Source organism: Schistocerca americana, chromosome 3, assembly GCF_021461395.2.
Source record: "Schistocerca americana isolate TAMUIC-IGC-003095 chromosome 3, iqSchAmer2.1, whole genome shotgun sequence".
Lineage (NCBI taxonomy): Eukaryota > Metazoa > Arthropoda > Insecta > Orthoptera > Acrididae > Schistocerca > Schistocerca americana.
In genome coordinates, this window is record NC_060121.1 from 186,975,066 (window position 1) to 187,119,244 (window position 144,179).

General features: G+C 39.9%; 1 protein-coding gene and 1 non-coding gene across 3 annotated transcripts; both read right to left on the reverse strand.

The window, feature by feature from the left end:
* Window positions 1-3,978: 3,978 nt before the first annotated feature.
* On the reverse strand, window positions 3,979-94,046 carry LOC124606977 (transmembrane protein 19). 2 transcript variants are annotated; one of them, XM_047139118.1, is made up of 9 exons: window positions 94,029-94,046; window positions 90,989-91,070; window positions 79,675-79,785; window positions 79,448-79,585; window positions 64,819-64,968; window positions 64,636-64,740; window positions 56,306-56,521; window positions 36,965-37,152; window positions 3,979-5,354 (listed from the first exon to the last, which is right to left on the reverse strand). In XM_047139118.1, exons 2-8 carry the CDS (start codon window positions 90,993-90,995, stop codon window positions 36,995-36,997), a joined length of 885 nt encoding a protein of 294 aa, XP_046995074.1. In that variant the 5' UTR covers window positions 90,996-91,070; window positions 94,029-94,046; the 3' UTR covers window positions 3,979-5,354; window positions 36,965-36,994. The 2 variants fall into 2 exon arrangements, with proteins under 2 accessions (XP_046995074.1, XP_046995073.1); XM_047139117.1 differs by lacking the exon at window positions 94,029-94,046 and having other exon boundaries at window positions 90,845-91,070.
* On the reverse strand, window positions 40,138-40,212 carry Trnaw-cca. Its single transcript has one exon. It is a non-coding gene; the product is annotated as a tRNA-Trp (tRNA).
* Window positions 94,047-144,179: the final 50,133 nt, after the last annotated feature.

Genomic DNA, 144,179 nt, shown 5'->3' on the forward strand with positions numbered 1-144,179 from the left:
GGAATTACTGAGAAGGGTAGAACACGAAAAAACAGTTAAATGGTTTGACAAGGAGTGTTCACAGGTAATCTAAGAGATAAATGGAGTAAAGCAAAGAATGCTGCAAAAGAAAACAAGACTAGTGGTAAAAGAGAATAAAGAGAAGAGGGGAAAGAGTGAATAGTTATACGGGGTGAAAAAAAGGCAGTATGAAAGGAGAAAGATAGAGCACTTGGATGAAATGAGGGACAATAATGAGATACGAAAGTCCCTGTAATTAGGAGGAACAAATCCACAATGGTTCAAATATTTTTACTGTAACAAGTGCTTGAGAAATTTTATGAATATGACAGCAACTTCATCAGCTGTACTTTGATTTTATACATGCCTCTGACAGTCTAGACAGGAATGATTCTCCAAAGTATGAAAGATTTTAGAATTCCACTAAAATTAGTGAGGCTGACAAAAATGACAATGAAAGCAACATTTTGAAAGCTCAAAATAGAGCAGGAGTTATCAGGAGAGTTCAATTTAGGGAGGTGACTGCAGCAAGGAGACGAGATCTCTGCGATGCTCTGTAATGTAGCCCTAAAGAAGGAAATTTTGCAAATGTCAAGAAATCCAGGAGGAACAATATGTAACTGGCAGATGCATGTAGTGGCAAACACTGATAATGTAGCATTAATTGCTAGGAATGTCAGAGTTTCGAAGGGTAATTATGCTGCATTACAAGGAGCAGCATGGGAGTTAGGACTGGAGCTGAATACAGGCAAAACAAACTACGAAGGTGGTTTGAAAAGTTCTCATAATCACCAAGAGAGATCAGCACTAGCACAATGAGTTGTTCACATGATATTCATTGGACTGTTGCCTGTAAACACATGCCACGTCAGTGCTCTTGGAAGAGAGCTGTGGCAGTGACATGGCTCTGTTGTTGTTCCTGCATAGTGATTTGCGAAGATGGAAAAAAATCAAGATTCGAACAGTGGTTAAGTACTTCATAAAGAAAGGTATGAAAACAAAAAACATTCATGCCAATTTCCAGAACAAACTGGGGGACTCTGCTCCTTCATATTCAACTGTTACCAAGTGGACAAATGAATTTAAATTTGGTTGGGCGAGCTTAGACGATGATCTGCGCAGTGGTCGGCCAAGATGTGCCACTACTCCAGAAATCATTGCAAAAGTGCACAAATAGTCACGGAGGATCACCAGTTGAAAGTGCTTGAAATTGCTCAAGCTTGCCACATGCCATCTGAAAGGGTATATCACATTTTAACTGAAGAAGTAGAAATGAAAACGTATCTGCAAGATGGGTGCTGCGACTCTTGGTGTTGGATCAAAAACGCATGGGAATGCCATGGTAAAATTACACGAACTAAGGTATGAATCATTGCCACATCCACCTTATTCATCTGATATTGCTCCTTCAGACTTCCACCTCTTCCCAAAACTGAAAATGTTTCTTGGTGGACGAAGATTCACTTCAAATGAAAAACTGATGGCCAGAGTTGACAACTATTTTGCAGGCCTGGAGGAAACTCATTTTCATGATGGGGTCAAGGCACTGGAATATAGATGGACCAAGTGCATTAATCTACAAGGAGATTACACTGAAAAATAAAAAAAAGTTTCAGTGATGTAAGTACTTTTTTTCTGTTCTGTTCTGAGAACTTCTCAAACCACCAAACCACCCTCATATATGATGATGGGAGATCCCGGGAGGGATAGAGAAAAGACTTCAATAGAAATAAATGGGAAAGAATATCAAGAGTGGAAATTTTTAAATGTGTAGGTTCAATAACAACAGTTGGTAACAGGGCAGCAAGAGAAATTCAAGAAAGGATAACAAGTGGAAACTGATACTATTAGGAACACAAAAAATCAAAATACATTTGAGCCTATTAAGACACATAGTAATGTATGGATTGTGACTACAAAGGAAAAAGGCTGGGGATTGAGATAGGAAAGGAAAATTTTGAGAAAAAGATGTGGGGCACAGAGAGAGGAAGAAAGCTGGAAAATGAGGACAAATGCATAACTGCAGACATTTTATGGACAGATGAATACTGTAGTGAAAATCAAGCGTGGATCAATAACATGGGCTGGTCACATACACAGAATGCTGGAAACTCTGAGTGTTTGAAAGTGTTTATAGGAAAGCCCAAGGAGACAAGGAGAAGATGATGATGCAGGAAAAGATGGCTCCAAAATATGGAAGAGATCTAAAAGCAATGGGAATCAGGAATTGGAGAAGGAAAGCACTGGACAGAGATGAATGGTGGCAGGTGACAAAGAAGGCTAGGTTCTACAAGGACTGTAAGCACTGACCAGCAACCAGTAACGGTAAGTAGCTAAAGACCTTGCTGTTGTGTACCCATCATCATCATCATCATCATCATCAGTTGTAGGTTAAGTACATGGCAGGTTTCAGATCATCAGCAGATACTGGAAAAATGCAAGAAGACTGTGAAGGACATTGCTTACAAATGTAACCCACCCTAGAATATTGTTCAAGTATGTGAGATAAGAGGATACTAAATGTATACAAAGAATGACAGCACAAATGGTAACAGGTTTTTTTGACCCATAGGAGGGCATCATGGAAGCAATGAAATATATGAGCTGGAAAACACATGGAGATAGATGCCAACTAAAAGACTATTTACAAAGTACCAAGAACCAGTCCTTGCGTGTGTTGCTCCTGTACAAACAGTGAAGATGAGATTAGACTGATTACAATATGCAAAGAGGCACTTAAGCAGTGAAATCAAAATAGACTGTATTTCAATTATTCAAGAACTATCACAATATTTTGTACAATGAAGAAAATAAAAAGATCTGCAGGCATTGAATCTAGAGCTTTTATATTATTGTGTAAAAACCTGATAAAATATGTTTCAGCACCTTTCTGCAAATTAACATTAGGAAATGCTATCATATCATATTATTTAGCTCAGTGATAGTAATTTTTTTATGCAAAAAGAAGATTTAGCCACTATCAGATCTTGCATAAGATTAAACGTTACTCAGATCTGAGAGACATCAATTAACGATAGGTCTTAAAAATTTGCATGCAATAGTCTTAAGGTAATTTTTATCATTTCACTTAGTTTTAAATTAATTTTTCAATATCATGCACAAGCTATGTCTAAATATTTTGCTGAATATAAACTTGAAGCTATATAAGCCACAAAACTGCTGTAACTGATTACAGTTTGGAAGCCTGCTAATATATTTAAACAACTGTTCATGCAAGTTTATTGTAAAGTTATGTACAAGTAACAAACTGAATATTTTGTGACTTATGAGAGAGGATTTTGAAGGTGAAAAGTAAATTGAAACCATTGATTCCAAATGAATTAGTTAGTACATTGGTTTGGCTTTGTAACATCACTTTTATCTGCAAGTGTGTTGCCTTAAGAAGAAAGTTCAAATAAAATTACTAGAGGACATTTATTGGAGATTAGATATGTTGAAAACAGAAAAAATACTCTACGAATGGCAACATAAACAGTTACTTGTATGATTATCAACGTTAGTACTGAGTTGACTGCATAGGCTTTCCCGTTATAATAATTTTGGGCAGTCTTAGGATTTAATGTCTTGTCAATCTTCAGGTCATTAGAGACAGAGCCCAAGTTCAGATTGGTTCAAAGATGGGGAAGGAAATTGGCCATGCCCTGGCAAAGGAAACATCTCAGCATTTGCCTGGAGTGATTTAGGAAAATAATGGAAAACCTAAATCAAGATAAATGGACAAAACAGATTTGAAATGCCATCCCCCCAAATGCAAGCCCAATATATATGTATGTATGTGTGTGTGTGTGTGTGTGTGTGTGTGAGTGTGTGTGTGTGTGTGTGTGTCAGAAAGAACACTGTGACATCAAAAACTGCTCTTTATGCGTGACTGCAACAGTTGCAATCTGCTGGATATTTAATGGGTGGCACACGTAACCAACAACTAATGCATGCTCAGACAGTAAAGATAGAGTTTCATATAGATGAACAATATTAACACTTTATTTAAAACAAAATTCTCTGCACTAAAAGCAGAATTACAATGTAAATAGCTGCACAGTTTTAAAAACAACAGATATGACTAGCAAACTAATAGAATGCCAAAAGACATTGTACATATTTTGAATACAATCACATTCCACCATCACATTTATTCCTCTGAATTTCTTTTGCATGGAGCTAGTCACTGAAGTAAGTAAACTGATTAGTACACATGATCACCTATAAAACTAGATAATTCATTCTTGTGCTATCGCACATGTCTTTTGTAAACCAGTATAAACTGTAGAAAGTGGATTTTGTCTTTCTTGTGATGAAGCATAGGTAACCACAAGGCACTTCCATTCTTCTGCTGTTACAGAAATTAACACACTATTGACAGCATTTTGCTATGAATGAAATAACCAAATTTAAAGTAGATGCTCCCTTCTTAATCAATTGTGTAAATTTCTGATGAAGGTTTTTTTTACATTTTCCATTTCTCTACTTGAGATGAGCACATCACCACCTAGTGTTTTTCAGAATAATTGAGAAAAATAATGGATGATATAGAAGTTCTGGTCCCTAAAAAACTGTAGCCTCCAAACAAGTCACACCACATCATCGAAGCAGCAAATACAAATATACAAAACTGCACTGTACAAACACTAGGAGAGTAAACATGCTTACATAATAAGTGGATAATTTTTAGAATGGGATTTTAATTTGGTGTTCCAACTTTGAGGTAATCACAGAACTTCATTAAGTTTTTTGCAATGGACAATGGCTTTTTCTAATACAAGATAGTCAAACATATGCTTAATAACTTGATGTCATAGTTATGTAACATTATACACACTTCAAATATGAATCATTCATGGGGATACCCATTAGTAACTGGTGACAGTATGAAGTAATATAGCAATGGCTTTTCTGTTTCCTGAGATGAAGGTCTGCCTTTGTTAGTGTTTGCTCATGAAGTTTGAATACTTGATTAGCTACAAGGAACATGCAAAACTGAAAAGGTAACCAAAAGTAATTATGTTGGAAAGGAGAGAAACTGGACCTAAAAAGCAATTAGAAGAATTTATGAAAGAGTTAGGTGAGACTAAGAGAGGTCCAAAGTTCAAATGTTCTTACTAAACACTTGGATGGGGTCACTATCACTCAAAATGCTAAACAGCAGTTCCTCTGAAGCTGACATGGCATAGGAATGGATACCTTTGTGACTTCTCCTCATTGTTCTGATAGATTTTAGAGACACTTCAAATCTGTAATGTAATTTCTTTTCTTCCTTTTTCTTGATAACCATGCCTTTCTCACATAAAGTCAGTTTCACCCTTTGACAAATTCAATGACACCTTTCACTCAGTCTCCTAAAAAGTAAAAATAAGATGTATATTACTAAATAAGCATTTGCTTGTCTCATGCAAATTTAAATCTTTATTTTCATCTGTTCATGTACCAACCTATAAATCAATAACATGTTGCTATATTATGAAAATGATAGTTGCTACTCACCATGTAGCAGAGATGCTGAGTCGCAGATAGGTACAACAAAAAGACTGTCAGAAAATGAGCTTTCAGCCAACAAGGCCTTCGTCTGAGATAGAAAACACACACACACACACACACACACACACACACAGTGTGTGTTTTTTTCTATCTCTGACAAAGGCCTTGTTTGCCGAAAGCTCATTTTTTCCCAGTCATTTTGTTGTGCCTATATGCAACTCAGTGTCTCCACTATATGGTAAGTAGCAACTACCCTTTTCATAATATTGTTACATTCTATCCTAGACTTTTCACTGCTGAATATCATGCTACCACATTACATGTTATAATGGTGAGAGTTAAGAAAGAAAAACTTACTAGTAGGGATCTGTGAAGTGTGATAATTATAATTGTACTGTTAGGCAGTATGAGTTCACATGCACATGCATACTGTAATACATCTGAAACATGTAGCCACACATAATGAGGGGAATGCCTTAAAATAATTTTATCCCCTCCATTGGGATCAGTGTTGAACACTGTAATTGTAGTGTGAATAGAAGACAATTTATAAAAGATACAACACCCATCTGCAATTTATTTTCTTGAAATACTTTGTACTTTTACCCATAAACTAGCTATCAAAACACAGTAAGCTCATCCTCAGATTATGGAAATCAGAGCAGATTACAACATAAATGTGCCATGCTACCAGTTGTCTTACAAACCAAGCTGATATTCTGAAGGCAGAAGTCTCACAAGACATTCTCTTTAGTTCATAGTCAAGTTTTATAGTTTTCCAAAGTTACTGTCTTGTTTGAGCAGCTTGTATGGGCATTAAAATATCTACATTACTCAGTGTTATATCAATGTAACTTACAAATACGACATTGCTTTGTGTGAAGTTGGAATATATCAGTGTCAGAAAAATAAGCTGTGGATCAGTAAATAAACATAAAATGTAATTTGTGAGGAGCTGACATATAGAACTGAACTAAATAACTGCAGTAAAAATTTTCTCTTGGACGTCTATCAGAAAATACTGCACAATTTCGTTAGTATGCTGGTGCCAATTCTGAATTGCTCTGCTCACTGTGAAATAATTCTAAATATGGTGATGATTTTACCCATATGTCATCCTCCTGACATTTGTTATGGGGGGCCCAGAGTAACAATGGGAAATTCCTTAATGAATATCCAGTTTCATCCCTATGCCACTCCTGTTCCTCACCCTCTGCCACAGGGATCATATCCTGTGGAAGAAACAGGTGCAAGGCCTGCCAAATTCACCCACCCAGCACTTCCTACTCCTCTCCTGTCAGAGGCTTATCCTTACCGGGTCACCTATGAAAGCAGCCATGTCATATACCATCTCTGCTGCAAACACTGCACAGCTTTTTACGTCGTTAACACTACCTGCCAACCAGCTGCCCACCAGGATGAATGACTACTGTGAAACTGTTGCCAAGAACAAACACACTGGAACAGCATGCAGCTTAGCATAAAATACTCAATTTCAAAGGCTCCTTCACAACCTCGTCCATCTGGATTCTTCCTTCCACCAATAGCTTCTCTGAACTATGCAGATGGGAGTTATCCTCGCAACCCATCTTTTGCTCCTGTAATGGTCCTGGTGTCAATCTCTGGTAACCCAATGTACCCACACCCTCCACCCAACACTTTCCCCTTCCTCCATTCTATTGTCCCCTCCCAATTCACATCTCCACATCATGTTCAGTGTGTGATGCCCCCATCAGTTTCAACACCCATGCATCACTTGCCTAGCCCATGCTCCTGCCACCCATCCTTCTCATATTCCTAGCTGGCAAAGCAGCTGCCTACCTCTGAGCCACTTGCCATCCACCTGTAACGCGTCTTTCTGTCTCCTGACTCTCTCCCCCTTCACCCACTCCACTCAACACAACCCCCACCTCAACCTAGTCCACCAACCAAACTGCAGCACTGCCGTTGTGTGCCCAGCCACCAGTATGTGTGTGTGTGTGTGTGTGTGTGTGTGTGTGTGGGCTGGCTCGTGCGCGTGCGCGCATGTTTATACTCTAGCTGGAAAAATGATTACTCTGGAAGCTAGTAAGTTTTCTTTCCTTCGCTTGCGTGTATGAAGATGACTTAGCGAGTGGTCTCCTTTGTTCTAAAGTATTTATATTCTACCAGAACTCCCCCTATAACAACAACAAAACATTAAAACAAGTCTTATGTGAATCTAATGTCCACCACACAGCCACCTGAGTGTTGCTGAAATAACTACTTATCATCTCTAGTTGATTTTGTAATGTTCAAACACTGGTATGTGATTGTTTTGGTTTTTAATTTCTCATAGCGAAACATTTAGTATAGAAGAAGAAAGATTACACTTTAGCTTTCCTTCAGTGATCGGGCAATCAGAGATGATGTACAAGCTTAGATGGGGAAGGAAATTAACTGTGTCCTTTTCAAAGGAACCATCTTGGCATTCATCTTGAAAGATTTAAGAGGACCATTGAAAAACTAGATATGGATTAGCACAAGAGAATTTGATCTACAGTCATCCTGAAAACAAGTCCAACATGCACTCAGGACAAAATCTAAAAACTAGCCTACATGGATGAAATGAAACAATGGAGGTAGCTGAAAAAAGTGCAGCAGAAAGCAAAGCAGACATTGAATACTTGGATATAAGTTGCAGATTGGAAGCACAACTGCTGTATTCATCTGCTTTGACCTAGTCTGATACAATCTGAATTTTTTATTGAAACCTGCCATCTATAACAAATTGAAAAACAATGAAAATTCCTGGATGGAACAATACCTAAAATAAAGAAAAGGCAACTATCACCTTTAGCTGACTGATGTATGGCACATGTAAAAACACAACAGAAAACAATATTTACACTTTCAAGCTCCTGCTCTTTCTCTAGTAGAAGTACACACATTCACAGTATAAGCATGCGTACTTCTACTAGAGAAAAAGCAAGAGCTCAAAAACTAGTGTACATAAGTTTTCATTGTGTGTTTCCATGCATCACACAACAGTCAGCTATAGCTGAGTGGTTGCCTTTCCTTTATTTTATGTATAAACATGAAAACAATACAGATTCAGACCAGCCTTATAGTTTAATAACCGGTTTAAAAACATATGTTATACATTTTTGGATTTTTCTGTTGTGTTGGTCTCTTCAGTCTATCACTGTCTATGTGTACAAGTTGGCTGAAGTGAAATTGTATGGATAAAGGGGTCCAACTTATTTTTCTTTTGGCTTATTCTGTCTCTTTAGGTAGGTTCTTTACTATTTGACAGGCAAATTATTCTTGAAGGCCCCACAACATGCATAACTCAGCCTCAGCTGTGAGTCAGTCGCAATCAAAGGCCATTCAAGGTTGGTGAAACAGCGCACCAGCTGATCCAGTGCACTTAAAAGTTTTGGAACACTAGGGATGACAACTTCCAGCATTGTGAGTGGAAAGTCACTGTCTGAAAACTGCAATAGGCTGAGATCTTCAAAGAAGATGTACTGGGGAGCTCAAGCTCATGAGAAGTTTTGTTTATTTGCCCTGCAACTCACAGCATATAATGCTTTAATCAAGGCTTCATTTGTATTAGAAATTTAATTTTGTAACATACAATGGCTACAAGAATTGTGTAAGACATTTTCAGTAGGAAAATGAGTAAATCAAATGAAGAGTATCACTGTCATTGTTTTGCCAGTGTTGCATTACTCAATGATGTCCCATGGGCAACACACAGAGGGTAGACTTATAAAAGGACTGGAAAAATAGAATAATGGTGTAAATGATGTAGGAATCTAGAGCTATGTTTCCATAAAATTCAACACGGAAGGAGAAATAGAGAGAGAATAATTTTTTCCTTCTCTCTTGTGGAGTGCACAAAGGGCATAGAAACAAGGCCCCACGAGAAGACCTGGGCATACTGTTATGTACAGTGTGTGTGTGTGTGTGTGTGTGTGTGTGTGTAAAACCAAGAATGACAGGCAACCATCCCTATGTATGGGGGGTGGGACAGTAAACCCAATGACCAATAGGTGACTCTGAAATTTCTGACCACAAGAATGTGGCATGGAATCTTGTGAAATATGGAACAAGTATATAGTGAAGATCTAGATCTACATCTATATTCTGTGAATGAATGTGAAGTGTATGGCAGTGAGTCCTCTTGTTTCGTTCACATATGGAATGCAGGAACAATTATTGATTAAACACCTCTGTGTGCACTGTAATTAGTCTTATCTTGTCTTCACAACAACTACCAGAGCAATACATACTTGTAACAGTATAGGATCTGTAATTACGAGTGATACTTTTTAAAACTGCAATTTACAGTTTCTAATATATTTTTTTGTTTGCTTCCAGCTGTGGAAAGGTCCAGTACAATTTCCAGTTTCATCATGCTGTGACTCACACTTCCTGAATGTCCAGACATCATTAAAAATTTTTACCAAAGTGGCAGCTCAGTTGTGGGTGCTCATCATTTATTCACTGGAGAGCTGGGTTGCCACCACCATATCTCTACTCAGGCTATATGCTGTACTGTGACCAAATTTGAGTGGGATTTCTCTCTACACATTCAGAAGTCATCAAGAAGACAACATAAAGCGCGAAGTGAGGACAATACTGCATCAGTAATGGCCAGTACTGAGGAAGAGCCAAATGAGCCAGTTTCAAGATAATCTTAGCAGTTGCAGCTATCTGAGACATCAGTTTAGCAAGGATTTGGGCCTGCGACATACAAAGTTGTATTGATTCAAAAGCTGAAGCCAAACAATAACAGATTGCATCATGGTATCACTGATGGGTCATACAGCAGTTGGGCACAGATCCTGATTTCTGTGGAAAAATCATCTTCTCAGATGAGGCACATGTTTGTCTTAGTGGCTTCTTCAATACACAAAATTGTCATTACTGGAGTGAGAAGAACTAACAAGTGGTCCATGAGGTGTCATTGCATTAATAAAAACTCACTGTGTACTCCAGTTTATAGTGTGGTGGCCTTATTTCTTTCAAGATTATGAGAGAAGAACTATTACCATCAATGCGAACACCAATAGATTCGTGTTAAATAAATTTCTGTGGGCAGAATTTGAGACGATGGATATTGAAAACATGTGGTTCCAGTAGGATTGTTTTTGTGCCACACAGGCGATGCTACGCTTGATTGCTGAAGGAGAAGACTGGCAACCAGATCATCTCAAGAAGTGGATCTTGAATTGGTCACCATGGTTATGTGATGTAACACACTTGGATTATTTTCTTAGGGACTGCATCAAAACCCATTTCTATGCCGACAAGCCACAAACTTTAAAACATTCAGAAGCAAACATTTGTCAGGCTATCACAGACATTACAATACTTATATTTGACAGAGTAAGTACCAACTGGACCAATCATGTGCATCAGTGTGTTCACAGCCATGGTGGACATTTGAATGATACTTTGTTTCGAACATAACTGCAGTGTCTTCAAAATAAAGCACAGTTTACTTTGATAACTTGAGTGGTTTCTTTTTATTTTATATTCCTCACTTAAAGGTGGTTCTTGAGACATTGTAAGTAAGCTTTTGTGGGATAGTTTGTGTCTCTCTTCAAGTATCCAACAGTTAAATTTTTTGAGCATCTCCGTGATGCTCTCCCATGGGTCAAACAATCCTGTGACTGTCAGTGCTGTCCTCCTTTGTATATCTTCAGTATCCCCTGTAAGCCACATTTGGTATGGATCTCCCATACGTGAGCAATGTTCTAGAATGAGTGGAATTTTCCTTTTCAAACTTCTTGAATTTTCCTAGTAACCTACCAATGAAATGAAGTCTGCCACCCAGTTTAAGTAACATTGAGCGTAAGTATGTAAGTCTGCAGGCTTTCGTGGACATTGTCACTGAAGTAAAAATCTTCTGGGTTATTAGTCCTTGTCATGTCATGTCTAAAATGTTCGATGTTTTGACCCCTCTGTTGGGATCTTCCTCAGGATCTTTTGGTGTCCACTACTGGTAGAACACTGTCAGAGACAAGTGTCGCGTCCACTTATAAAGGGGAAATTTTCTGGCGTTCGTGCTGGAGAAGTGATAGTATTGGTTAAAATTCATATGGCTACCATTGGTGGACCATAGTCATAGGCTAATACAGAAGAAGGGGCGTTGGTAGCTCATCTCCTGTGGATACCATTGGCGGTCATTGTCATTGGATAGAAAGCTACCATTCCACACTTATGCTGGAGAAGAGTTATTGGTTGAAGTGCCTGCTACCGTTATTGGTTGGTCGTCATCAGTGGCTAGATTCAAAACGGACAGAGCAAGAGAGGGGGATTGTTTACCCAAAATATTATTGTCCACTCAGGTGACTTGCAGCGTGTTGTTTATGCTGCTCACACACCGCGGCCGCGTATTTACTTCCTTGATGGCGGGGAGCCACAATGCCGGAAGCCTATAGCCATCCTCTCTATTGAAATTAGATGCATTCTTGGAAATTTCAACCGCTTCTCGGACTTTTCTTCTATAAATGTTTGCATCTTTAGCCAGTACAAGTACATTATTAAAATTGATGTCAGGAAGTCATTTCTGAAAGTATCTGTATGGAGTGTAGCCATGTATGGAAGTGAAACATGGACAATAAATAGTTTAGACAAGAAGAGAATAGAAGCTTTTGAAATGTGGTGCTACAGAAGAATGCTGAAGATTAGATGGGTAGATCACATAATTAATGAGGAGGTATTGAATAGAATTGGGGAGAAGAGGAGCTTGTGGCACAACTTGACTAGAAGAAGGGATCGGTTGATAGGACATGCTCTGAGACATCAAGGGATCACCAATTTAGTATTGGAGGGCAGCGTGGAGGGTAAAAATCGTAGAGGGAGACTAAGAGATGAATACACTAAGCAGATTCAGAAGGATGTAGGCTGCAGTAGGTACTGGGAGATGAAGAAGCTTGCACAGGCTAGAGTAGCATAGAGAGCTGTATCAAACCAGTCTCAGGACTGAAGACCACAACAACAACAACAACACTTTGCTGCAGCCACATGACACTTGATAGACTCCTGCATTGTGGAGGTAATCAGGTGCATCCTTTTTCCATCGGAAAAAGTCTTTTATTTTGTTTTGACTAAAGAAAGATGTTGGAATACAATTTTTCTTTAAAATTCTGCTTATGCGGTCAGTAACCCCAGAAATGAATGGTAACCAATACTATTACTTCTCCAGCATGAACACCAGAAAATTTCCCCTTTATAAGTGGACGCGACACTCGTCCCTGACAGTGTTCTACCAGTAAAGGATACCAAAAGATCCTGAGGAAGATCCCAGCAGAGAGGTCAAAACATCGAACATTTTGGAAGAAACATGACATGGCCTAATAACCCAGAAGATTTTAACTTCAGTGACAACGGCCATGAAAGCCTGCAGACTTGCATAAAATGCTTGAATGGGCAAGAGGTTTATACCACCATCAGAAGACTGGAGAACCTTCACAGAAGAAGAGGTAAATTACTATGCGATTTGGCCTTTCTATCCCAGTGCCATGATAAGGATGTTATTCCCACATTCGCCAGAATTAGCCACCATGTGCAGACAGTGAAAGTCAGGAGAATCTATCAAAGGGCCAGCGAAGCACTTCTCTGTGAAAGAATCCAGCAAATATGCAGAGACTTGAATTATGTTAGCTCCGTTTTAATTGATGTGAATTTTTCACTGGCGGCAACTCTCTCACCCCAGGACTGGGAAAAAGTGGACAGAATAACGTTTGATCTTTCAGCAGGGTTTTCGGATTACAGTGCTATGAAACAAAAACAGAAGTTCGAGAAGCTAGCGGTTACAGTTAAGAAGGAGGACGCTACTGTGGCTCCAAAGCGAGTAGTGGTGAATCTCTTGTCAGAAGTACTCGATGAAGCAGCTGTTTCAGTTCTGTGCAAAGGTCTGAATTTCGCAACTACACCGAAGAGAATACCTGTTGAAGAAATCTTAAGTGCTGTCGAAGCATCCTTGATTTGTCTTCCAAAGGTGCGGGCTGAAGAAGTAAGACAAGATGCGTCGAGAGTTCTTCGGAAATCGAAACTCCGAAAAGCAACATATCGGCGCAGGAAAGGAAATCTCTTATTGAACTCATGAGAAATGAAAGCATCGTTGCAACAAAATCGGATGAGCGGAATCCTACTGTTGTTTTGGACGCTGTGGATTATCACAGGAAGACGGAACAACTACTAGCTGATCCTGTGTATTGCAAGTTAAAAAGCGATCCGACGAACAGCATCATTTGGAAAGTGGAAAACCTGATATCAGACTCCAGACTAGACAGCTCTATTACAAAGAATCTAACACCTCAAATACCTGTCTCACCCAGAATGTACGGGCTACAGAAAATACATAAAGAATCAGTTCCTTTGAGGCCTATAGTAAGTGGGATTAACTAGCCAGCCAATTTTTTAGAACGTCATTTACCTGGCAAACTGAGACATCTCGTTGGTAAAACAAATACTTTTATAAAAGATTCAAAACATTTTTTAGAAATTATACGCACACTGAGGATATCTGCAGGCGACATTCTTGTTAGCTTCGATGTGACATCGTTATTTACTAACGTCCCAGTATCAGATGCAATGGAAATCATAAGAGAGAATGTTGTTCCAGATGTTTGTGACTTAACTGAATTATGTCTTCATTCGAGCTATTTTAAATACAATGGTGAATTCTATGAACGGGCTGACGGCCTTGCCATGGGCTCACCCATTTCGCCGGTTGCAGCTGACGTTTTTATGGAACATTTTGAGCAACAAGCGTTAAGTAGTGCTCCTTTGAAGCCTTCTTGCTGGCTCTGCTATGTGGACGATACATTTCTTATATGGCCACACGGCGAAGAAGAACTTCATGCGTTACACAATTTTTTAAATGGAATCCCCCCAAAATCAAATTCACGTTGGAGGCTGAGAGTAAGGTCGGCCTCCCGTTCCTAGACGTGTTGGTATACAGAAGATCTGACAACACTGTTGGTCACAGAGTGTACAGAAAGCCGACTAACACCAAACAGGTATTTAGATGCCACTTTGCACCACCACCCAGCCCAGAAGCAAGCAGTACTCAATACACTGTCTTCACGTGCCTTCCGTATCAGCGATGACAACAACTTAGAATCGGAATTGAATTTTTTAAAGCGGACATTGAAGGCATATGGGTATGATAGTTATTTAATCAACAGGGCTTTTAGGCAGAATATTTGTACCGCTAATAAGAATGACGAGGAACCGCCTTCTCAAACCGTCAGGTTACCATTCGTTTCTGGGGTCACTGACCGTATAAGCAGAATTGTAAAGAAAAATGGTATTCAGACATCTTTCTTCAGTCAAAACAAAATAAAAGACTTTTTCCGACGGGAAACGGATGCACCTGATTACCTCCACAATGCAGGAGTCTATCAAGTGTCATGTGGCTGCAGCAAAGCGTATATAGGGGAAACGGGAAGAACTGTTAAAGAACGCATTCAGGAACACGAACGGAACATGCAGCTAAAACAAAGTGCAAAATCGGCAGTAGTGGAACAACACAAGAACTGTGGCTCTGAAATCGATTTTAATAAAGTAAGTGTACCGGCTAAAGAAACAAACATTTATAGAAGAAAGGTCCGAGAAGGAGTTGAAATTTCTAAGAATGCATCTAATTTCAATAGAGAGGACAACTATAGGCTTCCGGCATCATGGCTCCCCGCCATCAAGGAAGTAAATATGCAGCCGCAGTTTGTGAGCAGCATAAACAACATGCTGCAAGTCACTTTGGTGGACAATAATATTTTGGGTAAACATTCCCCTTCTCTTGCTCTGTTCATTTTGAATCTAGCCACTGATGACGACCAACCAATAGCAATGGCAGGCATTTCAACCAATAACCCTTCTCCAGCATAATTGTGGAATAGTACCGTTCTATCCAATTACAATGACCACGAATGGTATCCACAGGAGATGAGTTACCAACGCCACTTCTTCTGTATTAGCCTATGACTATGGCCCACCAATGGTAGCCATATGAATTTTAACCAATACTATCACTTCTCCAGCACGAACGCCAGAAAATTTCCCCTTTATAAGTGGACGCGACACTTGTCTCTGACAGTGTTCTACCAGTAGTGGACACCAAAAGATCCTGAGGAAGATACCAGCAGAGGTGTCGAAATGCCGAACATTTTAGAAGAAACATGACAAGGCCTAATAACCCAGAAGATTTTAACTTCATTCAGTCTATGTGGTCACTGAACTTCATCTCCCTACCCCCAACGATTCATATGAGTTGACCGTTTATAATTACAACTCATTCATATTGTCGCAGAAACTGTGGTGTAGTGGTTATGATAGTATACCGTTGCATGCAGGGTCATGAGTTCAAAACTCACCTGAACTGTAAAAATCCATTCTAGAAGTATCCACAAATGTCAAGAATCATTGTACTGGAATGTTCTGTACCTATATATACCATACGTGTTCTGGTTGGATGCAGTTTGCTCCACGCTCTTGTATGTGCAAGTGCTGAATAAACCTTTGTTAAGTGAAGTTAGTGTTCATCATGCATCTAATTTCACCTTCTTCTTCGTGACATTATTCTCGTGGAGATGCTGGGTATTGGAACTTGTGATAGCGCACATTATCAATGACATAGTGGCTCCCATCAGGCCACGACAGAGCCGCCATTTACGTGTTGAGGAACCAGAGTTTGAGCCATATTTAATGGATTGCAATCTATCAGAGACAGAAGAAGAGGACGTTACGATGACAGCAACTACGTGCCACCACATGAGACATCCTTTCGGGTTCTCTCATGTCAATGGCCACGATCCAAACAAGTGTATGAGCATATAGCCAAATTTAACAAATGGGATGACACCGTGTGGTTTGGCTAACGTATTATTCTATTTGAAGGGCACTGCCAAGTAATGGTATGAGAACAGCAAGGAGAAGCTCACAAGCTGGGACGTATTCTAGGTGCAACTGTGCAAGTATTTCGGTGACACACAAAGACAGAAGTGCAAAGCTGTAGATAAATTGAAGTGCACAGCACAGCGTCCTGGAGAAACTACAGCATCCTACGTTCAAGATGTCTTGGAGCTACGTAAAATAGTGGATCCTAGTATGAAGGAGGAAGATAAGGTTGCACATCTCATGAAGGGTGTTGCTGAGGACATGTATCAAGCCCTACTTCTGAAGGAGGTTTCGACAGCAGATGACTTCATAAAATGGTGCCAATATATCAAGACAATCCAACAAAAAAGAATGAAGTGATCAATCCTGCAGTCAGTGCTAGAAAGGTAACTGTCATGTGTCATGCCATGCATCAACCCACGGATCTTGAAGTGGCATGTAAGAGAAGCATACCACTGAAGAACAACTTGGTCACTCCAGCCTCTGTTGTCTCATTTACGAACGGATTCAGTGAACTGTGGACAGTTAACTGTTGCCGAGAACCGCAGATCCTTCCAAGACACATGTGCGTAGCAAACGCTGAGCCGTTAATTGCAGAAAGAGTCATAGAAACATCCCGTGCCGAGTCTGTGGGCAAAATTAGCACTACCACTATGAGACAAGATCTTCTAGCTCGACTGTCACCAAATCTCACTAAGGAACAACAGAAGAAGCTACTTGCCATGCTTCAAGAGTTATCTGAATGCTTCAATCCACAGGTGAAAAGCAAAGTAGACAAATCGACGGTGAAGCACCGGATTAGCAGTGGAGACCGATCAACCAATAAGCCAGAGAGCATACCGTGTGTCAGCAATGGAACGTCCAATAATTCACGACAAGGTAGAGAAAATGATGAAGAATGACATCATTCAGCCTTCACAGAGCCCATGGTCGTCACCAGTGGTTCCCATCAAGAAGAAGGATGGCAGTTGGCACTTTTGTGTTGATTACAGGAAGCTTAATAAGATAACTAAAAGGGGCATTTATGCCCTTCCAAGAATTGACGATACACTAGATTGTCCGAAGGAGGCTAAGTTTTTCTCAACCAAGGACATGTACTCAGGTTACTGGCAAATCGAAGTAGATGAGGCTGATGATGAGAAAACTGCATTCATCACCCCTGATAGTTTGTATGAGTTTAAGGTAATACCGTTTGGTTTGTGTAATGCACCAGCAACTTTTGAATGGGTCATGGATAATCTTCTAAGTCACCTGAAGTGAACGATGTGTCTTTGTTATTTAGATGACATTATAGTGTTCTCAGAGACATCTGATGAACACGTAAAAAGACTGAGGGCCTTTCTTAAGTGTCTCCAACAAGGCGGGCTGAAACTTAATCCAAGAAAGCGTCTCTTTGGAGCAAAAGAAATCAAAATACTTGGACACCTTGTGTCAAATGAAGGTGTGCGGCCAGACCCTGAAAAGGTGAGACCTATAATGGAATTTCCTATTCCTAAAAGTATTAGAGATGCGAGAAGCTTCCTCAGATTATGTTCTTATTACTGTCATTTTATCAAAGATTTTCGTATCAAAGCCAGGCCACTCCAAGAGTTGTTAAAAGCCGATGCTAAATTTATCGGGGGTGGTGCTCAACAAGATTCTTTCAGTGTGCTGTGAAAAACTCTGACGACTGACCCTGTGCCTGGTTTGTATGATGAGAGAGCACCTACAGAACTACACACAGATGCCACTGAGTATGGGATTGGTGCTGTTCTGGTGCAAATTTTGGATGGAAAAGAGAAGGTTATAGCCTATGCTTCTAGGACACTTACAAAAGCCAAGAGAAACTACTCAACTACAGAAAGAGAATGTCTTGCTGTGATCTTGGCCATGTGTAAATTTCGACAGTATCTCTATGGAAGGCCATTCACAGTTGCTGCAGACCATCATTCACTTTGCTGGTCAACAGGTCTTAAGGATCAAACAGGACGACTCACCAGGTTGGCACTACGTCTTCAAGAGTATGACATTATCATAGTGTACAAAAGTGGAAGAAAACAGCAAGATGCTGATTGTCTCTCAAGAAACCCTGTCAAGACCATCAAGACTTTGATGAAGATAGTGACTGTCTCGCTGCACTCCAGGATCTCTCTGCTGAGAAGAAGAAGGATGCCAAGATATCTCAAATTATGCTTACCTTAAATCGGTCAGAGGGTAAGAAAGGACAATTTAAGGCAGTTAATGGATTACTTAACAAGAAAAACTTTGGTCCGTTTGGAAGGAAGTGGCTACCAGTGATTCCTAAACACATGTTCTTAGATGTTCTACAGAAATTCCGTGACACACCTAAGGCTGGACATTTAGGATTTATTAAGACATACAATAGGATCTGCAAGAGATTTTTCTGGCCAGGTTTATTTAGGAGTGTCCGTCACTATGTGTCACACTGTTGGGAGTGCCAGAGGAGAAAGGCAGTTCCTCAGAAACCACCTGGACGACTCATATCAATTCCACCAGCCAAAATGCCTTTCCAGTGTGTTGGGATTGATCTCCTCAGATGATTTCCAACGTCTGCTAGTGGCAATAGATGGATTATTGTTTGCACTGATTATCTGACACGCTATGCCATTACAAAAGCCGTGAAAACAACCGAAGCATTCGAGGTATCCAAATTTCGTCTTGAGAGACATTGTATTAAAACACGGTGCCCCAAGGTCGTTAATTATGGATTGAGGAAAAGTTTTTCAATCAAATCTTGTAACAGAGATAAACTGTCAGTGCAACATTACTCATCACATGACTACTGCCTACCATCTGCAAACTAACGGGCTTACTGAATGCCTCTATAAGACTTTGGTCGACATGCTATCAATGTTCGTCAATGTTGAGCAGAGCAACTGGGATGACGTGCTATCTTTCATGACATTTGCCTACAAAATCGCCAAACAAGACACCACAGGATTTACGCCATTTTTCCTGGTGCATGGGCGTGAGGCGACTACGCCGATGGACGCTGTGTTTCCATTACATCCTGATGACGTGGACGACGACTATATTAGCCAGGTGTTAACCAGAGCTGAGAAAGCTTGGCAGTTAGCTCAACTCCGCACGCTGCAGGCTCAAGAAAACAATCGCCGAAGGTGTGATGCGAGCCATCGCCCTGTTGTCTACCAGCCTGGTGACCTCGTCTGGGTCTTCGCTCCTGCTCGGAAGGTTGATCTCTCTGAGAAGCTCCTCAGGTGCTACTTTGGACCTTATAAGGTTGTAAGACAGTTGCCTGATGGACAGTTGTCTGATGTTACTTACGAAGTTGAAGATTTCGACCCTGATACAAGATGACGGAAGATCAGAGACATGGTCCATGTCCTTTGAATGAAGCCCTATATGGATCCTGCAACTCAGGGTAAATTTGAAGCTCCAGTGATAGGCAACAAGCAGAAAGGTGATGAAGAGTGTAGTGGCAAAGGAAGCTCTAAGAAGATCACTGCCAGGGCAAACATCAGTCATCGAGAGTTGGAGTATGCAGGACCGATGACTCGTTCCCAGACTAGGAGGACGTAACACCAAGACGCTGTTCTCTTAAGTAGAGTGCAATGTCGCAGAAACTGTGGTGTAGTGGTTATGATAGTAGACTGTTGCATGGAGGGTCATGAGTTCAAACTCACCTGAACTGTAAAATTTTAATTTCTGTATTTGGTTCGAGTGCATTCTAGACGTATCCACAAATGTCAAAATCATTGTACTGGAATGTTCTGTAATTGTATATATACCGTATATGTTCTGGCCAGAGGCAGTTCACTCCACACTCTTGTATGTGCAAGTGCTGAATAAACGTTCGTTAAATGAAGCTAGTGTTCGTCATTCATATAATTACACCTTCTTCTATGTGACAATATTGTACTTATATGAAAATACAGTTTTTATTTTCATTTTGTGATGTGCAGAATTTTGCATTCCTGCACATTGAAAGCCAGTCTTTGCCCAGTTTGAAATCTTATCAAGATCTAGTTGAATATTTGTGCATCTTTTTTTGAGCAGTATTTCATTGTAGATAACTGCATCATCTGCAAAAAGATTACTATTAAAATTGTCTGCAAGATCATTAACGTATAACACAAACAACAAGGTTCAAACATGCTTCCCCACACACCTACAATTAACTCCACATATATCACTGACTCTTCATCCAAGATATCTTTCTGTGTCCTTTCTACCAAAATATCATCAGTCCAGTCACAAAGTTCAATTGATATCCCATACAATCATACTTTAGATTATAAGCCAAGGTGTGGTACTGATTTAAATGCTTTTCTAAACTCTAGAAATTCTGCATGTACCTAACTGCCTTAATCCATGACATTCAGGATCTCACGTGAGAAAAGCACAAGTTGGGTCCCATATAGTTATTGTTTTCAGAATGCACGCTCAACAGCACGAAGCAGCTCATTCTGTTCAAGATGCCTCATTATGTTTGAGCTCACAATATGTTCTAGGTTTCTACGACAGATGGATGTCAGTGAAACTGGACAACAATTTTGTGAATCACTTCTGTCACCTTTCTTGTAGACAGGTGTGACCTATGCTTCACTGCTACTGACAAAATCTATTTCCAATGGTAAACAAGCTACTACAATTTTCCAGTCACCAAATTCAGTAACGAAAAAAGTCACGGTAATTTGGTTGTCAAAACGAGTAATGGTGATTATTTTCTACAAGCAGGTTACAATAATCTACAAGAAGGGTAACAAAAGTAATCCACTAAACTACCATACATTATCCTTAATTTCCATTTGCTGTAGAATCTCATGACATATGAGGGGCATTTGAAAAGTCCATGCAAAGTCAGAGAGATGGGACTACCGGCACATGTCTACATCTACATCTACATCTATACTCCGCGAGCCACCTTACGGTGTGTGGCGGAGGGTACTTATTGTACCACTATCTGATCCCCCCTTCCCTGTTCCATTCACGAATTGTGCGTGGGAAGAACGACTGCTTGTAAGTCTCCGTATTTGCTCTAATTTCTCGGATCTTTTCGTTGTGATCATTACGCGAGATATATGTGGGCGGTAGTAATATGTTGCCCATCTCTTCCCGGAATGTGCTCTCTCGTAATTTCGATAATAAACCTCTCCGTATTGCGTAACGCCTTTCTTGAAGTGTCCGCCACTGGAGCTTGTTCAGCATCTCCGTAACGCTCTCGCGCTGACTAAATGTCCCCATGACGAATCGCGCTGCTTTTCGCTGGATCATGTCTATCTCTTCTATTAATCCAACCTGGTAAGGGTCCCATACTGATGAGCAATACTCAAGAATCGGACGAACAAGCGTTTTGTAAGCTACTTCTTTCGTCGATGAGTCACATTTTCTTAGAATTCTTCCTATGAATCTCAACCTGGCGCCTGCTTTTCCCACTATCTGTTTTATGTGATCATTCCACTTCAGATCGCTCCGGATAGTAACTCCTAAGTATTTTACGGTCGTTACCGCTTCCAATGATTTACCACCTATGGCATAATCGTACTGGAATGGATTTCTGCCCCTATGTATGCGCATTATATTACATTTATCTACGTTTAGGGAAAGCTGCCAGCTGTCGCACCATGCATTAATCCTCTGCAGGTCCTCCTGGAGTACGTACGAGTCTTCTGATGTTGCTACTTTCTTGTAGACAACCGTGTCATCTGCAAATAGCCTCACGGAGCTACCGATGTTGTCAACTAAGTCATTTATGTATATTGTAAACAATAAAGGTCCTATCACGCTTCCCTGCGGTACTCCCGAAATTACCTCTACATCTGCAGATTTTGAACCGTTAAGAATGACATGTTGTGTTCTTTCTTCTAGGAAATCCTGAATCCAATCACAAACCTGGTCCGATATTCCGTAAGCTCGTATTTTTTTCACTAAACGTAAGTGCGGAACCGTATCAAATGCCTTCCTGAAGTCCAGGAATACGGCATCAATCTGCTCGCCAGTGTCTACGGCACTGTGAATTTCTTGGGCAAATAGGGCGAGCTGAGTTTCACATGATCTCTGTTTGCGGAATCCATGTTGGTTATGATGAAGGAGATTTGTATTATCTAAGAACGTCATAATACGAGAACACAAAACATGTTCCATTATTCTACAACAGATTGACGTAAGCGAAATAGGCCTATAATTATTCGCATCTGATTTGTGACCCTTCTTGAAAATGGGAACGACCTGCGCTTTCTTCCAGTCGCTAGGTACTTTACGTTCTTCCAGCGATCTACGATAAATTGCTGATAGAAAGGGGGCAAGTTCTTTAGCATAATCACTGTAGAATCTTAAGGGTATCTCGTCTGGTCCGGATGCTTTTCCGCTACTAAGTGATAGCAGTTGTTTTTCAGTTCCGATATCATTTATTTCAATATTTTCCATTTTGGCGTCCGTGCGACGGCTGAAGTCAGGGACCGTGTTACGATTTTCCGCAGTGAAACAGTTTCGGAACACTGAATTCAGTATTTCTGCCTTTCTTCGGTCGTCCTCTGTTTCGGTGCCATCGTGGTCAACGAGTGACTGAATAGGGGATTTAGATCCGCTTACCGATTTTACATATGACCAAAACTTTTTAGGGTTCTTGTTTAGATTGTTTGCCAATGTTTTATGTTCGAATGCGTTGAATGCTTCTCTCATTGCTTTCTTTACGCTCTTTTTCGCTTCGTTCAGCTTTTCCTTATCAGCTATGATTCGACTACTCTTAAACCTATGATGAAGCTTTCTTTGTTTCCGTAGTACCTTTCGTACATGATTGTTATACCACGGTGGATCTTTCCCCTCGCTTTGGACCTTAGTCGGTACAAACTTATATAAGGCATACTGGACGATGTTTCTGAATTTTTTCCATTTTTGTTCCACATCCTCTTCCTCAGAAATGAACGTTTGATGGTGGTCACTCAGATATTCTGCGATTTGTGCCCTATCACTCTTGTTAAGCAAATATATTTTCCTTCCTTTCTTGGCATTTCTTATTACACTTGTAGTCATTGATGCAACCACTGACTTATGATCACTGATACCCTCTTCTACATTCACGGAGTCGAAAAGTTCCGGTCTATTTGTTGCTATGAGGTCTAAAACGTTAGCTTCACGAGTTGGTTCTCTAACTATCTGCTCGAAGTGATTCTCGGACAAGGCAGTCAGGATAATGTCACAAGAGTCTCTGTCCCTGGCTCCAGTTCTGATTGTGTGACTATCCCATTCTATACCTGGTAGATTGAAGTCTCCCCCTATTACAATAGTATGATCACGAAACTTCTTCACGACGTTCTGCAGGTTCTCTCTGAGGCGCTCAACTACTACGGTTGCTGATGCAGGTGGTCTATAGAAGCATCCGACTATCACATCTGACCCACCTTTGATACTTAACTTAACCCAGATTATTTCACATTCGCATTCGCTAATAACTTCACTGGATATTATTGAATTCTTTACTGCTATAAATACTCCTCCACCATTGGCGTTTATCCTATCCTTGCGGTATATATTCCATTCTGTGTCTAGGATTTCGTTACTGTTCACTTCCGGTTTTAACCAACTTTCCGTTCCTAATACTATATGCGCACTATTTCCTTCAATAAGAGATACTAATTCAGGAACCTTGCCCTGGATACTCCTGCAGTTTACCAATATTACGTTAACTTTTCCTGTTTTTGGTCTCTGAGGACGGACGTTCTTTATCAACGATGATAATGTCCTCTCTGGTAAGCCGTCAGGTATTTTATCGTTTCGCCCAAGGGGGGGTCCCTCTAACCTAAAAAACCCCCGTGTGCACGCCACACGTACTCTGCTACCCTAGTAGCTGCTTCCGGTGTGTAGTGCACGCCTGACCTGTCTAGGGGGGCCCTACAGTTCTCCACCCAATAACGGAGGTCGATGAATTTGCAACCATTATAGTCGCAGAGTCGTCTGAGCCTCTGGTTTAGACCCTCCACACGGCTCCAAACCAGAGGACCGCGATCGACTCTGGGCACTATGCTGCAGATATTAAGCTCAGCTTGCACTCCGCGTGCGATGCTGGTTGTCTTCATCAAATCAGCCAGCCGCCGGAAGGAACCAAGGATGGCCTCAGAACCCAAGCGGCATGTCGAGGACATGTTTAGGTAGTAGCATCTTTGGAAAGAGCGCACACCAAGCTTCAGCCATATTGGTCTATTTATTTGTGTTTGGCATTCGTGTGAACCAAGGAAGTAGAGTGATTGTCAAAAAATGGACGAAAAATAATTTTGTGTGGTGATTAAACATTACTTTATGAAAGGCAAAACGCCTCAGGAGACTAAAGAGAAGCTTGATAAACATTATGGTGACTTTGCACCTTCGATTAGAACAGTTTATAAGTTGTTTCAAAATTTTCAGAGTGGCCATGTGGGCACAAGTGATGCTGAACGTTTTGGACGCCCTGTGGAGGTTACGACTCCAGAAATCATTGATAAAATCCATGATGGTGATGGATGACAGAAGAGTTAAGGTGCGTGAGATTGCTAGTGCTGTGGGGCTCTCAAATGAAGGGGTACATAATATTTTGCATAAACATTTGGACATGAGAAAGCTATCCGCAAGATGGGTTCTGCGACTGGTCATGCTTGACCAAAAATGGAATCGGGTGAAGTGTTGCAAGTATGGTTTGCAGCTGTTCAGGAAGAATCCGAAGGACTTTAAGTGTTGTTTCATCACTGTTGATGAAACATGGATACATTACTATACTCCTGGGACCAAACAACAATCTAAACAATGGTTTACCAAGGGAGAATCTGCACCAAAACAGGCGAAGACCATTCCTTCGGCAGGAAAGGTTATGGTGATTGTCTTTTGGGATTTGCAAGGGATAATCCACATTAACAATCTGGAAAAGGGTAAAACTATTACAGGTGAATATTATTCATCATTATTGGACCATTTGAAAACTGAGCTGCAAGAAAAACGCCGATGATTGGATCGCAAATAAGTCCTTTTCCATCATGGCTATGCACCAGCACACCCCTCAGCAGTTGTGGTTGCAAAATTAATGGAAATAAGATTCCAACTTGTTTCACATCCCCCATATTCTCCTGACTTGGCTCCCTCAGACTACTATTTGTTCCCCAATTTGAAGAAATGGCTGGCAGGGCAAACATTTTATTCAAATGAGGAAGTGTTTGCAGCAACTAATAGCTATTTTGCAGACTTGGACAATTCCTATTATTCTGATGTGGTGAACAAATTAGAACAGTGTTGGAGGAAGTGTATAAGTCTAAAAGGAGACTACGTCGAAAAATGAAAAAGGTTTACCCCATACGCATAAGTGGTTTTTATTTTTGCATGGACTTTTCAAACGCCCCTCATATTCTGAGCTGAAATGTAACAAGGTATCTCAAGTAGAATGACCTCCTCCATTCCAGTCAGCATCAATTCTGAAAATACTGATCACGTGAAACTCAACTTGCATTTTTCTCACATGACACCTTGAAATCCATGGATTAAGGCTGCCAGGTACATGTAGTATCTCTTGATTTCTTAAAAGCATTAGACTTAGTACCACACTTAAACTTATAAACTGAAGTACGATTGTATGGGGTATCAAGCAAAATTTGTGACTGGACTGAAGGTTTCTTGGGAGGGAGGACACAGCATGTTATCTCAGATGGTGAATCATCGAGTGACGTAGAACTAACTTCATGTGCGCCCCAGGGAAGTGTGTTGGGATCCTTACTGTTCATGTTGTACATTAATGATCTTCCCAATAATATTATTAGTAACCTCATACTTTTCACAGATGATGATGCAGTTATGTATAATGAAGCACTGTCCAATTATAGCTACACAAATATTCAGTTGGATATTGATAAGATTTCAAATTGGTGCAAAGATTGTAAACTTGTTTTAAGTGTTCAGAAATGTAAAATTGTGAATTTCACAAAATAAAAAAAAACATATTATCCTATGATTACAGTATCAAAGAGTCACAACTTGAATCAATCAACTCATAACTGGGTGTAACAATTTGCATGGACATAAAATGGAGTGATCACATATGCTCAGTGATAGGTAAAGCAAGTGGCAGACTTTGGTTCACTGGTAGAATACTAGAGAAATGCAATCAATATACAAAGGAGATTGCTTACAAAACACTAGTGAAACCCCCATTACAATATTGCTCAACCATGTAAGACCCATACTAAATATGACTAACAGTTGATATTGTCTGTATACAGAGAAGGGCAGCACAAATGGTCACACGTTTGCAGACATTTGAAGATAGATGCAAACAATCCAAAGAAGCCCACTGATAAATTTTAAGAATAATGGATTTAGAAATACACTACAGCCCTCTACATATCACTCCCATAGGGACCGTGATAACATGAATAGACAAATTACAGTGTGCAAAAAGGTGTTTAGTCATTCTTCCCTTGCTCCCTAAATGAATGGAATGGGAAGATGCCATAATAATCAGCACAATGGCAAGTACTCTTTGCTGTGCACTTGACAGCGGTTTGCAGAGTATGGATGTAGATGTACTAATGTATAAGTTTTTACGACTCACATTCAACCAAATCATCAAAAATATTCAGAACTCTATTTCACTGCTGTATAGGACTTGATAACATCTATCAACATTACTACAGAGTACAAATGAGAAATAATCTGGGTGAATGTACGCATCGAAAGTGAGTCAGACATGACAATTGGAAGAAGTGCATCCATTTAGCAGCTGCAAATCCCTTATAATGGATGTTTTTATAAACACAAAAGTGTGATCGGCACATATTTTATTATTTAATTAGTCTTACCAGGTGATTATACATCGTTATCATAATTAATGGTGTAAAGATACACACTTGAAAGTACACAAGAGAAAGACGACTGTCATTTAGGAGCCACAGCGACACTGAGGTGGGTCCTCACAACGGAGTAGGTAACCATGCCACGTATGGCCAATGCGGAGCCAGCAGAGAACAACTGATTCCCTACGAGAGGCCTGCATGGAAGACTTCCACAAATTCATAGTCTCCTTAATGACACACAATTTGTTGTGCGTGCTGTTATGCCATTCTGTCCCCCAAAACCGGAAAACCCTGCAGTGTAAGAAAGAACGCAGGTCAGCTTCAGAGATGTCTATCTTCAGAAGTGGTTTCCGTGTCGCCTGTTTGGCCAGCCTGTCGGCAAGTTCATTGCCAGGGATTCTGACGTGTCCTGGGGTCCATACAAACACCACGGAACGGCAGGTCTGTTCCAGGGCATAGATGGACTCCTGAATGGACGCTACCAGAGGGTGGCGAGGGTAGCACTGATCGATAGCTTGTAGGCTGCTCAATGAGTCAGTACACAGGAGAAATGACTTGCCAGGGCATGAGTGGATGTACTCAAGAGCACGAGATATGCCCACCAGCTATGCAGTGAAAACACTGCAGCCAACTGGCAAGGAGTGCTGCTCAACATGTTCTCCATGAACATATGTGAAGACTACATGACCATCAGCCATTGAGCCATTGGTGTAAACCACTTCAGAGCCCTGGAACATGTCAAGAATCGAGAGGAAGTGACAGCAGAGAGTGGTGGGGTTAATGGAGACCTTAGGGCCATGCATAAGGTCCAGGCAAAGCTGCGGCCGAGGCATACAACATGGAGGTGTACGTGAATGGACCGCAAGTTGAGATGGTAAAGGGAAGACTCCAGTTCAGAGAGAAGGGACCACACGCAAACCTCAATCATTAGCCCTGATCTGTGCTGCCAAGGCGGGAGATGGACTGCCGCGGGCGGGAAAAGGAGACAGTAATTCGGATGATCAGGGGAACTATGAATGTGTGCTGCGTAACTGGCGAGCAGTTGTGCACGTCTGATCTGCAGTGGAGGCACACCAGCCTCCACCAGTACACTGGTCACTGGACTTGTCCTTAAAGCTCCTGTCACCAATCGAACCCCACAGTGGTGCACAGGGTTGAGTAAATGCAATGCTAAAGGCGCTGCCGAACCATAAACCACACTCCCATAGTCAATTCGGGATTGGACAAGGGCTCTGTAGAGCTGCAGCAGCGTACAGCAATCTGCACCCCAATTGGTGTTGCTCAAGCAATGGAGGGCATTGAGGTGCTGCCAGTACTTCTGCTTAAGCTGACGAAGATGATGGAGCAAAGTCAATCAAGTGTCGAAAACCAGTCCTAGGAATTGGCATGTCTTCACTACAGTGAGTGGATCGTCATTAAGATAAAGTGTGGGTTCCGGATGAACGGTATGACGCCGACAGAAGTGCATGACACATGACTTTGCGGCTGAAAACTGGAAGCCGTGGGCTAGAGCCCATGACTGCGACTTGTGGATGGCTCCCTGGAGGAGCCGCTCAGCAACAACAGTACTGGAGCAGCAGTACAAAATGCAGAAGTCGTCTGCATACAGAGGAGGTGAGACGGAGGGCCTGACAACTGCTGCTAGACAGTTAATGGCCACTAAAAATAGAGAGACACTCAATACAGAGCCCTGCAGGACTCCATTCTCCTGGATACGTATGGAACTATGGGAGTCACCAACTTGGACATGGATAGTACGGAGCGACAGGAAGTTTTGGATAAAAATCAGGAGTGGTCCCCCGAGACCCCACTCATACAATGTGGCAAGGATATGAGATGGCCGAGTCGTGTCGTATGCTTTACATAAGTCAAAAAAGACAGCAGTCAGGTGTTGCCATCTGGAAAAGGCTGTTCAGATGGCAGACTTGATGGACACAAGATTATCAGTTGTAGAGTGACCCTGGTGGAAGCTGCCCGGACATGGAGCCAGCAAGCCACGTGACTCCAGGACCCAACCTAACCACCGACATACCATACGTTCCAGCAGCTTACAAAGAATGTTGGCGAGGCTGATGGGCCGATAGCTATCCACATCAAGCAGGTTTTTACTGGTTTTGAGCACTGGAATGATGGTGCTCTCCCACCATTGTGATGGAAAGACGCCATTGCACCAGATCCGGTTGAAGATGACGAGAAGATGTCGCTTGTAGTCGGATGAGAGATGTTTAATCATCTGGCTGTGGATGTGACCAGGCCCAGGAGCGGTGTTGTGGCAGTGTGCAAGGGCACTGAGGAGCTCCCACTCTGTAAATGGGGAGTTATAGGAGTCACTGCAGCTTGTAGTGAATGAGAGGACGTTCCCTTGCAGCTACCGTTTGAGTGTGCGAAAGGCTGGGGGGTAATTCTCCGACGCAGAGGCTCGAGCAAAGTGCTTGGCAATAGCATTTGCGTCTGTACGTAACTTGTCATTTATGGTAACACCGGGGACAGCTGTTGGGGCCTGGTACCCAAAAAGATGTTCGATCTTTGCCCAGACTTGGGAAGGTGACGTGTGGCACCCAATGGTGGAGACGTATCTCTCCCAACACTCCTTCTTCCGTTGTTTGATAAGGGAGTTAACACGGGTGTGGAGCAGTTTATAATCTATGTGGTGCTCCAGGGAAGGGTGCCATTTATGCCTCTGTAGAGCTTGCCGACGCTCCTTAAGTGCTTCAGCAACTTCCGGTGACCACCAAGTAACTGCCATATGCCTCGGGCACCCTAAAGCGCGAGGGATTGCGTTTTCTGCCACAGAAACTATAGTGTGCTCAACCATCACATTGATGTTATCGTGTGGAGGAGATTCAGTGGTGACAGCAGAGGTGAAAGTTCCCCAGTCCGCTTTGTTAAAAGGACATCTGGGCAGGCGTCCATGTGCCTGACGCTGGGGCAGTGACAGGAAGGTGGAGAAGTGGTCACTACCACACAGGTCATCATGTGCTCTCCAGTGGATAGATGGGAGAAGTCCTGGGCTGAAAATTGATAAATCAATGGCCGGGTAATACCATGAGCCACACTGAAACGTGTGGCGGCCCTAATATTTAATAGGCAGAGGTCAAATTGCGTAAGTAAAGTTTCGACATCTCTGCCTCGGCCAGTAAGCTGGTACCACCCCACAAGGGGTTATGGATATTAAAATCTCCCAGAAGTAGGAAAGGTTTAGGGAGTTGATCAATCAGTGCAGCTAATACATTCAGGGGTACCGCACCATCTGGAGGAACATATACATTGCAGACAGTTATTTCCTGCTTCCTCCTTATTCTGACAGCCACAGCTTCAAGAGGGGTTTGAAGGAGCACATGTTCACTACAGACCGAGTTTAGGACATAAATGCAAACTCCACCTGAGACTCGATTATAGGCGCTACAGTTCCTGTAATATCCCTCATAGCCGTGGAGGGCAGCGTCCGCGTTGCTGGGAACCACGTTTCCTGGAGGGCAATGCAGATAGCAGGTGTAAAGCTTAACAGTTGCCGTAGCTCAGCCAGTCGGTGGAAAAAACTGCCGCAATTCCACTGGAGGATGACATTGTGAGACTGGGAAGGCATGGAACATTCAATGAGGCAATTTATACCTCAGAGTCACCTGCTGCCACAGATTTATTGCCTGAGCAGTCTTTACCCATTGTGTCTGAGTGTCTGGTGAGATCTAGGTCCTCAGTGGACACCAAAACCTCCACCCCATCCTCAGCTGCAGGGCTTGTAGGTAGAGGTGGTGTGGGTGCCACCGCAGTTTCCTTGGTCTTAGGGGTTTTCTTTTTGGGTTTCTCTCGCTGCTCCTTGGGTTTCCCTGGCTGGGAGGATTTCACTGGCTCAGTCTCCAGAACTGAGGATGAACGTGAAGCCGTATGACCAGCTGCTTTTGGGCTCTTCAGCCACTGGTGGGTGTCGCCTTTCCCACTAGAAGAAACCCGGGAAGGGAGTGACCCAAGGGGCCCCATCCTAGCGAGAGAAGCTGAAGACGACTTATGCTTCTCCGGCTTAGAAGTGGGGATGGATGTCCCCGATGGTTGGGGGGCTGTTGCTCCCGAAGTAGGTGGTGCAGGAGCAACAGGGAGAGAAATGCCCTCCACCATCAAGGGGGCAGGTGTAGTCTTCCGGCTCTGAGAGGTGACCTGGGTTGGCGGAGCTGATGGTGCCAGAACTGTTGTTGTGGGGGTGTAAGATGATGTCATATGCACAGGATGCAGGTGTTCAAATTTTCTCTTAGCCTCAGTGTAGGTCAGTCTGTCCAGGGTCTTGTACTCCATGATTTTCCTTTCTTTCTGGAGAATCCTGCAGTCAGGTGAGCAAGGCGAATGGTGCTCTCCACAGTTGACATAGATGGGAGGCGGGCACATGGAGTATTGAGATGTGATGGGCATCCGCAATCTCGGCATTTGACGCTGGAAGTACAGCAGGAAGACATATGGTTGAACTTTCAGCACTTAAAGCACCACATCAGGGGAGGGATATAGAATACTGGTAGACCATCACCTTGACCTTCTTGGGAAATGTATCACCCTCAAAGGCCAAGATGAAGGCACCAGTGGCAACCTGATTATCCTTAGGATCCCGGTGGACATGCCAGATGAAATGTACACCTCGCTGCTCTAAATTGGCATGCAGCTCATCAGCGCACTGCAAAAGAAGGTCTCTGTGAAATATGATACCCTGGACCATACTTAAGCTCTTATGGGGTGTGATGGTTCCAGAAATATCCCCCAGCTTGTCACAAGCGAGTAACTCCCGTGACTGGGCAGAGGATGCTGTTCTGATCAAGACTGACCCAGATCTCATTTTGGACAAGCCCTCCACCTCCCAAAACTTGTCCTTTAATGCTCAAGAAAAAACTGAGGCTTCACCGTCATGAAAGATTCCCCATCATCTCTCGAACATACAAGGTACCGGAGTGAATAAGATCTGCTGCCATCCTTAGCCTGACGTTCCTCCCATGGTGTGACTAGGGAGGGGAATGATTTGGGGTCATACATCTGTGCGTTGAATTGAGCTCGTGATCGCTTAGAGACTGCTGGTGTTTCACCACCAGCAAGAGATGATGGATTACACTTCATCACGTGTCATCCGCCTTGATGCCACCCACTCCGACCAGGGGCCGTCCCCATGGGCGCCACACAGCCACAGTATAGGCCACTTGGCAGGATGGCCATTGTCGGGAGTCCTGATGCCCCAGGGGGATGGGCAGCTACCCCTTGGCATACGTGGGGAGTTAACGGCGCAGGCATCAGCAGAGCAATCCCTGTGTGGTCAGGGGGCTACAACCAACAGGGTACATGGCGGCCCCACCACAACGGACTGGCTACCATGCTGGATATCAGGTGCAAAGAAGTCCACGGTCATCGTGATGCAGAAATCGGCACCGCATAGTGCATGGCGGAAAACACACCCAGGAAGGTGTCCTCACCCAAGAGTTGGAGAATGGGCAGGGCTCCAATGCGACGACAAGAAAGTGGGGTAAAGATCTCAATGCACGATTGGCATGATGCACCTTGTAAGGCGCCTTTTCCCAACTGGCTCCCTCTTCGGGAAAATTTTGAAGACTGGAGGTCAAACCCTACAGGGGACCATCACATGAAGGCCGAAACATGTGAAACTCCTTTTAGTCACCTCGTACGACATGCAGGAATACCTCGGGCCTATTCTAACCCCCGGACCCGCAGGGGGCATGTTTAGAGTCATCTAGTCTTCAACGCACATGCTCTGTGTGTGTGTATATACATATATATATATGATATGAATTAATAGAGGGAAACATTCCACATGGGAAAAATATACCTAAAAACAAAGATGATGTGACTTACCAAACGAAAGCGCTGGCACGTCAATAGACACACAAACATACACACAAAATTCAAGCTTTCGCAACAAACTGTTGCCTCATCAGGAAAGAGGGAAGGAGAGGGAAAGACATTGTCTGCTTGTGTCTGTGTATGTGCGGATGGATATGAGTGTGTGTGCGAGTGTATACCTGTCCTTTTTTCCCCCTAAGGTAAGTCTTTCCGCTCCCGGGATTGGAATGACTCCTTACCCTCTCCCTTAAAACCCACATCCTTTCGTCTTTCCCTCTCCTTCCCTCTTTCCTGATGAGGCAACAGTTTGTTGCGAAAGCTTGAATTTTGTGTGTATGTTTGTGTTTGTTTGTGTGTCTATCGACCTGCCAGCACTTTCGTTTGGTAAGTCACATCATCTGTGTTTTTTATATATATATATATATATATATATATATATATATATATATATATATATATATATAAAAAAAAATCATGGAAGATAGTGTCAAAAAGACTGAGAAAACTAAAACAGAAACTTAGAATTATGTGGGTGGCTGATCACTTAAAATGTATGGTTAGTAATACTAGACATCTTGCAGGATTGCTAGAGGCTCATTGTGGTGGCAGGTACATGCCTGCATCTGGGTACAAGGATGACACTTTGAACTACTCCTTTACTTCAGTCATGTAACTGTTGTCATGTTCATTCAGAACATCTGCACTGCTACCAAAGGATCTCTAGTATCTTTTCTTAATGTATAGCATTGCCACATTTCCTAACTGGGATGATGTTTAAAGAAAATCAAGTCAGTAGTAGCTGGTAACACAAAGTCACAATTATCTTGCACACAGTTTATTTGCCAATCTATGTTTACTGAGGCGTTTTTGCTTCTAGTATCATATACTTTCAACCCCATGTGTTTGTGCCATTAATAATGACATAACCTGTTCAAAGAATTTTTCCATTCCAATTTTCATTTACATTTCTGTTTAGTTTTATACTGATGGCAACGATGGTGATCACTATTATTTTTGACTTGTGTATGGACCAACTAGAACTTTAATTCCTTTTTTGAAGCCATTTTGACTATCTTTTGACCATGACTGTCTCAAGATATATGTAAAGTTTTTTTTTTCTTTTTCTTTTTTTTTTACCGCTACTAGTCACAAACTTTGTCAACTATTGTATTACTTACTCATTTAACGACATGTTTTGAGGGTTATACCTCATCTTCAAGCTAAATGGCATTACAAAAACAAGTTGTTTTTGTAGTGCCATTTAGTCTGAAGATGAAGTATAACCCTTTAAACATGTCACTAAATTAATAAGTAATACAATAGCTGACAAAGTTTGTGACTCGTAGCGGCAAATTAAAAAAAAAAAAAAAAAACCTTTACATATTTAATTCCTTTTCTTTATTTGTTGTTTCCTATGTCTCCAGTACTACTCCAGCTTCTTTGCATGTTGTCTTTTCCATTCTTCTTTCCATGTTGTTCTTTCTTCCTAGTTCTTTTCTTGTTTCTGTAAGCCATGTTATTCTCAATTACATTTTCTCTACTTATTTTTATTATCTTCATTTTAATTCCTAATTTTTAGTTGCTCTATCCCTGTTCTTCTCTGTGAGTGTTATTATTTTAAGCCTATCATCATATATCACATCAATACCATTACTTTGTGAGTCCCAGCTTGCCCCTTCTCACGTTTGGACCTGCCCTCTGCCCATCTCTGTCCACCGACGTACCTTACCTATCAATCAAGCATTCTTGCTCCTTTCATTTGAACTAAACTAAACTAAACTCCATCCAGATAGGCCTTGGAAGGCCCAACGGTACCAACCGGCCACCGCACTCCCAGCCGTATGTCGGTTTAAGAGATCGGAGCAGCAACTACTCAATCATGTAGCTCCTCAGTTTGTGCCTCACAAGGGCTGAGTGCACCCCGCTTGCCGACAGCACTCGGCAGACCAGATAGCCACCAATATAGGTGTTAGCCCAGCCCAAAACCGCTTAACTTTGGTGATCTGATGGGAACCAGTGTTACAACTGTGGCAATGCCGTTGGCTCCTTTCATTTGAGCAAATACATAAAAAATCCAGTCTCTCAAAATTTTCCTGTTTTATTGCCTAGAACACAATGGATACCTATCTCATAATTAGCCTTTTTGAGAGAAAAATCTCATTTTTGTCTGCAACACTTCTGTCCACAAAGTTTCTCATTTGTTCATGTTCAGTTAGTGAGTAATGCTAACCTAACCAGTCCTAGAAAACTATATTAGCCAGTCACAGACATGCATGAACTTCCTCTTTACCCCGTAAATTATTTCTTTTCAGTCCTAAATTCCAACATCCCAACTCCCACACTGAATCGCTCACTTTCCCGTAGTGAGACTAACAAGCACAGTGTCATCTCAAGTTCTCCCAGAGTATTTCTCACTTGCAGAATTTCTAATGCTTAGAATTCTTGCCTGAAGATGGCAATGAGTCTGTCAAAATGTCATGGAGAACTTACAACATGACCTGTGCAGACACCAGGAAATACTACAAGTTAACAAGCACAATTGCACAACAAAGAAACTACCTAACACAAAAACTTCACAATCTCATCTTGGAGTTCTACTACCCACAATCACAACAGCCTACCTGTCTCTCATGGATACCAATCCCTTATAGCTGGACTGCTACATATACTACGCTCCAAAAGAGTTCCTCTGTCAATCAAAAATTAGAACCCAAACAGATACTAAGTAACTCATGAAAACTGTTTTCAAAAAATTTCAACTCCACAGATGTTTTAATTCTCTATGAAGCACTCACCCTTAACCTCATAATGAATTTCCATCTATTTATTCTAATCAAAGACTCAATCTCTTCCACACAGTTCCCACATTTTAGTCAATTCTCTTTCACACAGTTCCCTCATTTTAGTCAATTCTCTTTCACACAGTTCTCACATTTTAGTCAATTCTTCGCAATCATTCAAACAAATCTGAACTTTAATCTCTGCCTCACTAAGTTTGCATGTCCATCCAACTAACAGCCTCCCCTTCTCCCATGCAACTATACTTTGGCAGCCTACCAAGTACTTCTAACTTGCTGCTCTTCCCTGGATCCCTAACCAATAGACCAACCTCACATCTGCAAAAATAGCTGTTACTCACCATTCAAAACAGTGCCGAAGTAGAACATTCTTACTGAACACAGAGGTTCTGTGCTGGCTATCATACACATTTATCTATAGCCCAGCTACAGTAACCACATCCAAAGAGTCACTTTTGAATTCACCCAGCACTAGAACTTCTCTTTTAGAACTCATTTCTTCCTCACTTTTACCATTCCCCACATTTTCACTCTCTATATGCTTCCTAGGATCAAGAAAACTAAAACACTCAGGAGTCCTAAGGTGACTGGAGAAAGGATCTCTGTCATTGTGGATCAAAACCTTCAACCCACTGGCAGCAAGCTACCACTTTGCATCAAAGACAGGAGCAATTCCTTCAGTGGCTCTGCATAGCTGAGAAGATCTTATCTCAGAATCTTCATTTTCAAGGATAAGTTATTTTACCAGAAACAGTAATATTCTAAATATTTCTGTGTACAAATATGTTAACAACTGAATCATTTCAATCAATGAGAAACATAAAGGCAGTATCCTTCTTGGTAAAAGTAACTTAGCCTGTTAACAACTTTATCTTTCCCTTTGCCATCAAATCTGATGGACATTAAATTGATTTATATGTAAACTATTATTGAAGTATAATTAAAAACTTTAGTCAACATGAATGGAGCTATGATAACTCTGAATTCAGAAAGTGAGAGAGAGAGAGAGAGAGAGAGAGAGAGAGAGAGAGAGAGAGAGAGAGAATAGTTAAGAAACCTAAAAATGACCCTGCACCAACACTTTCCATCACTTCTGAAATTATGCTACTGATACATTTAAGGTCAACATGTTAAGAAGTGAAGATCAAACTGCAAAATGGCATTTCCTTCTTTTCCACAGTGCAATCCCAACACTATACTTACAAAATGAGCCCAGGGAAAGTTGTCTTCCTGTCATGGCCACAACCAGTTTCCTACAGGAGGAGTAACAAGTCCCAGTACAATGCTTGAAATAAGATTAACACTGTGGTTATCAAACAACTGATACCCACTTATGTGCTTCACACCAGGGCCAGGATGTTCCACCACAATTCCAGTCCGTTCATCGAGACCTGGAGCAAAACATGTTAACAAACTGTGTAACAACTGGACTTGATAAACAACTAATGTAGATACTATGGAATCAGATGTGCTACTCATATATGAAACACTTTAAACTAATTTTTACTGACACATAAAACAATAAAATATATAAGAGAAATTTTAAAAATCTTTATTCAAACTGATTACTAAATTTCTCCTGAATTTTAACATCCAGTAATATAGAGTCCTTCACAAGGGAAGCAGAATATAATACTTGAGAATCATCTATACAGATTGAAATTAGTAGAGACAGGATTATATGCATTTGCATGTTGCATATGCATTTGCATGTTTCATATGCATTTGCATATTTGGCTCCTGTTCACCGGTTATTGCATATTTTAACTAAAAACTAGTGACGATGCATATTTTTGCTCTATATTTACAAAATTTTAAAAATTTAGATGTGTGGTCTATAGCTCGATCTAGTTTCGAAGTCTCTCAGATTGACCGTGACATAGAACTTCGTGCAATCACCAATTGAGAGGCCACTGCCTAGTGAAATCACTACAGAAGATGAACAGGAACAGGCAGACAGAGTCAACACTCCTGCACCCTCGTACCTAGTTAATCCCCTCCACTGTCATACCACACGCGTCTGCAACAATTAAACTACGCAAGCTTTTAGTTACATGTCCATTATTTCAGTTTAGCACACAGTTGAACGTGTTTACAACATGTAGTGTGTAACGTGTTGTGCGCCATGCCACCTGAAAAAAGAAACATCATTTTGTGGATAGCTGACCATCCTGGAATATTTACATATGACAGAATTGTTTTATATTGTCAAGTCTACGAGAAAAACATTTTCTGCAAAAAAAGGTTTCAGATAGACCTCCAAGTCAAGACAAGTCTTCATATCATAGGAATGCAGAAGAAAGGACCACAACAACAACTTCTGACAGCAACAAGTTGCAGTAGCACCAATTTGTCCAAAAGTAACTGAAAAGGCGGTTTAACAAGGATCTAAGTGACGAATTCATTGCAAGCAATATTCCTCTTCACAAACCTACAAACCCTATCCTCAAAAGCTTCCTGTGCAAATATTGCTTAAACCAAGTGTACCAGATGAATCAACATTGTGTAAAAATTACATACTGGCAATTTACATAAATGTCCTGCATGAAATATGCAATGAATTCAAGGACAGCATTATCTGGATTTCAGTTGACAAAACTACAGACAATTATGGCCATTACATTGCAAATTTAACTGTTGGTGCTTTAAAAGAAGAGCCTCCTTCTTCCTATTTTGTGGCCTGCAAAGAACTTGAAAAAGTAAATCATTCTACGATCGTCAGATCTGTGAACGAGAGTATTAGAAAAATATTTCCAGAATCTTCTGCAGATGAAAGGGTGTTTGTGCTTATTTGAGATGCTGCTCCCTACATGATCAAAGCAGAAAAAGCCCTCTGAGTATTTTATCCCAATTTGATTCATGTGATGTGGTTTTGCTAATGGAGTATATTACCATGCTGAAGACATACGTTTCACATTTGTGAATGTAAATAAACCGTTTTCATCCACAAAGAATGAGCTCACATCAAGACCTACAAAGAAAAACTACCAAATGCGCTTTGACCTCCCAAACCAGTGAACACTTGTTGGGGTACGTGGTTCTAAGTATGTTGTTTTACAATGAACATTTTGAGGCCATTAGAGGGGCAGTAAATGACTTCGATAGTGCAGAGGCTTCGGCAGCTTGCCAGTGCCAGGAAGTTTTTAATGAATCTGGTATTAAAAAAAGACATTGCTGTGATTAGCACTCATTTTTCCCATATACCTGCAAGTATTAAAAAACTTAAAACTCAAGGTTTGGCAATGAATGAATATATTCAGGTAATCAACAAAATTATTCTTGTGAACTCCTCATTGCTGGAGGTGTTCCCAAGAAAACTTAGAGAAAAGTTTGAAAACATTTTAAACAATAACCCAGGCTTTGAACCCTTGTGCCAAATTGATAGTTTTATTAATCGGACGGGTGAAATTTTACCAGAAACGATTATGTGCCGACCCAAATTCGAATACTACCAAGTTACCTCAGTTGATGCAGAATGGTCCTTTTCTGCTTATAAAAATGTTTTGAGTGATCGAAGGCACTATCTTACCTATTAACTTTTAGAACAGTACTTGGTAGTTTATGTTTACAATAGTAGAAAAATGTAAAAAAAATTTAAATGAGGCTTTGGTCCAACAGTATTAATTAAAAGTTGACGCTGTTCAAAAAAGATCATTACTGTATGTTATTTTTTAAATAAAATATTACAGAGTTTCCAAGTTTGCTCCTCTATGTGCAATGTATCTTGAAGTTGGTTCTGTACATATTGACTGTTTTTCTGTGACTTACTTGCATCGCATCTGCTTGTCACTGACAACAATAGCAAAGAAGAAACAACTCTTGAAACACAATTTGCATTCCCATTTTCAAATTTTTAGAAAATAATCCCAGAAAGGTCCCCTTCCTAACCTCTACCAGAAAGTATTCAGAAAATGATATCATCATTCTAAATGTACTGATCTTTCGCGTGACCAGCACTCTTCCTTGTAACTGATATGCACAGGTTTGACTTCGAGATATAATGCATACAGTAACTATAATTTTTTTTATTATTTGATCTTGAATACTTCGACACTTTTCATACATTTTTTAGCATTTTTCATGCATATTTTAAGGTTTTTATGACGCATATAAACCAGTATAGAAATTAGGATTCCCATTGCACATGTGAGACTAATTTCTCATGGGAGAAAGGCTGTTTGATCCCTTAATACTGTGCTGGCAATAAGCTGGAGACAAACACTTTCAAATGCTTTATTTGCTACATCATTAATTTCATTTTATGCTAATTAATAACTAATATGACTACACAAACAATGACAATGTTTCTAGAATGAAATTTTCACTCTACAGCGGAGTGTGCGCTGATATGAAACTTCCTGGCAGATTAAAACTGTGTGCCGGACCGAGGCTCGAACTCGGGACCTTTGCCTTTGGCGGGCAAGTGCTCTACCAACTGAGCTACCCAAGCATGACTCCCACCCCATCCTCACAGCTTTAATTCTGCCACTACCTCGTCTCCTACCTTCTGGCACACAGTTTTAATTTGTCAGCGTACACTCTGCTGTAGAGTGAAAATTTCATTCTAGAAACATCCCCAGGCTGTGGCTAAGCCATGTCTCCGCAATATCCTTTCTTCCAGGAGTGCTAGTTCTGCAAGGTTCGCAGGAGAGCTTCTGTGAAGTTTGGAAGATAGGAGACGAGGTACTGGCAGAATTAAAGCTGTGACGACGGGGCGTGAGTCGTGCTTGGCTAGCTCAGTTGGCAGAGCACTTGCCCACGAAAGGCAAAGGTCCCGAGTTCAAGTCTCGGTCCGGTACACAGTTTTAATCTGCCAGGAAGTTTCAATGACAATGTTCTACAGCCTCAATTTTAGATTAATAACCCTTGATTATGTGCAAAAGCAATCTATGAAACACTAACAAGATCACATTGTGTAAAAATAAAGTAATATACAGGGTGTTTCAAAATGAATATATGGGTTTTAAGGCTTGGTAACATTTATTACATTCAACTTATAATTATAAATAACACATCAAATGAAAGAGCAACGCGATCAGATTTGTTTGTATATCCATGTGCAACAGGAACAGTATGGAATGACCAAGAATGAATGAAAAACATCTTGAATGAGTGAGAGTCTGTCATGCGTAGTCCCAAGAAATCAGTTCACCCTTGTCATTCATTCACAGTTGTTACAAGCTGTAAAGCCTACATACCACTGTTTGCGTGCCAGCTTCACAAACGAAATTTTGCTGCATGAGATGAAGATTTTCTGGGTAGTGTCGTCTTCAGTGTTGAATCAACATTTCACCTAAATGGAAATGTGAACACATGTAATGTGTGTATCTGGGGGTAAGCAAATCCCCATGAGATGGTACAGTTGCAACAACACTCCTCTTGACTTTTTCGGTAAAGCAACTGTAACTGGTGTTTCTCAGCAACAAAATCGTGCACCGTCTCACTGGCATAACTTAGCACGTGACTGGTTAAATGACGTTGTACCCGACCACTGGATTGGCTGCAAGGCACTGGATGATAGATCTAGTTTTATATGATCTTCATGTTCACACACAATCTGACCCCATACAATTTTTGCCTTTTGGGGTTCGTAAAGGATGATGTATATATGTCTCCACTACCAGGTGATCTATCTGACTTCAGAAACTGCGCTGTTACAACAATTACTATAGACATAGTGATCAAGGTTTTGGAAAAACTTGTCTACCGACTCAATGTGTGACAATGGTGCTCACACTGAACACTTTTAAGAAAAACTGTTATACTTGCTCTTTCATTTGATGTATTATTTCTAATTGTAAGTTAAATGTAATAAATGCTACAATTCCTTAAAAACCCTATATTTATTTTGAAACAGCCTGTATAATAAAGTATGTCTACCATCAAACTATTTTATTTCCATTCACAAAAAAATACATCTCTATTATTAAATGAATTGCAGAACTCTATCTTTCTGTAAGTAATACTCAAAGAAGATTTTTTATTTACCAATCAATGAGACTGAAACACTGGAAAGACATCAAACAATTCCCCCTTCCTCCATCCTGTCACCCCCGCTCAATACATGTCCCCATGTCGTCTTCAGCGTATGCTGCTTCCCACTGGCTGCTACTATCATGCCAGCCCATACGGACAAGTCGTTTTGCACCCAGCAAATGGGAAGAGGATAGTTGAAGTTGAACAAAGATGACACTTTGTATGTACCAGACAATTCAAGCACTTTGCAGATGTTGGGATAGGCAGTCACTAAGTTAAGAATTCATTAATTTTACACGGAAAATTAAACTAAGGGTAGTGGAGGGACTATCCACAGAACTGATTCTGGGGTCTCGTGTAATTAAGAGCATAGGGCCAATTCTAATTCGGCACACAGTCATTTCATCTTCCAATTTTCTAGGAACAGGACATTCTCATTTTGACCACATTTTGATGTACCTGTAGCTGTGGTACACCAGTGTGAAGGGGGAGTTGGTGTGGTGCAACTAGACATTTATTACCAAGTCAGATAGCAGAATTACGGCAATTGTTCAGTGAATTTGATGATGTGCTGACTGTTAAATTAGAGCTTAATAACTTAATTAAATACTACTCTGAAGTGACAGAGAGTGCCAGTGAAGCAAATGCAATATCATTGTCGCCACTGCACATGAAAAAATTAAAAAGGTTAATCAATAGTTGTTGGGGCACATTGTCATATTCAGCATCCATTTTTCTTGAGCCAAAACCATCTGCCACATCAAGACTTGTAGTAGATTATAGGGAACTTAATAAGAAGGTTGTCCTTTGAGTCAGACCACTATCAGACAAGCATACATTTTGGCTGGCTCGCAGATACAGGTGTTTTCACTACTTTCAATCTGAATCAGGCATATTATAAAATTCCTGTAGTTGAGAAATTGAAGTGCAATAGTGTTTGCCATTGATTAGAGCTTATTTGAGTCTAATTGGGTGCCATTCAGGATCACAACTTCCATCGCTATATTATCCCGGCTCTTACACACGTTGTTTTCAGATATCAAGTTCAAATTTGTGTACCATTAGCGTGATAATTTGGTTATTTTTAGTAAGAATTGGTAGGAACATAAGGAACACTTCAGAAGAGTTTTCACATGCCTTACAAAGGTGGGGTTAATAGATAAACCCAAAAAGGTAAAGGTTGAATTTTCTGATTTGTCATTTCTTGGGGGTATTGTGTTGTCGGGAGAAGTGGCGGTTGATCTGGAATGTACTAAGGTTATTAGAGAATGTGTTGCACCAAGAAATGCCAAGGACATAGCAATATTTCTCAGGATGGTTAATTTTTTCTAGAAAATTTGTGCTGCATTTTGTGCAGTTGGGTTGGCCACCGACTGAATTAAAGAAAAAAGGTTGCAAATTTGAATGGGGTGAGTACCAACAAGCCGCATTTGAAGTGTTAAAGGAGGCCTTAATAGAGGCTCCTCTTTTAGCCATACCGTACTTCACTGTACCAACTGATGCCTCGATGGTAGGAGTACTGCTTCAAGAATATCCAGAGAGGAGAAAACCAGTACCATATGACTCTAAGAGGGGTATCCCCATTTGAGAACAAGTATTCTATTTATGAACTTGAAGCCTTAACAGAAATTTAGATTCTAACTAGACCACAAACCCTTTCAGTTACAGATGGACAATCAGACACTTAACTGTGTGTTGGCACACCTAGATGCACAAGCTGAATTTCCACATAGGATCACATGAATTTCAGCTTTTCAATCTGAAATCAGACAGGCAAGAGGAGCCGACAATGTCACTGAGGATGGACTCTCATGTTGCAGGGGTATTCAGAAGAAAACAAAGTAATTGACCAGAACTGGTTGGTAAACAATATGGGATGAATACTATATTGAATCCTACATATGTTCAATGATATAGGCAAGTGTAAAAAACAGGATGTGTCCTTAACAGCGATCAGACAGAGAGTAGAACATGGGGCAGTGGACTGGCTGTATTTGATAAATGGTACACTGTATTGTAATACAAGGGGTAGCAATCGGCCCAGGATCGTGGTGCTCACGGAAGTAGCACCTATGTTATTTGTCTATTATCACAAGTCATCAGTGGGTGGACTCTTGGGCATCTATAAAACATGTGCCAAAATCCACAGGGAATTCATATGGAAAGGAATGGATGGTGCAGGCATGCAAGATATGTTAAATTAGTAAACCTCCTCAGGATATGACTCAAAGCACGTTGGTCTCAAAGCTGGTAGAAAGACCTCTGTTTCCTGCATTGATGCCTTTTCAAGATTCTCTTGCTGTTTCCTACCAGAGTGGCAATCACACAATCTGTGATATACCGCTTGAAGAGTTTTTAGTACCTTTGGTTCTTATCATGTTTAGTTTCTGATAATGCCAGGGCATTTACCTCCAGAGTCTTTAAGGACTTTTGTTCTGGAATAGGAACTAGGCATTCAACTACGATTCCATATTACCCAAACCCATTGTCTGATGAAAGAGTGAACCACAATCTGAAAGCAGCATTCATTGCACATCATCATTCAGGTTACATACTGGGATGAGACTCTAGAATGGTTTATGTTCGCCTTTAACACAGCAAACCACGAGACACGTAGAGAGACACTGGCAGGATTAATGTTTGCTTCTATGACTAACTCCATACTTCCTAATTTGTGGTCAATCAAAGACTGATTGTCCAGTTTGGTATCATCTATGGAAATCAGGGAGAGGTGGCCCAGAAGAATATTTTGGCTGCCCAAGAACAAGGTTCTCACAAATACAACAAGGGAAAAACTCCTTTCCATTTAGAAAGTGGGTCCTGATGTACACCAGGAACTTTGATAAGATGGGTAGAGCAGAGGCTAAGCTGATAGGAAAGCTGCTGCAATGGTTTAAGGAGCTTTTTGTAATTATTCAGTTTCTGACACCAGTCACAGTAATGATTAGGGATGTAACAGTGCCAAGGGAATAAAGGACACATGTCTCACAACTTAAAACCAGCCTATGACCTATATTAAATGTTGCAACACATGTGGTTTGGTTAAGTTTGCCACAAGTTGTTTATACATCTTTATTGTGTTAGAGTATTTTGGATTCTCTAGCAGGAGAGGAGAGAAGACTTTCTTATTTCACACTTTATTGTGTTTTATGGGCAAAAAGGCCAAACATTATGAGTTGTAAACTGTTTTGTTACTGGCCCCAATTTTGCTGTCACTGGGTTGGTATCTAATATCAGATCGGCTTACTATTGTACTGAAAGTAATTTTAATTACTCTACATTTGTTTGGCGCTCACTTTCTCAAGAACTGTAGATGGGCAAGCTACTTGAGTTCACTGTTATTCATTTTTTTATTTTTCTAAATTGTTGAAGAATTTTGCTGTGTTTAATAAATGTTTATAGCTATAACAAGCTCACATCTGCACAACCTCCAGGCCAGACCCCACTCCATTCAAGCCCTACACTACAGTGGTATTGGTGAATCAACTCTTGGCTGCAGCTTGTCCTCTGAACTAGGGGGAACTCTGTCTTCATGCACAAGAAACTTTAACCTCATGAGTTAGCAATCCATTTACCTTCTCCTCCTCATTTTAACACACATATCTTTTAGGGTAAAACATGACTCAAAGTGTTGTAGGGACATCTTTAAGAAATAGTTAACTTTTCGATCCACACTGTCTACCTTATAAATCTCTTATCAGCATCCTTCCCGCAATTTCTCTCTTAATTCTGTGACTGACTCACTTTTTATGATCCTGTGATACAATATGATTATTCTACGATACGAACCTAACATGTCAGTTTACTTTGTTGTTAACCTTTAATCGTTATCGTTAAAGAACAGAATGGCAATTGATTATACAGCTAAATCACTGCAATTTTTTAAAACAAAGTGCCAATGGCTGTTGTGCTATCTCCTTCAATCACCACAAGGAATTTTACTGTTGAATATAACTCAAAGCTGGACACCAACAACTCCAGTTACCCTTCATCAACACTATCTGATAGAAAATCAACATTTATGTCTTCACAAACAACAATTCTCCAGTTAGGTCTGCGTCACCTTATTAAAATGATCTGTAACTGCTTTATGAAGTTTATGATATTTCCCAATGAAGGCCTGTAAACTGTCAGTACTATATAAGCTTGTGTGTTTTCCGATTCACTGTTGTGAACAACTATAAGAGTTGCTGAACACAGTTTTATAAATCTAAAAGATCTGTGAATTACTCCACTTTTTTCATATTTATCTACCTGGTCCCTTTCCTGTTATTGGTTCTATAGCAATACAAAATTAGATTGCATTTATCAAGATGAATTTTTTCATGTTTTAGTGCATTCCATGTGAGGTTTTTGTTTCATTGGCCCATTATTTCTTTTTTGTATGGGGATATTAGAAGTTTATGCTTTTATTAATGAGGTTTCTGATACTTAGATGATGTTTTCTTTAAAACCCATGACCTTGTCCAAGGTGCAATATTTTGGTTTGTTTGGTATCCTGGCCCGTGACAACGAAGACCCGCCAGACAGTATGGACATCAACGATGGTTGCTAGGTGGTACTGCTGCAATTGCAGGGGCTGCAGTTGCTGATATGTGCTTCCATAGGCCATACCTGTCAAGCCGGCCTGTCAGGGCTTGCAGCTACCCTTTAAAGCCAGCAGTGCAGCCACTCCATCCATCAGTTGTGATTTCTCTGTATTACCATATAGATCTTATTAACATTGTTATCTTGGTTCTGAACTCACTACATCTAAATATTTGACCTTAATTTGCTCTCTGAATTTGTTATTCTGTCATGCTGCCTCCATTGTCTGTTGTTCTCTCAGGCCGTCCACCTGTTTTTCTTGGTCAACTCGCTGTTGACTCTCTCGGCCAGTTGGCCAGGCACCGCTGGTTCCTGGACTTGTCTGATTCTGGTCGCTATAATTGGTGATGAGGATGGGATGGTCAGTGGCATTTCATGGACGCCAAGATCATGCAACTCGTGGACCATCAACAGCAACACCAGCAGCTGCTTTCACAACAGCAGTTGTACAGCAATTTCAGCAACAGCAATAGCAATTCCAACAACTTTTGTCAGATTGCTTACTGGTTTAGGATCCCCAACCTATCCAAGCTGTGGTCACTTCCCAGTTGGAGTGATGCCCACCCACGTTTCCCCATGTAAAAGAGGATTGGGGTAATGTATTTGCAGTGGATGAAACAGCACTTCACCACTATTCAGGTTTCACATGACACTTGCAAACAATTGCTCTTCCTTTCTTGGACTTCTTGGGGGCGTTTTTCTTGGTAAAGAAGTTGGCTCCACTCTCGAATCTAGTTGTGCTTACATTCAAGGAGATGCATTTGTTGCTGTCCAATTATCATTCGCAATGATTCCAGGTGATTGCATCATCCTCAAGTTCCATCAATACCGCAAGCTGCTTGGTTAGTTGCACCACTCACAGGTAATGGGTTTGCAAGGGTTGAATAGAAACTGCAATTTCACTTGTACAAACCTAGCTTGCAAAACTTCGTATGCTGGTTCAATGATCCAAGAGCACTATAAGCTCCTGATCTGTAAGTTCACAATGCAGCTCTCAAACTGGACAGCCCTATGTTAGAGGATATTTCAAAAATCAAACAATCTTTTGAGATTGCACAGGTTGAGTATATGTTGCAATTTCACTTGTACAATCCAAACTTGCAAAACTTCATATGCTGATTCAATGATCCGCAATTTTGTAGTCAAATTGGCTCCTGCTGCAAGTTCACACTGCAGCCCTCAAACTGGAAAACCCTTCCTTAGAGGATATTTTGAAAATCACACCATCTTTTGCAATTGCACAGGCTGCAAAAAAAAGTCTCATGCTTTGATCTCAGGTAGCGGTGGTCCAGCCACTGCTTCAGGGGCAGTATTCTCATAAGTCTATTTCCCACCAGCAGTAGACTGATTATTGGTTTTAGTCATCTCTATGGCCTCTGAACAGCCTGTCACCCACTATTGCAGTAGTGGGATCTCCTGTCATGCCCCGATTGCTTCATGGCACACCCCCATGGGGACTGTTCAGACTGCTTGGCGCACTGCACCTGTTGTTGGGAGAGATGGGCACCTGCACACTGTTTGTAATCAACCATCAGCATAGTTTGATGGATGACCCCCCCCCCCCCCCTCCCCATGCTTCATAGGACAGTGTATGAACTTCAGGCAGTTGTTTCTTGTGGTGATCCTTCCACCCCTAAGTTGTTTATCAACCTCATGATCGCAACCCAGGATTTTCGCTTCCAGACAAATGCAGGAACTGTCTGACTGACCTCCACGTGTTTGTGCATCTTGGTTCCCCCTGACTTTGTCCCACTCTCCCATATGTTGGTCACCTATGGTGAAAGATCGGTTTTTCTCTGGAGTCAGTTCACAGTCAATGCTAGGTACAGAAAACTCTTACCGTTGTTGCTGTGTTTCTTGTTGATAATCACCCAGCTGGAAACATTTTTGGTCTCAATGCCTTCTCGCTATTTTGGTTCTCAATCAGTGATGAGGCTTGGGTCGTCTCTGACACAGTTCCCTTCCAGGAGCTCGACGAGCTCTCTATAGCCTTCGTGCCTCTGTTTGAACCTGGCTTAGGGTGCCCCACAGAGTTCCACGCCCATATCTCTCTTACATCTGGGTGCTGTGTCTGCTTCTGCCAGATGCAACCTCTTCCTATCTCTCTATTGACAGCCATCAAGCAAGAACTTGATCATCTCTGCATGGATGGGGTAATTAAACCTGTCAAAACCAGTGCTTGGGCCACACCCCTGGTGGTGGTCAAGAAACCTAAAAAGGATGATCAATGCTCAGGCACAAGTGAAAACCTAACCATGCTGCATCTGGAGGGCTTCCTCGTGAAAGGTGCATATTTTTCCAAGACAGACTTTGATTATGTATATTTGCAGATCCCTCCGAATGAGGAATTGCAGCACATTATGGTCATCAACACTCCCCTTGGCTTTTACAAGTACAGGTGCTTGCTCTTTGGGATGTCTTTTGCTCCAGCAATTTTTCAGAGATACCTGAAACAGTTAACTGGTCCACCCCTGTCCATGACAATAGGCCAGTGGAGCTCCTCCAGTCCACTTTTGTTCTCTCACAACTCGCTGTCAACACTCTCAGCCAGTCGTCCAGCAAGTACTGGTTCCGCAGTCATTGCCAGACTTGTACAATTCTGGTCACTATAGTTTGCTTGTAGTGTTTCAAGTAAAACTACCTTTATACTGAAGCTCTTTCTTTAGGGTGAATTTACAATAAAAAATTCTTGTGAAAACATTGGAAATCATTTTGATGGGATGCAAATTGCTTTGATCAGCCTGAATACATTTGGTAATAAGCCATGCCTCTTACTAGTACCATTAAAATGCAACCAGGAGAAGGATGACGCATCAGTCACATCAATGTGAGAGTGTCCCCTTTTTCTGAGCAATATTCAAAGCTCTGAATCAACAAATTCAACAGCCTGATTCATCAAGAGCTTATCACAACATTCAAAGAGTGACAAGATCTTCACACGAGCGTAAGGAGCGTTATCAGTTCCTAATCTCATCCTCAGATGAAGAATTCAAATTATGGTCCAAACTGTTGCCTGCATCCCTACTATCATAACAATCTTCTGCTCCAATTTACTTTCTCAAAGAGCCAAAATCAGGAGTGACATTGCTGAGCCCTACACTGAGCTTAAAAATACTAGCTACTTGGTAGTTATCTCCCCAAGAACTCTGTACCCATTTCCGACAACCCTCCTGGGACTACTACACAGCAAAAAGACATTTTTTGTCTTCTTGTTATTTTTCTTTGTAGCCTCAGCTTGCATCTTATGTCCCATACTGTCTGGCTGTTTCTGAACTTGTTGAATTTTCTGCATCCTTTTGTCGAAGCAATAAAGCTATTGGAAATAGTTACTATGATCTTGGATGTGCAAAATCTCTTAGAACATTTCATTGATTCGAATGGTCTGACACTAATCAAATCTTCTAATCTACCCTTAAACTCACTGCTGCAATATGCAGCTTGCAATTATGTTAACTCTTCTTATACTACTGCCAAATCAGCTCACAGTTTAAAGATAAGGTGCTGTTTCTCCAATACTATCTAGTGTCATTGGCAATTAAAGCACCTCCAGAAATGGCTAGTATCTTCATCATTTATGTTGTATTACAATATCTGACATGAAAATAATGTTGACATTTCTCACACTGCTTGTTCTTGGTTATTCTGTGACAATTTGCACACTTGTCCAGTTTTCAGTGAAAGACAATGATTTAAGGATTTGTAAATCTGATTCTTTGATAAAACATTTTGTATATGAGAACGGTTCACAGAAAATTGTGTTATGTAATTTCAATGTAACTTTTAAGCTCAAGTACTTTGAGCAATGAAATTTAATTATGAGTAAAAATGAAAGTTATTCACAAAGATAGCTTTCTTTACAAAATAAAATTAAAATGATTTATCAAAGAAAAAGTTTATGCAATTTCTAAGAGCAAAACTGCTGATCTAAAGAATCAAAAAATAGTTCAAATGTCTCTGAGCACTATGGGACTTAATATCTGAGGTCATCAGTCCCCTAGACTTAGAACTACTTAAATCTAACTAACCGAAGGACATCACACACATCCATGCCAGAGGCAGGATTCGAACCTGCGACCATAGCAGTCGCGCGGTTCCAGACTGAAGTGCCTAGAACAGCTCGGCTATCACGGCCGGCAATCTAAAGAACTGATAAATGAATATTATAGATAGATGAAAATGCTCACAGTGACAGAAACAGTGGTTACTTTAATTCACAGTCACTTCACAATCAAGATAAATCACAAATAATATTTCTGTTAAATTATGTACATCTCATAGTTTTGAGAACATTAAAGTGCCACAAAACCAGTAAATCCATAAAAAAAATTAACATTTTCATCAATTAAAAACTAAATCTTAGCCTCCGTTGATGATGTAATGTATTTCATCAGTGCAACATGCATTTCACTATAACTGAAGATGCACTGAGATTAAACTTTTGTGATCTCTATTGTGTTCATCAGTGTGTATGTAACAAGTGACTCAAATGGACAGTGTTACTGCACCTTGTGCCAGTTGCAAAGTAGACTGTATCATTTGCTTCCTGCAAGCAAAAGTAGTAAATGCCATTGAGATTGATTGTTAATTGTGTCATGTGTATGGGATGAGGTTATGAGTGGTGTTGCAGGGGAGTCATACAGAATATTCCAGACAGGTCACAGATGTATGTGATGGAAGTGGTTGAGGAAGATAATCAGACTGATGAATCTGTGCAACATGTTGACGAAATTTTGCATGCTTAACATTAGTTCAAAGTTGCCAAACTTTCTGAAAATAAATGTCAAGTTTCAAGGACAACCCCTTTTAGCACTGTCACAGAGATGTTATTTAACAAAATTGAAAGAATGGATTCAACCTTGAGTTTCCTTCTACCCTATCATGTAGAGGGAGGGGAAATTATGAGCAGAATTATGACTGGGGACAAGACAGGGTTACTATGCGTGACTTCCATAACTGAGGAACATTTCAAAGTGGATACACGCTCGTTCTCCTAAAAAACTTAAACATTTACTGAGATCATAAAAGGAGTTTGACAGCAGATTCCAAGTGAGTAGTGTGTGAGAATATTGAGAGATGACAGCTTCATTATGAGACTCTTAAGAAACATAAAAAGTCAATCCAAAACAAATGGCATGGGACAACTGCCAAAGGAATCATTCTTATTCACAACACACCCCATACTGCAAATTGAATGAAAGAAAAACTCAGACTTTTTGACTTCAAAATTTCTTAACATCCTCCCAACTGTTTGGACTTTCAACTTTTTCCCAAAATGAAAGATTGGCTGCCTACTCAACACTTCACAACTGACAATGAGCTCATAGATGCTGTCAACAACTAGCTGGAGCACCAGACAGTACCATTCTTTGATGAAGAGATAAAGAAGCAGGTGTCACAGTATGACAAATGTTTGACTTTGGGGGTAACTACGTGGAGAAGTAGTGTGAGCATGTATACAAAAATTATCTACTTTTTCTTTTTTTAATATTGATCAGAGGATAATTTATGAATAGCCCTCGTATTAAATTGTCTACTCCGAATAGTATTTCAATAACAAGAAAATTATCCTAGTGCAACAACTGTCAGATAAAATTACATCACCCATTTGCATGTTACATTTTCACTACAAAAATTTTAAAGAGGTTCTTCCTACCTTGTGGCAGATTACATAGTTACACAGTCTTTCATAGTATATCTGAATCATAATATGGATTCAAAAGAAGCTAAACTATCTAGGACACTATAGATCATACACTCCTGGAAATGGAAAAAAGAACACATTGACACCGGTGTGTCAGACCCACCATACTTGCTCCGGACACTGCGAGAGGGCTGTACAAGCAATGATCACACGCACGGCACAGCGGACACACCAGGAACCGCGGTGTTGGCCGTCGAATGGCGCTAGCTGCGCAGCATTTGTACACTGCCGCCGTCAGTGTCAGCCAGTTTGCCGTGGCATACGGAGCTCCATCGCAGTCTTTAACACTGGTAGCATGCCGCGACAGCGTGGACGTGAACCGTATGTGCAGTTGACGGACTTTGAGCGAGGGCGTATAGTGGGCATGCGGGAGGCCGGGTGGACGTACCGCCGAATTGCTCAACATGTGGGGCGTGAGGTCTCCACAGTACATCGATGTTGTCGCCAGTGGTCGGCGGAAGGTGCACGTGCCCGTCGACCTGGGACCGGACCGCAGCGACGCACGGATGCACGCCAAGACCGTAGGATCCTACACAGTGCCGTAGGGGACCGCACCGCCACTTCCCAGCAAATTAGGGACACTGTTGCTCCTGGGGTATCGGCGAGGACCATTCGCAACCGTTTCCATGAAGCTGGGCTACGGTCCCGCACACCGTTAGGCCGTCTTCCGCTCACGCCCCAACATCGTGCAGCCCGCCTCCAGTGGTGTCGCGACAGGCGTGAATGGAGGGACGAATGGAGACGTGTCGTCTTCAGCGATGAGAGTCGCTTCTGCCTTGGTGCCGATGATGGTCGTATGCGTGTTTGGCGCCGTGCAGGTGAGCGCCACAATCAGGACTGCATACGACCGAGGCACACAGGACCAACATCCGGCATCATGGTGTGGGGAGCGATCTTCTACACTGGCCGTACACCACTGGTGATCGTCGAGGGGACACTGAATAGTGCACAGTACATCCAAACCGTCATCGAACCCATCGTTCTACCATTCCTAGACCGGCAAGGGAACTTGCTGTTCCAACAGGACAATGCACGTCCGCATGTATCCCGTGCCACCCAACGTACTCTAGAAGGTGTAAGTCAACTACCCTGGCCAGCAAGATCTCCGGATCTGTCCCCCATTGAGCATGTTTGGGACTGGATGAAGCGTCGTCTCACGCGGTCTGCACGTCCAGCACGAACGCTGGTCCAACTGAGGCGCCAGGTGGAAATGGCATGGCAAGCCGTTCCACAGGACTACATCCAGCATCTCTACGATCGTCTCCATGGGAGAATAGCAGCCTGCATTGCTGCGAAAGGTGGATATACACTGTACTAGTGCCGACATTGTGCATGCTCTGTTGCCTGTGTCTATGTGCCTGTGGTTCTGTCAGTGTGATCATGTGATGTATCTGACCCCAGGAATGTGTCAATAAAGTTTCCCCTTCCTGGGACAATGAATTCACGGTGTTCTTATTTCAATTTCCAGGAGTGTATAAGTAATTAGAAGTGCCAGTAAATATAGCCTTGTTTTTCCTGCATATATGAGGGAGGATTGGAAAGTAATGCGCAATAATTATTTTCTCATCTAGTACTGCAGCTGGAATGTTGAAACTTCATGATGATGTAGTTTGAAGTTTGTGTTACAAAGGGTATTTTGTTTTCATGTTCAGCTCTAGCGAGAGAAGCCTGAACTATAAAACAGACTTGACACGCAAGTTACTGTCATCAGCTTGTGAAGATCAGTGAAGTATAGTTCAATATTTGTGGGCCAAAGGATGTAAACTGAGTGAAATTCATAGTGACATGTGTAGCATATATGGGGATGACCATACGGACTGTAGCAATGTCTCCAGGTGGTGTGCATTCTTCCAAGAGGGCCGCATGAACCTTAGTGATTGCCTCACTCCGGGTGGCCAGCAACAGCTGCAAACTCGTAGAATGTTGGAGCCACTGAGGCAGCAAGTTTGAATGAACATTTGTGCAACTGCGATTCTTAATGCAGCAATTCAACATTTCCTAAGGCGCAGTACAAAATATTGTTCATGATACATTGAAATTTCATACAGTTAGTGCTTGCTGGGTGTCTAAGAGCCTGACAGACAATCACAAAGGCCAGCAAATAATGACAAGCTTGGAGCACTAATCGTGTTCTTCTGCAGAAGGGTATGACTTTCTAAAAGGAATTGTCACCGGTGATGAGTCATGGGGATACCATTACACACCCAAAAACAAGCAGGCCTCTATGGAGTAGAAACATGCTGGTTCCTCAGTATGAAAAGATTGCAAAGTGGCTCAATCTGCTAGGAAAGTGCTTATGACAGTGTTCTGAGATGTGCATGGTGTATTATTGGTGGACTTTGCTGAACACGGGACTATTGTGAATGCTGCAGTCTACATTAAAACTTTGGATAAGCTGTATGGTGCCCTTTGTGATAAATGCCACAACAATCAGGCTGATGGTATCAAGCTTCTTCATGACAATGCTCCTCCCCGTGATGCTGCTCCTGTTCAAGAGAAAATCGCCAAATTTGGGTGGGAGGTGCTCCAACATCCAGGATACAGTCTGGACCTCGCCCCATTGGACTTTCATGAAGAAATTCCTGGATGCCAATGCTTTGCAACAGACGCAGAAGTGAAACCAGCAGTCCACAGATGGCTATACTCCAACCAAACGGACTCCTACAAACAGGGCATACGGAAACTGGTACCACAACAGGAGAAATGTATTAAGAATGTTGGTGACTTCTATATAGAAAAGTAGGTAAGAGATGTAAGTTCATTTGTGATTTTTTTGCTTTGTTACCTATTTGACTTTTTGGTAATAAAATTATTGTGTGTTGCTTTCCAGCCTTTCCTCATATATATGGTACTTAATGGCACTGTGGCTAAGTGCCAAACTACGGGTTTAAAGATCGGGTATTTGATCCCAGTCTGCCACTTAACATTTCTTTGATCTATGGTAATATCTGTTAACACAAGAAAAGCTGGGTTGCACTGTGGGTCAGAGTCCGTGATAAACTGGCTGGGTATGTCAGTTCAGAGGTCAGAAGAAGGAAGGGTGTACAGCCTCCAGTAGCAGCATGTCTACTAAAGCACAGTGGTGTTCAAATCAGCATTAAGGTTGATGAAAGTTTTATTTTTTACAGCTGGGGTATTTAACCTTTTCAAAGAAGAACAAGCTGTTTTTAGAAGTGAGTGTAGCACAATGAACTGAGTCATAAATGAAATTACAGAACAGAGGAAGCACTTTACCTACGATTCAGAGATTGTGAGGAAGCTTTTAACGTAAACTCAAGATAATCTGTACTAACATAGCTTGAGAAATAAAGCACTGATAAAATCTATGTTAGTATACTGAAGGACATATATATGGATGCTATTACTTCCATCAGGAAAGAAGGATATTCAGAACTGAAACAGAAGTCATGTAAGCAGATGATTATGATCCCACTTGTGTGATTTGCGGCTGAAATGTATAGTAATAATAGTAATAATAATAATAATAATAATAATAATAATAATAATAATAATAATAATTACAACCCAGTCACTGTGTTTCCCTAGGCAGTGTTCTAGTGTATGTACCATCTGACTTGTCAGTAAAAGAGATACAGATGAGTAAACATGCCTTAGAATGCTGTTGGTAAACAACAGAAAGTTTTCAAAACTAAGCTTCTTGTATGTCCAAAAAAGATTGTTTATAATCAGTGTGTATAAAGTAATGAGAAATAGTCTATGCAAAAACCTTCCAAAACTATGTGTTTCTGAGACAAAAACTGAGAGCCAGGAAAACTGATAGATCAGGTAATAAACTAGAAAGGAATACATAACGATGATTGTCATAAAAATGAAATTGAGGTGGAAAGGGCATTTATAGTGTAATAGTATCATTTCCTCCTCTCTATCTGATTTATGTATGATAGATGCGAAGGAAGACCATCAATAGTCTCTGCATATGCATTACTTCTTCTTCTTCTTCTTCTTCGTCTTCTTATTTTTTTACTCTAGAGACAGACAGGTATAATGAATACTGGTGGCTCCAGTCAGCCACCAATGTTCAGAATCTCAGTTTCATTGAACTAACACTTGGCAACAAATGGCTGCACTTTGAGATGCTCACCATCTGACAGCATCTTATGCAGGTCTTTTCGTATCACTTATATTAAACAATGTATTGTATAAGTTGCATTCAACATACCACCTGTGTGCAACACAACAATGTCAACAAAAACTAATTGTTATAATTATGTACATCTTTTTTTTTTTAAACACAAATGTCAAACAATACTGCCCCTTACCAGAAAACTGAAAAACAGCTCCCAAAATTGAGTCAAAAATACTTCCAGCTAATCCAGCAAAAGCCCCTGCAGCAATTAGTGGCAGCTGAGAGGGACTCTTTTCCAGGATGCTTGGATCCACTGTGTACAAGACAGTAAAGTAGTAGGCTATGCCAATAACAGTCCCACCGAGCAGACTACACACTAGCCCAGCAATAGTAATGCCTCCATTGGTACCTGGAAATAGAACAATAATTGTTTTCAAAGTAGCACGTCAAAGTTTCAAGTAATATACATATTAAAAATGGCTAGTTATTATCAAACTCCAATAACTAAATGTTTTTATTTCTTTGCACAATACAATACATTTTAATCACAAAATGAATCATTTTTGTTGCCTAGACAATTAATGTACTCAGTCATGTACCCCCCCCCCCCTCTCTCTCTCTCTCTCTCTCTCTCTATCCATCTCTCTCTCTTCCCTCTCTCTCAATTAGGCTTATAGTTATTCATTACTGACCATGGAGAAGAATAATGACACACACACACACACACACACACACACACACACACACACACACACACACACACACACACACTCTACACAACCTACATTGTCCTGGTTGGCTACATCAACCCAGTTTTTCATTACTGACCATGGAGAAGAATAATGACACACACACACACACACACACACACACACACACACACACACCCTACACAACCTACATTGTCCTGGTTGGCTACATCAACCCAGCACTGGAATAATGTGGTAAATTAACTTGACAGTTTTATAATTACCACAGTAGTTGACGCTGCTAGACATTAACAGAATATGCTTGCAGTGGCATATCACATCAATAACAGAACCAAAGTCCCTGAAGGTGAAGCCATAATTGCTTTTAAATCAATTGCAAATAAATGAAAACAACAACTGAATGGTAGAAAATTAGTAAAACAACAGCCTTTGTTCTCCATAACAAAATAGTGTGACAGTGTTGTGTTGGGTGAAGAGTGTCAGAAGGACAAGGAGGGGAGATTACACAGGGGCAGGGGAAGGGAGAGTGATGGCTGCCAGGGAGAGACAGCAAGGAAATAGTACAGAAAGTGGGAATAGTTGACCCTGCCCAGGCAGAGACTCAGGAAATTGCCTGTGGCACATGATGAAATGAGCATGTGGATGATGGAGGTGATTGAGGGAATATTGTGGGTTTAGATTCATTAAATGAAATGGCAGGAATTGTAGATGAGTGTGAGATAGACTCTAGTGCAGATCGAAGCCAGGGGGATAGTGGGATCAAATGATGTGTCGTAGTAAAGATTCCTGTCTTTGTAATTCAGAGAAGCTGCTACTCAGGACAAAGTTCTAGATGGCACAGCATTTGTATTAGCCTTTAAAGTCAAGCATGTTGTGTTCAGTGGCAGGTTCTGCCAGTGGGTGGTTAATGTACTGAGGATGCAATTAATGAGGCGAAAAAGTCAGTAGGCGCTGCAGACACAAAATATATAATAGGATATAATGATAGGTATATCTGAGATATTTGATAACTTACTGCTTCCTTCATTCTTTTGAAAAATAAGGGGAAACAGACTGCCTAAGAATGTTATACTACTGCCTCCTGGTTTACTGCAAATACTGATACGTGCTGCACTCAGGGCTTTGTTTGCAGTCCTGAATTCTGGGACATTAACTTAGAACTAAATCTCAATAGATTAAAAAGCAGTCAGGAATTGTTAGGAGTTGTTGCATATGCTGATGTTTTGTTACTTTTACTGCACACCGACTGTTGAGACTCACTAGAAAATAAGTGTGGCAAACTCAACGGGGTCTTGCACAACTGGTGCTCGTAAATGTGACTGCAGGCACCACCACAAAAATCAACATGTACTTTACTTAAAGGAAGACTTATTAGGGATCCATCAAGTAAAACCTCAGAAGTTCCATAAAATTTCGAACAGTTGTATGATGGAGTTGGTAGGTGGCACTAGTGTTCTTTGAGGTTCAGGAAGTGACCAACAGAGTGATGCTGCAATGCAAGAGAAGGCAGCAGCATCTACAAAGAGATGGCTGCCCCTTGTCAGCCTTCACTGTGACTGAGCAGCAATCTGTGATGCATTTCTTGTGTAGTGAAGGTGTCAAACCAATCAAAATTCATCACAGAATGACAGCTCAGTTCGGTGATTCGTGTTTGTCGTCGTAGAAAGTGTACGAGTGATGTAGGAAGTTTAAAAAAGGCGTAACTTCTGTGAAAGGTACCCCAAGACCAGAGCAGGCTCACCACATAGCAACGGACTAGAACATTATGTTAGTGGAGGAGCTTGTAAAGGAAAACAGACATGTAACTCTGAATGAAATACCACAAGTCTGAAGATTAGTACTGGTTCAGTGCAGAATATTGTTCACAATGTACTGTGCTTCAATAACGTGTCTGTAAGATGGGTGCCACATCAGTTGACTGCAGACCTGAAAGACTGTTGCATTGATACCTGTGAACTTTTGCATCATTTGCATGTCGAAGGTGATGCATTTCTGGGAAAAGTTGTTAAAGGGAATGAGACTTGGGTCCACTACCACCACCAGAAATGAAAAGGTCAAGCAAGGAATGGCACCACAGCCCATCACTGAAACCAAAAAAATTCTGCACTCAACCATCTGTAGGAAACTTCACATTCATTCTCTTCTGGAATGCAAATGGAGTAACTTTGGAATATTACATAAATAGGGGAGTGATGGTAACCAGTACTTCTTATTCAGACATGCTGAAAAATCAAATTTGCCCTGCAATCAGGAGTAAACAATGAGGACCTCTGACTTCAGGAGAATTATTACAGCATGACAATGCCCGACTCCATACAGCCCATAAGACAGTTGAGACTATTCAGGAAATTAAATGTGAATGTCTGGTACATCCACCTCATTCACCAGACCTCTCTCTCACAGTGGCTTTCATCTGTTTGTCACACTTAAAGAAGCAATGGGAGGTAGGCACTTCAGAAGTGCAGAGGAGGTGAAAACTGCCGTGCATGACTGGCTGCACACACAACCAAACGAATTCTTTCATTGTGGTATCTACGAGCTTATGAAGCAGTAGAATATGTGCATTTAACATCAGGCAGACAACGACAAAAAATGACACATAAGTTTTTTGTTTGTTGTTACAATTAAAAATATTATAACACTTTTAAGGGCTTCATTGAACTCACCCTCATAAATCAGGAGGTAATTCAAAGGCATTCTGACAACAGCTCTTTTGGTGTGCATCTGGACAGACAAGGGATATTCAATGCCTGTATAGAAATTGTTGCGAGGTAAGGAATTTGTATAACGAATAAAATTATTAATATGGCTTAAAAGAGGTTTTGCTTGGCCCTGAATGTAATTAGACAGTACCATGAGTCTATCTTAACTACAGCTGTTGTCTATGATGCCAGTGTTTGGACACACAGGTTACAACTGATCAAACCTCCTGCTGCAGTAAAAGTGCAATGAGGAATTCTGCTACATTGTTGCAGAGCCTTCAGCACCATGTTTACAGATGTCCTAACCATATTAATGAGCATATGTGCCCTCATCCAACAAGTAAGGAAAATGCTGCCTTCTATTGGCTGACAAAGGAAGAATATCAAAAAAATACATGGAATCATCAAGAGAATCAGCAATAAACTCAACAGTAATAAAGAATCAGACATAGAAAGGAGAACATTTCAGTTTCTTCCTGATATTATGACACATACCCAGTCAAGTAGGGAACTAGTCCACTACCTTCCCCGACATGGGACATGTCCTACATATCTGTATAGAAAAGGTTAAAGAGCAATGACCACCTGTGACAGTGGAGAAAGTGGCACATCAGATCATGTCCAATGGGAATGTCCCCTAGTTGAAGATACATCACGGACTGCTAGGCAGGCTTTAAGAGATGAAGCTGTTTATGACATAATTAGAATAAAAACGGGTATTGAAGCCTTACAGGCTTTGAGAGGTGAAACTGTGTATGACATAATTAGAATAGAAAAGGATCTTGTTCCTTAAATTTGTAGCTCCATCTCAGAAAAAGCGAGGAGTAACTACAGCCAACAGATACCATAGCAGAGATGATCCTAGTGAGTGTGAATGAATCCTGATAGCTCAACAATCACATGGCCCTGAAACGGAATGACTGAAGGGAGGTAGTTGACAAATGTACCCAAGAAGACCGAGAAGAATCACTGAAGTATAAATGATGCACTCTGAATCGTTGCTATTCCTTCTAGAGGCAACAAAATACTGCTGGGCCTGAGAGAGTGGCCAATCTGGTAGGGAATGTAGAGAGAAACTAGATTCATTTTGGTGGTAGTAAACTGAATGTTTTTGTGTCCATGTCTGACTACAATAAAGAAAAATAGTGATCATATGGAATCATAGCAGGAATATTAGTATTAGTGTTAGTGTTAGTAACAGCAAAATAATTTTCAGTAGTAGTAACATTTGCTGAAGAAAAGGGAAAAAATAAACCTAGATGGTGGTAGAAGTATTAGTGACCTCCTTTACTTTTTTAAGTGTATTAGCTATAGAGCTTGTTATTGTGGCAGCAGTAATGCTGTTGCAACAGTAGTAACAGCAGGAGGTATAGTGACAACTGTAAATTAGTCAAGATAATTTGAAATAATGAAAATCTATGTCTCTCTTTCTCTCACAGCAAAGGAGGACCTGACTGAGGGCGGAGAGAGATACTGCAGGAAAACTGTACATAGCCATCTAAATGTTACAGTGATAAAAGTAAAGAGAAATTAAGATAAGCAAAAAATAATATTATATACAATGTAAACAGATCAGCAGAGGTCACTGATTTTTATGACAATCAGTTGATAATCATGTCTAGATAAAAGGCTGTGCAGATGTTACAGCAGCGTTAGTATACAACATGACTGCTTTCACAGGTTGGTAGGCTATGGCTGTGGCAGCAAGGAAGAAAAGGAGAAAGGAAGATAAAGATTTAATGTTCTATTGACTAAGAGATCATGAAATGGAGCACATGTTTGAATAGGGGAAGGATGAGGAAGGCTCTTCCAAAGGAACCATCCAGGTATTCACATTAAGAAATTCAGGGAAACTGTGGGAAACCTAAATCTTGATGGCCAGAAACAAATTTTAACTGCTGTCCTCACGAATACGAGCCCAGTGTCTTACCATTGCACCATCTCTCTCAGTGGTTGTGACAGAATTGGAATACGACATGCTTGGGTGAGTGTGTAGGTGTATAGGAACCGTTGACTCCAATGCCACAACCTCAGCTCTTATACTCATAATCAAGTTCATTATAAGCCACAACTTCTTCTACTTCCAGGGGGAGATTTATAAATAAATCTGTGGTTTTATCATGGACATCTGCATGTCACCCTCATATGCCAATCAGTTTATGATATATTTATATGAAACTTCCCTAATGATTGGTTCAGGTTCATTGATTGCACATACATAGTTTGGACCCAACCCCGTACAGCCCCTACAGATGTCTGCGGAAGGAAACTAAGCACTGCCTGGAATGCAGTACTGGCAGCATTAAATTAAAACAGGAGAAACAAGAAATTGGGACTTTGACAATGTAGAAAGATAATCCAGCTTTTAACCTTTGAAGCATACAGAAGCACAGTCATTGCCCACCATGCACACTCAGAACGTCTCTCTTCAGCTTCCAGCATGGGTGCACCATGAGCCCTATTTTCCCCAACTGTGAGCACCTCTCCATGCACGTGTAATTCCTGCTCCTAGCCCTGATAAATTATGACACCTCTGCACGAGTATCAACAGTTGTGTCTCGCAGCAGTTACAGCAAATAGTAACACCTAAAAATGGTGAACAGTTGCTCTGATGAAATACTGCAGAACTTGCGCAATGTTATCTGGCAGCAAACACAACAAGTGTATTTGTAATAGGTTATCTAACTCTTCTTGGAAGGTAGTCTCAGAGTTCTCTGGAAGGATCAGCCAACTCAAATGAAACATAGAGTTCAGCACTTTGCTGGAAAACAATGAAAACCGGGAACTGTAAAACTCAAGCCTCTTCTTTTTCATGGGTGTTATGTGGTTTGAAATTTACACAAATTACCAGTGCAGGGGGGGTTGGAAAATCGAAGTCACACAGATTCATACAAAGGCCAATATCAAGTTTGGATTCGGTGGTAGAATATTTGAAAATGGATTATACAAATACCTTTCATGAGATATACTGCTGTGACGTAACCACAGAGGGCTGTGGCACATATGTTGCATCAACAAGCATAAACAGTGACCACAATTTTGAGACAATGAAAACAGTTAGCAAAAAGTTGCTTTGGAAGACATCAAAAGGAGATACAATGGCATTTAATTAACCCCCCCCCCCCCCCCAAAAAAAAAAAAAAAAAAAAAAAAAAAAACACACACACACACACACAGCCTATATTCGAATGGCGCACACACACAGCCAATCTTCAAATGATGAAGTTGCTTTGAACATATCTCCCTGCAACAGCTCCAGGCAACTCTAAATGTGCTAACTTTTGTCTTTGTCACTCTGTGTCTGTTCACATGAGTCTCGCACAAACACACATGCTCCCCTGACTATCCATTTTTGTACATACTGAGTACTGCAAATAAAATGTTATAGATAGCCTTTTAATGCAAGAGAAGGAAAAGCACCCTCAAACCCATTCTCCTTTATGAGAGTGTGTGTGGAGGCAAGTCATTAGTGCTCGATACTATAAATCAGCAGTGTTTCACAGTTCTCAGTCATTGTCACTATTATGGATGAACCTAGCCCCTTCACTGCTTTATACAAATATGACTGTGGTGCTCTTGTTAAGTTTGGTTAATGGGACTTTGAGAGCATTGTGAATGGCCACATGTTAGTCTGACTCATGGTTTAATCTCACAGAAATACTGAAGCGTATGAACTGATGAATGCCTCTTTCCATACAGCAAAAACCTGCTTGGAAAATTCCAAGATTCTATGACTATTCTTCACACTCTTAAATATTATACGGGTAAAGATCATTAAACCAACAAGGTTCCACAGAGGTGTGTATGTAGTCATTTATTTATTTATCGGTCCAAGAATCAGTTTCATACATTGTTTGTACATGTGATATAGGACAGTGGTAAAACTAGTTAGTTTACAATACAGTAGTCATTTTTAATACATTGTTGACATAATAAAAATGCATATAATGTAGGTTGGTGTACTAAATCACTTCTACATGAGATAATAGCAGTTATTATGTGAGATGACACGATAAGCACACTGTAAACTATATTATGAATTGACAATTAGTGAAATTTGCTAAATGAGGATGTTGCACATGCACATAATGTGCCACCTCACAGATATCCTTCTGATGGACTATTTAAGATGCTACGTGACCAGAACTTGCCACAATTTGCTCATGCTCTGGGATCAATGTCAGCTGCACCCAGCAGCCCATGTGTAGGCCATCAGCAATAGTTCCAGCGTGGGCCACAGTTTCCAACCGAATGTCAGTGAAGTGTGGCCTAGTAATCCAATTGGGCTGCTCCTGCAACACTGTGCCAACATTGCCTATGATATCAGCTGTCTGAGCCCATTGGTACCCTCTTGTTCCAGAAGCCACCACTGGTTCGAGCTCTGACCTCCCATCAGCTGCCAGTACTACACTGACATCTCTCCAGCCAGCCTGCACCTCACTCAACAACACTTAGGGCATTGTCACCTGGCCGAGCCAGTTTGGCAGTCTTGTGTCTCAGAGACTGCTTTTGGTTTGAACATTGGTCTCCCATTGGCTGCCAGTGCTCTGCTAATGGCGAACAGGCCAGCCTTTGCCTCGACTGAGCAACACACCATCTAGGACCTTACACTGCACTCCAGTTGGGAGACCACATCATTCTACCCAAAGTGGCTATTATTTTGTAATTCATGTCAGAACTGTGAACTGTTGATTTAAATGTCTTTACTAATAAATGTGTTTCTTTCATGGTAACCTGGGAGCCAACTTTATTATGTGCTCTCCTTGCCACCATGTAATGACAAAAGACAAAAAAATAAACAATAACCCAATGCAGCTATTTTCATAATATGAAGTAGGCCCTAGATGAAAGCAGTGTAACTGGAAAAATGCATCTGATAACACATCAAAACTTCAACAAACTTCCTGCAAAGTATTACAGAGTTAAGCATTCAGTTAATTTCATTAACTAATTTTATTACATTGCTTAAATGTAAAATAGTCATGCAACTTTGCATTGGAGTAACACAATACAGAGATGAATATCCCTACAAAAATCTTGTTTTAATACATAGAGAGCTACTTTTTGTGTGTATGTAAATGCAAACATGCAAATTATGCATAGTTACTTACCTCTGGGAACCTTCTTCCTGGATGTTATGAGAAATGGTTCAGCAGTACCTATTACAGATCCTAATTCTGAAGCCCAAGTATCCCCATTACAGCATGCAAATGCCCCTGTTGACAGAACGACATTATTGAGAACACTTGTAGTAATTCGAGACAGTGTTTCAATATGAAAAATAAGTAACATACCTAACACTCCAAGGCTTAGCCACGAGGAACGGTAATCCCTGAGGAAATCCACAGGCCTCTCACCACAACCAGAGTCCAGAAGGTACAGCAATGCTAGTTGTGTTGCCATGCCACCATTACATAGCACTTGGATCCAATTTCTCTGACCTCCTATTGAGAAGATTGTACACAATTAATAAATTTGTAGTCCTTTAATACATCAATGCAAATGTGTTGCTAATGATTCATTCCAAACCTTTGAAGTTATTATTTATTATATGAATATTATATGATATGCCACTCCAAAAGTAAACCTCATCGAAATAGATATCAGAATGTGTGAAATTTTTGTTTGCTGGGGGGCCAACGCAATTTAAACTTTGGTCTCAGCAAGCACAAAGCTATCTGTAAGGGGTCAAAATATTTTTACAATGCCTCACAGATTCACAACTTGATGGCCAGCATCATTCTTCTGTCACTTCTTCCCACTTGCTGCCCAGCATGTTGTCAGCAGTGATCCACCTGCTGTCCTCTCGTTTATTATTAATTTTCATTGTTTGTGCTACCTCCCTCTCTCAAATGTTTTGTCTGCTACATACTGTATTTTCACTCATTACTTTTTCTCATGCACCATGTCCAAAACACAGCTATGCTTTATTACACTTTCACCCTTCATTAAGTACTCATCTTTGTTGCCTGACACTGCAGCTGTCATCTGTGCATGACACCTTGAGCCTCCTGATCATATTGCTATCTGCAACAGAAAAAAATCTACTGCTTGAAATCTTACGTGTAAAGAACTTTTGCTTGTCTCAATCTGTTCCACTATTGCATGTACTTTGGCCTGGAAAGCTACTGAAGCAAACTAAAAAAATGACACATTATATGACAGAAAATATATATACACATGGAACTGATATTCAACTGAGATTTGTGGCTAAAACATATGGAGTGGCTGAGGGGAGGATGAGGCACAGAGGGAGAAGTAGTCGAGGGAAGGGAGGCTCACAGCTGAGAAGGAAGGGTGGGGGAGAGGTTGCAAGAGAACATGACATAATGTGACACTGTTGGTGCAGATTAATGCAGTAAAGTGGAAGGCATGAGGACTGGGTGTGAGACAGGACAAGCAATGATTGAATGCAGAAGGATTGTGGGATCAAAGAATGTGTTGTAAAGACAACTCACATCTACATAATTCAGAGACTCTGGCATTGGAAAGAGGATTAGGATGTCATGGGTTCCGAAGCAGCAGTGTTGATATATGACATGACTACTTTTTCACAGGTAGCCCTGCTTCTCATATTGTAAGATAGGTCTATCAGGGAATTGGAATAAGATGTGCTGAGCTAGAGAGAAGCATAGGTCTTGCACCTAGGTCTCCCTCATAGATAGAAATAATGTGTAAATTGGGATTCAGTAGGTGTGGCATAATGATGGACCAGGATATTTTGAAGATTAGGTCGGCAGTGGAGTACTACTCTGGAAGCAGTAGGGAGGACTGTGTGAAGAAGATTCCTCTTTTTAGGCACAATGATGAATAATCACAGCCCAGGAAAATAAAGTGATTACGTTGTTTGTGTCTGTCATAGAATAGTAACGTATCCTGTTCCAAGGTCCCCTTGATGCAAAACTCACAATCACATAGTTTAGAAACCCGACTGACAATATCCTTACCCATAACTACTTCTCTTTCAAGGGGATAACATACAAGAATATCCAATGGCACTGCAATGGACATCCATATGGCACCCTCCTACAGCAAACCTGTTCATGGGCCATCTGGAGGAAAACATTGTAAGCACCTAAGATCTTAGACAACTGTCTCCTTTACATTAATTCATGGTACCATCGGCAACCTTATTCCAGGGACTAGACACTCTATCTCCATTCCTCCACATCCTCTATATTTTCTCTCCTGCCTGCTTCACCTAGTCCTCTTCAAGCCAACATGCCACTTACCCGACATTGGATCCCACCTCCCTGTTGTTTCGTAAAAAGTTTTGTTCACAGCAAGGCCATCAACCATAAATGGTACATCCATTTTTATAGCTACAACATATCTTCTGTAAAGTCTAGGCACCCATCAATGATGTGTATGCAATGATGAGAATCACTTGTAAAGTAGGAAGTCCTTCATACACAGGCACTATAGTTCAATTCTTTTATCTTGGCGGTTCGCACATGCCCGCCCAGACGCGGGAGATTGCTGCGTTGCCAGTTGTACGCGCCAAGAGAAGCAGCGCCATAGTATAGTCCGCAAACTTACGTTTAGGGGGGAGTGCGCAGTTTATGAAGTAAAGCCACCACGGCCGCATTAAGCCTTTCGCTGCTACAGAGACGTGCTCCCTGCATTCCTAATTGGTCATCACTGCACTGCTCGCCTGTACAGACACATGGTGTTCCCACTGCTTTGACACACTTATCATTCGATTTCACAAAAACTATTTGGCTCAAAAATTTGATTTTTACACATCTTCTTGACTGATACCTTCCCTCCATAAATGACTTAATTTTCTTTGATATTCAACGCAGTTATTGTGCAGCATTAGATGTAGTAAACCATTGCACGAATTTTTGAAGAGTTTGCAGAGGTAGCGTATACTTTCCATATGGTCGATTTTAGTTGCCACTAGAAATTTCAAAAAATTACATTCAAACAAATAAAATTCATGAAGTAAGACACTTTGATATTGTTTTTAAATAAAGAGAATATTAACCACCGAACAAGGTTTGAACTCAGAACTTCTCACTTAGCAGCCATACACTTTAACCATTACGCTAACACAGCTCGTCAATCGATGTGTCTAACGGAGGACTTTAAAATATCACGCAAAATACCGACATATACTGTTGGTATGGCTATGAATTATTCACGTTTCGTCGAAGTACAATAGGAAATAATAATTACCGCTGTTCTTTATTGCGAAAAAGCGGCTAGTGAGAATGATACAAACACCTTTCCTTGGTATCGCCTGAATTAGGAACTTCTTGCTTGTTTGGTTTAATTAATTAATAGAATATGAAGCAATTGGTATAAAGAATGCTTTTTCCAAAATTTCTATAAAAGAAAGTCTGCTATCAAGACATTGCTTTCGTTCAATCACTTTATTTATGGCTGAACGTTTCTAAAACTGAAGACACTCGTCCGTGGTCTGCACTGCAAACGAGCTCTGGCAACGTCATTCTCTGTTCATTGGCTGACTGTGTTTTGTGACGTCAGATGCGCAGAACGAACCTAAACTCGGCCGCCGTCATAAATGATGCGCACTTTAGTCTCCAAGCCTAGTCCACAAATTCATTTGAGTCATATCTGTACATGCTCCTAGTCCTCCAACATATCCCACAGATCAACATCGAAGGAGACCAGCCCCAATTATCAAACATCACCTCGGACTCAAATAACTTAACCAATTGCTCCAACCCTTCGCCATAGGTTCACCTACCTATTACCAATGCACAAAAATTAATAACATCCTTCCAAAAATCGTTCTCATTCCACATGAAGTGGTAATCTGCCATCCTCCAAATCTGAAAAATATCCTGGTTCATCCTTACATCACACCTACCCCAGCCACATTGAAACATGTCGTATTCCAGTAGAAAACTTAGGTGCAAAACCTATCCTTGCTCTCACCCACCACATCCTATTCCAGTCCCTTGATAGGCATATTCCACAATAACACAGGATTCTTTGTGGGCATGACCACTAATTAGCTGTCTTCCTGAATGAATGGCCATTGCCAACTGTGGCCAAAAGCAAAGTTGACCACCTAGTGACAGAACATTCCATTGAGCACATATTACTGCTAGCCCCTGGCCCAGCTACACTCACTTCTAGTCCTGCTGCCAAACCTAGTGATTGGATGGTGGTTGATTGGGGGAGGGGATGAAACAGTGAGGTCATGGGTCCCTGATCTAAAGTGGTAGAAAACAAGCGAGGAACAACATGAGCAGCACAGTCTAGTGAAGGGGAAGGGAAAATGGGTAAACAAAGAGGTAAAAGGAACAGCAGCGCAGCAGGAAGAGTAAAGAACAGGAGTGGGAGAGGGACAGGAAGTCGAGAGCAGGGGCACCCCATTGATGCTACGTGCATTGGTGCACCAACTCCATCGCCATCCTTTCCTGATTTCCACACAATACCATGATTACTACACAATAGGGACAACACCAGAGGAGGAAGACACAAGGAAGGGGAAACAAAATGGCACAAAAGACCATACAAAATGTTGGGAAAAGGGGGCAGAACCTAACCAGTATGGAGGCAATGCCAAGGCTTCCATAACCAACATCCACGTTAACTGACTCCAATTCCAGTGGGAAATTCAGGTACTTAAACCCGGGAAGACAAACAACTTGTGTGAAGATAACTGAGGGCAGACATAACCAGGGGAGGGTCGTCCACTAACACCCAGGATAAAAGGTGGAGGCATTCCAGCAAAATATGGATGACTATGAGGGGGACCCCACAATTATGAAGGTGCGGGGAGGGGGGGGGGGGGGCGCAGATCATTGTGGAGGAGCCAAAACAGGGTGTATATGCAGACAAAGAAAAAAACGCCCAGGTTTCTCCCGGATTTCCCGGCCAAAAAAAAAAAAAAACCTCTTTCTCCTGAATGAAAATATGCTTTTTCATGTTAAGTGACAGTATATTTTCCCTCTGGATTGTAAAACTTATCAGTACTTTGAATGGTTAAGGTTTTATACACCTGTGTAGAACCTCCTGCCACTTTAGGAAATGAACCACAGAAAAAAAAGTGTTTTGGAAAGCTCTTTGATTTGCAGCAACGTGCATGCTGCATATTTTCGTATTATGAATGTATATAGTCGAAGTCTACCAAACACAGAATGTTAGTTTTCAAAGCATTGAAATCGAGATCGCAATGCGCTATTGTAAGCCAATCGTAGTTCATGTCACGTGATCTAACCAGTCGATGATAGCAGGTATTCATCATGTTTACACGGGGCTCCCAAAACAGGATTTTGTAAACTGATCTCCCAATACTGCTTCTGGATAGTCATGCAGACACTTCAAAATCAATTCTGGAAATCTGCTTCTTGTTGAAGATTTCCCAATTCCGCAATCGATTTTTGCTCCCATGTGAACACAGCCAGTATTGAAACGTGCTTGGGCTGTGAGGTTTCATCTTGTTTTTAAAAATTTTGGTTAATATTGATGGAGTTGCTTTTTGTGCAGTGAAGTATAAGTAGAAATATTAGACCATATTAGACACCTCATCTAATTGAAGAGAAATAGTGACTGTGCTGACTAAGTCATAAACTATATCTGCTATTTTCCGGGATCCGTAGTTAACTGGGCTAGCAAATTCGCTTCAGACTTTAACATGTAAACACGACAGCGAGAAATGGATTCCGAAATTCGGTTTTCATCTTCCAGAAGATGTGTTGCATGTGAACGTAGTGATTCAGAGCATACGGCATGTGATGTAGTCAGCCTAAAGCAACATCCCTGTTAAGTAGTGCGAACACACAAATAGGGAAAGTTAATGGTTTAAATTAATGTAAATAGTGCAGCTACAAAAAAAGCTATGCTTTCATATTTAACATTTCTCTTTTTTGCGCATGTTACACTTTGATACATCACCCAAATGCAAAATGTGCCAGTAAAATTTTATGATATATAGGACATAAAATCCCGTCTGAGGCCTGTGATCATTTTTACATTAATAATTGGCAACAAATGCTGCACAATTGCAATAAGGTCATGAGATGTTCAATTGACTCTTTTATTAGAACATTTTACACTTTTTGCGATTACACACATCTTCAGACATCACAAATTTCAACTCCTTCCTAACCAACCAGGCATGCAGCCTTAAAACTGAAAGAAATAAAACATATGACTACAAATGTGACACAAGTAGTCTTGAAGCAGAGTATACACTCTGCTTAGGTTGTAGTTATATGTTATTGGACACTTTCTTTGAGTTGTTAAGGCTGGACGTCTGGTTGGTTAGGAAGGAGTTGAAATTTGTGATGTCTGAAGATGTGTGTAATCCCAAAACGTGTAACACCTTCTAATAAAAGAGTCATGACTTTATTGCAATTGTACTGCATTGGTTGCCAATTATTAAGTAAAATTTTAAGTAATGACATAAATGCCTGGTCTTCTGGGCTCGAAATTCTTCTAAGCGGTTGGCCCTCAAAGTGTTAAGCTTTAAATGAAAACCAAACACTCAGTGATTTAAGAAATTCAAAGCACGTTTGCACACGTAACATAACTCATATTGCATAAAGTAAAATGTACTTTGAAAGTAACGCTTTTCAAACAACCAATTGAAATATTTTCCCACGACTTGTTAGAATTTGTTTCTGCAGTTGTCAGAGTGTGCCAGAAAATGGCGTTACTGTTCCTGCACAGATACAATGACATAGGTAGTCTGTATGTTCATATGTACACTATGTGATCAAAAGTATCCGGACACCTGTCTGAAAATGACTTACAAGTTCATGGCACCCTCCATCGGTAATGCTGGAATTCAATATGGTGTTGGCCCACCCTTAGCCTTGATGACAGATTCCATTCTCGCAAGAATACATTCAATCAGGTGCTGGAACGTTTCTTGGGGAATGGCTGCCCATTCTTCATGAAACGCTGCACTGAGGAGAGGGATCGAAGTCGGTCAGTGAGGCCTGGCATGAATTGGCATTCCAAAACATCCCAAAGGTGTTCTATAGGATTCAGGTCAGGACTCTGTGCAGGCCGGTCCATTACAGTCACGTAATCACTCTGCCACAGGCCATGCATTATGAATAGGTGCTTGATTGTGTTGAAAGATGCAATCGCCATCCCCAAATTGCTCTTCAACAGTGGGAAGCAAGAAGGTGCTTGAAACATCAATGTAGGCCTATGCTGTGATAGTGCCATGCAAAGCAACAAGGGGTGCAACCCCCCTCCATGAAAAACACGATCACACCATAACACCACCGCCTCCAAATTTTACTTTTGGAACTACACATGCTGGCAGATGATGTTCACCAGGCATTCACCATACCCACACTCTGCCATTGGATCACCACATTCTGTACTGTGATTCGACACTCCACATGACGTTTTTCCACTGCTCAATTTTCTAACAGTTACACTCCTTGCACCAAGCAAGGCATCGTTTGGCATTTACCGGCATGATGTGTGGCTTATAAGCAGCCGCTCAACCATGAAAATCCAAGTTTTCTCGACTCCCGCCTAACTGTCAGAGTACTTGCAGTGGATTGTAATGCAATTTGGAATTCCTGTGTGATGGACTGGATAGATGTCTGCTTATTACACATTACGACCCTCTTCAACTGTCGGCGGTCTCTTATCAGTCAACAGACGAGATTGGCCTGCACGCTTTTGTGTTGTATAGTACGTGTCCTTTCACGTTTCCACTTCCCTATCACATTGTAAACAGTGGACCTAGGGATGATTAGGAACATGGAAATCTAGCGTACAGACATGTGACACAAGTGAACCCAATCACCTGACCACGTTCGAATTCCGTGAGTTCTGTGGAGCGCCCCATTCTTCTCTCTCAAGATGTCTAATTACTACTGAGGTCATTGATATGGAGTACCTGGCGATAGGTGGCAACTCAAAGCACCTAATACGAAAAACATATGTTTTTGGGGGTGTCTGGATACTTTTGATCACATAGTGTATATGGCATTAAGAGATCTTACATAATGTCATAAACGAAACAGGACATCAGAGGATACTCCAAAAGCATTGGAATTTCGTAACCCTACTAAAATGCATAATTTGACTTAAACAGCACATTCGTATGTCCAGATTCACAAAGAAGTAGGCCTCAAGCTGATATTAAACTTTTCAGTAAGGTTTTTGGAATGCAAATTTTCTTGGAGTACCACTGTTGTATTATCTAATATTTAATTCTTTATTATGGCATAATGTCATACGTCTCAAAAGATAACAACATGCACTTGAAATTCTGCAGTCGACAGTAGCTAATAGTGTTCCAAATAAATTGTCTGTCTCTGCAAAAAAGATTAATCAAAGCCAAATTTTTTTAGCAAATCAACAAAAATTATTTGATGGTTCTGCAAGACAATTAATAGCTGACTGCCAAAAACCAGGAAATAAAATAAGAAAACTGAAACTAATAACATTCTAAGCCTTCCATAATTATGTGAATATTTTAATTCACTTTATAGTCTCAGCCACAGAAATATGTTTTGTTTTTGAGAGCTGTAAACCAAGAGGAAACAGCAAAATCACTAAATGTAAACACAGTTCACGTGGAGATTACCCCTCACAGCCCACAACTCAGACTGCTCTGCGAATGCACAAACCTTGCAGCATGTTTCTGGTTAGCATCTGACTGCTTGTTGCTGCTGCTGATACAGCTCGTGCCGAATTACCTTGGATAAAGCTAACAGCCAAACTTCAAGTAGCCAGAAGTGGGAGAAAGACTACTCATATGCGACTCAACTGTGCATGCGCATAAGCCTGCTGGCAACTGCTCAAACAAACCTATGTTAACCGCTGTGATATCATACCAATCAGAAGCAGTTTGTTGTTATGAACTATTGCATAGTCTTCGTCCTAAAGCCTTTGACACATTTTGCTGTTGGCAGACGCTTGGTGTGCACTGTTTTTTGTTGCTGCAAATGGCGCATTTCCTTTGCAACTTAAGTTTCATTTATTTTTTTTCCTCGTTTATTATGTTTTATTGCTGCAGTTTTATATTGCGGTGTCCGCCCCCGGCAGCTGAGTGGTCAGCGCGACAGACTGTCAATCCAAAGGGCCCGGGTTCGATTCCCGGCTGGGTCGGAGATTTTCTCCGCTCAGGGACTGGGTGTTGTGTTGTCCTAATCATCATCATTTCATCCCCATCGACGCGCAAGTCGCTGAAGTGGCGTCAAATCGAAAGACTTGCACCAGACGAACGGTCTACCCGATGGGAGGCCCTCGTCACACGACATTTCATTTATATTGCAGTAATGGGCTAAAGTAAAATTCTTTGTTAGAGTATCAGTTCTTACCAGTCAAAACTACAAAAATTTAACTGAAAACCAAAACAACGAAAAATTCCTGGAATTTTTAAAAATTTCCAGGTTTTCCTTGTTTTCCTTTGGATGAAAAAATTCCTGAGTTTTTCCTGGATTTCCCAGTTGTCCCTGAAAAAACCATGTGTCAGCATAGTATGGCCAATAGAAAGCAGGCAGAGGGTGGTAGATTCCCACCAGAAGATGTGGGGGGAAGAATGTCATATGGTTGGAGTCTCCCTGGCTGCGTGAAGTGTATTAGACCACGGGGGTAGCTCCCCCAAGAGTTGGCCTACAATTGAGCAAAAAGTGATTTGACGTAAAGCCACAAATTCACCCCTAGAGGGATCATGGAGAATGGGAGTAGGTTGTTGCCCCCCACACCCACCAGCCAGATGATCAGCAAGTTCACTACTTGGGATGCCCACATGGCCAGGGGCCCATAGGAAATCAAACGAACAAGCAGCAGTGCCGAGATTAGTGAGAAGGTCGTGGATGGAAGAGATCAAGGGGTGGTGGGAAAATGACAGAAGTAGCCTGGAGGAGAGAATATGGGAAGAGGACAAGGAGGGGAGATGGAAATGGCAGAAGAGAGAAGTGAGGCAGAGCTCAAAGAGTAAACTCCCCCGAGAGCAGGCAGCACGGTGGCGACTTCCTGCAACCATGAAAAGAACAGAAAAGGCGGGGTGAATAGAGGAAGAACAGATATTGATGATGTAAGAAACCAGGAGTTGTGACCACCACAACGAAAGGGAAGCAGTCTCAGTGTCAAACAGACAAATATCTACAGGGCTATAGTCCATTTAATATTACTTGATAATAGACATGTGTCACTTGCCACTGTGGTGTTGCTATATCAGTCACCAGCTACTGCTCATTTATAGGTGACACACAAACACAGCAAGTCACTTCACTAATGCTATTAATGTGAAACAAGCAGCAATATGGGCAGTGGCCATCATGAGATATGTCGGAAACATTAGATGCTTCATCAACAGCTGATTTTAAGTGACCAATTACTGAATTGTGGCAGGAGACATGTTTTGTAGCCCGTAATTTACACTCATGTCCTAAGCTAACCACAGCCTCATGATGTGTAATGTATCCGAAAAAGTGGTGGTTAAGAATCTGCAGCTGAAATCACTATTTTTTTTTTTTTGTTCATGGCTATTAAAGCTAATCTCTACAAGCAAACTCAAAACAGAAAATGTTCAGTTTCAGCACTAAAAGCAAACTGCAATTTGTTGCTATCATTGTTTACTTGAAACCAGCCTGTCACTTGCTACGTGGCCTGCCGCTTTACTGATGAGCAGTCCTCGTTGGCATTTGGATGTACATTATAAACAACACAGGCAGAATCCAGACAAAAAAAATGATTGATAGGTAGGACACACACACACACACACACACACACACACACACACACACACACACACACACACAGAGAGAGAGAGAGAGAGAGAGAGAGAGAGAGAGAGAGAGAGAGAGAGAGAGAGAGAGAGAGAGAGCAGGCTTTTGCAAGGTACAGAACTGAGAGAGAGCAGTTGGCCTCTGGGCACATGTACTGTGGGTCCCACGGCCAAGTTGCGGTAGCAGGCCTCTCTGGCCTGAGAGACGTCCGGGGAGGAGGAGGTTGGTGTCCCAGGAGGAGTTCTATCACTGGCAGGTGCCAAATAAAGGGGACACTTCGCTGTCTGGGGTGGGGGAGTGGACCTGGAGGGCAGGGTGTGGGAACTGCAAGGGAGGGGAGAGGAGAGGAGGGGGGGGGGGGGGAGGAACTGGGATGGAAAAGTGGGAAGGGCAAAGTTAGATGTCAGTGACACAGGGTGAAGACAGTCATATTTCTGATGAGCCTTGTCATAGGATAAACAATCAATGGACTTATACTCTTGCGCCCTTCTTCTCTTTATTATAAACTGGGCAATCTGGCAAGCATGAAGAGTGATAGTCATGACAATTAACACACACAGGCAGCTGAACACAGGGGCTTCCCTCATGGAGTGGCTGTTCATATTCTACAGAGGATCCTCCATACAGGGATAAGATGGTCCTCTGTACAGGGGATGGTATGAGCCACATCATGGGTGGCAGGGCATACAGCTTCAGATGACACTGCGAACACACAACCTTGACTTTCTCTGGGAGGGTATCTCCCTCAAATGCCAGAATAAACAGTATTGATACAATTGTCCTTATGACCTTTCTGAACACACTGAACAAAGTGAATGCTCTGCCATTCCAGAATGGTCTGGAGTTCCTCATCAGTTTGAAAGATGAGGTCCCCCAGGTTGGGCAGCAGAAGAAGTTTTGATCAACAGCACATCCGGTCACATTTTACTGAGACTCCACTCCACCAAAATTGTCTTCAATATTTCCCACAAAAATTAATAGCTTGGAGGTGGTGAAAGTGTCCAGCTCAGTCACAGACCAGGTAATGCGGAAAGTGTTTCACCCCAAACCAGCAAACCTTGCCCTTCTCCCATGGTGTAGCCAGGGAAGGGCAGGACGCAGGATCATAAGAAGCAGCGTTACATGGTCCATTGCCAACTAAAGAGATGGCCATAGAAGAATGCCCAATTTTTTTGGAGCCTAATGCATTTCATATGGAAAGCATCCACCCTGATTCTGCTGACTCCGATCAGGGGCTGTTGGTGCCACCCAGCCACAGCAAGGGCCGTTTTGCACAGCAGCCATCGTTGAGAGTTCCAATGCTCCAGAATGACAAGCAACTACACCTAGGAATGCACATTGAGGCAACAGCTCAGATATCAGAAGTGAGATCCTTGTGTTCTCAGGGGGCTCTGCCGATGGATGCATAACAGCCCCACCACACGGACTGGCTACACATGCTGGTGACTTATTGGGAGGGAGGGTGGCAGGGAGGAGGGAGGGAGGCAGGGAGGAGGGAGGGAGGCAGGGAGGAGGGAGGGCGGCAGGGATGGAGGGAGGCAGGGAGGGAGGGATCAGGGAGGGAGGGATAGGGGAGGGAGGGGTGGCTACAGAGGGGGGAAGGGGCCTACAGTGGGGAAGGAAGAGGGGAAGGAGATGCAACACGAACCCATGCTGTAAATGCTAGGGAGGGAGTTCTTCCCCAAATGGCTCACACTACAGAGAGAAAATTTAGAAGTGGAAGTCAAACCTCAAAGGGGATCAAAACAATCAAAGAGGAAAGGTGTAGAAGAAAAGGCAAGGGGAACAAAAACCAGAATGAATACAAGAAAGAAAGCAGGTGGATGGCCAAGTCGATATTAGTAAGAACACTGAGAAGAGAGAAGGAGGGGGCAGAGGGCAAAGAGTGAGGATGGGAGGGAGGGGAACACAAGGAAAGAAATACAACCCAGTAAGGAAGAATGAGCCGCAATAGCTCGGGGCCCCATGTGCATCATACAAAAACTCATGAAAGAGCCATGAGCCCCTGGAGGGCCAAACCAATTGCACTCAATTAATCTACTATCTAACAGACTTCTGTGTTTCATTATGTAGTACATGCAACTCCTCCTGCCTATGCCATGGTTGATATCTCAGGTTCTTGTCTTATTCCCTTGTGGCCTCTCCCTCCCACCCATTAGTTACCCTTCCCTCCCCTCCCCAGCTTCTTTCTCCTCTCACTCATTCTACTTGTTCCAATCCCTTGTCCAGTGTTAGGACACTGTAACCATTCTTTATATCAGTTAGCTTCAACACACAGTGTCCGAAAGCTCAGCTACATTTTCAGTCTTGTTTACATGTAAGTTGACTGCTAAATTCCTCAGCCATACAGTGAATCTTCACTCCTTGTATTATTTAAAAATATAGTAACAGTAATATGATGTGTGTAAGACAAATTTGTGGACTTCAATGAACAGCATTACAGAAAAGTAACACCCTGCAAGTTGAACAGAACACAAACTTGATTACAAAATAATACAGTCCATAGCCAACAAGAATGTGCATAGCATGAATGTGACTGCAAGTGGAGTGACATACACAATCTAGATAGGATAGTAACATGAAACATTTTCATCAATGCAACTTCATGAACTGTGACTGACTTGAGGAGATTCAGGCAATACAGATATATTAAATCATTTCAAATTTTTTGTGCACTGGTACTTCTGAAAAAAATGTCACTGAAATTCTTTATTTGTGTAATGCTATCAGCAACTGCTGTATCAAAAACTCATTAGTACTGACACTGTGCATGCAACTACTAAAATGTTTCATTTTATTCAGTTAAAACATAGCCAATTGTAGGATTTCCTCATGTGTTTCTCATTTTTAATGAGGATGTGATGTCTGTAGCCACATTTCACTTGAATTCTCCCCTTTGATAGTGGAGCTGTAAATAAAAATAGAAAGGAACTGTAAAAGAATGACACATTACAAGGCTGACAACCACATCTCCTAATGGGGTATATTTTTCAGAAGGTCAGCAGCACAGTTAATGGACAGGCACAAGGCAGAAGGGAGTGAGGAGAAGGACTGTTTCCCCGCACCCCGCTTCATCCCTCGAAGGAGTTCTTCTCAGCTGCTTGTTGTGCAGACTAGGATATGAGAACAGACTTCAATACAGCACTAATAGAACTTACGTAACATGGAGGGTTAGTAATTAATGTACAGTTGTTGCAACAATTCTACAGTGACAGCAACTCAAAAACAATAAGATCAATAGAGATAACTAGCTTCTGTACAGGAAAAATATTGTTAAACTCCACCAAAATTAATGAAAGAAGCAAATTTGCATAGCAAATAAGCTAGGTCCTCTATCCGTACATGTAAATCTTGTTATGAGAAACAAATTTCTTCTTTTGAAAATTCTTGGATGGAATAATACGTAAAATAAAGAAAAGTCGCCTATAACTGACTAACATGCGGTGCATACAAACACACAGTTGTAAATGGAATTAAACAGTATTTATACTAGCATCTGAGCTCTTGCTCTTTCTCTAGTTGACGTACACAAACATTCAAACACAAGACCACAAAGACACCCAAATGCACGCGCCTGTGGCATGTGAATGATGTGAGGTGATTGGTTACCTTTCCTTTATTTTAAGTATAAATTTCTTCTTTTCTTACTTTATATACAATAAGAATAAGCAGAAAAAAATTCTGTGGAATGGAGGAAATTTTGGAATGCACAGATTTTAATAAGTAAGTTGTAAATTACCTCCCTTGTGACTCCTTCCATAAATTACTTGGATATCTTGTACTCTCAAGTGCCTGTCTATCTGTCAATACACTATACTACACACACAATCAAATAAACCACTTTACATACATACATACATACCAATATTATGCCTACAAGTGTCAGTATGCAATAAAAATAGTAGCTAAACAACATCTCAATAATATTACTGGAAAACTACAGGTTTCTCAAAGAAAAAAGAAGTTTACTGAGCATATAGTGAAGCATTAACACCCCATAATGAATTAGCATCTACAACAGATACTTCACCCTACTAAGGTATTTCCTTAACTTATAAAATTGCTGGCTTATATCCAAAACTACCATAAGTTACAAAATATCTACCATAACATCTCAAAAACTACAGAGCGAGAGACCATATACACTGTTGTCATTAGTTTTTGCTGTCCAAGTTAACACAGTTTTTGATCAAATTCAACTAATGGCATTACACAACAAAACAACAAATAGTACCTTCTTTGAAATCATCTTGCAGTTTGCGTTTCCTCTCTGAACGGAATTTTGTAGCCTTTGAAGATGTCACAAAAAATGTAAACAGGCATGCTAAGAAGCAGTAACTAGTCAATGTCAGCACAAATCCAACAATTACTCCTAGAACAGAGACAGAAATAAGCAGAGAGATCTATCATGACACACGCTAATAAATTTAATTACAGATGGCAGCCAGCTGGAAGGAATACCCAATATAGCACCACTTCTGTCCAAGCTCTTCCTACGAAGTCCCCAAGCAGCTACTGTCAGTGGAATCACTACTGATGCAAGCCATCTTGTAGGAGGAATCACAGGACCATCTAAAACATACAAAGTTACTCTATCAATAGAATACAGCGAAATGTTCCTCATGCTATTTATTATGTGTTTATGAACTAAAAACAAAGCAATAGTTGCTGCAGACAGACACACTTTCCCTCCACCCCACACAGCTACTCACTTAAAAGTAATCTTGCCACAGTAGAATGTGTAACACAAATAATCTATTATTAATACTTAGTGTCTTTTTTTGTTAATAGTTCAGTGTTGTACTGAGGTGTACAATGGCTAATTGTAGCAGTATCCCAATTTATGGCTATTAAACTGGAAAATAATGAGGAAGTGAAATTTCTTCAAAATCCACAGCAACCCATCATGCAGTCTGTTCCAATTTTAGCTCTTTTTTCACAGCTTGTTTCATCACATTTTAGATCTTAATGTCTAATTCCATATGCATAAAATGAGGATTGTTCAAAAGTAATTTCATCCAATATGAATTGTTTCATAACTGAATGTTTGAAGGACTTTATTCTGCAAGCACAATGTTAGTGAGACACAGTCTCATTGGAACTGTTCTGTATTCAAACAAAACTTTGTTTTGGTCAATGGAAAACATACTAAAGTTACAAAATAGACCTCTCCATAGTGATAGATATATAATTGTGTGTGGCATTTTGAATGCAAGGATAACAGAAAATTATTTTCTGATTAAAATTGCATCTGGAGCAGTGTTCACATAAATTACCTAACTTTTTGCTCACATAACTCTGAAGACTACAGTTCTTTAACTGTGGCTCTTACACAATGGAATACGGGTGTTATCCAACTCATAATTCTCCTAACACATGGCTGCAACCCTTACTAGCTCTGGAAATATGTACTTATCAATACATTAAATGTATTCCATTAAAATTTTATATAGTGGTGAAGTGTGCCATACGTGCTGCAGGGCTTTCTGCCTTCCTACCATATAAGATAGGCATTTGTCATAAGCTACTGTTCTATACTTAATTTCGTTGTTACTTCAAAATCTCATTGGCATTATTTACAATCAGAATTAAAATTTATTCTAATATTGTACTCAAAAAGTTATATTTGTTACTAATGACAAGCTAGGTTTTTTGAAATTGCAAATATTACATTTGCTTCTTTGTAGTTGAGAAAGATGCACTTTGCAGACAGGCAAATAATATTCAATGTTATGTACTGTGGGACCATCTGGACATTATAAATATGTTTCTCTGCAGCTTTGTCACAGACGCTGTGAACAAAATTACTTCTTTATACCTTTGCCATTAGCCTCATGCCTAGTGCTATGGTGATTTAGTATCTTGATTTAAGTAGGCAATACAAACTCACAAATAGTAATGATACAATCTACAAATAATTGTAAATGACATGAGCTGTCTGTCTGATGGCCAACACTAAAGCTCTTCCACATTAACAGCTTCATGAACACCTTCATCCTAAGATGCAGAGCACTTAGCAGCTATGAGGTAACTGTTAAAATTAGACCTACAAATCTCAAACAATTTTTTTTAAAAATGCTCTCTCTTACTATTATTTTTCTGAATCAAAAATATCCCCATAAAGTTAAAATTTCACAAATGATTGTTTCACCTCATACTTCCCATTTCCAATTTTGCAACTGGAAAAGCACTGTGGGAAAAAGAAGACGAAGATCAGGGCTTACGATAATGATACTGAAAAATTACAAATGCGAAGCCAATTTAGACTCTTTTTTTCCTTTTAACTTTCAGTATTTACCATTCGACTTTTCAGTATTGAAATACACATATTTGAACTACTGCATGTATGGAAAACTTCCTATCCAGATCTTCCAGAAAAGTGAGGGCACTACGGGTTCAATAATTCACCTAAGAGTGTTTCTTTCTTCAATGAAGCCAACATGCGCAGCACTACAGTGGTTTAAGAACTCATCATAATAGTCATTATACACATGTTGAGTGACTTTTCCTTAAACCAAATCCTAATACAAACACAAAACAGAGTTTTACTTATATTTAGACGTCACAGAAAATTAAGCTGAATGGGATCATTAAGTCGAAACGAGGTCAGCTCTTGAACCTATATGGTGAAAAGGTCTAGTGATTTATTCTGCTTCAATGTGCCTTGTTCTTTTCCACAGGCTTTTTATTATTCCAAATTTATTAATTATTGAAATCAGTAGATCTTCTGCATCAATCAACAGAAAAACAACTAGAATTTTTGCACATTTACCATTACTTTCCACAACTAATTCACTTCACTGTAATAGTTTATGCAAAATAATTGACTTCAGAAGTCCTTGTCATTACCTCCCTGTCTTTTTCTTAATCAATCCTGAAAGAAGAGAGTGGCAGTTGGCTGGCCCTAATTATACAATGATATGCCACGCTTCAGCAAGGGATGGGCAGACCTCTAAACTAGCTTAAAACTTAGAAGAAAGAAGATTAGGATTTACATCCCGTTGACATCGACTCAATTAGATACAGAACACCTCGGACTGTTTCAATGATGGGGAGGGAAATCAGCTGTGCCCTTTCAAAGGAACTATCCTGGCATTTGCCTGTCGTCATTTAGGGGAATCACAGAAAACTGAAATGACGATGGTCATATGCAGATTTGAACATTTGTCCTCCCAAATGTGAATCCAATGAGCTAACCACTGTCGCCCTCCCCCTCCCCCCTCTCTCTCTCTCTCAGTGCAGCAATCCAGAAAGCAAAATAAGAATGGAGGGAGAAGAGATTTGTTTTATATTGTGATGTCAGGATCTTTCCATTAAAAAGAATGTGGTTCATTTCCTGCCCCATCTTCCTCAAAGTGGATGGTAGTGGTCCACACATGTAACATTTGCAGTATGGTGGGGAAAAAAAAAGATTACTCACAGAATACTGATATTAGTGCTTTGACAAGTTGTTATTAGTAAGAAGGATAGCTCTCATCAGTACCAGATTATTCACAAAATATGTGCATTCAAGTAAAAGTGTCTTGTTGCTTCAATATTGTGGTGACATTTTGCATCATCAAGAAGTACTTGAAATACTCTCTACAGATTTAGTTGCTTCCAGATTTTTACAGATTACCTATTTTCCTCCTCTCTTACAACTAACTGAGTGTGGGTGCGTTTGCTCTGTCACTTGAGTGTTCTCTCTCACTGCTACCTATGTGCGGGCAGTTGATGCACAAACCATTCCTGCACTCAATATTATATTACATGTATTGTAAACTGGGTGAGAGGTGATGGCAGAAGTGAAGCTGTGACAACAGTTTGAGAGTTGTGCATGCGAGTTCAGATGAAAAACACGTGTGATTTTGGGTTCAAATCCTGATTTGGCACACAGTTTTAAACTGCCTGGATGCTTCTAACAACCACACATGCTGCTTCAGAGCAAAATATTGATTCTGGATACATGTTTGGCAGTCTGTTCTTTTCTGAATTTCTAACACTGCTATTACACATTAATGGCAGGGCAACGAACAGAATACAGGCCACTTACTTGTGTAATGTTGCTGGCTGGAGTGCTTTCGATGCACAAACCTTTCATCCTGTGGGAGGAAAAAGTGAAATATTTGTTTGAAAGAGGAGCTTGGAGCTTTCAAGGAGAATGGACTAATGACAGGTCAATGCCAACACTTTGTCAAGGGATGCAACAGGGGAGAAGTCTCTACAGAAGCAGGAGCTGCTCAGTCACCAATCCATATACCATGTATTACCTAATAATAAGATATGCAGTCACAGTATTTTTCCAATAAGATATATTCATCTCAGAATTATTGGCCAAGATGCTGCACAATGTATTTCCTGACACATGCTTTCACTTCATCAGGAAAATACCTACGGCATTCAGAAAAATGGGCGAGAAAGGAAGATGAATGTCAGATTGCCAGCATTGAGTCAGATTATAAAGAACGCTTATGTGATACAGTTACTACAGCACTGTCCATGAAAGGTAAAGAGATGGATCCATGTTGGAATGAATGTATAATTTTAAATATTTATTTCAATTAATATATTACTACGATGTAACAATTTTCCCTGCAGGACCAATATCTAGGCTACCTCCATAGTATTCAGTGCACTGCAGCTCACCATACATGGCTACGAGAAATATATATGGTGTCAGGTGATAAAAGATAGCATAGTTATACTGTGACACAAGCACCAATCCTGGGTATGACTGTCCAAGTAAGTGCCCCACCCACTCTGTGTTACAAATTTCTGATTATCACACATTACTCCAGAGATTATCACAGGCACAGGAACTGCCTTGAGAATAGATGTTTGAAGATTGGTCACCTTGACTGATGAACCACTGTTGGTAGTAGTTGATAGCAGGGCTTTAGTATTTTGAAAATCACACAAAACAGTGTGTTCTGTTTGACATAAGGGGTATCATTCAGGGATGTGGCTATAATACTCTCATGTGAGAGATGTTTACACAGGATGAATGGAGTCACTGACAGGTCTGCCATAATTTCTCACCAGTAAAAGACATCAGAGCTTAATGTCCAATCATGTATATCCTCGTGTTCACCTATAGAACACCACAGGTGACTTGTATTTTCAAAAAGACAAAGCATCACTCCACCACTCTAAAATTGCATCAGTAACATTTGGGGATACACCATGGCCATGAGCTGGTCATAGGGATCCCTGAACCAATTGATCTTAATCTTATTGAGGGAAATACGGAAGCATCCGATCACGCCCGTCTGCTTTGACCCATGACGTCACAAATATGGCGGAAACGCCCATAAACCACAATTCCAATATGGCGCATATAAAGTCGGTACGTGCACATTATGAGGACGAAAATACATCGAAAAACAAACACACTTTCCACAAAAAGCCTAATGACACTAACGGGACAAGCGCGGGAAATGGGGTGTTTTTAGGTGGGGGGCAAACTAAATATAAACAAATTTAGACACCCACCCCCATACAAAACCACACAAAATGACGAAAAAACCATCACAAAACTCCCCAAATACCACTAAACACTATCATCTGGAATCGGACACTTCCCTTGACCTATTTAGCTCAACAGCAGCTCCCGATACCAATATCAACATACACAGCCACACATTGGGATCAAACACTTCCCTTTACCTGCGCACTGTTAATTTTATCCGTCATATCCATTCCTGAACAAAAACAACAACCGATTAATTTTACTAAAATCACCACATGATGTACAGCGAACAACACTAAATTAACCTTCACACAAAATCGTTAACTCACTGAAACGAATTCCACAACAAACCCAGCCGACACTAACAATTCTGGATAATGAGCAAAAGCAAACTGATCCCATTACACAACACAAACGAAAACCCTGAACATACCACCAGAGAGCACAACAAACCACAACACGACGACATCAAACATGCCACACTCACAAACCATACTCCGCGCTGTCATGACATCACACACAACAACACCCTTATGTCACGGGTCAAAGCTGACGCGTGGGATCGGACTTTTCTGTCGACCCCCTGTTGAGTTCGTCTGGGTCTGGGATGCCGCCATGTAAGATGTCCACAGTCTTGATACCATCTATACATCTACACACCTCAAAACAGTGTGGGATGCAAGGCAGAGAAAGCTTCCCATTGTACCAGTTATTAGAGCTTCTTCCAGTTGCTGTCACATATGAACTACAGACAGAATGATAGGTTAATCATATCTGTGCATCCTGCAACTACTATAAAATTGTATTTGTGATGCCTACAGGAGCAGTAAACAGGTTCCTAACTTAAAATTGGTTCTTGAAACTTTGTATTTAGGCTTTCACAGAATAGTCTGCATCTTTCCTCAAGTGTTTGCTAGTACCGTTTTACTAGCATTTCCATGACACTCACCAGTGTGGCCAACAAACCTGAGACTATTTCTCCTGCATTTCTTTGCGTGTATTCAATAGCTCTCGTTGCTTATATTAGGAATGGGCCTCACAGATTGGTGGGATATTCTAGAAGGCACCATATGAGTGTTTTATAAGTATCTCCTTTGTAAACTGACTGCGTTTTTTTAGCTTCCCACCAATCAACCAGTATCTACCACATGCAGTTAACCAATGTTGTCCGATCATTCTGTTTCATCTGCACAAATTATAAATTAAAGTCACCTGACAAGTTATTCTGCCTGTTTCTGAAAATTAATCTAAGGAACTAGTTGACTGTATGGATTTTGGTACAATTATCAACAACAGACTGACTCATGAGCAAGGTTTATGTTTATAATTTATTACTGCTACAGGATAAGGCATCCTGGCCAGGCATACCTAGCATTACCAGTGGGAAGCCAGGACTGGTCTCTAGTATCCCTACAAATTGTTATAACCAAGTATTTGTACACATTCACTGATTCCAGTTGTGACTCAGTGACACTGCTGTCATAAAATACTGGGCTCCTTTTTTTTTGTTTTGTGAAATGCACAATTTCTGGGTTCTGTACATGGAAGCAAGTTGCCAATTCGCTGCAAAACTTTGCAATTTATCAAGATCAGACTGAATATTTGTACAACTTTTTCAGGCAGTGTTTCACTAAAGGTAACGGTGAAAGGACAGTGATTAAGGGCTAATTCCCTAATGCCTTTGATGTAGCCAACAATGTCATAAGACTATCTTACACTAATGTTTTTTAACCTCTGGTACATTACAGAGCAGTGAAAATGGAGAAGATAAAAACTGGAGACTCCAAGTCAAAAAATCCCCTTTGTTTTCTCTTATTTGGCCAACACTGTAGTCAATATTTAACATCAAATAATTCCTGCTTTGTGTTGCAAATAAGTGGCAGATGACTTGTCATTTGTGAGTTGTAGGAAAATAGTGATAATAGTGTAAATTTTTATTTGTATGAAACATAACTCCTCAACCTCATTCCGTATAACATGTATGTCTTTTGATTTTCCATATAGAGGGAATAATCATCCTGTGCGTCTTTTAATTCTATGTAGTTAGACAATGTTTAAATATCATAGCAACTTTCATGTATCTTAGTATGCCAGGTACATGGGAGAGGGGAAAAAATAAAAATAAGCACAGAATGAAGTTTTTATTGAAAGCTGTCTATTGCATTTCTATTACATTGGATCAAAGTGTAAATATAAATAGCAAAACTAATTGTCCAAATTCTCATGCCACAGCATGTTGGCCAGCAAGCACTTGGTGCTGTCAGCATTACATTCAATTTTTTTTTAAGGTCTTGCATTTGTTACTACAAAATTTCTATTTGAATGCAGTTGTACAACAAAGAAAATTTGACAGATTTATATTGTGTGTGTGGTTCTTTCACTTTCAGACACATCCAAGTTTGCTTTACAACATGGCTTAGAAATTAGGTCTGCCAGTGTCTCTTACCTGCCCTTCCTACTTTGTATAGTTTTCTAGGTAATATAACATGGAAGGATTATGCTGGAAAACAGATTTGGCAAGGCTACAATTGTTTCCAGAAAAACTCTGTATGAGCAGTGGCATATGGCAAGATGTTTAGGTGCATCTCCAAGCCAAAGAATGACATTACTGAAACTGGGTGGACAATAGGAGGTCAGTATAGCATATGTAGAGATGGTTATGTAGTGTATTCCATTTCAGAACAATAACTGTGGAATTCACACACTTGCATTATAAGCTACTTAGTAGCACCCACATAGGATTAGACAAAAATGTGAAAACACCAAAAACTCAACACTTTACCATGCCTAATACAGAGCAGGAAACCAGTTGACATTCAAAACAGCTTCCAGTTATTTCAGAATATATAAAAACAGGTCCTGCATGGTTTTCAAAGGAATTTCATATTAGTCTTCATGCAAAATAGTGGCCAGTTCAGCTAATGGAAATACGGAAGCTGCTGTGAGCCATGACGTCACAATTATGGCGGAAACGGCCATAAACAACAATTCCAATATGGCACGTATAAAGTCGTTACGTACACATTATGAGAACGAAAATACATCGAAAAACAAACACACACACGTTCCACAAAAAGCCTAATGACACTAACGAGACAAGCGGGGGAAATGGGGTTTTTGGGTGGGGGCAAACTAAATATAAACAAATTTCGACACCCAACCCCATACAAAACCACGCAAAACGACGAAAAAAACTGACATTACAAATCTCCCCAAATACCACTAAACACAATATCATTTGGAATCAGACACTTCCCTTGACCTATATAGCTCAACAGCACCTCCCGATCCCATAAATTGGGATCAAACACTTCCCTTGACCTATATCGCTCAACAGCAGCTCCCAATCCCATAAATTAAGACCTAACACTTCCCTTGACCTATATAGCTCAAAAACATCTCCCGATACCAATACCAACATTCACAGCAACAGATTGGCATCGAACACTTCCCTTGACCTGTTATCCTTATGACATCTCCACACACAGCCGTAACTGGTCTGAGACACCGAAACTTTAAGTAAGACTCATTTATTTCACGACATACTGAACACTTCATGACTTCATCCAAAAATCTGAATAGTTGAAGAAATTTTATTAGAGACAACGCACTGTCCCCCATCATAGCCAAAAACCGAAAACTGTTGACCCTGTCAGTCATATCCATACCTATCAAAGACATAAAAAAAAGCAATTTACCAAAATTCACACACGATGCCGCACTCGCAAACTAAACCAAAAACATCACCTAACACACCACCAGAGAGCACCACCGATCGCATCAAAACGACACCTACAAACACGCCACTCTCACGAACTAAATTCCGCGCCGTCGTGACATCACACACCACAACAGCCTTACGCCACAGGTCAAAGCCGACGGGTGGGATCGGACGCTTCGGTCGACCCCAGCTAATGATGATGTAAGGTGGAGAGTCATATCTCAGACCCTTCTCTCCAAACTAGACCACAATAGATCAAAAAATTGAGATCTGGTGGTTGTGGAGGTCAGGGGAGATGTGAAAATTTATCCTCGTAATCACAAAACCAGTCCAACATGATGAATGGTTTTAGTATTCCATCTCATGCTGCAATTCCAGCTTAAGGAGCTTCCTTTGTGTTGTTTTAGCACTGACAAAGTCTGCAAGTGTGGCATTCAGTTCTGCAGTCACTCTTTCAGCTGCCATCCTCTTGCTTTTCACCACAATCCTCTTCAATGACTGTCTGTCAAGATCACTCAACACACATTCTTGTGGCATTGAGACTTAGTGACTGATGTTTTTCCTGGTTCCCTGTGTGCTGTGTAAATCTTCAATATGGTGCCTCTTGAAACACAAATGCTTTAACTCCCTTGGCTACAGAAGCACCCACAATTCAAAATATCTTGGCTCCAGTATAATGTACACACAATTACACAAAACACTGTTCTGACAATGACGGACACTTGCAACATACTGAGGACATTGCATAGGTGGAAGTTCATGGTCAAATACAACTGTGCAATCAGCAGGCTTGGCTAGCATCTGTATTTATATTTAAGGAGGCATTTCTTCTTGTGTTTCCATATTTTTGTCCAGCCTCTGTAATTTAGAATGATGTCAGGTAATAAGGAGAATGTTTGTCCCAGTTGAAAAGACATTCAGTTTGAGTAACCATAACCACACAAGATTTTTGTTATAGTTTTGGAATGGGAAAGTATTTACAACATTGGTGGCATAATTGTTGAGAGAATCTCAACCAAACCACATTCATTTAGCTCCTATCTTTAACTTACTAATTAGAAGTGATCCAGAATTTGAATTGTGACTTAGATTTTGCCTTTCATTGCCTCTGTAGATGGCCTGCCTTCTTCTTAGTATCATTACTTACTTAACACATGAATTTCTGGAAACCTACAAAAGCTCAAGATCCAACTGTAGTTATACGAGTGTCAACCACATCTTTGATGTTCCTATATCAATAGTCAAAAAGAAACTGCTGTGTTCTCGACACAAAAGTAATTATTAAATTCTATACTTCAAGTTCACTAAGTAGAAATTTTTGTAGCCACAAATACTCTCTCTTTGTAGATACTGTTACAGAAAGTGCATATTGCTTGACAACAAAACTGTTTTTGTACAACAGATTTTGGTGTGAACATTATTCTATTTTCATTGAAAGCAATTTTTTGGTAGCCTACTTATAGCGGTGGATAAAACAGGTTCATATACGAGGTGTATCAACTTCATTTAAATTACAACAGAACAAACAACACAGTGATAAAAAGTAATGGGCTATTGTGAGTTGATCTCTACCACAGCTTGAGGTATACTGATTACTGCTTTCCAAGATTTACCCAAACCACTTTAATACTGTTCGTTCCAGACCTATGCCAATCACTTCTTAGACATTCATGCAACAAGGTATGCGTTTCACATGCAATGTACTTTCTACCCCTTATAATCTGATGTGAAATGAAACAGGTTTGAAACGCAATAATTTACGGCATTTTCAAATAAGACTTTGTTAAAAGAATTAAAAAGTTCTTAGATACCCACAGATCCATAAAAATGTATAAATGCACTGTATACAAAAGATTTGTCCCAATGCATGTATGTGGAACCTCCGTTAGTTTGGGATTAAAAGTATATCAGGAGTACGACAACAAGTATCACGAGCAAAATTACACTTTACTAGGTATTCAACTTATGTTTTCTTCAAAAAATGTTATTGAAGTGGTATGATAATGTCGGCACTACTTGGGATATCACGACTTCAATCAAGATAACCGGCAACAGGTGTACTATTCTATAGGCTTATAATAATTTAATTAAATCATTGCTCGGAAAAAAGAGCGCAGATCTATAGATGGATTGCATACGCGGAAAAAAAAAGAACAAGTATTTAGTCGTTATAATGATCAAGACAACAGTGTTTCGAGACAGCTGTATATGAATCAGTAACGTGCAAAACAGTCAAAAATATTAAAAATACCGATTAATACGTGTAGTTAAGCAGTGTACACGTCGTTACTCCTAAAATTTTCGGTAAGTAAATGCTTAACGTCAAAAATAAAAATCGCTTACATTCATCCGCCACGAAAAACAGCCGGTATTTAAAAATTTTATTCAAAATTCACTTGTAAAAACGGGGAGACTACTAAAACGGGGAAAAGAGGCACCATCAGGCGCTGAAAAAATTCTACCATCGCTGTACGGATCGCTCTCCGCGCTGGACATGAAGAACGAAATGGCAATATTTCCAATCCACAGAAGCATTGACAAGGGTAGAGCAAGCGCACAAATTATAACAGGCGCCACACTCGTTCCTGACGCTCTTTTCCTTTTACCATCCATGACGCAGATCGAACTTTCTGCACTAAGTCTGTGACATCAGATTTGCAACAGCCACTCTCTAGACCTTGTGTACAACTGATTAGAGGTGGCAAAAAATAACGTAACTGATAGAAATAACCGGTTACTGAGAAGTAACGGTTACTGCGATAACCGTTCCTCTGATTCTGGCAGTTATTTCAATAACTGTTTAGTGTCAACAGTGCCTCGCGCCATCTGTTGACCGAAGATCGTACTGCGCATTTGGAAGGCGTTCTATAGACCATGGGAATAACTGTGAGACTGCGCGCCATCTGTTGATAAGAACTGTGTACTATTTCGTGGGCCTTCGTTACTTTTAGCATAAACAATTAAATAAAGTTAATGTCCGAGCCGTGGCTGATAGGAGCTGCAGTACAGGCATTAACAAATACGGTTGTTCCCTTAAGCCACCGCCTTACGTGTTAATTTAGCTTGGACGGGTAGTACAAGGAAGGTTACTAAGGAATTCGAGCGACTATGGAAATAACTGTCAGAGCCGGTATTCTCCTCTGGCAGTTATCGTTATTGGCTCGTAGTTCTAGTTCTCTGGTAGTTATCGGGCTACCACCACAGATAACCTGGAAGCTGGTAACGGAATAACTGTGTGTCTAGACGTTCCTGACTCGGTGACTCCAGTTAAAGGTCGTAGTTCCAGGTGATATTTCCAGAGAGGATAGTAACTGGAGCGAACAAATATTTTCGTACTGCTACGGAAATAGCCGCTGGCCATCGCGAATGACAAATAACATGTCAGAAAGTATAACATAATACAGTGGAATATAATAATTATTATCCTCATCATTTGTCAGGAGATTGTCAAAATATGTGAATATATCACAGTAACTGCTAATATTTACAGAATTGGTACACTGACAGAATAAAACACAGTTACGTACTTTTAATAAATTTATCGTACACAGAATACCCGATCTTGACTGTTGCAACCAAGTGCTGTCAAAACTGAAATATAGCAGAATTTTTACCTAAGCTGGTCTATCAGTCTCTGTTACGATATTCATCTACAGAGTAGAAGGAGGGGTCACTGGAAGCGTCTGATTCCACCCGTCTGCTTCGACGTAAAGGTGTTGTGGTGTGTGAATGTCATTACGGCACGGTGTTTATGAGTTGGTTTTTGTGTGTGTGTGTGTGGGGGGGGGGGGGGGGCTGTCGATCAAGGTTGCAGTGCCGGAATTTGCTGGTGGTAATTAATTTTTTTTTTTTCTAGCTGTGATGTTTTGTGTATTTATGAAGTATTGAATGTGATTTAATTTATGTAGGGATGATTGATTTGTGGACTTTTGGGATTGTGGTTTTATTTTTCGCAGTTGTAGGTGTTGGTTTTTTGGCATCAGTAGCTGTGGTGGACCTATATAGGTCACTGGATAATGACCGATTCCCATTTTCATAATTGTGTGTGTTGATGTTTTAGTATCGTCATCTGAGGTTGACCTATGTAGGTCAAGGGAAATGTCTGATTCCAATTTTCGTACTTTTAGTTGTGGGTATTGGTGTTTTGGTATGGTCACCTATAGTTGACCTATATTGTTCAAGGGAAGTGTCCGATTCCTGCAGATTTTTGTTGGTGTAGTAGAATGCTGTATTTTTTTCCTTTTTGTTCTTCATTTTGTGTTTTGGGATCATGGTGTGTTTTTTTTACTAGCTTGTCCTCACCCTAAAACCCCCAACTTCCCGCAGTTGTCCCATTGGTTTGATTGTATTTTTGGTGGGAAATGTTATTGTATTATTGATATGTATCTTCGCGTTTGTTGCCATGTGTATGTAGTGACGTCATAGACACACTTAAAATAGACATTTCTGGCATATTGATGATGGGTGGAATCAGACACTTATGTATCAAATAGTCATTCAAACACACTGTAAACCGTGCCTTATCTGAAACCCAGTTTTTAATGGTTGCTGACTTGCTGGCAGCTTATTGAAAATGCATGTTCCTGAATATTGGACCCCTTTTGGACCAAAGTAAGTAATTTTAGGTCTTTATGTAGATTGCTGTTCCCATTTCTAGTACTGATATTATGTATCAAGCTATTGGTTGGAAATACTTGTAACAAATTTCATTAAGGAATAAATATACTAGGAAGCAGTGGTTAGAATACAAAGTTCCTTGAACAGGTTCCTACATGATGTTCTTGAATTGATACCACAAACGATTTTTATTACACGCTTTTACATGCGAAAAACTTTTGCTACGTTTGATGAGTTACCACAGAATATGTTCCCTTATGAAATAATAGAATGAAAAAATGTGGTATGCCCTTCCCAACTGAATTTATTATCGAGTTGTAGTCCCAGAAATGTAACACTGTCAACCTTTTCGATCTGCATGTCTTCATATGTTCTAAACATGCTGTCGCTGGAGAAATCGAGCAGTTTGCAAATCTGACATAAAACTTGGATTAGCGTACTCACACTTTCCCCCATAGGACTAGCTTTTACAGCACAGGAGTAAACGAATCTGTCACATTACGTATATTTTTTGTTGTATTACAAGGCTGTACACTTTATTCTATTATGTGAGCAGCACAAGAAATTAAGCTTCGAATTTAACCTACAGTACTCAGTTTACATATTACTTCATACTTAAAAACGCACGTTGTTAACATTTTACTTAAACAGTGCTTTGGCGAAGTTCCGCGTACTTTCTGTCGCAGCTGCGAAGATAATATTTCTAATAGCGACCGATAACCTACAAACATATAATCTGAAACACTAATAATCGTTCTAACATCAACTAAAATGTACCCGGAGTTAATAAGCTGAGGTTATGACACGATTCATACGACATTCCTGCTATTTCACACTACTCGCAGTTATACTGATAACTAAACTGATGGATTCCAACTATGTCGTTATTTAACTGTCGGAGTTATCGGTATTCGCTAGCGAAAAATAACTTGGCAGTTATTAATAACCGTTAACGATAACGGTTATCAAAGAATAACTGGAACTGTGATAACGGTTACTCCAGAATAACCGTTTGGCCCACCTCTACAACTGATGTAATCACATAAAGCACAACAAAACTTGAAAACATTTACATGGTAGTCTTTGCCCATAGTTTATTTTATGTGGATCAGAGATGTTTATCGGGCAGACTGAAGTGATGCGCAGGACAACATATTTGGCGCCAACATATACAGCGCCCAAAGTTAGGTGCTTGTGGTACGGAGTACGCTAGCCTCTGAACGCACTACAACTTTTGAATGTCATAACGTGAGTAGTATGAAGAAATCACCAGCAAAAGTACTGTGTATTTACATAGACATCTTAATCATTTACTTTGGTATCTGGAATGAACTTGGCATAAGGCTTTGAGGATAAAAAAGGCAGAGAATTTAGCTTGTTTGGATGTTTTTCATTTTGTATTGCACTTGGTCACATTACCGATTCTCTGTTTTAATAACTTATGTCCCAGCGACATTTACCAAAATGTTTTCCGAGTAAGCAAAAATCAAAATATCACATAATATGTCGATCTCGATATTTTTCAAAATATGAAGCGGTTCTTTCTAATACGAAAACTGTAAATAAACTTTTGTGGGAGTTATTTATGAACAGTTAATTAATCTCCTAAGAAATTAGTCGATTTGCAAATATGGTTAGTTACTTATTTGTGACACAGCATATATTCACAATAACTGTTATGACATGGAACATGCAAACAGAACAAACATCAAAGACATAAAAGAGCATACACCTGAAAGGAAAAAAAATTGAAAAATATTTGTATGGCTGCATCCTGGCAACTTACGTTTTTGTTTGTAAAAGTGACGAATTACTGTACGCAAAAATTCTACTATGGTATAGAAGAAGCTGTTTAGAAGAAACATCTTTATGTGCTCTGCAAATGTATAACTAACTGACTCAGTAGAGTGGCCATTTTGAAATCCAAATTGTGTTTGGCTAGGTGTCACATTACTACACTGCAGGATGAAACTCTGAAGTATATTGCCTCCACCAAAATAATATAAAATAATCCAGGAAGTGTCACTGGATAGTAGTTATGGACATCTATTGACTCATCCTTCTTTAGAGAGACCTGTTGTTGTGGTCTTCAGTCCTGAGATTGGTTTGATGCAGCTCTCCATGCTGCTCTATCCTGTGCAAGCTTCTTCATCTGCCAGTACCAACTGCAACCTACATCCTTCTGAATCTGCTTAGTGTATTCATCTCTTGGTCTCCCTCTACGAATATTTACTCTCCACGCTGCCCTCCAATACTAAATTGGTGATCCCTTGATGCCTCAGAACATGTCCTACCAACCGATCCCTTCTTCTAGTCAAGTTGTGCCACCAACTCCTCTTCTCCCCAATCCTATTCAATACTTCCTCATTAGTTATGTGATCTACCCATCTAATCTTCAGCATTCTTCTGTAGCACCACATTTCGAAAGCTTCTATTCTCTTCTTGTCCAAACTATTTATCGTCCATGTTTCACTTCCATACATGGCTACACTCAATACAAATATTTTCAGAAACATTTTTCTGACACTTAAATCTATACTCGATCTTAACAAATTTCTCTTCTTCAGAAACACTTTCCTTGCCATTGCCAGTCAACATTTTATATCCTCTCTACTTCGACCATCATCAGTTATTTTGCTCCCCAAATAGCTAAACTCCTTTACTATTTTAAGTGCCTCATTTCCTAATCTAATTCCCTCAGCATCACCTGACTTAATTCGACTACATTAAATTATCCAAGTTTTGCTTTTGTTGATGTTCATCTTATATCCATCTTTCAAGACACTGTCCATTCCGTTCAACTGTTCTTCCAAGTCACTTGCTGTCTCTGACATAATTACAATATCATCGGCGAACCTCGAAGTTTTTATTTCTTCTCCATGGATTTTAATACCTACTCCGAATTTTTCTTTTGTTTCCTTTACTGCTTGCTTAATATACAGATTGAATAACATTGGGGAGAGGCTACAACCCTGTCTCACTCCCTTCCCAACCACTGCTTCCCTTACATGCCCCTCGACTCTTATAACTGCGATCTGGTTTCTGTACATATTGTAAATTGCCTTTCGCTCCCTGTATTTTACCCCTGCCACCTTTAGAATTTGAAAGAGTGTAATCCAGTCAACATTGTCAAAAGCTTTCTCTAAGTCTACAAATGCTAGGAATGTAGGTTTGCCTTTCCTTAATCTTTCTTCTAAGATAAGTTGTAAGGTCAGTATTGCCTCACATGTTCCAATAGTTCTATGGATTCCAAACTGATCTTCCCCAAGGTCGGCTTCTACCAGTTTTTCCATTCGTCTGTAAAGAATTTGCGTTAATATTTTGCAGCTGTGACTTATTAAGCTGATAGTTCGGTAATTTTCACATCTGTCAACACCTGCTTTCTTGGGGATTGGAATTATTATATTCTTCTTGAAGTCTGAGGGTATTTCGCCTGTCTCATACATCTTGCTCACCAGATGGTAGAGTTTTGTTAGGACTGGCTCTCGCAAGGCTGTCAGTAGTTCTAATGGAATGTTGTCTACTCCCGGAGTCTTGTTTCGACTCAGGTCTTTCAGTGCACTGTCAAACTCTTCACACAATATCGTATCTCCCATTTCATTTTCATCGACATACTCTTCCATTTCCATAATATTGTCCTCAAGTACATCGCCCTTGTATAGACCCTCTATATACTCCTTCCACCTTTCTGCTTTCCCTTCTTTGCTTAGAACTGGGTTTCCATCTGAGCTCTTGATATTCATACAAATGGTTCTCTTTTCTCCAAAGGTCTCTTTAATTTTCCTGTAGGCAGTGTCTATCTTACTCCTAGTGAGATAAGCCTCTACATTCTTACATTTGTCCTCTAGCCATCCCTGCTTAGCCATTTTGCACTTCCTGTCGATCTCATTTTGAGACGTTTGTATTCCTTTTTGCCTGCTTCATTTACTGCATATTTATATTTTCTCCATTCATCAGTTAAATTAAATATGTCTTCTGTTAACAAAGGATTTCTACTAGCCCTCCTCTTTTTACCTACTTGATCCTCTGCTGCCTTCACTATTTCATTCCTCAAATCTACCCATTCTTCTTCTACTGTATTTCTTTCCCCCATTCCTGTAAATTGTTCCCATATGCTCTCCCTGAAACTCTGTAAAACCTCTGGTTCTTTAAGTTTATCCAGGTCCCATCGCCTTAAATTCCCACCCTTTTGCAGTTTCTTCAGTTTTAATATACAGTTCATAACCAATAGATTGTGGTCAGAGTCCACATCTGCCCCTGGAAATGTACAATTTTAAACCCGGTTCCTAAATCTGTGTCTTACCATTATAGAGAGACCTAACCGCAGCATATTTCATTCTGCCTGAGTTAAACATCTTGAGTTAATGATGCATTAAATGTGTTTCTAAGAACATTGTGTATTATAGGACAACAATTTATTGGTGGCTTATTTGAGATGTTTCCCTGCCCCATGAACCATGGACCTTGCCATTGGTAAGGATGTTTGCATGTCTCAACCATACAGATATCCGCACTGTAGGTGCAACCACAATGGAGGGGTATCTGTTGGGAGGGAAGAAAAATGTATTGTTCCTGAAGAGGAGCACCAGCTTTTTCAGTAGTTGCGGGGACAACAGTCTGGACGATTGACTGACCTGGCCTTGTAACATTAATCAAAACGGCCTTGGTGTGGTGGTACTGCAAACAGCTGAAAGCAATGGAAAACAACAGCTGTAATTTTTCCCAAGGGCATGCAGCTGTACTGTATGGTTAATTGTTGATGTCGCCTTCTTGGGTAGAATATTCTGGAGGTAAAACAGTCTCGCATTTGGATCTCTGCGTGGGAACAACTTAGGAGGATGTCATTATCGGGAGAAACAAAACTGGCGTTCTACAGATCAGAGCGTGTAATGTCAGATCCCTTAATCGGACAGGTAGGTTAAAAAATTTAAAAAGGGAATTGGATAGATTACAGTTAGATATAGTGGGAATTAGAGAATTTTGTGGCAGGAGGAAGAAGACTTCTGTTCAGGTGAATACAGGGTTATAAATACAAAATCAAATAGGGGTAATGCAGGAGTAGGTTTAATAATGAGTAAAAAAATAGGAGCACAGAAAAGTTACCACAAACAGAATAGTGAACACATTATTGTAGCCAAGATAGACATGAAGCCCACGTCTACCACAGTAGTACAAGTTTATATGCCAACTAGCTCCAGAGATGATGAAGAGAATGAAGAAGTGTATGACGTGATAAAAGCAAGTATTCAGATAGTTAAGGGAGACGAAAATTTAATAGTCATTGGGTCTGGAACTTAATTGTGGGAAAAGAAAGAGAAAGAAAAGTAGTAGGTGAATAAGGAATGGGGGTAAGGGATGCAAGAGGAAGCCACCTGGTAGACTTTTGCACAGAGCATAACTTAATCATCGCTAACACTTGGTTTAAGAATCATGAAAGAAGGTTGTAGATGTGGAAGAGACTTGGAGACACCGGAAGGTTTCAGATAGATCATATAATAGTAATTCAGAGATTTAGGAATCAGGTTTTAAATTATAAGGCATTTCCAGGGGGAGATGTGGACTTTGACCATAATCTATTGGTTATGAACTGTAGATTAAAACTGAAGAAACTGCAAAAAGATGGAAATTTAAGGAGATGGAACGTGGATAAACTGAAAGAACCAGAGGTTGTAGAGAGTTTCAGACAGAGCATTAGGGAAGACTGACAAGAATGGGAAAGAAATACAGTAGAAGAAGAATGGGTAACTGTGAGTGATGAGATATTGAAGGTAGCAGAGGATTAAGTAGGTAAAAAGACGAGGGCTAGTATAAATCCTGGATAAAAGAAGAGATATTGAATTTAATTGATGAAAGGAGAAAATAGAAAAATTCAATAAATGCAGCAGGCAAAAAGGAATACAAGCGTCTCAAAAATGAGATTGCCAGGAAGTGCAAGATGGTTAAGCAGGGATGGCTAGAGGACAAACCTAAGAATGTAGAGGCATATATCACTAGGGGTAAGATAGATACTGCCTACAAGAAAATTAAAGAGACCTTTAGAGAAAAGAGAACTACTTGTATGAATGTCAGGAGCTCAGATGGAAAACCAGTTTTAAGAAAAGAATGGAAGGCAGAAAGGTGGAAGGAGCATATAGAGGGTCTATTCAAGGTTGACATACATTGAGGGCAACATTATGGAAACGGAAGATGACATAGATGAAGATGAAATGGGAGATATGACACTGCATGAAGAGTTTGACAGAGCACTGAAAGACCTAAGTCGAAACAATGCCCCAGGAATAGATAACATTCCATTAGAACTACTGATAGCCTTAGGAGAGGCAGCCATGTCAAAACTCTACCATCTGGTGAGCAAGATGTATGAGACAGGCGAAATACCCTCAGACTTCAAGAAGAATATAATAATTCAAATTCCAAAGAAAGAAGAAGTTGCCAGGTGTGTAAATTACCAAACTATCAGTTTAATAAGTCACGGCTATAAAATACTAATACCAATTCTATACAGACAAATGGAGAAACTGGTAGAAGCCAACCTCAGAGAAGATTAGTTTCGATTCTGTATAAATGTTGGAACATGTGAAGCAATACTGACCCTACGATTTATCTTAGAAAATAGATTAAGGAAATGCAGACCTACATTTCTACCATTTGTAGACCTAGAGAAAGCTTTTGACGATGTTGGCTGGAATACCCTCTTTAAAATTCTGAAGGCGACAGAGGTCGAATACAGGGAGCGAAAGTCTATTTACAATTTGTACAGAAACCATATGGCATGAAATGGAGGCAGTGGTTGGGAAGGGAGTGACACAGGGTTGTAGCTTATCCCCGATGTTATTCAATTATATATTGAGCAAGCAGCAAAGGAAACAAAAGAAAAGCTCGGAGTAGGAATTAAAATCCATGGAGAAGAAATAAAAACTTTAAGGTGAGGCATGGTAAAAATTACAGTTTTGAAGAGCGCACTGCAGCCCGTTGTGTGAAGCAGTCGCCCTCCATTTCTGGCAGTGGCGCTGCTGTGGCAATCGCTGCTTTGATATCTCCCTATGGTGGGAAAGGGGAAAGGTTGCCTGTTCATGTGCATTTAAGCGGCGCTATGAGCTCGCCAGGGGGTCAGTCTGGGTGAGTCTGGAGTCAGTCTGGGGTCAGTCTCTCGTCCCGAGCTTGCTAATCTGTCTCTCGTCCCAATTTGTGGCGCAGTGAGAGAATTCAACGAGTGGCCGCCTGTTCGGGGGCTTAGTTCCTGCATCTGAGTCTACGCGTTAGGCCGCCAGTCTGCTCTAGTTGCTCAGGCAATGGTCATTGGCAGTTGGATCGATCGGTTGGTCGGGAGCGCACTGAAACACATGATAACTTGTGCGCCTTGAGCGCGGGTGCATGTGAGGTCGCCACGTGAGGCCAGTGGGCCGCGCCGTATAGCGAGGGGTAGTGATTTCGCGGCCGACACGAGAGCAACGGGAGGCAACCAACGACATCAGTCTGGCCGGTGCGAGCTGCGAAGCCGTGAGACGGGAGATCGGCGCGCCTTCCTGCGTCCGTTGAAGCAGCTGGCAGCGGACGGTTCAGGAGAGCGTTTTGGGGGTGCTGCGCCAGGTCTTCGCCAGAAATCGCAGTTTATTAGAAGTTAAGTGATTGGTGATATGTTGTTTCATTTACTTGTTAAATTCTACTTGTTTTCTCGGTGAGATCACCCGCCGCTTTGTTTTGGGGTCGTCCCACGATTCTTCTCTGTTTGCCCACCAGCGGGAAGGTGGTCATTTATGAATTGGGTGGTCCATTTTTCCCTTGTGGAGTAGGGGCAGGTTAGAGTAACTGCGGTTCGGCTTGTTCGGTAATCTCCCTATCAATCTGCCGTACGTTAATAGCTGCCTCTGTCATGTTTGTTGGATTCGGTTTGTTAACGAATTTATTGCTTGAAGTGTAACGGCCCAATTCCTGAAATATGTTTTTATTTTGCCTATCATCTTGAGAGGCGATATATGTGTACTGTAGGGCATGTTTGGCCAACCTTGTATAATTTTATGTAAGATTACGTTTCATGGCCTTTTATTTAAATGGTCATTTTAGTATATAAAGTTGTCACCCTTCCACCATAAGACTTTTCTTGGAAGTTAAAATGAAGTTGCGCCTTCGGTGGCAAGTTAATCTTTTAATTTTAGTGTTTTCTACCATTTCCATCCCTCCTATGGGGTGCATAGAAGTGTGTGAATTGTTAAAACTTTTATTTTCAGGTAATCTGGTGTGTTGCAGATTCGCACCTGCGTAGTCTTTCAGAGGTTGTTGTGAGTGGTTGTGACTAAGGCCGTGCCAAAAGGGAATGGCAAGGTTCTCAGCCTGAAAGCTCATACACTCAAAAATTTGGTTCTTTCTGCCTCTGAATAAATTGTAACTTGATATTTAGAGGGTGTTTTCTGCTTATAAATTTAAATCTGTATCTTAAAAACGAAAAAACTTTTAGGGAGAAAATTCCCATTTATTAAAAGCAATTTCATTTTAATTTCATCAGTTACTCCCTGGCAACTACTTCCACGCTCACATAGTGTGATTAAATATGTTAATGTTCTTGATGAATCACTAGTAAACAAAGTAAATTCTTAAGAAAAAGTTTTGAAAGTAAATTCACGGTTCATAAGGTTTGCCAATGTCATTGTAATTCTGTCTGATACTGCAAAGGTCTTGGAAGAGCAGTTGAACAGAATGGATGGTGTCTTGAATGAAAGATAGAAGATGAACATCAGCAAAAGCAAAACTAGGATAATTTAGTGTAGTCGAATTAAGTCAGGTGATGCTGAGGGAATTAGATTAGGAAATGAGACACTTAAAGTAGTAAAGGAGTTTTGCTATTTGGGGAGCAAAATAACTGAGGATGGTGGAAGTGGAGAGGATATAAAATGTTGACTGACTATGGTAAGGAAAGTGTGTCTGAAGAAGAGAAATTTGTTAACATCAAGTATAAATTTAAGTGTCAGGAAGTTCTTTCTGAAAGTATTTCTATGGAGTGTAGCCATGTATAGAAGTGAAACATGGACGATGAACAGTTTAGACAACAAGAGAATAGAAGGTTTCGAAGTGTGGTGCTACAGAAGAATGTTGAAATTTAGATGGGCAGATCACATAACTAATGAGGAGATACTGAATAAAATTGAAGAGAAGAGGAATTTGTGGCGCAACTTGACTAGAAGAAGGGGCTGGTTGGTAGGACATGTTATGAGGCATCAAAGGATCACCAATTTAGTATTGGAGGGCAGTGTGGAGGGCAAAAATCGTATAGGGAGACCAAGAGATGAATACAATAAGCAGATTCAGAAGGATGTAGATTGCAGTGGGTACTTGGAGGTGAAGGAGTTTGCAAAGGATAGAGTATTACGGAGAGCTGCATCAAACCAGTCTCTGGACTGAAGACCACAACAATAACAACATTCTAGATGTTATTTGCCCCATACGGATTTTGACGTTTTAGAGTCGTGGTAGTTTTCCTCATTTTAGATGGGGATGTGAAATTTTTATTTTACTTAATGTCCTTTTTATTGCTTTTTCACTGCACTGCTTTACTTTCTCTTCTTAACTATTTACACCAATTTGCTCATCTTTTTTAAAAAAAACCACTATTAAAAATATCTGCCATACACAAACTGTCTTTTACAATGCTCTCATTTCTCTTTAACAGAAACAATGTCATCTTGCATGTCTTCTTTCCCTCTCTCTCTTTTTACAATATTCCATATAGATTTGATTTTATTGTCTAGTCTGAAAATTCCAGATATGCATAATCTACCAACAGCAGTTTAATATAGCTGTTACTAATAAATATATGCATAAAACAGGGCAAATAAGTGTAATATTAGAGTTTCAGGCTTAGCGCAAAATGAGAACATACAGAATAATATGGATGTTATGTGATAATTATGGCCTGATAGTGGTTGGTTGGTTGGTTGTTTGGGGGAAGAGACCAAACAGCGAGGTCATCGGTCTCATCGGATTAGGGAAGGATGGGGAAGGAAGTCGGCCGTGCCCTTTCAAAGGAACCATCCCGGCATTTGCCTGGAGAGATTTAGGGAAATCACGGAAAACCTAAATCAGGATGGCCGGACGCGGGATTGAACCGTCGTCCTTCCGAATGCGCTGATAGTGGCAACATCAGCAGTTGGTTATGCTGAGTCTATAGATATTCCTAGTCTACGTGTACTCTCAGTTAGTATAAGGATCACTGCATGGAAATAAGTGCCTCTACACTCCATGAAACTGTATGGAGGAATGAGGTAGACGTCACTGCTAGGAAGCAGCGAAGGTAGGTCACTATATCAAAGTGTATGAAGCTCTGTGATTCATAATGTGAAACTTATTTTTGCTGGTGGAATTAGCAATTTTAGTGTTAGACAATGTCTGCATCACACATATTATGATTCTTTTAGTAGGTTGTATCTTTTTATAGAGTTATTCTTTTTGCTGATAATTCTCAATATTCTATAGGTGTGTCTAGTGCAGTTAGAATTAGGACTGTCTGACCGTTGATAAGCGGTTACTTATTAAGCCAAGTGGTAGTGCTTGAAACATCACTTTCATGATCTGGAAATTTTGAAACTTTATTGACGAGAGTAAACACACTCAGATACATGACAACCCTGAGCAGTAAACAGATTAGGAGACATTTTATGTGAAAGTAGAATCGTTACTTGTTCCTAAGCATTAGCTCATAATGGTGAAAGTCTGTAACTTTTTTTTTTTTTGGTCGTCAGTCTGCTGACTGGTTTGATGTGGCCTGCCACGAATTCCTTTCCTGTGCTAACCTCTTCATCTCAGAGTAGCACTTGCAACCTACGTCCTCAATTATTTGCTTGACGTATTCCAATCTGTCTTCCTCTACAGTTTTTGCCCTCTACAGCTCCCTCCAGTACCATGGAAGTCATTCCCTCATGTCTTAGCAGATGTCTTATCATCCTGTCCCTTCTCCTTATCAGTGTTTTCCACATATTCCTTTCCTCTCCGATTCTGTGTAGAACCTCCTCATTCCTAATCCTATCAGTCCACCTAATTTTCAACATTCGTCTATAGCACCACATCTCAAATGCTTCGATTCTCTTCTGTTCCGGTTTTCCCACAGTCCATGATTCACTACCATACAATGCTGTACTCCAGACGTACATCCTCAGAAATTTCTTCCTCAAATTAAGGCCGGTATTTGATATTAGTAGACGTCTCTTGGTCAGAAATGCCTTTTTTGCCGTAACGAGTCTGCTTTTGATGTCCTCTTTGCTCCGTCCGTCACTGGTTATTTTACTGCCTAGGTAGCAGAATTCCTTAACTTCATTGACTTCGTGACCATCAATCCTGATGTTAAGTTTGTCGCTGTTCTCATTTCTACTACTTCTCATTACCTTCGTCTTTCTCCGATTTACTCTCAAACCATACTGTGTACTCATTAGACTGTTCATTCCGTTCAGCAGATCATTTAATTCTTCTTCACTTTAACTCAGGATAGCAATGTCATCAGCGAATCGTATCATTGATATCCTTTCACCTTGTATTTTAATTCCACTCCTGAACCTTTCTTTTATTTCCATCATTGCTTCCTCGATGTACAGATTGAAGAGTCGGGGCGAAAGGCTACAGCCTTGTCTTACACCCTTCTTAATACAAGCGCTTCGTTCTTGATCGTCCACTCTTATTATTCCCTCTTGGTTGTTGTACATATTGTATATGACCTGTCTCTCCCTATAGCTTACCCCTACTTTTTTCAGAATCTCGAACAGCTTGCACCATTTTATATCGCCGAACGCTTTTTCCACGTCGACAAATCCTATGAAAGTGTTTTAATGTTTCTTTAGCCTTGCTTCCATTATTAGCTGTAACGTCAGAATTCCTTTTCTTAAAGCCAAACTGATCGTCACCTAGCGCATTCTCAATTTTCTTTTCCATTCTTCTGTATATGATTCTTGTAAGCAGCTTCGATGCATGAGCTATTAAGCTGAGTGTGCGATAATTCTCGCACTTGTCAGCTCTTGCCGTCTTCGGAATTGTGTGGATGATGCTTTTCCGAAAGTCAGATGGTATGTCGCCAGACTCATATATTCTACACATCAACGTGAATAGTCGTTTTGTTGCCACTTCCCCCGATGATTTTAGAAATTCTGATGGAATGTTATCTATCCCTTGTGCCTTATTGGACTGTAAGTCCTCCAAAGCTCTTTTAAATCCCGATTCTAATACTGGATCCCCTATCTCTTCTAAATCGACTCCTGTTTCTTCTTCTATCACATCAGACAAATCTTTACCCTCATAGAGGCTTTCAATGTATTCTTTCCACCTATCTGCTCTCTCCTCTGCATTTAACAGTGGAATTCCCGTTGCACTCTTAATGTTACCACCGTTGCTTTTAATGTCACCAATGGTTGTTTTGACTTTCCTGTATGCTGAGTCTGTCCTTCCGACAATCATATCTTTTTCGATGTCTTCACATTTTTCCTGCAGCCATTTCGTCTTAGCTTCCCTGCACTTCCTATTTATTTCATTCCTCAGCGACTTGTATTTCTGTATTCCTGATTTTCCCGGAACATGTTTGTACTTCCTCCTTTCATCGATCAACTGAAGTATTTCTTCTGTTACCCATGGTTTCTTCGCAGCTACCTTCTTTGTACCTATGTTTTCCTTCCCAACTTCTGTGATGGCCCTTTTTAGAGATGTCCATTCCTCTTCAACTGTACTGCCTACTGCGCTATTCCTTATTGCTGTATCTATAGTGTTAGAGAACTTCAAACGTATCTCGTCATTCATTAGTACTTCCGTATCCCACTTCTTTGCGTATTGATTCTTCCTGACTAATGTCTTGAACTTCAGCCTACTCTTCATCACTACTATATTGTGATCTGAGTCTATATCTGCTCCTGGGTACGCCTTACAATCCAATATCTGATTTCGGAATCTTTGTCTGACCATGATGTAATCTAATTGAAATCTTCCCGTATCTCCCGGCCTTTTCCAAGTATACCTCCTCCTCTTGTGATTCTTGAACAGGGTATTCGCTATTACTAGCTGAAACTTGTTACAGAACTCAATTAGTCTTTCTCCCCTTTCATTCCTTGTCCCAAGCCCATATTCTCCTGTAACCTTTTCTTCTACTCCTTCCCCTACAACTGCATTCCAGTCGCCCATGACTATTAGATTTTCGTCCCCCTTTACATACTGCATTACCCTTTCAATATCCTCATACACTTTCTCTATCTGTTCATTTTCAGCTTGCGACGTCGGCATGTATACCTGAACTATCGTTGTCGATGTTGGTCTGCTGTCGATTCTGATTAGAACAACCCGGTCACTGAACTGTTCACAGTAACACACCCTCTGCCCTACCTTCCTATTCATAACGAATCCTACACCTGTTATACCATTTTCTGCTGCTGTTGATATTACCCGATACTCATCTGACCAGAAATCCTTGTCTTCCTTCCAATTCATTTCACTGACCCCTACTATATCTAGATTGAGCCTTTGCATTTCCCTTTTCAGATTTTCTGGTTTCCCTACCACGTTCAAGCTTCTGACATTCCACGCCCCGACTCGTAGAACGTTATCCTTTCGTTGATTATTCAATCTTTTTCTCATGGTAACCTCCCCCTTGGCAGTCCCCTCCCGGAGATCCGAATGGGGGACTATTCCGGAATCTTTTGCCAATGGAGAGATCATCATGACACTTCTTCAATTACAGGCCACATGTCCTGTGGATACACATTACGTGTCTTTAATGCAATGGTTTCCATTGCCTTCTGCATCCTCATGTCGTTGATCATTGCTGATTCTTCAGCCTTTAGGGGAAATTTCCCACCCCTAGGACAAGAGAGTGCCCTGAACCTTTATCCGCTCCTCCGCCCTCTTTGATAAGGCCGTTGGCAGAATGAGGTTGACTTCTTATGCCGGAAGTCTTCGGCCGCCAATGCTGATTATTTATCAAAATTTAGGTGGTGGTGGGGATCGAACCCGGGACCGAAGACGTTTTTGATTATGAATCAGAGACGCTACCCCTAGACCACAGGTCAATCCAAGAAGTATGTAAAGCAAAAAGTCGAAGAATAAACCTTCACTGCTACTGCTACATGCAGTATTTCTGGTTGGCATATTATTAAATCTGACTGCTGAAACAACAGTACACAACATGTATAGCAGACTACAGTAATCTGATTCTTCATCATCCCTGTGGTGTAATCCACAGCCACCTGAATTAGGCGTGCACAATCGCAGAACGAGCCACCCGGCAGCACCATACGCGTCGATAGATCGACAACACACTCCAGAGACGATGCAAAGCCCAGCGACTGATGCACAAAGAACTCACAATGGTGGCGCTGCCAGAGAAGTAATATGCGCCAGCGCCATAGCAGGAGCGTTCAGTTCCAAGTCAGCTCGAACAGTGAGAAGATCGTTTTCTACATGAGTAGTTCGCGCTGCATCACCTGCTTCTAGCGAGTCACACCAGCTCGCCGTCAGTCATCATTCTAGTGGGTCAAGAACAGTTTACTATCCAACCTTAGCTTATGGAATAGTAGCTGAACTTCAGGATCTGCTGCCTGAGCCGATTTGTACAAAATTGAATATTCGTCAATAAATGTGTGTGTTCTTGTCGTTAATCATTATTAGTGTTCCAGTGTTCTCCTAATTCTCCTCTTGTAGTGTCTCCCTCAGCACGCTATAAATAGCTGAGGGTGGCGGCGAATAAGATATCCTTCTGTGGCTGTATCAAAAATACACTACAATGGGCCCCCTCGGTGGAGGCAGAGCATCATTGAGAAAATGTGGAGGAAATTGCACACGATATCTGGGTTGAGTCGTGCACACCAGTTGCAGTTCCGCATCAAGAAGTTGTTCCATCTGCAGTTGTGATTTTGGTGCTGGTATTGGAAGATGAGGTTGTCTTCGTGGTGCTTCAATTGGTAGTGCATCCTTGAAGAGTCTGCCCCCTTGATGTGATAGAGAGAAACAGTTGTAGTCTTACCATTTGCCGTGACTCTTCTTAATATTCGGTGTGGACCAATATAAGGAGGTTATAATTAATGCTTGACACCATATGTAGTATTACATGAGAGCAACTGCCCAAATCATGATCCATGGAACTATGTGGCTGCCATGTTTGGAAGCTTAGCGAGGACGAATGCAAGTGATCTGGTCCCTTAGATGACATATTAAATCTGGTTGCAGAGAATTGGTATCAATAAATTCTGCTGGGAGATGTAATTGCTTCACCATAAACAAGTTCCATTGATGAGGAATCTATGTCTGGTTTGTATGTGTTCCACAGACCAAGGAGAACTACTGAGAGAGCGATCATCCTGCTAGTGTCACGACATATGAGTGCAGCTTCAAGGGAATGGTGCCATCGCCTGATCATGTCATTACTGACTGGATGATAGCTGTTAGCTTTATGGTGCATGTATCCACAGAACTTTATGAGTTGGCAGATCGAAACTATCGCACTGGTCGGTAGTAACGTGCTTTGGGCAACCAAATTTAGATTGCCATGCCGACACAAAAGAAGAGGTTAATGTTTCTGTGGAAATACTGTCTACTTCGATGGAGATAGTGATCCTATGATATCGATATGCAAGTGTTGGTAACATAAAGTTGTATTGGGGAAATCACCAAGAGTCGAGATACTTTGCTACGTTGACATTGCAAACACATTCACGTCCACTCATTGCAGTCTTTATTCATCCCTGGCCAGAAAAACGCTTCCAGACTAGGCGAAATGTTGGATGGATCTCAGGATGACACAAGTTCTGAGGCTGTAGAAGGATTGTCTACGAAATACAGTTGGTAGAAAAGGACGAGACCTTTCCTGAGAGACATCATAATATGGCATGATATCTTCACCACAATAATCTCTGCGTAAATGATAAGCTCCACACTTCTTAGGTACTAGGTGTAGAGAGAACTACCATGGGCCACTTGATGGTCAGATAATTCCTTCTTTGAGCGACTTTAGGATAGCAGGTGATTATGTGCCAAACATCTAGGTCTGCATGATACTGATGGGGTATCAGTAGTTTTAATATGGTGTACCGTATTATATAGCACTTTCTTAGATGCGCCTGGAGGTCTAGTCAAAGGTGGGAAATGCTGTAACAGAGAGGGGTACTTCCAGTCACTCGCTTGTGTTAGATTGGCCTCGTGAACTGCTGTGCTGAGGCGAGATCCTGTAGTAGGTCTTATCCATTTTATCCAACGTACTTCCTTTTATCCATTCTTTCTTAGCGTTTCTTATTTCACCTCTCCAATTTATGGCATTGTATTTCTAATGGTGTTCCACACATCAGTGACTTCTGCACTCCTATTTAGGTGTTGCAATAGTCAAAGAGCTAAACATTCACCACATCTGCCAGTACTGGTAATTATATCTACATCTGCATGGATATCCCGCAGTCTGTCATGTGGCATGTGATGGAAGGTACACTGTACCACTACCAGTTATTGCACTTCCTGTTCCACTCGCAAATAGAGCGAGGGAAAAACTACTGTTTATGTGCTTCCATATGAGCCCTAATTTCTGTTATCTTGTCTTTGTGGTCCTTATGTGCAATGTATGTTGGAGGCAGTAGAATAGTTCTGCAGTTAGCTTCAAATATCGATTCTCTAAGTTTCTCAACAGTGTTCCTTGAAAGGAACTTCGCCTCCCCTCCAGGAATTCCTGTTTGAGTTACTAAAGTATGTCCATAACACTTGTGCATGGTTTGAATCTACCCATAACGAATCTAGCAATACATCTCTGGATTGCTTTGATGTCTTCCTATAATCCGAACAGTACTCAAGAATAGGTCGCACCAGCATCCTATATGTGATTTCCTTTACACGAGTAACACTTTCGTAGAATTCTCCAATTTTCTTTCCCTACAACAATCCTCACATGCTCATTCAATGTCATATTGCTTTGTGATGTTACACCCAGATATTTAAATAAGTTGACTGTCTGAAGCAGGACCACTACTAATGCTGTATCTGAACATTATGGGTGTGTTTTTCCTACTCATCTGCATTAGTTTACGTTTTTCTACATTTAGAGCTAGTTGTCATTCACCACATCAGCTAGAAATTTTGTCTAAGTCATCTTGTATCCTCCTACAATTCAACTTCGACACCTTACCATACACCACAGCATCATCAGAGCAGAAAATCGCAAATTGCTGCCCATTCTGTCTGCGAAATTATTTATGCACACAGAGAATAATGGTGGTTCTATCACACTTCCCTGAGGAACTGCTGTCGATAGCCTTATTTCTGATGATCACTCATCATAAGATCAGCTCCTATTGTTGCTAGCAAGACGTCAGCGACAGCGAAATCCCAGACGAATGTTTTTGACGTGATATCCTGCCACTGATAAACAGTCACTGTGGTGTAGAGAGGCAGTCAACTGCACCTATGACCAACTGCCACCAGCGTTTGGGAAGGAACACGCCGCAATATCAGCTGCACCTATGACCAACTGCCACTGGGGAGGAACACAGTGCAGTAAACTTCCGCACCTGCTCCTCAAACTTATGATAATACCAGCATACTAAATGGTCTGCATTGGAAGACATAGTGTTAGTTGATGAAAGGCTCCTTGATATTCTACAGATTGCCCTCTATCACTGTTGGTACCACTTTGAGGTAATAGCCTGCTAATTTATATACACAATAAATCAACCTTTGCCACTTTGTAATCGGTAGACACAACTGCTGCTGTCACTATTGCTCTGCTGCATGGCTCTGCTACTGCGCTAACCTGAGCAGATAAGAATTACAGAGAAAAAAAATCAAAAAATAGACATTAATAGAAGAAGACACAAAGGAATAGATTGTTTTTATTAAGTTCAAATGTATTCAAAAATATGAAAACAATTTGTCAATGATAAACATAATTTTTTTAAAAATATTTTCAGACAAGATGATAAAAACCTAAACCATATTTATCATGAGTTCGTTGGTGGTGATGATTCTAAATAAATGTGTAGTAAATGATGGAATAATCAATTTGGATTTTTTACAATTGACATGACTAGAAAAACCAAATGAATGAAATATAGAATTTCATAACAACATAAACATTAAAGAAGCCGCTGGCTAAAGCCAGCTCTTGCTGGCGCAAAAATGTTAGACATTAAGAATGGTTAATTAAGGTTTCTGATCTCTAATAAATGTTTTCAAAATACTATCAAGACGTTATTAAAAAAGCAAAACGAAATAGAAAGACAACCAGGGAAATGAAAGAACAATTCAAGCTTTGGAAAAAACCACAAATGGAATGTGAAAAATATAAAAAAGAACAACCAGTTATTGATGCTACTCAACAAGTAAAACAAGGAATTGAAGGATTAAGTAATAATATTTTGAAAGCTATTGAAGAAAACAGAGAAGCTGAAAAACAAATAATTCTGTATCATCAATGTCCTCATGTAGATGAATTTGGAGTTTTATCACCAATTAGAAAACTACATGAGTAGTCTGATGATATTCCTTTTACATATGACTATACATTAAGTGAATCAGAAATTCAAGCTGCAGTGAATAAATAAAGCACTGTTAAAAAATGAAGGAGATGCAGCTTACAAAAAAAGATGATGATGTTAAAAAAATGAAAGTTAGTGAAAGAATGTGAAAGTATATTACTAATAGTGAAGATCCTACTTTTGGATTAAAACCTGTTCATAGATTTAAATTTGTTGGTCGTTTTGCAGTTTATTTTGATGGTGATAAATTAAGAATTGGTGGAAAACAATGCAAAGGCACAGATGGTCAAACGAATTTTTTAACTAAAAAATAAATTACTGTGGATGATAAGGGTGAAATATTTGATCATGTTGATTTATCAAATTATGTATATATATTATACTCTGAGTGACCCAAATAAAATAAAATCAAATGGTGCTAAAAATAAAATGACCTAATAAAAGAAACTGCTAATGTCTATTTGTCACAAGTATACCAAATATCATCAGATTCTGATTATCCAGATGCAAAAACAGGTGAAGGTTTAATTAGAAAATATACAGAAAAACCAGTTGAATATATTTGGTTGAACATTGTTTGAGATTTAATCGATAGATCAGCAGTAATTCATGGCGAAGAATCAACTGGAAAAAATTATTATAATTAAAAAATTGGTGTAGCACAGATGGTAAGAAATAAATTTAGTGATTTCGTAAAAGATAATCAAAAAGGATTACCACATACGTTTTGGAAAAGTGAAAAACATGGTAAAGGAGTAGTAAATATTTTGATTAATAAATTACCATTTGAGATACATCCTCTAGGCTCTTCATACTGTGAGCCTGGGACCAAATTAGAAGAAAGACTAACAAGTGGGGGTCCAGGAATAAAATCCATCAGATAAAGCTAGTAAAAAGCATGATGTTGCCTATAGAGATAATGTAGATGTAGAAAAAAGACATGAAGCAGATAAAGAAATTCAGTTAGGTGCAAAAGAAAGAATACTAGTAAGTGATGATTCATTAGGACAAACCACAGTTACTGCAGTTAGAGGAATAATATATGGAAATTTAAAATTAGGTATGGGCTTAGGCAATGATGACAACGAGTGGAGATTGTAAAACTATTAATCCTTATCAATTTTTAATCCATGTAAATGAATAACTTTTCAATTAATTACACTTCGCTACCAAGTGGCAAAACTAAACCAAAATCAATTAAAATAAAATTAAATAATGAACTATTACATAGAATTGAACCATTTTTAACTGAGGTACAATAAGGAAAGGTAGAGAAAAAAACTGGTGGAAGTTTGCTTATCACATTAGTTATTCTAGCTGTGAAAAAGATTATAGAATAGGTAACAAAAAGAAAGAATGTAAAGAACTAACATAACATTATGGTGGATTTCTTCCATTACTATTAATTGCATTATCATATCTAGCAACTATTGGTTCACTTGCTTGTGGTGCTGCAGTAATCGCAAATGCAGAATTGGAAGAACAGGAAAGACATAATCAACCAGTGCAGAAAAAAGGCGTTGTGTAAAAGAAATTTCAAAGAAATAACTATATTTAATGTTCCTTATCCGATTTTACAATGTGGTTTGGGACAAGCTGGCGACTATTATGAGGGAAAAGAGAGTGGACTGGAAAGCCAGAAGACTTATAAACTCATTGTACCGTAATCAAAAAGTTTCAGTTAAAGTGAGAGGAGGAAGTACAAACTGGATCAGACTAGGGAAAGGAGTAAGACAAGGATGCTGTTTATCACCTACTCTTTTCAACCTGTACTTGGAAAATATCATTGACCAATGCTCATTAGATGACAAAGGAGTAGAAATTGGAGGAAGAAGAGTAGGGTGCTTGAGATTTGCTGATGACATGGTCCTTCTAGCCACAGGGGAAAAAGAATTACAGGATTTGGTGGACACCATTGCAACTAACGGAAAAAATATGGAATGAAAATTAACACAAATAAAACAAAAGTATTGGCAATAGGAGGAAATAATGAAATAAAAATTGTGCTGAATGGAGAAACACTAGAACAGGTGCAAAATTTTAAGTATCTTGGAAGCAGGAATGGCACCGACTGGAAGTGAACCACAGAAATTAAAACAAGGATAGCAATGGCAAAAGAGGCGTTTTATAAGAAAAGGAGAATCTTCTGCAGCAGTCTGGACAGAGAACTCAGAAAGAGACTCATAAAATGTCTTGTATGGAGTGTTCTTCTATATGGCGCTGAAACATGGACTATGAGGAAAAAAGACAGAGAAAGGCTGGAGGCTTTTGAGATCTGGACATGGCGGAAGATGGAAAGAATAAGTTGGATGGACAGAGTAAAAAATGAAGAAGTACTGAGAAGAGTGGGAGAGAAAAGGCAGTTACTAGATGTAATAAAGAGAAGAAAAAGAAATTGGATTGGGCATATATTAAGAAAGAATGACGGACTGATAAAAACAGTTTTAGAAGCTTATGTAGAAGGGAAAAGGAAGCGAGGAAGGAAGAGATTCCAGATACTGGATGACATGATGGACGGTACAACATACAGCAGCCTTAAGAAGGAAGCAATGGATCGCAGAAAATGGAGAGGCAAAGGACCTGCTAATATAGCAGATAACTGATGATGATGATGATCTAATTTTGACATATAAGAATGAGTTAAACAGTTGAAAATTAAATATTTTCGTATCGTTTTAAGACTAATAAATTACTTGATGAACCGAAAAATTTATAATGTAGAATAGTTAATTTAGATATATCTGATTATCCTGATATTTACTGGATTTTTTATTAAAAGAATTCTAGTAAAAAATCTGAATTTGATTCATTTGCTGGAAAAATTCTGAAAGAATATCTCGGTTCAAGTGAGTTCTATTATAATGGACAACGAATTCAGAACTTTGATGAAGTAATATGTGGACATTTCTGTCTTTTTCTTTAAAAACCATGATGCATAAATTATAAGTTTAATGATATTTTGAATTTAATAAATGGACAGTTTTGGAAATAAGACACTGCCTAAAGGTCTCACAATTAATGGTCGGATAAATTTAGAAAACAAAAAAGGAATTAAAAGTAAAAAAGGAATTAAAAGTAAAAAGTTAAATTAAACAACTTCATAAAGAATTATGTGTCATTTTTAAAGCAAGTAAGAGTTGTATTGATTTTAAATGTAGAAGAAGAGTAGGTGTAAAAGATCCAGTAAGTGGTTACGATGCTGTTACTAAACAATACTTAGAAAAAGAATGTGTTTCAAAATCTAAATATATAAATATTCTAACACAATTCCATAATTATGTCAGTAAAAAGTTTTTTAGATTATTTTAACACTACTACAAGCCTTGATGAAGAAATTAAAAGCATACCTATCTTACGTTTGCTTTAAATAGGTGTAATAGACTTGAAAATATAATATATTATAGAGAAATAATTGAATTTACTTTTATGACTGGAGATGAACAAAAAATACACAATTTTGAATATGATTTCAGGCTTAAAAGAATTATTGTTGTTTGCAAGAATATAAACAGAGATTTGGAATTTGACGGTTTTAATATTACAGTAACTTTATTTGATAAACTATATGAAATAACTTGTAATAATCAATCAATAGTTGTACACATATCAAATTTTCTAACTGTAAGATTAAAGGATAAAGTGAACACTCTTCCTGTTGATATAATTTAAATCCTGTTGATACAATTTAAATCTTATTACAGTTTTCACCTGTACAAATGGAAAACCATATCTACTGTTTGAAGTGTAAAAAAATTACTGAGACACACAAGTCTCACAGAGTAACAACTAAAAATGGAAGATAAAGGATCGAAGGTCTTTGTACAGTATGTAAAACTAAAACGAGTAAATTTGTTAAAAAATTTTTTAGGTAAAGGGATAAACACACATGAAGAAATTATTAACAAATTACATAAACCAATAAGAAAAATTTTTAAAAGTAGAAATATAATTTCTCACAGTATAGATGATTATGGCAAGCAGATCTAGTAGATATGGATTCAGGTACTTTGACAGGATTTTCAAAAATAAATAAAGGAAATAAATATTTATTAACTGTTAAAGATGTGTCTTTTTCAAAATTTGCTCTGGCTATTCCAGTTAAATATAAAACAGTTAGGATTGTAATCAATGCTTTTGAAAAAATATTTAGAGAAGGCTGTAATCCAAAAAATTTACAAGCAGATAATGCTTAAGAATTTCATAATCCAGATTTTAAAAAATTGATAAAAAACTGTAATTTTAATTATTATTTAACTTTTGGGTTGACATAGTTTCTGAATTAATTGATGACTGCGGCAACACAAAACCTTCAAACATAAAAATGAAAGCAACAGAAATTAATGAAAAGAATTGTAAACCAACTGTTGTTGAAGCTAAAGCTAAAATAAATTTATAAAAGGAGATAATCTTAGAATCAGTAAAATTAAAGGACCTGTTGAGAGAGGATAGACAGCAATTGGTCAACAGAAATTTTTGAAATCCAAGACGTTATTCATTCTAATCCAGTAACATATAAATTGTTATTGTTGTTGTGGTCTTCAGTACTGAGACTGGTTTGTGCAGCTCTCCATGCTACTCTATCCTGTGCAAGCTTCTTCATGTCCCAGTACTACTGCAACCTACAGCCTTCTGAATCTGCTTAGTGTATTCATCTCTTGGTCTCCCTCTACGATTTATACCCTCCACAGTGCCCTCCAATACGAAATTGGTGATCCTTTGATGCCTCAGAACATGTCCTACCAACCGATCACTTCTTCTTGTCAAGTTGTGCCACAAATTCCTCTTCTCCCCAAATCTATTCAATACCTCCTCATTAGTTATGTGATCTACCCATCTAACCTTCAGCATTCTTCTGTAGCACCACATCTCAAAAGCTTCTATTCTCTCTTTGTCCAGACGATTTATTGTCCATGTTTCACTTCCATACATGGCTACACTCAATACAAATACTTCCAGAAACGACTTTCTGAAAAGACTTAAATCTATACTCAATGTTAACAAATTTCTCTTCTTCAGAAACACTTTCCTTACCATTGTCAGTCAACATTTTATTTCCTCTCTACTTCCACCATCCTCAGTTATTTTGCTCCCCAAATCGCAAAACTCCTTTACTACTTTAAGTGTCTCATTTCCTAATCTAATTCCCTCAGCATCTCCTGACTTAGGTCGACTACATTAAATTATCCTAGTTTTGGTTTTGTTGATGTTCATCTTACATCCTTCTTTCAAGACACTGTCCATTCCGTTCAACTGCTCTTCCAAGTCGCTTGCTGTCTCTGATATAATTACAATATCATCGGCGAACCTCAAAGTTTTTATTTCTTATTAAGAGATTTAAATGATTCTCTTATTAAGAGATTTAAATGATGAAGAACTTAAAGGAATTTTTTTTGAGCAAGATTTGCAGAAAACAAAATATCCCTATGTCCAAACAACAAAAAAGTTTTGCATTACTCCCGTTTCAAGAACTCCTGAAGATAGATGTTAACTGTGGATAATGTTAACAGACACTGTCCCTTTGACTGTTGAGAGATGTCACCAAACCCATCCAAAGATGTAAACAACCGTGAATGAGCAGTGGCTATTAGATAGAGGGGGTCCAACAGTCAATCAGTTCACATCATTCCACCAGGAAGGAGGTACACCGCTCGAGTTGTCTGTAGTTCAACCATGTCAATACTGCGGTTCGATCGCGTCCGCATTGTTACTTTGTGCCAGGAAGGGATCTCAACAAGGTAAGTGTCCAGGCGTCTTGGAGTGAACTGAACTGTTGTTTATCAGACATGGAGGAGATACAGAAAGAGAGGAACTGTCAATGATATGCCTGGCTCAGGCCACCGTAGGGCTACTACTGCAGTAGATGATCGCTACCTACGGATTATGGCTCGGAGGAACCCTGACAGCAATGCCACCAAGTTGAATAACGCTTATCGTGCAGCTCACATGACATTGTATTACGACTCAAAATGTGCACAATAGGGTGCATGATGCACAACTCCACTCCTGACGTCCATGACGAGGTCCATATTTGAAACCATAAAGTGCGCTTCAGATGGGCCCAACATCATGCCAAATGGACCGCTCAGGTTTGGCGTCAGATTCTCTTCACCGATGAGTGTTGCATATGCCTTCAACTAGACAATTGTTGGAAACGTGTTTGGAGGCAACCTGGTCAGGCTGAACGCCTTAGACACAGTGTTCCCGTACGTCGCTGGTGATCATGGAAGGCATAGTAATGGCTTTACGATACGTGAATGCCATCCTCTAACCGATAATGCAACGATTTCGGCAGCATATTGGCGAGGCATTCGTCTTCATGGACGACAATTCGCGCCCCCATATCGCACAAATCTGTGAATGACTTCCTTCAGGTTAACGACATCGCTCGACTAGCGTGTCCAGCATATTCTCCAGATATGAAACCTTTCGAACATGACTGGGATAGATTGAAAAGAGCTGTTTATGGATGCCATGCCCCACCAGCCACTCTGAGGAATCTATGTGGAATCGCTGTTGAGGAGTGAGGCAATTTGGAGCACCAGTGCCTCGATGAACTTGTGGAAAGTATGCCACTTCGAATACAGGCATGCATCAATGCAAGAGGACGTGCTAGTGGGTATCAGAGGTAACCGTGTGTACAGCAATCTGAACCACTACGTCTGAAGTTCTCGTTGTATGGTGGTACAACATGCAATGTGTAGTTTTCATGAGCATTAAAAAGGGCGGAAATTATGTTTATGTTGATTTCTATTCCAATTTTCTGTAAGGGTTCCAAGACTCCCGGAATTGTGCTGAAGCAAAACTATTTTTGATGTGTGTGTATCTAACTGAAAACATTTTAAAAAAGAAAGATAATAAAGTACATTTTAAATGGATTAGATCTGATAATACACACAGAAGTCAGGTAAATAAAATTAATATTATCTTACAAAAATTTTTGTATTATGTAAATGGAAGCCATTATTGAAAGTTTAAATGATTTTGGTATTGATTATAATATTCATTCTGTTAATTGTTTTATTAAATAATATAGAGTATAGTTTGAAATTCAAATAAAAGTTAACAAAACAGATCTAATGTCAGAATCATATGAGGAATTTCAATTTGAGTTGATCGAATCAAATGAGGATTTAGTGAGTTTTGCTGATTAAACGTATATAAATCTAGTTATAAATGTTATATGTAATTCAATTATGGAAAAAGTTAATTGGGAGTTTACTTTATAGACAAATTATTAATTTACAAGTAAAAAGGCCATTGTTCTTTGTATTTTTATCATCTTCATCAACTACCTAAATTTAAAGATATCTTATAAAAATTTTGTATTTAAATGCATCAAACTGTACGAATGCGAAAATTGACTCTTTAAATTTTTGTAGCCTTGTATTAGCCAAATGACAATGAAGTTATTGTCTCTAATATCATAAATCAATCAACTAATGAAAACAATCATTATTATTACAATATAAATAGAGAAATGGATTAATATTGTTTATGAATACTTTAAAAACGAAGTTGCATGCTGGAGCCTGCTTTAGCTGGCACTGATTAACCGTACTTAAAATTACATTAAATCAATCTGATGAAGCTACTGCTGGGGTATTCTATTGGCTATGTGTATATTTATTATATCATTAATCAATTGTTGTGTATAGTCATCTATAATATTAAAATAGTTCAGATGGCAGACAAACCTTACATTTTCTTTCATTCTTTGGTATAAATTTATTGAGTTAAGCTCATATTCAAATCTTAACAATTCTTTACAGTTTTGAAGTATATCTACAATTCCATATAACTGTCCTTGTAAATTTCTTCTTTGTATTATAATAACATAATAATAATCATATTCACAGTCATCATTGAATTATTTTAGGAGAACAAACATAATTCTCACATTTATATCTTGAGTTGGTGCAACTAGATGTGGTTGTATTACTCTAATTATTTACTTTTTCTCACAACTGTTTTATCTTAAGTTTTCAGTATCTTCCCTTCTTTTCTTCAGAACACACACAGTCATTTCTTTATCAATTTGTAAATCTTCAATGTCTTCTTGTAAACTGTCAAATGTAATTGTAGTTCATATTCACCATATTTTATAATTGATGGTAACACTTCTTTAGTTGCCCATTTATAAACCTTTCAGCAAGAGACATATTTGATTTAAATATCAACTTGTAGAGTCCAGATTCGTATAGTTCCTTTTTCATTATAAGTTAGACCCAGTAATTCGCCAAGTCTAAATATATTTTCACATTTCACATTATTATCGAAATCTATACGTTTTCGATCTGCAGCAACAGCGTCTTTATACTCAAATAACTCTGCAACATCTTTAACTTTAAACCACTGATTATTCTCTTCATCAATTATCAAAAAACACTTCTTTACTGTTATATACAATCTTGTTGTTATTCAGAATAAATTCAAATTAATTCATCATAGATGATTTAGCTTTAGATGTGCTTGGATGCAGTCCTAAGTCTGCTCCAGCTGTCGCTGAGACTACTTCAGATCTCGCTGTAATAGCTATCATTTACTAAAAATAAATTTTAGTACATTTTTTCAATAAAAATTATAGTTTTTTTAATTCTTATAACAGTGCCCATAACATTAAACCACTGAATTTTTATGTAAATTATTCAGCGTTATTTTTTAACATTTTAATGAAATTTTATTTAATTTGGTTATTTATTTTAGGTCTTCTGCTAAGCAGGTATGGATTACTACTATAATTTGCAGCTGGGAGGATCATCCTGTCTAGTATTCCATAATGAATAAAATAATAAAGTATGTATAGTAATATATTTCCAGCATCCACTTTGTCAGCTACTGAACATAATTATTCTTCTTTTGTTGAAGATCTGCATGTCTTCCATGCCTGAAATTCCACATAGAAAATATAAAGGTAACTTGCAGCACCTACACTTATTATATCATTAATCAATTATTCTTGAGTGTAATTATTTAAAATAGAAAAATAATTATGCCAACAAGTTTGTTTCATTCATTGATATAAATTTACTGAGTAATTTAGTTTTAAGATTTCTTCATAATTTGGATTGCCTTTCAAGAACTGAATTTTTTTTTATGTTAATCCATCACATAACGATAAACGTAATAACAAGTGTAAAAAATGCACTTTAGAATATATTAAAAACGAGAAAGCAAAATTCCCTTGTACTAAGTACTTAAATATCTGTTAAATAAAAAATCTCAGATGTGTTAAAATTTGATATCTTATTTTTAACAAATATAATAAATTTTATTTTGTACAAATAAGAGGGTAAAAAAAATAATTTAAGCGGATATAGTAAATTAAATCAAGCCAATCTAATTAGATTTATTAAAAGACATAAAATCCATGAAATCACAGTTGAAGGAAGTCTTTGGAAACAGTTACCTTATCATAAATTTAAAAATGGAATGATGTTTTAAGAAATAATCAAGATCAAGCAATGAAAAAAAAATTCCATTTTCTAACGCCATCTTTGAGAACCAGGAAAGTAGAAACGATAATGAAGATAAAGCACTAAAAGAAACATTTGCATTATCAAATGACACATTTGAGAAACAAAAAACTAGAACTAATAGTGAAACAATATTTCCTTTTTATACTAATTTATTTGAGAAACCAAGACATAGAAGAAAGGTTAGAGATTACATAATTGATAATGTATTTTCACACAAATTACAAACTGTAACTTTTGGAAATAATATAAATTGAATTGAACCTAATCATTTCTTTACTACAGTAAACCAAAAAATTATGAAGATCTGTGATCTAAGAACATATCATGGATTGAAAATCACTTTAACAACATTTTATGAGTACCAAATGCAGGCAAACGACTGCTTAAGCAGTCTATTAGAGATATTATGGAGTTTCAGTTCCAAACAGTAAATTACAGGATTACAAATGAAAGGGAGATAATTAAAAATTTAAAAAATTAAAATTTAAAACTGGTAAAAATATATTTTATCGAGAATTGATGATTTTCAAGCACATGGACTGCTACAGACATTAAACAGACTAATTGATATACAACTAGGAATTAAGAGGTATGTTCCATTGAGAGGATCATCTTACATTGAATTATCAGATAAAACAAAAATGCATATATTGTTGTGAAAAACAAAGATCAAAAAATGTTTTTTTGTGATCTATAAAATCTGCTTTCCATGCTGGTGATAAAGATTGAGAAACAGTTACGAAATATAAAAATGTTGGTCTTGATCTTGCTCAGAAACTTGAAAATTTTGCATTTCTTCTTGTGGTTGATCATATTCCCGAAACCCGAATATAACATTAATGTATCTATCAACGTTTATTCGTTTGATGAAAAATATCAAGTATATTCATTAAAAACTACGAAAAGTGAGAAAGTGAAAGATGTAAATTTGATATTATTTTAAGGAAGGAATTAATTCACACTATTATTCTACAAAAAATTCATTTAGTCTTGTTCCGAGTCAAATTAAAAAACATAAAGCAGTAAAATTTATTTGTGATGTGTGTTTACTCCATTTCACTAGTAAAGAAAAATTAAATAATCAAACATCAAGCTGTTTAGTTAACAAACCATTAAAAGCAGAAATGCCAGAGAAAGGTTTCAACATAAGTTTTAAAAATTATCAACACATGGAGAAAGTTCCATTCGTAATTTATGCTGATTTTGAAAGTTTACTGTTGAAGGTTAACAACTGTAAACGAAATCCAGAAAATCTATATACAATGAAATACCAAACATATGAACGAAATGGGTTCTGTTATTGTATTAGTTATATAAATGGATACTATAAAATTCCTATTGTTTATAGAAGACCAACTTCATGTAAAAATTTATTTAATGTTTAAAATACAGGTTGAAGGAATTGGAAGAATTTATTCTGAAGTTGAGGGAATGAAACCATTAACTCCCCAAGAACAGTGAAGATATCGAAAATAAAAAATTGTACTGTGTGCAAATGTCCTTATTCACTGAAAAATAAAAAGGTTCATTAACATTATCATTTGACTGGTTTTTATTATGTATTAAATGTAATTTATAGGTGAAACATCAAAGTTTTGTACCAGTTAATCTACGTAATTTATCAGGATATGACTCACTTCAGTTTGTAAAAGAACTTGATTATGATGAAAAAGAAATAGATTTAATACCAAACAACAGTGACAGATACATGAGTTTTGGTAAGAAGACAGTATGTTTGAAAATGAGATTTATTGATACTTTTAAGTTTGTTTCTGCTTGATTTAATAAACTTTCATGAAATTTGAAGAGAGAACAATGAAAACAATTAGATATTTTTTCCAGAAGAGTTGTTTGATTTAGTGATTAGAAAACGTGTATTTCCATATGATTATATGGATTATTGGAAAAAATCTGCAGATACACAATTACCAGCAAAAGCAGAATTCTATAACAAACTGAATGACTGTGAAATAAGTGATGACGGTTATAAGCATCCAAAAATGTTTGGAAAAAATACTAAATTGATAAAGGTGATTATCCTGAAAATAATATTTATGGTACTCGACAAGTTAAAAGAAAGTTGTAGGAAAAATGAGAGATGAATGTAATAGAAAAATAATGGAAGAATTCTGTGGTTAATGAGTAAAAATGTATGCTTATAAAGTTGTTGATAAAATAGAGAAAACATCTAAAGGTGTTAAGAAATGTATTGTCAGAAACAGAATAACATTATAAAGATTGTTTTTCAATAACAGAGAACAGTACAGAAGAATTTATTTGATCTTAAGTGAAAACCATGAAAAATAGTCAGTTGTAATAAACAAGAAATCATTGAACCCTCATGATGACAAAAGATATGTTTTAGAAAATAAAATAGGTACAATACTGTAATGACATTACAAGTTATAAAAAATTTAGAAATATTTTCTGTATAAATGGAGACTCTAATCCAGAAGCTCAGCAATGTAAGTATCTTGAAAGAGGTTAAAAACCCTCTTGAGTTAGTGATAAATGTTTATATAATGTCACTGGATGTGAATATTTATACACCAGATATGGAAAAAATATTGTATTGGGCTTAATAATGAGCTTAAAATTATTTTACCAGATATTCTAAATTAATTACTGATTGGCATTTGAAATTATCTGAAAACGAACAGATGAAAATGAAATATAGAGGAATGAAGAAACTTAAAAATAAAAATAATGAATTTCATGTATTGAATTCACAATGTAAAAAGTTTTTCAAGATTTTATTTTTTCCTATTAAATTTTATAAACTTTAAGTAGACAGTACCAAATGGCTAAACCAGTGTGGTGACTGTCTAGAGAAAATGAATATTAATGAATTTTATAAAGATAAGTATCGAAAAGATGGCTTTTGTTGGATTTCTAAAGAATGAAAAAATATTACGCCAAAAATGAAAGTTACTTGTGAATGTCGTATAATTCTAAATAAACTTTCCCCAAAAAACATTTACAATCGGCAATTCATAAAAATCTTGTGGCTGCTCAAGAACAGAGAATTAGAAAAGTTTGGTTAAGGAATATATTTCATATGTTCACCACAATTCATTTCATTCATTTTCTGAGATGCGCTTTCTATAGAAAAATATTAAATTTTTTTATGTTCACCTTTTGTGAGACTGAAATAATTAATTTATAATAAGTGAACATGATATGCAAAAAAATTTCATTTTTAGTATTTTTCCAGGTAATTTACCATAAAATAGACTTTTTAAATTAAATTAATTGAGTTATACATGTAAATTGGATTATAGTAGGATGATTTAGTAGGTCATTGGCAAGTTCCCCTGTGATGGAGTATAATTACACCACCTATCTAAATCTAGCTTTATTCACGTGAAAGTGAGGAAAGTTTTCGAAATGTTTGTGGATGATGTAACTGAGGCAGGACTTGGGTACGAAATGAGCTTGAACCTAGTTAATCATCCTACCCATGTATTTATTATGCTGAGTGGTAGTGCTTGAAATAACAGTCTCATGATCTGCAAAATGTAGAAACTTTTATTATCAGAATTAACATACTCAAATACATAACAGCTCTGAGCAGTAAAGAGATTAGGAAATGTTACATATGAAAGAAAAATCGTCGCTGAATGTTAATCATTAGTTCGTTCTGGGGAAACTCTGCATCTGTGTACATATTGCAATGCAAAAAGTACACGACTCAAAAGTAAAAAAACGTGTATAGAATCACTGGTTGGCTTGTAATTAAATCTAACAGCCACAATGATGACACATAACACATGTGGCAGACGATAGTGATCTGTTGCTGCATGTAGTAATGCTTCCTATGTCGTAGTTTTCCTCTTTTAGATGCCAGTATTCTTCTTTTTCTTGTGCCTTTGTCCCACATTGGTACTGGGTCAGCATGGTTATGAATGTATTTGGGGCGGACAGACACCCTTCCCATAGCCACCCCATTACCCCTTGTGATGGAGTATAATTACACCACCAATCTGAATGTAGTTTTATTCACGTGAAAGTGAGGGAAAGTTTTTGAAATGTTTGTGGATGATATAACTGAGGCAGGACTTGGGTACCAGCCCAGTAATGCCCAGTGGGATGTGGGAAACCACTTGAAAACTACTGACATTCATTGTCAATCTGCTGGGTGGATTGAATTTGGGGCCAGCAAACCTCCCAATCACGGAAGAGGCACTTAAACACAACGAATAGCCAGGTAAGTTTTCAGATGCTAACATTACCAAACCAATTCTTGTAGTCTATCACTTCATGTTCATTTATAATTTTCTGTTATCACACCATCTCATATGTACCTTACCTATGTATCCTGCAGAAAGGTGGAAAGAATCAAGGATGTGCATTTTTGTTAGGCGAAAAAAAATAGGATGACTTTACATTATGGCATATTTTGGAATTATGGTGCTACAGTGAGTCCTTGTGAATATACTCTTTAATGGAGTTGAAGGAACTGTCCAAACTCGAGTTTTTTAATATGATATGAAACTTCGTTTTAATACCCACATGACATTTGAAATGCTGTGGTAAGTTTTTGACTACACTTGTACTCATTTCTGTATTAATATTAAATATGTAACAACTTTCAAGACATTATTTCTGAACCTAGCATTATAATCATGGTGTGCAATAAGAGTACTTTGATACTAATTCCAATTATAATGGTAATATATATTCATGTTATGATCTTTTTGTGCAGTGATATAAATAATTCACTTCCAAAGGCAGACTGCAAATAATGACATATGAACTTAAGTATATGCATTAATTATGCTAATAATAATGTAAACTTACACATAAATTTGAATAAAACCAAACCCTGCTAATAATATCTGCAATCAATTGATTATCTATTTGCCTTTTGCACCACATCCTTAATTTAGGTAATCCCAGTAATGAACACAACACACTAATCCCCTCAAATTTTCTTAATACTCCTCCTTCATAGTCTGTTGATTTCCCTGTTAGTTTAGCATTACCTACATTCATAAAATAGATATTATCATGAAAAAATGTTTCATCTATATATTGCACAAAATATTTGAATGGTTACCTCACAATTGGAATGTTGAATGTTGCAGATTCTTGTATTTCAGGATTAAACATGGAAAGAAAAGAAAAATACAACATGGTTTTAAAAACTATACCTTAAAAATGCCACACAAATTTGCCTCTAGTAACTGCTTATTCAGGCTTGTGTATCCATTTTGAACCTGTGTGATGGACCTTGCTCAAAGGCACACTATTGTTTTTCAAATCAGATGTTAACTTATCAGTTGCTGCTGTTAGTTGTGTGATAGTTATATCAAAATCATCATCATCTTCTTCTTTAGATAACTCAAATTCTGAAACAGTTTGGTCTTCCACAGCCAAGAGTTCCACAATTTCTTTATAAGTTAGGCCTACAGCAAAACAAGGTTTACTATGTTCATTTTTCCCATTATTGCAATAAAATAAACCTCTAATATATTTACATGGAAGGAAATACGGTAATTTAATACTGGAAAATGGAACCTCACAAAGTTAACAATATAAAAAAACAAAGAAAAACATGTCACTATAATGTAGTAAACAAAGGGAGCAGATTTGAGCTGTTTGTACTACCTGAATCATGATTCATCAAAAATGAGACCTCCAGGAAAGCAGGAAACTTTGATCATTAAATACAATTTCTGGAAAAAATTTGCTTCAAAAGTTACCTTCTCTGTGTCCCAGCATTTTGTATTTCTTCACAGCAAACACTTTCCAACAGTTGTATAACAAGAAGAAGTTCTAACAAATGACAAACAGAATGCACAGACTGTATACTCTATGATAATGGCAGGCACTTTTGCTCCAACGTTCAGTAAAGGAGTGAAAACATTGTAGGTTGCAGATACCATTATGATATCTATGGATACTAGAAACTATAAGAGTTTACAACATTTTTAGGGAATTAGAGTATGAATATCGAAATATGGTGCTTCATATGATTAATTTGGTGTCTAATACGTAATTACCGATTAGAAATTTAATCCATATGAAAATATATTGGCATAGTCAACTCTGGTCCTTTTGTTACTTTCTGTGCTTTCACTTATGTCTTCTTAGTTAACATTACATAATTAGTTTTTTGTGTTAAAGAGTGAACTCTAACATTCAATGTGTAATGACAAAACTGAATGTAATCACCTGATGATGGGCATCAGTCTGAAACAGGTTATGTTATAAATAAACTGCCTTCAATTGGTATCCAATTTTCTTCAATATTAATTTTTAAAGAAACAGTCGCTGAGTTCATTGACATACATTATGGATAAAATTAGGACAGCTTGTTATCCATCACAATCTAATGTGTGGAGGCTCTTTGCTTTGAAAGTGCTTTCATATTGCATTTATCTTCATTATTCTATTTAGCAACTGGGCCTCAATTAGTCCACAACAGTTCCAAAAATCATTCACATACCAATATACATGTGTGGACATTCGTCCTAGAGTGAGCGAACATCTTTGGCATGAGCTGTGTGGAATCTCTTTGGGACAGTGTAATGCGAGTTGAAAGTGAGCTAGACAATAGGTTAGACTAGATGCTCTGCACTAGTGTTCCATTTAATATAGAGTTTACTTGTGATTCAGGTATGTTGTCTCTATTGGTGGCTTACAACCACAGTAGTATCCCACTTCCAATGTTGGTGACACTGCGCCAATGTGAATACGTGCAAATTAGTCTCTGAACTCGATTGTGCTTACAAGGTTGTGACAATGTGGACATTGTACACAATATTATGCGGCACTGAATCTTCAATAGACACAGCTCACAGGAATACAGTGCAGGATCAGTGTTGACAGTGTGTGAATCCTACTGTGGAAACTTGTGTGCGTGAATAATGCATTTTCATTACCACTAGAAAATAGTGGGATGCTGCTGCATCAACAATGGTGGCATACAAAGAACCTGTTAACTGACTTAAATCCAGTGAATTCCACAGACGTCTTTGAGTGTCTTCTCAATTCTAATCATCTCTGCAACGCCATTTTCCTGTCACCCGCATCTTCCATGCTGCACAGTGTATTTCAGCATATGCAATTCACCATGCAACAAGCACTAAGCATGAACAATCAGCAGCCATCTTGCCTTTTACACTTTACTGACATAGTGCATCCACCAGTAAACTGATGTGTTCGTGCAGCACTCAGCTTTAACCACCACTCTTCGATGCCAAGAATATGAGCTTGTGCTTCCTGATCATCAAGTGTATTTTTCAGCAACTGGCATTAATCGAAGGATATACACCTGATTAGCCTCCTGCTGGGCCACTTCAAACCAATTTATGATATCACCAAGTTGCCTCTGGTGAGAATAGGTTTCACATAGCCCAGGCAATGCTGTTACAAAGACAATCCCACACACTGGAACAGCAACTTCAGAAGGTCATGGACGAGACCAAACTGGGTGATAGTACACTGTCACATTCCTGACGCCACCTCCAGACCTCAGCTGATCCATCTCTTATATTGGGTGCCACGCTGATGACCCTGAGGTTGATCAAGCTACCGATAGATCTACAGCTCACCATGACCATAAATGAGACAAATCGACTGGACAGCACTTGGCTATGGCTGACAATGTTTACTATCATTCACCATAGGCAAAACATAACAACATCCCAGGATTAGACTCAGTGGTGCGTGCAGCAGATTCCACCCCCTCCTCCCCCTCCCACTACTTGAATGCAGCTGATGGAGATGAAGGACAATATCACAGCAAACTGCAGCACTCCACGTCACCAGTGCAGCAATGCATAGCAGCACCCAAAGCTACATATGGCAATGGCGCCACACAACTTGCACTGGCTCCAGGTCCTGCTCCCTGCTGGTATTATACATAATTTGGTGATGCTGCAAGCAAATGTCGAGACCCTTTCAAGTACCCAGACTCCAAAAGCGGGCTGCAATAGCTATTCTGGCCTGCAACGCCTCACAAAGTAGCTCCAAATCCACCAGAATATCTAACACACATATGCCTGCCTCAGCTGTTGCTCATGGATGTCTCCTTCGTCTTGAACAAAGCAACAAGCCAATATCTATTAGTCGACACGGATTCTGATGTTAACTCACTTCCACACTCTTCTGCCCTCTGCTCCAGCTTCTAAGTCTATGACCATTATCACACTCCACGCTCCTAATGACTTCACCATTAAAGTGTATGGAACTGATGCACAAATTATGCGTCCGTTGGATGCACTCCAGTGCTCATGGACCTTCTGGGTTATGATGTGGTAGAACCAACAATCAGAATCGACTTTTTACTACATCAGTGTCTTACAGTCTACACTCATTCACACCTGGGGCGAATGAATGTAAGCTATCTCCGACTGTTCCACGCCTCCACAGCCGTCTCCTGTCATACTACCCTAGACCACACCATCTATGACATTCTCTGTGAATGAACGAAAGTTTCAGAGGATGTTCCCCACAATCATCAACACTATACCAGTTGCAACCTGCAGACGCAATCACTGTGTACAGAACATGGCGAGCTTCGATATCGCATCGCTGCTGCCGCCATGGCTCTAGCAGTAGTTCATGAGCAGCTGCAAACAGCCGGCAACAAACATCTGGACATGGCCCTGCTTCCATCACATGGGCACAGTCGCCCTCCAGCACACTCCATGCTAACAGCCGTCACTGTCCCTGTCAGCCACCCTAAAGTCAGTAAACCACAGTGTGCAGTGGCTGTTAACAGTGCTCCTAACCTCATCACCTCACACATATGCGCACATATCTGTGCTGAGCCGGCCCTTGTGACCGAGCAGTTCTAGGCGCTTCAGCCTGGAATCACGCTGCTGCTACAGTTGCAGGTTCGAATCCTGCCTCAGACATGGATGTGTGTGATGTCCTTAGGTTAGTTCAGTTTAGATAGTTCTAAGTCTAGGGGACATGATATCAGATGTTAAGTCCCATAGTGCTCAGAGCCATTTGAACCATTATCTGTGCTGTCCATGACACAACTATGCATTGCATAATAACCACAGAAAGACCGTCAGTTCTACATGAAGTATGATCGTTAGCCCCAGTAGATCTACAACTTGCCAAAATTGCAGTTAACAAACTCCTTCAAGCAGGAATTGTTCATCCTTCAGATAGTCCCTGGGCATACAGAACCACACTCATTCCTAACAAAAGATGGCTCTATTAGATTGTGCGGCAGTTACAGGGTCCTCAGTTCTTGAACAATGCATGACAGCTATCACATTGCCAAAATACAGAACTTTACACATGGGCTATAATTTTCAGCATGATCTGTCACAAGTGTGCCTAGCTACAAATATCAATCCACCCCAACGACATCCAAAAGACAGCCATTATAATGCTGTTTGGACTGTTTGCCATATGGACTTAAAAATGCTACATGGAGTTGGTGTTCCCTTATTCCACTTCCCCTAGTGCTATATGTATCTCGACGACAAACTCATCTTCTTGCGTTCTGCAGATGAGCACTCAAGGCACCTAGAAGTTCTAGCTGCATTGCAAATGGATAAAGTGGTCATTAACGAGGCGAAAACAACTTCAGCAGATGGAAGTCACCTTCCTAAGGCACACTCTTAACGCTGATGGCATAAAACTGACAATTGAGCATAAGCTGTTAGTTCAAAACCTTCCTCACCCGGAAAAGTATCACACCTACAATGATTCATCAAGATTTTCAACTTTTACCGCCGACGCTTCCCACAGGTAGAAGTGTTGCCGATAACACTAACAAATTCCTTGAAAGGCAAAGACAAGCAGAGAAAAGGAAGCGACAGAAGCGTTTTGCTGCTCTAAAAATTGCCTGGTTCAAGCTGTTATGTTGGCACATCCACAACCGGATGCACAGTTGACACTTACAGCGGATGTGGGGGATTCTGCACTTGGAGCAGTACTTCAACGGATTGTTAATGGTGTGCCACAACAACTTCGATTTTTCTCCAAGAAACTCTTGGCCACACTATCAAAATGGTCAGCACTAGACTATGAGCTGCTGGCAGTTTACTCTGCTGTGGGTTATTTCAATGAAACCATTGAAGGCCGCCATGTAACGATATTTACAGATCATAGGGCCTTGATCGATGTCATTCGCAATCCATCCACAGATGCCAGCCCCTGACATTTCCGTCACTTGGATCTTGCTTACCAATAAATGATCAACATCTGACACAAACATGGAGCCGATGATATCATTGCTGATTATTTCTCACGTTTTTCTGCAATCTCCTTACAATATGACTATGAACACGTGGCATGAGAACAAACGAACGATTCTGCTATCACCCAACTATTCACTGATGAAAATACGAGTCTCCAGATTGAATGATGCACTTTGCCTTCGACAAACACTACATTACTCTCTGATGTTCATGGCCAATGATCTCCCTCAACACGCAACGTGAAGTATTTGACCAACTTCACAATCTCAGCCACTCTGGCACCAGGAAAACAACACAGCTGAATAGGGACTGTTTTTTTTGGCATAATGTAAAACGTTACTGCCGCCAGTGGTCTCAATGCTGTTCACCCCACCAACAAAGCAAAACTGGGCATCACACTCAGCCTATATTAAGCAACTGTCCCATCTCAACAGCATCTTTCAAACATGTCCACACTGAAATCGAGCAGTGACCTTTGTCGAACTATGGGCTGCACACCTGATCATACTAAGACTGACCAGTGCAGACATTTAAAGTCAATCCATTTCAACACTCTTTGCCACCTCAGTGGGATCGACCATATGTGCACCATTGCTTACCATCAACGAAGTAATGACTTGGCCGAGAGGTGGCATAGAAAAATGAATGTGGCGCTCATGTACCAGAGGGACTGACGAGCCATGGCACTTCCAAGGGTCCTACTAGGACTACATATAAAGAGGACCTTCAGGCTGCATTCGCCAAAGGGGTGTACGAAGAAACTCTTGCACTCCCAGCATATTATACTCTCTCTGCAATCAACATCAGTGAGTTCAGTTTTCCATAGTTGGTATGATACATCAAAAATCACATCCATCACACATGGATCCCTCCACCATCACCACACTCCATACCAAAGGCATTCATTCAACAGTGTGAACAGACGATGTTGCATGATGACAAAATACGTCCCACATTGCACCCTCCTCATTCAGGACCCTACAAAGTGCTCAGATGGGGAACCCAAACCTTTGATATTTCGAATAACAAGAAACCCACAACAGTCTCCCTTAACTGCCTCAAACTGGCATAGTTACTACAAGACAGACCGTATACATCGTTGGTGGATGGCAATGATACACACCTTGACAACCACAACACTGACAGATACGACACAACACATCAGTGACCACATGTGCTACACGATGCTGCCATGTCTCTGCATGAGCTGACCAACTCGCCCACACCTCCAACATCACAGTGCGGCCACACTGGATGAGTACTGCAACACCTCAGCCCCTGCCAGGCTATGTCTTCCTCTGCGAGAAATGGTCTGATCACGCCTTGCACAACCACCGGCCACGACGTGATTAGTCACATATTCTCCCGCACGCTCCACAAGAAACAGTCTAGTCTGTTCCTCTGCAGATATCAGACACAGCCTGGTCAGTCACATGCACCTGCACCACCACAAACAGCGGTTCTGCCTGGTGCTACCAAGCCTGCCGATGTAAATTGATGATTAACTCCACAGTGATCAGGGGGAGGGAGGTGCTCTGTGGGCACATTCATCCTAGAATGACTGAATATTTTTGGCACAAGCAGAGCGGTACCTTTTTGGGATGGCACAAAGCTACATTAGTACAAGCTGGACAATACGACTGACTGGACACTCTTTTTTTTTCAGTGCTCGGTTTAATAAAAGTGTTCTTGTGATCCAGGTATGTTGTCTCTATTGGTGGCTTACTACTACTGTATATCGCACTCCCTAGATACCATTCTGTTGTGAACTGATTAATTTGATACTCACTTCCAGGGAAGCTAGTCGGTATCACTTGTGTCTCTTTTTACGTGGGCCTTGTGACTGATAGTTACCCAGAATCAACATCAATACTGTGCCAACACGTTGACTTACCAAACTGCCAGGCCTGGTAGTCAAGTGTTGCAGCATGTATCTGGAAACCGAGAGGTCAGGGGTTCAGCTCCTGATCTGACCACACATTTTTTTCAATCTGTCTTTAACCTAGCCTTCACCTCCCACTGATGTGAAGATTTACCTGGAGCGACATGTGCTTCAAATTCCACATTAAACTGTACGTCCACTTTTCCTGTTGGGAGTACTGAGGTCGGTCAGTGACACACAAGGTGCAGAAATGGTATCGAATTGAGAGACATGCACCACGATGTTGAGCCACACGAAGCTATTATACTCAACAAAACATTTCACATTCTTATCCAACTATAGCTGAGTAATATCTTTCGTATTTCCCCCACCCTTAACCCAGGACTTAGTTTGGCCAATCAAGATAACAGCCATTTCCATTTAAGACACATTTTGTACTTTTCAATAATGCCATAATCATTATTTTTGTCTAACAGTGATAGTGAATTTTGGTTTACTTATCCTTCCGTATTACTTCAGTTTACAATGTTGTAAAATGGTTCAAATGGCTCTGAGCACTATGGGACTTAACAGCTATGGTCATCAGTCCCCTAGAACTTAGAACTACTTAAACCTAACTAACCTAAGGACAGCACACAACACCCAGCCATCACGAGGCAGAGAAAATCCCTGACCCTGCCAGGAATCGAACCCGGGAACCCGGGCGTGGGAAGCGAGAACGCTACCGCACGACCACAAGATGCAGGTTACAATGTTGTAAAATTAAATCTGTTTTTATTATTCATGTTCCAAAATAGAATCATCCTGTTGACCAATCAACATTACAGGAGTAAACTTTTACCAGTTACCGCAGAAAATTTCCTCTTTAACAGGAATCTTTTTCTCCAACAGTCTTTTTGCATCATTGCTGTTGTACAATCTCTTAACTTTCCCATTGTTGATTCTATAAGTAATGAAGCCGTTGGATGTGGTACCTTGTCTCTAACAAAAGACGTCTATAAAGTGGTATATAACTAATGTACATCATTGCAAGTTTTGGATTATTATATTGCACAGTTTGTGACTCTCGAGAAAAGGTTCAAAGTTCTTTTCGTGCACATGTATTTTCAAAAAGAAAACTGATGTTCTTCCGTTTTTTCCTACTGCTTTCTCCTTTTCAACCCAGCAGGAAGTCAGCACAACGAGCCAAGAAATAGGTTCTCTGACTTCTTAATGCTTTCCACATGAAAATTAAATTCTTGATAGAATGGCGCCCATCATGTAAGGTGACTATGTAGAATATTTCTTTTTATTAAAAAATTTTAAGGCACAGTGGTCAGTATAAGCCATATACAGTTGACAGAATTTTTATTTTTTTATTTTGCATGTAATGTTTTGCCCTTAGTTGTGTCCTTTCATGGGGCTAAATGTTCTACTTTGTATAGCTTTTAATTCTCCTCACTTAAGTACATTTCCTACTCTTGACAGTTTAAACTGGCCTATAATATGTGTTCTCTGTTCTACTTTGTTCCAATTAATCATTCATCTTTGACCACTTGATACACTGTAATATGGGTTTTCCTTCATAATTCTCCTGTCACCTCTAATGGCACCAATCTTGTTGGTGAAATGTTGTAGTTTACTCAGCACCTTTTCAAAGCCTAATATTTGACTCACTTTTTATGTTGGTCCCAAAAATGTAAGGTATGACCTGCCCCAATCCATCACTATCTTTCAAGGAAGGTTTCTGTGAGGATGATACAATGAGATTAGAACATGTGTTACATTATTAACAATTGCATCAGTACTATACAAAGAGGAGAAATGAGTAACAGGAAGGAGTACCTGTCAAACCATTCCTTACTTATCTTCAGGTAACTAAGGACTGCATTGTTGGCATATGCAAATGCAGTAGCCCTATGATTCGTACTGCAGAAGTAACTGGCATTTCGGAGGTAATTGCAAAAATGACAATATTTAGGTATTAAGAAAGGTCTTTATGCTCACAAAAAATGAGGACCCCTAAAGCAAATTCTGGGAACCAAGATAAATCCATTTTAGATGCAAGCATCAAAAATCTGTTCATGCCAGCTACAGGAATTGTCAGAAACACAGATATGTCAACGAGTGGAGTTACTGTCTAATGACGCCATCAAGTTACTGGTTTCCATCACTCCCAGCCAATAAGGAAACAAGCCAGCACGACCCAAAATCAGAAGCACATATCATGTTCTACCTCCATCACTTCCTTATGGTAAAGGCTTCTATGGCTTGGTGATATGGGCTGACCAAAAATAAATTATTTGCACATGGGTGGAGACCTGATAACCCTCACTACTCATAATCTCCAAATCTGGTTGTAGCCACTGCACAAAGTCGAATGATAGATCTCTAATCATGGCTATTTGCATAACTACAGACAGAGTGGGAGAATTGGTTGAAATGTCATCCAAGACTGACGTTTAGGAATACATTCACAGTTTGGAAGAATGTGTACTGCCAACATTTCGATCTATATTTCGCAGAAGAGATGTCTTTCTTCATTCCATGCACAACAACAGCAGTATACACACTTGGAAAACAACCAAACATTAGTTGAATAGTCATGCAAAAGTACTAACATTGTAACGACTACTTATGTTAAGTAGAGCATGTTTGGACATTGATAGTTTGAAACTGGAAGCTACATAAGCAATACATGTCAGAGACTCTTGGGAGTCATGTGTTTGACATGTGGGACAGCATAGGCAGCATTGCTTCAATATCGTCAACTGGATCAAGCACCATTAATGAGCTAGCCATAATCCTCCAGAATATACATAAAAAATAAGATAAACCAATTAGAAATAATACTAAGTGAAGAAATTCCAGATATTCTAGCTCTAACAGAACATGGACTAAATGAGTGTGAAATTGTAAACCTTACCATAGCAAACGGAGTAACAGTTAGCTCACGCAGGCGAAATAGTAAAGGAGGGAGAAATGATATACTAATCCATAAGAAGATAAACAGAAACTATGTACCTAGTCTTGATTTACGCATAAAATATAATATAGTAAAATAATAGAAGTAACAGGGCAGAAAGTCTGTATACTGTACTGCAGTCTGGCTTCAGCAGCCAGAGCAGTGGTTGTGTGTGTGTGAGTTGCGTTTGTATGAGTGTGTGTGTGTGTGTGTGTGTGTGTGTGTGTGTGTGTGTGTGTTGTCTACTTTGGAGGAAGGCCTTTTGGCCGAAAGCTTACATGTTTAACAGTCTTTTTGTTGTGCCTATCTGCAACTCAGTATATCCTCTAAATGGTGGGTAGCAATCTATCCTTTTCATAATATTTTCATAATTACATCCTGGATTTTTCATCATTTAAAAGCAGGGTGAATTAGAATGTCAGCGTTGTGATTGTTTAATTTCTCCAGGCGTATTTTATGACGAAATAAATCTCGGGTGAAGAGCCTGGTATGAGTGTGCATAGGACACAATATTCTAGCAATCGACCACGTTGCCATCATCAGGTGCGCTGATGTACTGACCGGCGGTGGGCCGGCGCCAGGTATATATAGGACAATCCCCCTCCCGCTCCGCCCTCAGGCGCTTCCTATGAGTCGGTGCGGAGCGCGCCCCGCGCGCGGTCCAGGTACAGCGTCCGTTCTCCCGCCGTCTGGGCGCTGCGCCCTAGGTCTTCTCGTTCAGGAGGGTCTGCGGGCACCGCTCTCGTTATTCTTCTCTCGTCCCCCGAAGTCGGAGCACTCTGGGAAATATCCTTTCTCTTCTTAATCCGGGTGATCGCGGGTTCCCACGCCTTGCTAAGGATGTAACCGCTGTCACGATTTAGTTGTGGCTCCCTTACTCTGATCTCTATGGCTTCTTTGATGACACAGTCCCAGTATTTGGAAGTCTGTGTCAAGACTTTGAATTGGTCATAACCCATGCCATTGATGTTCTCAGCATTGGTTCTCAATCGTACGAATGGTCTGCCCTATGTATACACTACCGCATTGGCAAAGTATCTGATAAGCCCCTGATTTACGTAGACCAAGCTTGTCCTTGACACTACCAAGAAGGCTCTTGGTTTTGCTTGGAGGACAGAAGATGGTTTTCTCTTGCTAGATGAGAGTTTTATGATATCATTAACCACCTGCTTGGTTCGTCACCAAAATGTATTTCTTTAACTTGTTTGTTCCATGCCATTTCTATATTGGTAGAGATTGTTTGTTAGTTTTTGGTCCATGAGATTAACTGCAATTGCTTTCTGTTGATATAATGTAACTATTATTTTCTGAGGATCTCATACTGTATCGTCCTGTCGTTATGGAACAAGCTCTTGCAAGGTCAGTAAAATCCGGATGCCTTACGTACACGTGACACATCTCGAGTATCTGGTCTCACTGTCCATGTAGAAAAGTTAACATGATTCTAATAATCGTTTCCATGCAGCTCTTGACAGAGAGAGGTGATAGGGATGGAACCTATGTCAATGGAGAATGCGTAGCACACTTGCCTGACTCATGCTACTTCCTCGTGCGATTGTGCTGGAGCTAATGTGTCGATCAACTGCACAGCAGCAGAGTATTAATTTCCCCCTCTTCTGTTGTCACTTGTTTCCTTCTGTTACGTTGTCTAGGTGTTACACTACCACTTCACATTACTGCTTGAAGAGGTTGATAAATAACGCCGAGATGGGTTGATATCTATTGGGATATCTTACAGCATACACTCAACAAGAACTAACAGCATTATTTCTACGGTCTCCATACACCACAGACGTGTCAGTTTATTCTGCATTGGTAATTCTTATCGCCCACTGACAACTTACTTCTTTGACTGTCACACACTAACTGACTAACAAGTCGCAGTGCACTTAGCAACTAGGCAGGCTGAATGGCACAAACAAGTGTTGGTGTGGAAACGTTTCAGAATACGATATCTCGTAAACGATTCGCACTAGAATCCTGCATCAAATATCACTGACATTCTAATTTATCCTATTCATAGTTTATTAAGCACAATGGGCATTGTTCCATTTAAAAATGTCTATGTTTTCACAAAAAATACACTTTCTAGTTATTGTTACAATCTCTTGAGTGGCTAACAAACCGAGTCCCTGACTACCAACCTATTCTATGAATACCACCCATCAATAACACTTTCCATAATACGATACACATCTACAAGTTGGCAAGTGAATCTAGTGCCAAACTTTTCAGAAAGTCGTCAATCAGTTTGATCCGAAGTGCTGATGTACTAATACTGTTTCAGGCTCTATGTATACGCTAAATCCTTTGCAAGTCGCTAAGTTATATTTATCGTTGGTTAGACTGTTGCAGAAATTTCTCCATGGAGGTTTTTTCTTTTAACAGAACAGCCTCTTCGTTTTCGCCTGTGATTTATTTAAGTTTACAAGGTTTTCTTGTGATGCCTGTCTTCTGTACAGTTTTAGGACACTTCATTGCACCAGTGAATTGCTGCACTCGTCGCTCCAACAGGGACTGCGAGGACAATAACAGACCAATTATCGGGCGCATAGGGACGTTTAAGTACACTTAGAGTGCTCAGTGAGTCTGACAGTCTTGTGGATAACGTGGGTTCAATTCCTAGTCTATCTATCTATATCTGGATCCTGCTCCAGCTACTGGCGGGTCTGGGTGCTGACGAGTCCTCTCCATTTGGCTCGGTCCTCCCACCACTTTTCTTCCTCCACTTGCTGCCAGATGACACCTCTCCTTTCCACAGATATTCTCACTCCCATTTTTCACCATGTTCTTGGGCGCCCTCTAGGTCTTTTTCCATCCATCTTTAGTTCTTCCATAATTTTGGGGAGTCTCTGCCCATGTATCCTCTTTACATGCCCATATCATCTTAATCTCTTTTTTTCAATTTTTCTCTCATTCTTTCATGTTTAAGGTCCTTTCTAATCTCTACATTCCTTGCTCTGTCCGTTCTTGCTTTTCCCTTAACTGCTTTGAGAAATTTCACTTCCCCTGCTTGCAGTCTGCTCCACTCCTTTTCTGTCATTGTCCGTGTTTCTCCATCCTAGGTGACAACAGGGAAGTAATAATTCTTATACATAAGGAGTTTTGCTTTTTCTGAAACTTCCTTATTCCAAATCAGGTGTTTTATAGTTTGGTAGAAATTGCCTCCCTTCTGTAACCTCCTATTAATTTCGTTGGTTATTCTTCCATCCCCAGATATTTCACTCCCTAAATAAGTGATACTTTCTACCACTGTGAGGGGTTTTCCATTCAGGGCAATATTTCCGTTGATCCCTTTCTCTCTTCCAAACACCATTACTTCACTATTGTCTTTATTTATTTTTAATCCATACCTTTTCATTATTTCCTTCCATGCATCAAGTTGTAACTGTACATCTACCTCTTTATCACTCCATATTATCATATCATCTGCAAAACTAATCTTTTTGTCTTTTTCTTTTACTATATCATTAACTGCTCTATTCATTCCATCCGTCACAACATTAAAAAGTTCAGGAGATAGAATAATTCCTTGCTTAAGTCCTTGTCTTATTTCGAAGGATTCAGAGTTCCCCAATGGTGTTCTAATTCTACAATTAATTCTACAATTGTGTCCTCTGTACATTGTCTTTATTAAATTAATGTATCCATCTTCTATATCCATCTTCTTCATTTCTTCCCAGAGTCTTTCCCTGTTAACTGAGTCATATGCCTTTTCTATGTGTGTAAAGACGATTATCACCCTTTTGTTATACTAGCAACTTTTTTCCATCAGTTGACAGATAGAAAATATCAAGTCGATCGTGCTTCTTCCTTTCCTAAACCCCTGCTGTTCTTCACTCAGCTCCTTTTCTATCTTTTCACTTATTCGGTTTAGTAAAATTCTTTCAATTCCTAGTGCTACTGAAAATTGTTCCACGGTTGGAGGACTGGAACAGAGCCCACTCAGCCTCTCAGTGCGAAATGAGGAGCTGCTTGAATAAAAACTAGCGGCTCAAAAGCTGGAAAGACGATCCCATGCCCCTGTATAAAGCATCTGAATGACGCCCTATAGCAGGCACTCCGTGGTCCTCTGGACCTGATCTCGGAGTTAAGTCTTTTTTCTAGATATAGAATCAGTTCAATAGCAATTTCTCCTGCGCTTCATATGTCAATGGTGTGGGAAGAAACCCTATTACAGGTCCCAGTCAAATGCAAACTGAACACCCACCACAATGGGACCATGGAATGGCTCCATTCAAAAGTAGTCACCACAAGTGTTAATGCGTTTATCTCACTGAGAGATGAGACGATCAGTTCCTGTTTTGTAGGTCGCGGTCAGCCGGTGAGGGATCAAAAATCGCACCCAGTTTAGCACTTCCTCATCTGACTCAAACTGACGTCCGTGCATGTCTTTCCTCGGGTGGCCAACGATGTGAAAATCACGCAGTAAAAGATCTAGGCTGCATGGAGGGTGTTGCAGTGCTTCCCAACGAAATCACTGAAGCGTAGCTATCGTCCGATTGGCAGTGTGAGGGTGGGCGTTTTCACGCAACAGGATGAATACGTCCAACAGCATTGTGATAGCCTGAGGGCACACGGCAAAGTCAACAGTGGAAACATCCCGCATCTTCTCCGAGGTAGCAATGAAGACAGGATTTTCCCGTACGATCATTTCACGAGTGTACTGTGAATATCGGGAATGCGGTAAAACACTAAATCTCCGACATCGCTGCGGCCCGAAAAAGATTCTGCGAGAAGGGTGCCAACGACGACTGAAGACAATAGCTCAACGTGACAGAAATGCAACCCTTCTGCAAGTTTCTGCAGATTTCAATGCTGGGCCATCAACAAGTGTCAGCGTGCGAACCATTCAATGAAACATAGTCGATATGGGCTTTCGAAGCCGAAGGCCCACTTGTGTACCCTTGATGACTGCACGTCAGAAAGCTTTAGGCTCCTCCTGGGCTCCTCAACACCGACATTGGACTGCTCATCACGAGAGACATGTTGACTAGTCGGACGAATCTCGTTTCAAATTGCATCTAGCCGATAGACGTGTACGTATATGGAGATAACCTCATGAATCCATGGACCCTGCATGTGAGCAGGGGGCTGTTCAAGGTGGTGGAGGCTCTGTAATGGTGTGGGGCATGTCCAGTTGGAGTGATACGGGACCCATTATACGTCACGAGACGATTCTGACAGGTGACACGCACGTAATCATACTGTCTGATCACCTGCACTCATTCATGTCCATTGTGCATTCCGACAGACGTGGCAATTCCAGAAGGACAATGTGACGCCCCACACATCCAGAAATGCTACACAGTGGCTCCAGGAACACTCTTCTGAGTTTAAACACTTCTGCTGGGCACTAAACGCCCGAGTCATGAACATTATTGAGCACTTATGGGATGTCTTGCAACATCTGTTCAGAAGAGATCTCCCTGCAGGATTCATGGTGCCGATTCCCTCCAGTACCACCTCAGACATTAGGCGAGTCCATGCCATGTCGTTCTGCGTCACTTCCGTGCGCTCGCGGGCACCCTACACGATATTAGACAGCTGTACCAGTTTCTCTGGCTCTTCAGTGTATGTATTTCTACCGCACTCCTGTGACACGAGTGCACACTCCAGAACAACTGGTCGTATCTTTACAGGTAACTTCAGCACTAACAAATAACCTCATAGCCAGAAATGAGACGCCTCCATTTATTCCAGTAACTGATCCATAAGGACAATGGACGCTCCTATATGTGCGTCGGAGACTGAATCAGATAAAGTGAATATCCCTCCTTCTATAATCACAAAACACGTAAATAAGAAACCTGGAAAGGGAAAAACGAAACTCTACACTAGTCTCAAACACAAGTAGCAGTAATAAAAACTACCACATCGACATCAAAAGACATTAAAATACCAAGAGGCCACAAACATCCCAGAAAACCGAAAAACAAAATTGTCCGCACAACAATCACGCGAAGAGTTACGAGAGTTACAAAGTAAACTACGACGGATCCGTAAAATGTTAAAAAAAAGATGGGAGGTCACACGGGCAGAGGAACATGAGGCAAAACCAAAACCCAAAACGGACGAACAGATCGATGACGCGAACGCTGAAGAGCAAGGAACGGAGACGAAAACCTGAATGTACGTTAGACACTTCCTTGAACTGATCTGAGCACAAAGGTTAGTAAACGTGAGATCATAGCTCCGCTACCGTCATGTAGTGTTACAAATCTGCAAATTTTAATAGAATCGAATTGTGTGTTAAATCAAAGCATTAACAAATTACGTACATGCTGCAGACTTAGAAGCCTGGAATGAATGTAACCGAGGGTTACCAACATATGCTGACAGCGTAGTCGGCACGGTAGCTCAACGTGATTGGTCAGAGGGTTAGCTGCCCGCTGTAATAAAAAAACTGAGTGAATTAATCAACGGATGTCATAGGATATTCGCCCCGAACAAATGCAACGAACAATACCGAAGAAAATGAATTGAAAAAAAAAAAGATAGTGTAGTATCGCGGACGCAGCTGATAACACCAAGCCTCCCAAAATGCACAAAGGATTAACTGTACAAAAGCCAAATTAATTGTAATCAGAGGCTATCCTTGGACGGCATTCAAGTTAGGGCACGTTATGTGATATTCCTAACGAACCGACGGCCGTATATCACATTATTCGTGAAACTAAAACAGCTAAGCAGGAAGTGATAACTGAACTGGTGGACCCACAGAATAATGTGTACAACACACAGTTGTTATCAAGGACTACGTTATGAACCTTTATTCTGAATATTTTACAGAACCGGTAACTAATAAAATTGCACAACAGAATATGGTAGGAAACATAGAAACAACGGTTACTACGATAGACAACACGACGTTATTAGAGACTAAAATGTCTGTGGAAATAGAGAAAATAAGAGCTGATGCACCAAAAAAAAAAAAAAAGCGGCATGCGTAGACGGAGTGGCAATTAAATTTTATGTTCACTAGGCACATCACTGTTGCAGAGATTAGAAAGATGTTCAACGAATCAGTCTTCAACAAAATTATCCTTCGCAGCTCACAGAAGGTTTAGTAGTATTTATACCAAGAAGACCTTGTCAAACTATTGGCCAACCGCGCTGTTTTTTTCAGATTTCTAATTATTCACATGCAGGATAAAACGCATACTCCCGAAAGTGGCTGACAGTATCAGTCCGGTGCTGTAACCAGACGCCGGATGCTAAATACTCTAATAGAGTGCAAAAACATCTCGTGCATCACGTGGGCCTGCAAGGCCATAACGTGCCAAGCATTTCTTGTTTTCGGTAAGGCGTTCCACAGGCGCATCACGCTTTCTTGCTTAGAATGTTGAAACATATGGAATTAAACGATATTTTCTGTACATAATACAAAAAATGCTTATGTGGAACATACTCTAAATGGAAAGTTAATGGCCAATTAACGGGGTTTAAACACATAATAAGACGTTAAGACAGGGCTATCCGTTGTTCACGACCCTAAATGTAATCCTATTGGAGCCACTTTTAAAAAAAGCACTACCTAGAATTCCCAGGTATACGGATTTCGACATGAGTGTATGTCGCGAGTATTCATACGATGTCGTATAATAGTCACCAACATGCGAGATGTACAACGGGCCCAAGTAATTACACGGGTATACGGGATTACATTACTGTTACTGGTGACCAACAAGTACAAATAAATGTCGCAGTTCGTATTGTTAGCAGCGCTCCAAGATTACATTCAAAACAGCAGGCTGCAACAAACAGACACAAGAAAACAATTGTGCATGAGTGTCGCTGCAGATCACAAACTGATGGTGAAGCGCAATTGGCATGAAAAATTTACTTAGTACACACTACTTTCAAAAGAACACTCTGGAATGAATTTATGTCGAACAGAGAAAACGCAACTAATCAATAGTTGCATATATACCAAACAGCGTCATACTGCAACCACCTTGGCAATACTTAATGACATTACTAAACACGCCTTAATTGTGCGGGCCGGTATATCTGCAGAAAAATACTTTTTCAAGTACGTTTCAAAACAATAGAGTTAGTACATCAACAAGGAAGATTAGAACTCAAGGATTCACAATGGCGGTGCGCTGCGATGTTGATCACAAAAAGTTAAGAACACTACCAAAAAAAAAATCAAAATGCTATTAGTCACTCGTTGTTTATTTGATTTGCATCTCCAGGATAGGATGTAGCCATAAACACGTTGCTCAGTTCC

Excerpts from the sequence above, each read along its gene's own strand:
- LOC124606977 (XM_047139117.1), bottom strand. The coding sequence starts at position 90,995 with ATGGATGGTAAAAGGAAAAGAGCGTCAGGAACGAGTGTGGCGCCTGTT. Across the intron at positions 56,522-64,635 it reads CAGGAAGAAGGTTCCCAGAG|GTACCAATGGAGGCATTACT; the intron begins GTAAGTAACTAT and ends TTCTATTTCCAG. Across the intron at positions 37,153-56,305 it reads AGCTGTTTTTCAGTTTTCTG|GTCTCGATGAACGGACTGGA; the intron begins GTAAGGGGCAGT and ends GTTTTGCTCCAG.